This window comes from Lytechinus pictus, chromosome 1 (genome assembly GCF_037042905.1).
Source record: "Lytechinus pictus isolate F3 Inbred chromosome 1, Lp3.0, whole genome shotgun sequence".
Classification (NCBI taxonomy): domain Eukaryota; kingdom Metazoa; phylum Echinodermata; class Echinoidea; order Temnopleuroida; family Toxopneustidae; genus Lytechinus; species Lytechinus pictus.
Genome location: NC_087245.1, coordinates 34,617,767 through 34,739,662, shown reverse-complemented (window position 1 = coordinate 34,739,662; position 121,896 = coordinate 34,617,767). Strand labels below are relative to the sequence as shown.

The window sequence follows — 121,896 nt, the reverse complement described above, 5'->3', positions numbered from 1 at the left end:
AACTGCATATTTTCTAATGATAATCGAAATTTCTCGAAGTTTTGGTTAGCACTTCTTATGTTCAAATGTCAAATGAAAACATCATCTTTTCCAATTAATTTAGCATAGTCTTTGGATGAACAGGGCCAAAATTAAGGCGTTCTTTCAATAAAGTTCAAAGTTCCTAATACTAATATAGCAACACTGCTAGCTGTGTGTTGCAGCCCTCTACGTTCGTTGGTGCCCGCACCTGCACCGTTTCGGCTGGCTAGCTAGCTCCATGCATGGACCATGCGTGATATATATGCAGAGTGGTGGGCGGTGATCTCGTAAGTCGTATGCACGGTATGCCGTATGGTAAACAACTTTTTATACCTCAGCTCAGTTGTACTGTAAGTTGACGAACAACTAAATTTTTGGTAAGTAGAACGAATTAAGTCCCTTCTTTTTTAACCTTCTCAACTTTGACTAAATCGCCTGTAACAATAAGTGTAACGCGTGATTTGTATTTTTTTTATTTACGTAATACAATTCTTGTCCCACATATTAATATTTGTGTAAGTTATTGGCTGTCTCTTTATTCTTCCTTCTGCCTCGGCGCCTCGGGCTCTGCTTCTAAGCCTAAGTACAAGAGTAAGATGATGGGAGAGAATGGACACCTTAGCGCGCTGGCGTTGGGGTTAAGTAAATGAGGAGGTCTTACGGAGACAGATTATTTTGTGCGTGGAGTGTGGATTTTAATTTGTGGCACTCGTCCTACGAACGAGGTTGTCTCATCTAGTCTTACCCCGTTCTTGGCAGCATATGGTCCAATTGTGAAAATATACATTGCCCATTCCCCCCCCCCATCACTCGCCCAAAGCATTGCAAATTAATGCAAACTTTAACTAATGATACTAATCATCACTCATTCAATGAACAAGGTTAATTAAATTTAAAACTGTTTTTTGATGGAAAGGCCATTCTAAGTCATCGATATCATATTTAAAAAAAAACGAATAAAAACTCAATGATTTCTCTACGTGAAGCTCAGGGTGACCAGATTTCACAAAATGAAATACGGGACATTCTACAAAGTACGCTGCATGAGCGGATCGACGGAGCCAGGTCTTAATAAAAAAAGATCAACAAAGAAGGCTACACACAGTAGAGGTGCACGGCCAATATGGGAGACTCTCCAATAGGGGAGACAATCTCCCACATTGGAGATTTGCTTTGCAAAAGGACAAAAGAAACAACACCAACAAAAGCATGATTTTTTCCACCCAAAATTTTGTCTCACTGAGGTCAGAAGCCCATTTGTTTTGTGTGTGATTGACAACAAAAATCCTTATCAAAACAAAAGTAGACGGTGAAAAGGGGAAATTTTTCATGAGGAATCTCCTTATCACATTTTTATTTGCTGCCAAGGTCAGTGGCGTACCGTGGGTCACGGCATTGGGGGGGCACCAGCAAAAATTTTGAGTCGCTCAGTGAGCGCGCAAAGCGCGCTCAATTACCAGGTATAGGCCTATTGACCTTATATAGAGACATTTTAAGGACTGTGCCATTAAACGGATATGTAATGTATCTCACTGATCAAATGATGCGAGCGCGAAGCGCGAGCTGAATATTTTTGAAATTCATACCTAAAAAGGGTAAAAATAAGCTATTAAATAAAAAATAAAAATACGTATCTGTCTCGCTAAACAAACAATGCGAGCGCAAAGCGCGAGCTGAAATTTTTGTATTTATTGACCCCAAACAGAGACAGTTTAAGGACTATTTTTTAGAAATCAAATAAGAGAATACATATCTCACCATACTCATCTAATTTGAGTGCCAAGCGCTTGCTGATTTTGTTAGAAAACATGAAACACCTTTTGTAGTCATTGTATGAATTAGATAAAATAAAGAAAAAAGTCAATTATTTCAACAACAAAAATCAATTTCTGTTATGGGACTCTTGATGAAGAACATGAAGAAGCTTCTTATTCTTTTCTGATTAATGAACCTGACGTGACAGAAGTTCAGAATAACGAACTTTACCGTGGGTCTAATCAGGGGTGAATCCTGGGAGGGGGGGGGCTTCTTTTACAGAAAAAATAACAAGCCCCCCCCCCCTGTGAAGGAGATTTATGTCACGAATTGACAATTAATATAAAAGATCCTCGCTTTACAGTGAGTATGAAGTTTCAAGTTTATTTTCAGTGATTTCAAATCCAAACATAGAGGATTTTCAGTAAAAAAACCCTCTTACCACGAAGGCCTATTCAGGGGCAGATCCAGATTTTTCAAGGGGGAGAGTGACCTTTTTTACAGAAAAAATAAGGTTCCATTGAAGCTGATTTGTGTCACTAATAATTTGACAATTAAAAAAGAGATCCTCGCTTCACAATATGAACTTTAAATTTTCACTTTATTTGATTTCAAATCCAAACAAAGGTTTACAATCAAATGAAATTAACAATTTTTACAAATTATCCCAACAAAAATAAATGCCAAACAAAGATTTTCTATAGCTTTCAAGGGGGAGGGGCATGGGTCTATGTGCCCCTAAAAATGAATAATAAATAAAAAGAAACTCAATAAAAAAAAATGGGAAATTATGTTTTGTTTTATCACTTGAGTTCCTTGCCCCTTTTCATTATCATATTTCTCCCTTCACCCATATTAATCTAGGGCGGTACAAAATGGGGGTTTACAAAAGTGATATGTTGATGAAAATGAACATTCTACAACAATATGAAAAATTAATGAAAATAATATAATATAAATAACAATGATAGTACAGAGAATGATCAAGAGAAGAAGCAAACCCTCCCCCCCCCCAAAAAAAAGCATCATATTTCGTTTCAGGATACGACAAGATAGAGTTTATTATAGAATAAATTACGCTGATGGCACTACAATAATTATTCTTGCATATAAAAATAGAGAAAAAATATTTAGTGTCAGGGGGGGAAGAGACTACTATCGCTGGATCTAGGAGCTTTGAAATAGAAGCATCACCGGAAACAGGTATCTGTGGTGAGACGGACGAGATAACGGACGTTGGCTTTACCTTTACTTTCATTTGGTTTAGTACCACCCCACAACAACCCGCTCAAATCGGACCCTAAACACGTAGTGTTAGGGCAAAAAGTACATTTATAAAGTATTTTAGTCTTTTTATACCCTCGCATATTGGACCGTAAACACAATGGCCCGTTACCATGGTTATATACGCTATTTTATTCATGAGTCCACTGTTTGAATAGTGGACTCATGAATAAAATAGCGTGGATAACCATGGCAACAGGCGTCAACTTGGCGCACTGTGACAAAAGAGCGCATCAGCATTGGACATTTTTTATACACGCGCCCGATACGCGATAAATTAAGTGTAATTTATACAGGAAATCTGCATAAACCATGGATTCAACCGTGGGTTTTCAAAACCACCTTTGTGAATTCGGGCCAATGTTTTCCTAGCAAAATGTATACCCTTTTTTTTTTCATTCTTTTAGTGTTTTTGACACCTTTATTACTTTAGTTTTCCTAGCAAAATGTATACCCTTTTTTTCATTCTTTTAGTGTTTTTGACACCTTTATTACTTTAAGTATGTAACATGCCCTATCATGTAAAAGAGATCCTTTTTCTCGTTTTTATTTTAGAAGTGGCCCCCGGGCATATTTATTTAATTAAGACATGATTTAGCAAGGTGAGGAAAAGTAGCTACTGGCCTCTGCCTAACTAAAATTAATTCTGACAAATTTTCATCGTCAATGTGTTCAATTCTTTAATTTTGTTTATGTTTAGTCAGAAAAATAAATCCACTCTGAGGCTAGACATGCTAGTTGCAATATTGGGTTAAAAATAAGGGGGAATTAAAATAGTCAAGAAACGTGCGAAAAGAAAAGAAAAGAAAAAAAGGAAAACAAAACAAAAGATGAAAGAAAGGCATAAAATTGAAAGAAAAACAACTGTTGATTTCATGCCGTGTTGCTATTCATAATGATTGTCTTTTACATCATCTCACTCAGGCAATCTTGCCATTGTGGAGTTGCCGATTGATCTGAGTGACACCAGATAAACAATGGCGGCAGCAGCATCAGAGAACATCCAGAAGCAGGCATCCTCACTCTTCTCTCAGTTGAAGTATGAGCATCTCGTGGCAGGCATCAGTGGTGGCGTTCTTTCGACCATGGTCCTTCATCCGCTAGATCTCATTAAAGTCAGGTTTCAAGGTACAATAACTGCATGCTGTTCCGCAAAGATTGATGTATGACATAAAGGGGAATGAAACCTTTTGGGCAATTCCATAAAATATGTACATCCGACCCCATGTATGTGAGACCTTCATGAAATTTTCTGTCTCTGATTTCTGGTTCTTATAACAGTCTGTAAAGCTGTCAGATGACCATGACTTGGTCAGTTTATAAAGTGCAGTAAGAAAAGGAAAAATGGGGGTCGGACGTACAAAATGGTTGAATATTTCATGGAATTGCCCCTTTGGAACATGTGGACTTGTGTGGAAACATAAATCAAAGAATAAGAACAAAGAAAATTTGAGAAAAATCGGACAAATAATGAGAAAGTCATGAGCACTTGAATATTGCGATCACTAATGCTATGGAGATCTTCCCATTGGTAATGCGACAAAGATAAAAATAATAATAAATGAGATTTGTATAGCGCACTTTCCATCTTGATTAGATGCTCAAGGTGCTTCAGAGCAGAACAAAAACTATTTACATATAATACATGTCTGAACAATAGGTCAATGTCTATCAAAAAGCACTCAGCTTTGTTTTCAGGTTGCCCTTAAAGGTGGTCACTGAAGTCTGGGTTTTCAAACTCTGTGGAAGAAAATTCTACAGGTTAGGCCCAGCATGATTTCTTAGCAACTGGAATTTGTAAGAGATTAGATGAGGATCATAAATTTCTTGAGGGTTGGTAATTATGCATCAAAGATTTATTGTAATTGGGGGAAGTTCCATTGAGTGTATGAAAAATCAAAAGAAGGATTTTAAAGACTATGCGTTCCTTCAGGGGCAACCAGTGAAGAGTTTTCAATATAAGGGTTATGTGGCTGCGCTTGCTAGATACAATGTAGAGTTACAATACGCGCAGCTGTATTTTGCAACCTTTGCAATTTCCCAAGATGAGAATCTGGTAAGTTGTAAAGGAGACTATTACCAAAATCGAATCATGAGGAAATGAGTGAATGTACCAGTTTCTCTGTTGCTGAGCGAGTGAGATATTTTCTTATGAAGCCAATGTTGCGCAATTGATAACGAGCTGATTTGCAAATGCCTGTAATCTGGTTGGACATGGACATGTGAGAATAAAAAATAACTCCAAGATTGCGACATGATTTTGAAAGGGGATGTCATTGCCTGAGATAGAAATGGAATCAAAGTTGAAACTTTGAGCCAAAAACTAAAAACTCACTTTTACTATGGTTTAAAAGTAACAAGTTTGACTTCAACAAAGTGTCAATGTCCATTATGCATCTTTCAAGATTACACAGGGCTTGTGTGGCACTAGTTTGATTGGGTAAAAATTAAAAGAAAATCTGAATATCATCTGCATATAATGATAGTGAACAGAGTGACGTTTGAAAATATCTCGAAGCCCTGTTAAATAAATGGAAACACAGTGGGCCCTCCAACAGAGCCCTGGGGGACGCCGCACCAATGGCGTAGATGAAGAGGTAACACCATTTAGGACTGACTGTGAATGGAATGAGAGATAAGATTTCAGCCATTGTAGGGCCTTGCCCTGAACACCTAAACTAGTCAGAGTGTTAATAAGTAAGGTGTGGATGTTCATTTCAGAATTGATAATTATCTGTGGTGATTGTTAAAATTGCGATTTAAAAAAAAAAACAGTCTAGTAAAGGAAATATGGTCTGAAATATGCTCATAATTCATGTTTTTATGTCATTTATTACAGTGAGTGATGGAAATCAAGCACGACCCACGTACAATGGACTGGTCCATGCCTTCCGGAGCATTGTCAAGCAGAGGGGCTACCAAGGCCTCTACCAGGGGGTCACACCTAACGTGTGGGGTGCAGGAGCATCATGGGGATTCTACTTCTTTTTGTGAGTTCCATGCCATTGATTCAACTTCAAATGATACGCTGTTTATGCATTGAACATTTTCAAGTTAATATGTGCAGTTGTGTGTACCGGAGCTGTTAAGGGGAATTCACCCTGATGATAAAAGGAGAAAAATTAGAGAAAAATGTGGGTTTTATTATTTATTTTTATTCATCAATCATAAGAGAGTTGTTAATTTTTTTTAAAGATTATTGATGCCCAAAGTGAGCAGCTCACCATGTAAGTTATGCAATATAAATTTCATAATTCCAATACTTTAATTAAACATGATGAATTAACATATTTTTGCTATAGAAGTGGTATGAAATGATGTATATCTGATGATGTATCCACCCCACAAATATCACTTTCACACTACACTACAAATTAGGACACATCCGAGAATGAATCAACAATGGTACGCCAGGCTTCGCGATCTGACACGAGAGTTGGTAAATCATGGAACAAATTATTTGTATCCCTACATATGCAATCAACAAAATATAAAGGTCTCCGTCCTCTGGTTTTATGAGGAAGGCGCAACAAAAGTACATAAGAAATAACTTCCTTCTCACTATGAAAACAGTGACCAGGAAATATTTTAATTACCATAGTGGAGAAAGGTGGAAGATCTCCATAAATTTCATCTTTTGTTTTGTGATCTCTCCAACTAATATTTTGTACCCTCATTGAAAGTCAGGTATATGTGCCCCTTTAAGTTTTTGAGCAAAAGGCATTTTGGGGACTTTATATGATCACACATTTGGAGGAGCTGTACGTCGGTGACGTTTCATAGTCTAAGCTCTTCATATTGATGATGTAGAATTCCCTTATTCTGTCACAGATTTTTATCAAACTTTCACCAATATTTTTCTCAAATTTTTCATCTTTTTTAAAAACCAATTTATCATCAGGGTGAACCTCACCGTAATTGTATCCAGAGTTTCTTAATGGTGTTTCATTTACGGTGCTTGTAAGTTCGAATTATTTCTTTGTTTTGTTTATAGTTACAATGCAATAAAGACATACATGCAGGGAGATACCTCGACACCGCTTGGCCCTGGACATCACATGTTGGCCGCTGCACAATCGGGTAAGTTTTCCTTTTGAATGCCTATCTTCTCATTTTCACAATTATAATATTTCCTAGCAAGAATGATAATTGAAATCCTATATTACCAGTAGGTTTTGGGTAGGATATTTTTATGCCCCCGCAGACGAAGTCCGGAGGGGGCATTAAGCGTTGCCCCTGTCCGTCCCCCCACTTGGTTTCCGCGCAATAACTCGAAAAATATTACTGGATTTTGAACATTTTTGGTGTGTAGGTAGATGACACCAAAATACAGGCTAAATTCAAATTCGGAGTCCGCAGGTCAAAGGTCACAGCTCTGTATATGCGACCTGGTTCAAAGGTCTAAGTTTGTTCATTATATTTATGCATATTGATTTCTAATTGATATTAAGTTCAATCATATTGAATGAATTTCTGATCGCGTTAAGCGGGGGGCATCTGTGTCCTTTGGACACGTCCAATTTCTAGTTTATTTGGATGTTTGGATCTTTTTAAGCAAGGTATGTCATACCTATCAGGATGCATGCTTGATATTAATTTCAGTTCATCCTTTTTTTTATTGATATTTCATTCTCTTGTTTTCTGCTTCTACTGTAATTATCAAGATTTTAAATAATTCAAAATTAATTTAAACACACTCAATTCATATACTCCCAAGTCACTTACATTATTCCATAAACCTCAATTATTACTGGATGTAATGTTGTTTACTTGATTGTACATTCATCTAGTACTCAATTTTCATAAATAAGTCAGAAAATACATTAGAATTATGGTCCAATTGCTCTGCAAGATATTTGATAAAACCTGGGACACACTTTACCCAAATTGGAATCTGAAAGGCAAGGCCTATTCAGTGGTACTAGAATACTTTAGCATGTTCTCATCAGCCCATTTCATGATATCCGTAGAGACTCTTCATAACCAACCCTATTTGGCTGGTGAAAACACAATTCTTTCTTTAGTACAACGGTAAAATAGAATAATTCACTGTGTTCTCACCAGCCTATCTTATGATGTCCTTATTTCTCGCAGGTGTATTAACTCTCTTCATAACCAATCCCATATGGGTGGTGAAAACACGACTCTGTCTTCAGTACGATGGCATTGACAAGAAGACCGATGCTGGAGGTTCGGGGAGGAAATATCGAGGGATGTGGGATGCCTTGATCAAAATCCATAGATACGAAGGACTTCGGGGACTCTATAAGGTGATTCAAGTTCAGGGTCCTGTCATGAAAACAAGTGCATGATTTCTGTAACAAATTTACGATCAGCTAATCAAATCAAATAATTTTATTAGCTTAAAACTGTTGTTGACAATTTATAAAAGGTCCATGCCCCTTTGTAGTATACAAATAATACAAATATACAACAAGGGTGTGTAGCTGTTTCAAACTAAGTGTGGGTTATAATACTAATACTTGAACAAGTGATGTGTATCATCTGCTTTGAAGGGTGTAGATCCTTGTTATTTGATAAGCTGTCGTCATACAAAACCCAAACTAGTCATAATACTTAAAGGAAAAGTCCACCCCAATAAAAAGTTGATTTGAATAAAAAGAGAAAAATCCAACAAGCATAACACTGAAAATTTCATCAAAATCGGATGTAAAATAAGAAAGTTATGACATTTTAAAGTTTTGCTTAATTTCACAAAACAGTTATACTCACATCCTTGTCGGTATGCAAATGAGGAGACTGATGACATCACTCACTCACTATTTCTTTTGTATATTATTATATGAAATATTCAAATTTTCTCCCTGTTGTCGTGTAAAACAACGATTAATTCATCCCTGAACATGCGTATCATCTGTTATAAAAGGTGTGAATCCTTATTATTTGATAAGCTGTCGCCATACAAAACCCAAACTAGTCATAATACTTATTCTACATGCACATGTATGACTACTCAATATGGGCAAAGACACTGCAAGGGTGAGATTAGACACTTCAGCATTTTTTTTTTCAAATTAATTTTGAACAGATTCCAGTGAAATGACCAACCGAGTGTTTCTGTGTATAAATGCAAAATATGTGCCACATGATTTTGGTAAAAAATGTTTAATTGCTGAGGAATTGACTAAACATTCACGGCCATCCAGCCAAATGTCCTGTCTTTTTCAGGTTATATTGTATCATTTCACAGAGTTAACCCTATAAGGACTGGGCTATTTGAGATGTATTGAGGACTATAGGGTGCGCGCCAAAATTTGGCACACACATTCTTTACCACATAAACTACATGCTAGTTTTAAAATAAAATTCTGAAAAATAATTATTTTGAATTGTTTATGAATAAAATATGCAAATTTATTCATGAAAAACATTATTTGCATATTTTACACCCAATTCACTTCAAAATTTCTTCTTTTTTTTGCAGATGTCATCTTTGTAATCTGATTTATACTTTTCCATAAAGAAAAATTGCGAAAGCCAATTTTTTCCTGAATGTATTTCTTTGTTTTTAGAATTTCTTATGTATTTCATCTTTTGTTTTTTGTTGTTTTTTCAATAGAAATTATTACAGACCATTATCAACTAAATTAAACCCTAAATTAATTAAGCAGACCAATTAGAATGAAAAATAATCACCCTTTTATGAATTTCATCTCCCATAGACTTTGTACACAAAGTATAAAAATGAGCCTTTTTCGGCATGACATTGTCTCGTAAAAAGTCATGTGACATCGCGATGCTATACCCGTATGTCGCGAATTTGGTCTCAAAAGTTGTGCGAGACTTGAAAGAAAAAAAGTCATAACATTTTGTGGCGCTATCTTTATGCGTTTCAGAAATTCAGAAATATAACCCCCTGTCCTTTTAGGGTTAAATTTGTGTAAATAAACAAAATTTAGATCTCCCTTGATATGGTGACAATTATCCTTGATTTGAAAGATTTGCTCATGAAATAATTTTTCGCTGCAATTACAGGTGCCTAGCTATAATGCTGATAACATGTTCCTTTGGTTGTTATTATTTTATTTGGCATTTTAAAAAACAGAGAATACAAACAAATCAGATATGATGATACATGAAAGAGAAAATAAGACCCGGATGAGAGTTGGAGTGGGTATGGAAAAGGCTAACTTAATAGCCATAACCCACAGGTCTTCCTCCCCATACCTCCCCAACTCCATCCAGGTCAGAAAACTAATGGTAAAAATAAAATTAAGATATTCGGCAAAATACAATGGTCATACATGTGATTTGGTCACTTAAAGCCAACCCCCACAATACCTCCCCCGATCTCATCATTATGTATCTACAAGCATTAGAATGATGATCATCAAACATTAAAGCAATCATAAAGTCAAAAATATAAATATCAATTTATTCTGTAGGGTCTTGTGCCAGGACTGTTTGGTGTATCCCATGGTGCATTGCAGTTCATGGCTTATGAAGAGCTAAAGAAGTCGTACAATAGCCACATGGGTCTACCATCAACGGGACAACTGGTAAGCTTTCTATTTTACATGGTGATTCTTGATATTGTAACAGTTTTTCATTCAAGATTTCATCAGACCAGTATACATTGTATATTGAATGATAATTATAATAATTATAGATATGCAAATGAACATTTTTTACTATAGTTTTCTAAGATCTATCAACCACACACATTTTTATTATATTTTATAAAAATATTTTTCTTTGACGATCAATTATTACAAATCACTGAAGAGGATTGAAATTATTTCGGAATAAATATCAAACCTCCATATTTCTGTCTATCCCAGGGTGCCTTAGAATACATCACCTTTGCAGCGCTATCAAAGATGTTTGCCGTAGTAACCACATACCCTTACCAAGTAGTACGGTCCAGGTTACAAGATCAACACGCGCAGTATCAAGGAGTCAGGAATACAATTAGTGTAACGTACAGGTAAATCTTGTGTAATTCTTCTTGTTCTGTGATTCTGTGTTAACTCTTGAATTAATAATGCAATATAACAATGCATTATATTGTCAAATTCAATGTTGGTGTTGGTGGTTGAAGCATAATTTAGATTGCCTTCCTTCGCTCCAACACCTAATGTGAGTTTACAAAAAAAATGATCCAAATCATACTAGCCCAACCCATTTGATGTTTTAGTCCTGTGCTTTGGTTTGTCCGTCTAAGCGTAATATTTTTTTGGGGAAAGGGGGGGGGGGGGCTGAGTGATGCCAAATAAAATCTTTTTTTTATTCTGACAGCATAGGTAGATAGATAGAAGGATGTTGGAAATTTGAACATATACATAAAACACAATGAAATATAATGGATTTCCGACAACTATATTATAAGCATTTAAAAATGATTTCAATTAGGAAAGTAGCATTAGCATTTAACTTCTGAAGGTTTCCATGGCGAAGTAGAATAGTGTAGTAGGTTTCACTATACACCATGTATCTTTAGTGGGCAATTGTTGATCCTGAAAAGGACCACCCATACTCGACATTTTGACAAGTGTGTTCTCGTTGTCTTCAATGAAATATAATAGATTTCCATATTTCCAACAACTATATTGTAAATTGTAATATTAGTTTTGATACATTTTGTTGTGCAAAGTATTTCTATTTCTATTTCCTTTATACTTCATTTTCCTTTCTCTTAACCGCTTAGAGGCAATTTTGCGATTTTGCGGTATATAAAATTGTTATTATTATTATTATTATTATATCATAAGCATTTTTAAATGATTTTTTTTTTTAAATGCTCTAAGCATCAAGTAGAAAATACTTCTGAAGATGTCAAGAACACACTTGTTGAAACATCAAGTTTGGGTGGTCCTGTTCAGGACCAATAATTGCCCTAGAAAGATACATGGTATACTGTGAAACCTATTACACTGGGATTAGCATGTTCTCATCATCTCACATACAGTTGAGGCCGGAAGTTTACATACACCCAGGAAATTCAAAGAAAAGTTGACATCATAAAATTTACTGTATCTTATAAAATATTTGTGCTATTGTGACGAATTTGATATCAAACAAATGAGTATGTCATGCCTCTTCATCTCATTGCTTTGTCATCAGGAGCTGAAAAATATTTAGGTGTCATTTTCTCCCCCAAAATCTTCATATTTTAGACAAATTAGAAATAAAAACTTGACAAAAACATTTCATATTTGTGCTAGTGACTTCTCAACACAAACATTTCAGATTACACTGTTTTGTTCAGTTGTGACATATCATGATAGAAAATGTAATATAAATCATAGATTTGACATTTATATATTTCTATGAAACGATGTTAGAAAATATAATAACAAACAATAGAATACATTTACAACTAATATTACTTTTTTGGCTTAAAAAAAATTCCACCTTAAATATACTTTAATTCCAATGACATCCCAATTATGTGAACAAGCTGAATACGCTCTTTTATTTGATACCAAATAAGTCATTGTAGTATTTATATTTCTTAAGATATAGTAACTATTACAATGTTTGGCAAGTGAACAAATTTAACTGAATTCCATGGGTGTATGTAAACTTTTGGCCTCAACTGTATATGTATACAGCGTCTCACACAAAGGACAGCGTCTCACACAAAGGAGACTACCATAGCATGCACTACTGGGTGCCACAGAAGGTGCTATAGCCTTTGCAATCTTGAAAGTGCAATTCTGTCATCCACTGACAAAATTTTTCATTTTTTTCTTCATTTGGGATATTTCCTGTGTACTCTACATGATGCTAAAGGAATTGGAGTCACACAGCCCCTAATTTCTGGAGTACTGATGGTTGCTTCAAGAGCAAGTAACTATATATTTTCGAATCAAACAACGACACATTTTCTTCATTAACTAAGAAACACATTCCATAGAGTTGCTTCCTTTTATAGTCAGTAGATGGTGGAATCCTGTCAGCCTAACTAAAATTTTATGCTTATATTTCTATCATTTGTTTTTATCCCCCCCCCCCCCCTCTCTCTCTCTCTTTCTTTTTCACAGGGGTGAAGGATGGAAGGGCTTTTATAAGGGATTGGTACCAAACCTTTTGAGAGTCACACCTGCCTGTTGTATAACATTCGTTGTCTATGAGAAGATATCCCATGCGTTACTGCCACCCAAAGGATGAACTTACAGGGATAGGTGTACAGATGACAAGACATGGACGATGCATTAACCTTCAGTACTTCTCACAACCAACATCAGAGGGCGCCAAGCGTAGATCAAAGATAATTTTTTTTCTTCAAATTAGTAGTGCAATTGTCTATGCGAGTTTGAAATTGTGCTCGTGCGAATATATTTTCCACTTACAAGGATTCTCATTATAAGAAATGAGAGTTTGTGGTAAAGATATGAAATGATTGATAAATGCCATCTTTTTATTCTCAATGGTAATAAAAGATTATCATAATCATCTAGTGAAGCTTATGTACTTTTGTCGTTGTTTTATTTTACTATTGGTTATAATTTGAGAATATGTGACCTGCTTCCCAAAACCACACATGTTACTCAAAATAAATTTTGAGAAATTTTCAAGTACAGAAAGAAAGAGGTGCCAGAGAAACCTGTGTTTTTTTCCTGTATTATACATTACAACTTCAAATCTTGACAGAATGAAGAATTTTTTTGAACAAGTTTTTTTTTTTTATATTTACTATTTTAAGTCCAACTTGATATTTCAGCTATTGTTGGTTTTGGGGTGGCTGGACACATACCGGTATGTTACAGAGTACAGAAGTGATGATGTCACAAAAAACTTTTTGGCATTTCAGCGTTTTTTATACCATATTTTTGTAGCGCATTATGAAAAAAACCCACTCCCAAAATGTGGTGAGAACCGGTCCATGGGGGCCTGAGTTATGACCTCATGAATACATTATTAGCCCCATTGAAGTCAACGTATTATTGGCCTGGTTCCTATCTTTTAGAACCAGGCCAATAATACACTGACTTCGATTGGGCTAATTATGTATTCATGAGGTCATATCTTGGGGCCCCATGGACAGATTCTCACCACATTTTGGGAGTGGGGGGTTTTTCATCATGCACTCAAAAAATTTGGGACAAAATGCTGAAATGCCAAAAGTGAGATTGATGACATCACACTGCGGTACTGTTTTATGTATTAAGTCAATCATGCAATACAAATTCAGTTTTATTTCAAAACAAAGTCTTGTACTGTTACTGTCTTCTGGTTGCCTCCATCTTGTGTGCCTTGTTTTTATGCAATTTTTTTTTTTTCTTAAGAACATCTTTCAATAGTGTCGGTGTTGGTATTTGAGGATAGGGTATTGTTGGGAAGTTTCATGCAATTATTGGAGGTCCATGTTGTGACATATCTTTTAGAAGGGGGGGGGGGTGGGTGACCTGTTGAGTTTGATTGGGTTAACGGATAATTTCTGTTTCAGGCCGTTTCTTGACTGAAACTCATTGAAACCACTAATTTTTCACAGTAGTTAATTATGGACCCATTATTGACTATTCATTGAAGTTTTGATGGCAAAGTATTTTGATATCTTCATATCGTGCAGCAGTAGCCTGAATTATTGCACAACTTGGTTTCTGGACAATTTTTCTTCCTTTGTTTTAGAATACATCAAGATATTGCTGAATGGAGTTGTGTGTCAAATCCTGATGAGCTCTGTGGTGTAAACACTCAGAGAATACATTTTTAGATGTATTTAATTATATTTAATGAATATATAAATATATTCATTATTCTATCTTTTGTAATTGTACTCCAAGCTAAACACACATGTATTTGAATTAACTTGTGGAAGGATACCAGGGGCCCGTCTTACAAAGAGTTGCGATTGATCCGATCAATCACAACTATGGATGGCCAGCAACGTCATCATCTAAAATGCATGAATGTTCAAAATGTTTTCTAGATATGACGTAAATTACATAATTTCATTGTTTTCTTTACAATTTGGTGTGTTCGCCTTTGTTTACAAAGGACATTTTGGAAATTTTATGCAGAAAAAATTATGACACTGATGGATTTCCATAGAGTTACGATTGATTGGATCAATCATAACTCTTAGTAAGACGGGGCCCTGGACCCTATCTTACAAAGAGTTACAATTGATCCGATCAGTCACAACTATGAACGGCCAGCAACGTCAACATCTAAAAGACATGTTCAAAATATTTTCTATGATGTATATTCATGCATTCAGTGTTTTCTTGAAAATTCACTGTGCTTCTTTTTGTTTACAGAGGGCATTGTGCAAATTTTCTATGGAAAAAATTATGACACTGATGGATTTCTATAGAGTTACGATTGATTGGATCAATCGTAACTCTTTGTTAGAAGGGACCCAGGTTTTTATCAAGTCTTTATCATGTCAATGCAGTTGATTATACTTTGGTGCTTATATCATGTTGTATATTTGTAATAAACCGATAACTTAAAATCATTGTCTCCCAAGGAGAATGAATGAAAGGCAGGACATATTTTTTTTCATAAATATCTTATTCCAGTTTCCATTAGGAGCTTTCACAAGCAGGAAGGTCACAAGTGTATTGAAGTACTGAATGTGTAATGTACTAGTATATACTCAAAGAGCACTTTTATAACAAAATATATGAACATTACCAAGAATTTTAAATTTTAGGAATAGAGTTTGATACAGTATTTATTTCAATAAATACATGCAAAAGCATTGGTTTAAGGTAATGGCTCATGATTAACAAGGGGGAAAGTGCAAACAGTGTATTAGAACTTTCAATCTATCACAATACTATCTAGAATAGGTTTGTTAGAAGAAAATACCCTTTCTACAATGATTTTTTTTTACTTTTGACTTGAATAATTGCCCCTCAAAGTTATTTTGAACTTGTTACAACTCAATTTCCAAAAAGTAAACTCTTATCCCTGATAAGAAAACAAAATACTTGACCAAAGGCAAAGTTTAAGAAATTGTAGCTGAAGAAAAATATGTGAAATACTGGAAATCAGTGTTTGCAATAGCGACAATTTAACAACTCTGCCATGCAAGAAACAATGAAGTCATGTCCTCATTAAACTGACATTGAAATGTATTCATACTTCTAATAGAATAGTGATTTTTAGTTACAGAACTACATGCAAGGAGTCTCTGTGTATAAGTGAACATGAACTTGCTCCATGCATGCTCAGGAATTTCATGACATTATTCCGATAATTATGAACAGTTGTCTATAGAAAACGTGCAATGCACCGAGTTGGTTTATAGGCTACCTACAGTAATGGCTAGCATGGTGGCTTTTGATAGACTCGCATTGTTTTTTTATTTGCTTTATTAGTCACATATTCAATGATCCAGAAATGAAAATCTATTCAACATATTACAAAAAGTGAATTCCACATAAATTACTTAATTCATACACTAATTTGTTTATATATTATTTGTCATATACTGCTTTTGAAAATCACAAGATTCTTTAGATTATTCCTGTATTATTATTTGTTTGGCGTCACCTGTGCCTGGGAGGCAAAAAGCGAACTGAATCACTATGACCTGCTGGTCTCTCCTCCAGATATAACTGATTGGGGTAGTGCAGGTGGACCACTACACCGGGGTTTCCCCCTACTATTCTATGAATAGTGCAGTGGGTTCTTAATGTGCAAAGGTGGTGACTCTCCTTACACGGGGCCTCCATTTAACGTCCTATCCGAGGGACGGAGTGTTTTCCATTGTTAACATAAAGCCTGCATCTATGAAACATGGGAGAGACGTTTACACACAACGCACTGGCTTCAGTCATTGCCCGAGGTGGACTCGAACCCACGGTCTGGTTCGACGGGCAGACGCGTTACCGACTGAGCCAACAACCCTCTCAATAAAAGTGAATACTAGTATTAGAATAGTTGTTCAAAGTCATTAACAAACATTCCTGGAAATGTTGCAAGTTAGAATAGGTAGTGTTAAAAGAAAACATAACTAAATTCCACGAGTTGCCACCAGTGATTTCTCATCGGCCATTTTATTTTCTGATCGAGCATTATCATGTTTATTTTTCAGAATACCTTCCCTAAAAATGAACAGTGCAATGAATTGTGATGAATTGTGATGCATCATTAATAATAAATGTATTCCATATCTAATTTTTTGAAAGCTTATTGTATTCAGTAGACACCAGTCTTTCGTTTAATTCACATAATGTAAAACATCTGTCTGCTGCGATTTAAAGGGAGGGGGTGGAGGGATTAGGGAGGGAAGAGAACTATAAAATAGAGCAGGAGAGAGCAAGAGTGGAGAGGGAGAGAGACGACAGAGAGGGGGAGAGAGAGTGAGAATAGGAGAGTAAGGACTGGAAGTATGATGCAAGTTGAGCTGACTTTCTGAAAAAAGTACAACTTTGTGTGTGCCTATTCCTTTCAATTGCACATACACGTATAATCTGGTGATGATAAATTTAATATTTTGAATTTATGAAATAAGTATATCACCCCAACTTCAGAGGCAAAAGCCATTGGCATGGGAGCACATGTTGAGAAAAAGGATGCTCACCCTGGCATAAAAGTGGGTTTTGAGGGTGTAGATTACCCTGGTGTAAAGTTGGTATTAATAAAAGCAGAAAAAGAAACATTGCTGAACATTTGGCAAAATTCCACCGATTATGAAGAGTGTTATGGATTTTTCTTTATTTTGTGACATCACATGCAAGCAGCTTTCCCAAATTTGACATACAATATAAATCAAATAAAGTGTAATTTTCTCAGAGAATTGTGAAATCTTGTGCATTCATTAGTCTAGCACAATTTCATTTCAGCTTCTATAAGAAAAATAAGTTGATACCCGGTAACTCTTATCCTGTGATGGATTTTGGACAAACCTTCAAAATTGAAATACATTTATAGAGGGTACATTTTAATAAAATCGTTTGACCTAAGCCCCTTTTCACAAGTGAATCTTCAGGTGCCTATCCGATGGGCGGGGGGGGGGGGGGGTGCGCGGCCCGTAGGATTTAGGATTTCTATAAAAAAGGGGGAAGGAAAACAAGGAGAAAGAGAAAAAAAAAATTAAAAAGAGGAGGTAGACAAGTGAATAAAATAAGGTAAGGGGAAGACTTGGAAAAAAATAGTGACTGGATGACATCATCAGTCCCCTCATTTGCATACCGACCAGGATGTGCATATTACTTTTTTGTGAAATTAAGTGAAGCTTTAAAATATTTTATCTTGCATCCGATTTTGATGAAATTTTCAGTGTTGTGCTTGTTGGATTTTTCCCTTTTTATTCATCAACTTTTTGTTGGGGTGGACTTGTCCTTTCAAGTTAAGATGCTTAAATTATCCAGTTTTAGATCAGAATAAGATGCCCAATTACCCATCCTTTTCATGCTTTACAAAACATGAATAGTGTCCCGCTAAATCTCAATTTTTCCGCTCGTGCGAATCGCATTATTAAGTTATATACCTTTCCTACTCATGATTACAAAAAGTGCTTTGAACGTCCCATTTTTTAGGTCGGAATATAAAAAAAATTTAACTCGCGCTAACGCGCTCGCACTGTTTGATTGGTGAAACACTTTTTTTCGTTCAGGCCAAAACCTATATTAAAATTTCCTGTAATTATAGGCCTATAGTTACATAAGCATCTTGTTCAGGACCAAAAACATTACTCAGAATGTTCAATACTAAGGACAAAACACATGAAACTTCCAAAAATTTCAGCTTGCACTTTGCACTCACACTTTTTAAAATAGGGCTTATGGGATAATGAATTTGTTTTATAAGAATATGGATAAAAAGCGACTGTTATAGGACTACCCCTTCAAAGAAATTAACAAAAATCAACTTTGAGCGGCCGATCAGGGATATGGTTGAAAATGTCCCCACCGCCCCCCCCCCCATTGGTGAAAGCTGGATCCGCTCCTGTTTATCTATATTAAAAGGCCAAGATAATTTGTAAATTTATGTTAATTTGCATCAGGCGAATTCCATGCATAAGCATGGGTCTGTTTTATTTATTGAGAAACAGAAAGTTCAATTTTAATGTCATTGCTAAATGCTGGAAACTTGCAGATTGAAACTTTCATTAAAAAAAAAAATATACATATATTTTATCAATTTCAAAATTATTACAACTTGCAAAAGCTGACACATTTTATTCTATCAGAATTAAAGCAAGAAAATTATTGATACAGTAAAAACAATGTGTCAAATAACACAGGTCAATTCTTTTAATGATAAATGTCTTGAAAGTAGGTCATAGGTGATACATGTAAAATGTATTTGTTTTCTACATGTAAGCAAAGGTTATTTGTGTTGAAAACTAAAAAAAAATGCAAGGAAATATTGAAGTCCTTTGATATGGTTTTCCATGAATTTCAGATGGTTAATTTTTAGACAATAACATCGAGACATTTAAGAGGATACATAACAGTATAAAAAGGACACAAAACATCAGATAATCTTGAGTAATTTTATTGCAAAAATTACTTGTATATATATATGTTGCATTGTCTGTCCCTTCTCTCCCTCTCTTTGTCCTCGGATCTTCCTCCTGTTCTCTTTCTCATTACACTTCATTAAAAAATTCGCCTAGTTTCAGCTTTCTTCTTGAGACACAAGAGACGTCTTCTTTTGATTTGAATTTGAGGAGATATCAAAAACTTAGAGCTCTGTGCGGGAGGGGGGAAACTCCCCCCTCCCCCCCTAGGGAGCGCGTTTTGCATGCATTAATCAGCCCCCCCCCCCCCCCCGTAAAAGTCCAACTCTGGATCCGCGCCTGAATCTCAAATCATCATTGTAATAATGATTACAATTTCATCTTTAGAATAATAGGACCTATCACACGCTCACTCGAAAACTGAATTGAATTCTAATCCGAGTGAAGGTGATATGTCCTTGGCGACTTGTCAATCAAAGCACTGCATCGCAAACTGCGATGAGTGCATGACAATTGTAGGCCTATAATCTACGGAAGTGCATCAAAGGTCACATAAGCTCCGCCCCCCAAAAGATGTTTTGGGGGGTCAAGCCTTTCACATGCTTAATTCATACCGTAATTTGAGTGAAACTTAACTGGAATTCACCTCTGGAGTAGAATTTGAATTCACGATTGTGATTAACGTTCATGATTCTAATCATGTTCTAGTTTGTTTTAACACCTGCTAAATATTCGTCAATAGCCTTATTTTTCACGGGAATCATTCAAATTATGATTTTTTACTGTATGAAAGGGTGGCTAGGCTCTTGACCCAAGTATATAAAGAATCGAATTATGAAATTTCAAAGTATTTTGAGACGTCCCCCACAACGTGAAAGATAAGTAAAATGCCAGGTACTCAGACAATTAAAAACAAATTACCCGTACATTCAAAATATACCAACAGAAATATTATTTCATACATGCTTTCCGTGGCGGATCCGTCCCCCCCTCCTTTTGAGAGTCAGCAAACATTTTTAATGGAATATGTCGTTCATATATAATTGAGGAGTGGACCTTTTTTTCTGGCCAAATCGGGGAGAAATGCATTAAATTCTCATCATACAAAATACCAATGCTGTAATTAATTCAAGAATTCGTAAGAGTGAACAATATTTTTCATCAAAATATTATAAAGCTCAAATTATTTGTATTAATCTTAAAGGAGAATGAATCTCTTGGAGCAAGTTAGCTTTTGTGAAAGCAGAAAAATCAAAGAATAAGATCAACAAAACTTTGAGTAAAATAGGACTAGCAATAAAAGAGTTATGAGCATTTGAATGTCGAGATCACTAATGCTATGGAGATCCTCCCATTGGCAATGCGACCAAGATCTGTGATGTCACACACGTACAATTCTCCCATTCGGACACTGAAAATATACCCCAAAACATCTCTTTTTGCTCATTCTAATCATATGACAAACGATTCATCAATGATATAATGTTGTGAAACCTCTGTACTTGTCATCTCATAAAGAAAACACCTAACCTTGTGATAGACTCTATAAAAGTGAGAATATAAGTGAAATAAGTACTAAAGTAATGAGGGAGTTGTACGTGTGTGATATCACAGATCTTGGTCGCATTGCCGATGGGAGGATCTACATGGCACTAGTGATCTCAATATTCAAATGCTCATAACTTTCTTATTATTCATTCAATCTTCCTCAAACTTTCAACAATATGTTTCTTTGATTTTTCTCTTTAATATGGATTCAGCTAGTTTCAAGGGTTTCATTCTCCTTTAACTGTAAAAGCTTATTTTACGGGGATGTTTCATCGGGTTCGCCGAATGTTCACAAGCTTGAGATTGCCAACACCAACACCGAACTTGAAATCATGATTTTCCCAATCCATGGGGGTTGGTGTTGGAGAATGGGGGAATTGCACGTAGATCGTCAACACCAGCCGCAGTGCTGGGTTCAGCAGACGACATTCAACACGAACTGCTGGAAATACGTCATATTTCAAAGGTCAATCCCAACACCAGCCTGATTTCAAGTACGGTGTTGTGGCTGGTGTTGTCACACCAACACCAGATTTCAACACCGTACTTGAAATCACCCATTGCCTCACTAGAAGAACAATTTCCTTACTCAAACCAACCTCTACAAGCATTGCATAACTTTCTATTCTTCCTCACTCCTTGCAACCACCACGCCATCCATTCCAATATTTACTGCTTCTTTCATGCTACTCCCACTCTGCCTTCCATCAAACCCTTTACAATATCTCTTTAATGTGATCTCTAGCGAGTGTTTCATAAAACTTTTTGTGATGTCACACACAACATTACGCACAACTGGGACTCAGGTGCTAAGTCAGTTACGTAGGTTTTGGAAGGGATATATCAAGAAAGGGTCACCAGTCGTGCACAAAGTCATTTGGAAGTTACGAACAGCTTTACGAAATGCCCACCTGCCTTTCTAATAGTGGGTGATCTTCCATACAGATTTCTTTTTTCTCTTTTTTATCTGACAAGAATCAACACAACAAATGAGCTGGAGACTTGGCATTACATTTGCACAAGACAATATGATTTATTTGACCCCAAGAACTGACCCCCTTGCTGCTACGATCTCGACCTTACGAGGTCTGCTCAGATGGCATGCTGCGGATGATGTCACTGTCACCTAAAGAGGGCAAGAAAACAGAAAGAATCCTCAAAATATTAGTTTTTCATAGTTGACTACATGTAGATTTTTAGTTTCTTCACAGACCTGCTTCAAGATATTCTGTTGAAAACAACCTATATTTCAACTTATAAGCCCCATAGGGCATTGCAAGTTTTATATGCAGAAATTTGTTTAAATACATAACTTCAATTCTTCCCTATCAATGCTTTGAAAATGATAAGTGAAATGACTAAATAGCAATTATGCATGTTGTGCATTTATTTTTTTTATTATGATAACTTCAAAGCAACCTGCTATCAAAATTCTATAAGACATTATAACATCCAATTTTTTTTTTATTACTTCAATTTTTATGAAAATAACTATAATGAATAAACAGATTTTTAGATCAGAACATGCATCAGCATGCATGCACTATTTACGTCTTTCAATTTGAATTTCACAAGAGCAAACAAGATTTATGTGGCCCCTGGACATTTGACTAAGGCAGATTCACTTGTACTTCTTTACATACAAGATAGTACCATATCATGTCTACTGAGATATACATACCAGGATCTGTGATGCATAGTGTGCATACCCTGAAGTACTTTCCGCAAGCTGTTCCCAGTTCAATGTTGTTTCCACTGTAGTGATGAACACCAGTCTTGGCCAACATGGCGTAGTATTCAACCTCGCTTTTCCTATGGTGTAAATGGTACAAAGAATTATGGAATCACTTGAATAATGCATAAATCTTTTTTCTTTTACGTATGTATACAAAAATACATTACATACTTTTAAAACTTTAAAACCAACAATATTTCTTGACCAATTACTTTACTTACTGAAATTTTTCATTTTGAATATGGATCAACACTGCTTTTCTAAAAAGCAATATTCCGAAATATTTCTACAAAAGACACACACAAAAAACTATCAAAATGGTGGCTAACCCAGAAATTATGGTTATATTTTTCTTTAAGGATTGCTGATTTTTTTTCTTTTTTAACCAATATTAGGCAATGGAGGTGAGAATGCTAGAGGCATGAAAGCACAATAACATTTTTCAACAAAGCTCTTTGGGAAATTCGAATAGGAGACAAAAGAGTGTTTTTCTTTTTTTTTCTTCAAATGGAAGCGGAAGGGAAATGATGAAGAGTGATTCAATTCAATAAGATGAAAACTTGATATCTTACCTGAGTGGAGTTGTGTTGTTGGCAAGGATGACAAGCTTTGCCTTGCCGTTGCGGAGTGACTTCAATGTCTGCTTGTATCCAAGATTGTATTTGCCACTCTTCATCACCAGCTGTAAGCGGGTGTTGATGGATTCCATCTGTTTTTTCTGTAAAAGAAAACAAACAAATACAAATGAGTCAAACGTGAGCACCAGGCTTTACCGGGGTAATAAAGGAGCGCCTTGAGCACTTAGCAAGGTGGATATGTGCGCTGTACAAATATTCAGTTATTCGTTATTATTTCATTGGGACAGGGTAACAAACTACAAGTGGAACGCCTCCGGCAGTCTCGGCTGCATTACGCAAATCGATATAGCAAAACAGCTAATGAATAATTATTCACAGAAGAAAACACTCATATGATAATAAAATATTATGTCCATTGACCCAAAATGACCTTTGACCATGAGCAAAACAATCATTCATACTTGATTACCCATTATGTCGATGTTTCATAAGCTAGATCCATTTAACTTTCAAAGTTATAATGCCAATTCAACACATACTCCAAACACGGCCAGAGTTCGTTGATCTATAAATGACCTTTGATCTTGGCTATGTTCTTGAAACACATACTCCAAACACGGCCAGAGTTCATTGATCTATAAATGACCTTTGATCTTGGCTATGTTCTTGAAACACATACTCCAAACACGGCCAGAGTTCATTGATCTATAAATGACCTTTGATCTTGGCTATGTTCTTGAAACGTGCACAGGGTATTCAGTGATACATTGCTGCTCTAACATGTATGTCTAAGTTTCATGAACTAGATCCATAAACTTTTTAATTAATAATGAAAATTCCACAACTACTCCCAACATTACCAAAGTTTGTTGACCCTAAATGACCTTTGACCTTGGTCATGTGACCTGAAACTTGCACAGGATGTTCAAGGATACTCGATTGCTCTTATGTCCAAATTTCATGAACTACATGTAGATCCATAAAATTTCAAAGTTATGACGATTCCTCAAAATACCTCAACATGGCCAAAGTTCGTTGACCCAAGTCAGGGTGCTACATAACTTTTTGAAGCACTTGCTCAGTCGGGCAAGTGAATTCCTAAAAAGTTGGAAAATACTTGCCCGAAAATACTTTTCTACTTGTCCGGATAAAACTCTTTCCAAACGTTCTCCAAAGAAAGAAGTGCAGGTTTATATACACCATTGCTTTTTTCCTCACTTATTAACATGAACTGGCCTGTGTACCTTGTATTTGCCTGCCATGACTGAACTTAGTGTCAATACGCCATTTGATTAATTTCCTCTATCATATATTTTCATGTACTTTTGTATATGTCCACGGCACCAAATGAAAAAAGGGAATCACTGAAAATAACTAAAGAAGAAAGAAAGAAAAAAGATAGAAAGAAAAAAAGAAGAAAATGACAAAGATAAAGACAAAAAAAGGAAGGGAGGGTGAACAAATGAGTGAAAGAAAGAATGAAGGAGAGAAAAAAAGGAAAGAAAGAAAACAGAGAAGGAAAAATGAAGTAAAGAAAATGATGGAAAAAAGAAAAGGAAGAGAATAAATTATGAAAGAAAGGATAAGGGAAAGAAAAAAATGTTCCCTTCATTCTTTGAAATAAAGAAGAAAGGAAAAAAAAAAGAAATGGAAGATGAATTAATGTGTGAAATAAATGGAAGATGAATTAATGTGTGATAATGTTGTAACCCGCACCCGTTGCGGTACGGGTTAACCTGCCGGTATGCCCCCGATCGCGGGTTGCGGGCCGGGCCGGGCCGAGTTCATTCTCAAACCCGCAGACCGTCATGCGAAAAAAAAGGGAGAAGTAACGACGCATAATAAAAACATTAACAATGAAAATTGAGTTAGGATCATGTGCTTCTTACGTGGCGGATTCTTTTAGAGACGTAGATATTTCCTTTAAAAAAAATGCTGGCGTATTTTTGTCTTGTGAACAGGACTGAGACAGTTCAACATAAATACATCAGTTGCTCTTTCGAAGAAGGAGCGCGCGCCAGTGCAGCGCAGCATCGCATAGGCCAATGAAACTCGATGTCGAGTTTCCCGTCCCATTTTTTCCAGCTCATAATGAGGATTTCATTATTCATTATTTTCCAGAAGATGAAAGTTTGACCTTTTGTAACGTTTGAACGCACTTTTATTCTGTGGAACTGTCTTGAAGCCAGGGAGCAAATCAATCATTTTTTTTCGGGGGTTTCCATTTTCATTTTTTTGGGTAATATTTCAGGGTCTCCATTTCTACCGTTTTGGAGGCTACTTTTTTCATTTCGGGGGCTCTTTTCAAATGCTACGTTTTTGTATTTTGAGGAATCCCTGTTCACTTATTAAATTAATTATTACTTATTGTTTAATATTGCATGATTTTAAAGTTATTTTTTTCATGCTTAGAATCTTGGATGTGGGTGTGACTATGAGTTGAACTTGGATATAAATGAATTCAATATCTAATTTCTACTCCATCTAATTCCAGTACTTGGCCATGTAATAAAGGCCCACATACCCTAACTTTTCCTGATGTTCTTTGAAAACGCAGATCTCCACGAAAATTGCATTTCTCTATGGGGGAGTCTAAATTTGGTGAGAATGAACTCATTAATAACTTAAATATACATGACAATGAAGAAATCATCCGACTTTATTGGCAGTTTTGAATAATATTCCCGAAATATAAACTCTGTCTGAAACATAAAATCACCATCATTGAGGCCTTTACAGAGCGAATTGTCCCCCAGAGCTCTGGCAGAGAGACAGAGCTCAGACTGGCTAGCTAGTACAAGCGCCAATGCGTACGTGCATGAGCCTCCCGTCGGCCTTGTAAAACAGATCGAGTTTTGTTTGATGATTTTTTTTGTCTGATATGCCGTATGACAACTCACCAATGCGAGGTTACTAGACTATGGGATTTATTGAGGTAGCTCGACCAAACCTCGAGCGATGTTCGTGCAGGCTCCACTCCACTTCACTACCGCTACATCGGGTAGGTAGAGCGTAGTGTAGCAGAAGTGAAGTTGAGTGGGGCCTGCACGAACATCGCTCGAGGTGTGGTTGAGCATGCAGTGTCATTCCATTCACAAGAAAAAAACAAGAAAAGAATTACAGGTATTTACATGATATACAAGTAATTGTGACTGAAAAGCTTATATTAATGTTTTATATCAGTTCCGAATCTAGATCTATGTCAAAATAGTAAAATAATGAATTATTTTCAGAATTTGATTTTTAAACGCGGTCCAAATTTCATAACGCGGGCGGGCGACGGGAAACTGAACATCGAATTTGCTGGGCAGCCTGGGCTACATGTAGCTAGCGCGCGCTGAGCTGCGGCTCCGACCCGAGGAGTTAATTGCGCAATGCTTTCGATTACGAGATCAGAGCCGACCCATTTCGGGTACAAAGTAACCCCCAAAAACATTTTCTCTCCGGAATAAAAGGCGAATTTGCAAATTGTAAGTAAATTCACTCTAGGCTAGGTTAGTAGTTGGCATATATTTTCGTGATTTGTATAGTGTGGGGATTGCAGAAATTTTTTTTATTTTTCAAAGATAAATTTACTTGCGGGTTAAAACCCGACGGGTCAGCGGGTCCCGCTTGCAAATTATTGGATTATACGGGACGGTACGGTTCGGGTTTTCACTTGCGGGTTACAACATTAATGTGTGAAAGAAAGGAGAGAAAGAAAAAGAAAGTAAAAAAAAATGAGGAAAGAAAAAGGTTTCCTTAATTCTTTGAAAGAAAGAAATAATTAAGAAAATCAGAAAGGGAGGAAATAACATTGAAGGAAAGAATAAGAAGCAAAAAGAAAATATCAAGGAAAGAAAGAATGAAGGAAATAAAAAAGAAGGAAATTAAAAAAAAGGGAAAAATGAGGGAAATAAGAAAGGATTAAGAAAATAAATGAACACAGAATTAAAGAAAGGAAGCTAGGAAATTATAGGAAATAAAGATAGATGGAATGAAAAAAGGAATTCAGGAAGGATAGATGGAGAAAAAAGGAATGGAAAGAAAGAAAAACAGAAGAAAAACGCGATTCAATGTAGCAGCAGTGCTGACTTTGAAAACTACTATAAAATAATTATTCACAAAAAACACCATTCATATGATACAATACTACGTTCCTTGACATTTGACCTTGATCATGTGACCTAAAAATTGTCAGTGATACTTGATTACTCCTAGTCCTATATCCACATTTTATACACTATATCTATAAACTTTGGAAGTTATGACAGCAATCTAATAATTACCTCTAAAATGGCCAAAGTTCAATGACCTTAAATGACCTTTGACTTTAGTCATGTGACCAGAAACTCGCATGAGATGTTCAGTGATACTTGATTATAATTTATTATGTCCAAGTTTCATGAATCAGATCCATAAACTTTCAAAGTTATGAAGGTAATTCAACAGATGCCCCCAATTTGGCCAAAGTTCATTGACACTAAATGACCTTTGACCTTGGTCATGTGACGTGAAACTAAAGCAGGATGTTCAGTGATACTTGATTAACCTTATCAAGTTCATAAACTAGGTCCATATATTTTTAAAGTTATGACATTTCAAAAACTTAACGTTAGGTTAAGATTTTGATGTTAATTCCCAAGTTCATTGACCCTAAATGACCTTTGACCTTGGTCATGTGACGTGAAACTCAGGCAGGGTGTTCAGTAATACTTGATTAACATTATGGCCAAGTTTCATGAACTAGGTCCATATGCTTTCTAAGTTATGCTGTCATTTCAAAAACTTAACCTTCGGTTAGGATTTGGTGTTGACGCCGCCGCCGCCTAGTAGTATGGTAGTGGATCGTATTACCGAACACTTTTCATGAATTCAATCATATCAAACACATTATTCTCATAAAATTCACCAAACTTTCACCATAAATACACAATTACCTACAAAATATAAATATGTAAAAATTTTGCCGAAATCGTTAGTCCTTTTTACGATATTAGCTTCCAATCGGACCCCTCTTCGCATGTGAAATATTTTGGTCACATGAAAAGGTATCGTATTACCGAACGTGTGTTTCTATGGGAAAAGTTGAAAAAACAACAAAATCACTGATGAGCTATTTTGACCATATTTTTGTTATTTTTAGAATATTAAGACTTTGATAATATGTTTTTTACAACTTTTCATCATCTTTCTATTCAAGTTCTCTTTGGTCTTTTGGAAGGATGTTGCAAAATTTTGAGCGTATGAAATTATTTTCTGATGCGTATGATGCGCGCGTTCGGTAATACAAGGCCGGTCGGTAATACAATCACTCACTATACTAGTAGTCTCACTCTGCTATGCAGGTGAGACAAAAATCAGGAAGTAAAGAAAGAATAATGGAAAAGAAAAGGGAAAAAATGAAGCCAAGAGAGAAAGGAGGAAAACAATGGAAGGAAAGAAGGAATAACAGAAAGAAAGAAAAAGTAAAGAGAGAAGGGAGCAAAATAGATGGAACAAAAATTAAAAAGACCAGCAGAAAGCTAAACTTAAAGTCTTAAGTAAGGCCAAAGGACATGAAGGATAGAAGGATTGCAAAGAAAAGAAAGAAAGAAAAAGAAAGTTCAAACTTCAAGTTCAAGCAAAAAAAAAGGCCAAAAAGGAATAATCTTTTTTTTTGTCCTTGTATTGTAGTTGTTCTTTTTATATATTTCTAATGAAAATCGAAAACGAAATATTTCACATGGCATGCGAAGGGTCCGATTGCAAACTAATAATATCGTAAAAAGGAAAAACTATTTCTGCAATTTTTTAAATATCTATATTTTGTAGGTAATTGTGTATTTATGGTGAAAGTTTGATGAATTTTATGAGAATGTGTTTGATATGATTGATTTCATGAAGTGTTCGGTAATACGTTCCACTACCGTACCATACAAAAAGTCATATGGCCATGCCTCTCGACTCGAGCTCGATCGGACGCGGCCTCGCTTTCGGTACCACACATAAATCATGCACACAGAGAACAATCCTCCACTTACCTGCTTCTTTGAGGCCACCATTTTGTCAGATTTTGCAGCTTTCTCGATCTAAAACAAAAATAATACGATAGAAAATTAGAACAAGACTTAAACTTAGTTATTGCTTTCTGACTCATAACTTTAAAACTAACATAATTGCAATTTATATTCTGAGTATCTACTCACGTCGTGAGAAAGATTACGCCGCAACGTGAAAAAGGCTGTTATCCCATCATGCATTCCGCGAGTTACTTCCGTATAATGTCAAAGTGCATTAACCTCGCATATTTTTATTTCGAAATCGTACCTTCTTTTCGCCGGGCTTATTTTCCGAATCGATGGATCCTTAATTAGTACAGAAAACCTTCAATATGTTCGTGTATCTTAGCAAAAAGGTAAGACTATACGTTAGACATCAAATAGTACTGTAGACCAGTCACTGGACTAATATTTCCACGATCGAGCTCTCCTCCATCTCGAAAGTCACACATACTAGGGTCAGGAGCTGTCGAGTGTCGTCATGACTCCCCGACGCTTCCGGCTGAGTAACTCCATCGAGTTCCGCTGCGCGTTTATGCGGCCGCGAAGGCCGAAGGGGCCCTACCTAGCCTGGAGGCGTCTGGGGAGTGAAAGTAATACTGTACGTATGGTCACTCCCCTAACGCCTGGGAGCCTAAGCTATATTCCCACACGCACGGGTACAAAACCTGAAACTTTCGCCCCCGAGATTTCTACTTTCCCTCTAAAAGATCTAGCCCTAAAACATGTACATGGAGTTAAACTTCATTCCCAACATTTCTGCGATATTGATTACATTTTTAAAGAAGAATTCATGAAAAAAAACGAGAAAAATGTTATGAAAAGATGAGAGAGCTTACGGCCGTGTTTACGTCGCCATTTTGATTTCTTTGTCTTCCGCTTCGCGACAGCACGCAATCGCGTTTGATTGCGTGCTGTCGCGATGCGGAAGACAAAGAAATCAAAATGGCGACGTAAACACGGCCGTAAGCTCTCTCATCTTTTCATAACATTTTTCTCGTTTTTTTTCATGAATTCTTCTTTAAAAATGTAATCAATATCGCAGAAATGTTGGGAATGAAGTTTAACTCCATGTACATGTTTTAGGGCTAGATCTTTTAGAGGGAAAGTAGAAATCTCGGGGGCGAAAGTTTCAGGTTTTGTACCCGTGCGTGTGGGAATATAGCTTAGGCTCCCAGGCGTTAGGGGAGTGACCATACGTACAGTATATTACTTTCACTCCCCAGACGCCTCCAGGCTAGCCCTACCTAACTAAGTAACGTTAGTCGGTAGAGTAGACAGCTGGCAGCCGTCTGTTTCGAGGAGTTTTTAAACATTTTTTTTTTTTTTTTTTCTCCTCGTAGAGTCGTACACAGACGACTCGCTATGGTGCAGCCACCATTAATTAGGGGGACAATATATTATACAAATAATGCATGCAGCCGAGTGCGTTAGTGGACATGCAGAGCACGCGAGGTTTCTTTATTTTTTTTATTATTACCTTATTACCGGATGTACTGGAAAAATGCAGAAAGCTGCAGCCAAGTTTCCAGGTCTAGCTTTCGTCCAAGTTTAATCTTCTTCCACATGTATAATATGTGTGACAGTGTCCAGTGTACATGGTGCATTTGCAATCATTTTTGTCAAATCAAATCAAATCATTCCCAAGGGTGACTGTACCATTCTTTATTCCAGAACTTATCAAGCCTGGCTTTGAAGGAATTTACAGATGGAGCAGAGACAACCTCATTTGGTAGCGAGTTCCAGTCACACACTATTCTGGCTCCGAAGGCATTTGCTCTTACATCCAGTCTATTTCTTTTCTTGAAGAGTTTATATGGGTGACCTCGGGTTGCCTCAACAGTAATTGACGAGAAGAACATATCCTTGTCAAGCCAGTCAATTCCATGCATTATTTTATAAGTCTGGATCATGTCACCTCTTCTCATTCTGTATTGCAGGGATGGTAGTTTTAGGGCTCGAAGTCTGTCTCCATAGTCAAGCATTGCCAAGGATGGTATGAGTTTTGTTGCTCTTCTTTGTACTTTCTCAATCTCTTTCATGTCTGTCTTGTGTCTTGGGTGCCAAACTGCATTCCCATATTCGAGGATTGGTCGTACAAGACCCTTGAATAGTTTTGGAATTGTATCCCTATCCCTGGTGAGGAAGGTTCTCTTGATGATTGCAAGTACTCGGCTAGCTTTCATGACAGCTGAAGCAACATGTGTGTGGAATTTCAGTTCTGAATCCACGATAATGCCCAGATCTCTTTCTTCTGAAACTTCCTCAAGAGCAGTTCCATCAAGGCTGTAGTTGTAATGCAGGCTGTTTTTCCCAATATGTAAGAATTTGCATTTTGCTATGTTAAATTGAAGCTGCCATTCTTCAGACCATTTGATAAGGTTATCTAGATCAGCTTGCAGGATTTCACAATCAGCATTTGTTACAATTTCTCTGAAGATTTTGGTATCATCTGCATATATTCGGACTAGACTTGTAACTATCTCTGGCAGGTCATTGATAAAAATAAAAAATACTGTTGGCCCGAGGACACTTCCTTGCGGTATTCCACTCTTTACTCTACTCCACTTTGACATCTGGCCATTGATAACAACTCTCTGTCTACGCTCCGTCAGAAAAGCACGGAACCAGTCCTCTAGCTTGCCAGATATTCCATATGCTTTGAGTTTGCTTAAAAGACGTTCATGAGGCACAGAGTCAAAAGCTTTGCGAAAGTCTAGATATATTGTGTCAACTTCATGTCCACTGTCTAATGCTGATGTCCAGAGCTCCATAACTTCCAACAACTGAGTTACACATGACCGGCCAGGAAGAAACCCATGCTGAGCATGACAGAGCATATCATTCTCGCACAAGTATTGGATTACAATGCCTCGAATAACAGATTCCAGAATCTTGCTGATAACAGACGTGAGACTAATTGGGCGATAATTTTCAACAGCATTTCGATTTCCCTTCTTATGCACAGGAGTGATGTTTGCATCTTTCCATGATTGCGGGAGTGCACCTTCCCTCACAGATTTTCTGAAGATGATAGTCAAGGGAGTACATATTGTGTCAGCAGTTTCTTTTAGTATTCTTGGATGAAATCCATCTGGTCCTCCAGATTTAGAACTCCTCAACATTTTGAGTTTATTCTTCACAGTGCTGAAGGTGATGTCAATGTCAGCCAGAGAACTTCCATTGTGTCTTTCCGTCAGATCAGGAATATGATTGATGTTTTCTTCAGTGAAAACACTACAAAAATAACTGTTGAGGAGCTCAGCACGTTGTTTGTCAGTGTTGGCAGTAACACCTTGTTCATTCCTTAAGACTCCCAAGCTTCTACGAGACTTAAGTGAACTATTGGCATAATTCCAGAATGCTTTTGGGTTGGTCTTGATGTTTCTTGTAACATCTTTCTCAAAGTCTCGTCTTAGTTTTCTGAGCATTTTCCGAAGTTTTTTTGCTTCACACTTTGATCTCTCTAAATCTCTCCTGGTACCATTATTTCTGTATGACCTCCAGGCTCTACACTTGAGTTTGTGTTGTCTCATTGCAGTTCTTGTCATCCATATCTTTTTCTTTCTTCTCATTCTAGAGTCTGCCTTAGGAATGTTTTTGTCTATTTCTTTCTGAAGTTTGGATGAGAAGAGGTCCCATGCTTGATGTACATTCATATCCTCGAGCTCTTCCTCCCAGTCAACATCTAGTATGGCTCTGTTTATAGCTGCATAGTCTCCTCTATGGTACCTATATCCTGTTTGTTTTCTGGTTGAAGTATTGGCATAAAGATCTACAGTGAACAGCAAGCACACATGGTCACTTAATCCTAGGTTTGGGAGATAAGTCAAATCACTGATCATTTCCTCCTTGTTTGTGATCAGTAGATCAAGGGTGCTAGGATGCTGCCCATCCCTACTCCGGGTGCTTTCTGTGATATGCTGGTGCAAGAAACAATCACGTAGACAGTCAATAAATTTCCTTTCATCAGGAGAACGGGAGGACCAAAGGTTCCAACAGATGGTGGGGTAATTGAAATCTCCTACAACAAGCAAGTATGATGGGTTGCTGCTTACAGCTTCATGCAGAATTTGGCATACTTTATCAGCACCAGAGTTTGCTCGCATTATAGAGGGGCTGCGATATATACCACCAATTGTCAGAGTGTCATTGTTTTTAAGACGCATATGTATCCATACACTTTCATCAAAATCAGTTTCAAAAAAGATTTCATTGACGGTGGACGCAATCCCTTCTTGTACATATATCATTATGCCTCGTATTCCATTTTTCTCAATGTTTGTATAGGTTACATAGTTGTCTACCTTGTAATTTTCCTCAATAGGTTTCACATTGCAGTTTTTTGGTAACACTTCACAAACAATCATAACATCTGGTTCATATTTATCAGCAAGCAAAGCTAACTCATCCAACTTGTTAAGTAAGCTGTCACTATTTGTATATAGGACTCTCATCCCGTCATTAGTAATGTTTCTATAGGGGGGTCTTTTTCCAGTCTGACATACATCAGCTTCACATTCTTCATCTGAAGTACATGTAGATGAATAGTCTGTATCATTTTCTGATTCACAGCTAGAAACGTCTGACTCATTCCAACTGGATGCATCTTCAGTCAATGAAATGTTTTTTTCTGAAGCATGAACGTTTATTGCACTGTCAAGCTCATTTTGAGTCCTATTTTCAAATTCTATTGCACATCCTCCTTTACCACTCACATTTACTGCATGATTGTGTGATGCCTGATGTCAGAGGCTTGATGGGGCCTCTGCATGGCTTGGGATACTATTACTTGAAGCACCTTGTAGAGTGTTGTCCCCATTTCTATCACTGCTTTCCTCAGTGTCAGTACTGCTTGAATCCTCATTATAATCTTTTATGTCATCTGAATGAATCTCTACATCTTGCAAAATATCAATTACAGAGGGTAAGACATTGTCACTACTTGGTGAAGAGCAATTATCTTGGGTATTTAGATCACACTCAATGTCTTGTTTAGCCTGCTTCTCAATGGGACTAACATCTTTCAAATCATTTTCATTGTTTGTTTCCTGAACCTCATGAAGAGGCAGATTCTCCTGGCTGTCTATGTGAGATGTCTGTCTAGGACATGTTGGTACTCCTTCGGAATTGGAAGTCGTTTCTCCATTGGTTTCTCCAGACTTAGAGGCCGCCACAACATAGTCGTAGAGATTGTTTTGATGTTTCCAGGTGGTATTTCGTCTTGGTACAATCTTATCATGTCTGATTACAAGGTTTCGCTCTCCATCCTCTCTCCTTTTCTTTAGTTCAGCTCGAAGTTCCTTATGTTGAAGTCTCTGCTGAGGAGTTCTGTCAGGATCGATGTATAACTTTCCCCACACCTCTGAATTGCGTAAGATTCTTGCCTTTGTCAAAACTGAGTCTCGTGAGCCTTCAGTCTCCACTAAAAGCAGTCTTGGACGAACAGACTGATCCTGCATTCTTCCCCCCAGTCTGATTGTTCTTAATACCTTAATATCTGAGATTTGTAGCACATCAGAGATAATTGACTGCACTGTTGTAAGGTCCTCTCTCCGTTTTTCATGAGTATCTCGACTTCTGCTCTCCGGAAGATTATGAAAGATCAGATTGTTGCATCTTTTCTCCCTATCAGCATACTCTTGGAGAAGCTCAATATTGTTTGAAGATACACTACGTTGACTAAGGTCCGTATTTCTTCCAGCAACATCTGAGTAGAGTGGTCTAGAACAGGCCTGAACCTCTGTTGTATGGGTGGCAGTTGGTTTACAATCTTTCCAGCTCTCGCAGCTACGTTGCAGTTCGTCCACCTTCTTTTCAACGGATAACAGAGTATTGTTGATTTTTTTCAGGTCATTGATTTGCAGTGCATGTGGGTCATGTCTGACATGCACATTTTTCAGGACCTCTTCTCCTTTCAGTTTGGAATTTCCAAGGACCTGCTCAACTTTCATCCTACAGTTATCACAGTACCAGTGAACACTGCTGCATTCACCAATTTCACTGAACACAGATTGTGGTAATCCAGCACATTTCCTACAGTTCCAAAGGTCACAATAATCACATCCCAACAAAGCAGGAACAATCTTAGTACATGTGCTGCATTTCAATTCTGAAGAGGCAGTATCAATCTTTGAATTATGAATGTTGGTTCTTGAAGGCTTTTTTGTATTGTCAATTAACTTGGTGCTTGCTTTGCTGGACTGGGTCAAGGGAACATTCCTATTCTTCCGTTTGGTGGTACTTTGCCCTTTCGCTTGACTAGGAGGTTTCTGTGATTGATCAAGGATTGATGATCTAGATCTCTTTGGTCTCTCTGTGGCTTCATTTTCATTAAGTATTGAAGAAGAAACATCCTGATCATCAAGCACATGTATGGAAGAATCACGGGTTGGGGAATCAGATATACCACCAGAACTTGCAATATTCCTCTTCTTAACAACTGGAGTCGACTTGAACTTCCCTTTGACTTTGTCCTTCATAAGAGATGCCATCATGCAATCAAGAAATTATTTCAATGACTATCCAGATTCAACTTTCCTTTCTTTGTTTTTAATTTGAAACTGGATCACAGAAAAAAAAAAAAAAAAAAAAAAAAAAAAAAAAAAAAACTGAAGTGAAGTCGCACTGTGCACGAGCCGCTTGCGGCGAGTGCCCAGTGTGCTCCATCTGAAGAAACCGAGCTTTCTCTGCATTTACTTTTACGCACGACAGAGCAATTTTTTAAAAAGTTACAGTACAGTTTTGTTGGACTTCTACCGCACTGGTTTGCTCGAGCGTGCAATGTCAATTTTCGTTGCACACCTTTTGCACTACCGTGCAGTGCACAAAAAAAGTTGGATGTCATGTGACGCGTATTGACCAATCGCGATGCTTGAAATAATACAGCTATTTTATAAATATAAATATAATCCCCCGACGGGCAATGACGGGCTCCTCGATTTTTGTCTTTATTTCATAATGATAAAATAAAAATATTATAATTATATTTATAAAGAGAACTGTACCAAAATAAATATTATTATTCCGTTTTGGCCTGAAATGCACCAAATCGGGGAAAAATAAACTTAAACGGGGCCGGGAAAAACAGTGACTTACTTCAGCTGTCGTGCAAAGTTTTATCCGAACTTAATACATAAACATATGGCCAAGCGCCCATTGCCTTGGCCATTGAGCTGAGTCCCTGTAGATCGAGCTAGAAGTGAGAACTTTGGGGCCCGTTTCTCAACACCGTCATAAGTCTAACTTCTTGACTAAATCGGAGATAGTGAGCTACTTGTCCGCTAACCGTTTCACGAAGCCCTCTTTACCAAGATCGGGTACAACAACCTCACTAAATATTTATGACACCTCCGAACCTGTCATAACTTCTTTCTTAATGACGTAGTGGCATCACGTGGGTAGACTATGACATGCAAAAGCGCATATAAATTTTAAAATTATAATCTTACGTAATCAATCATAGAGGTTGAAATTACATCACAAAACAAGTGGGTTAATGCATTCAATGATAATTGTAATACAAAGAAACTATAAAAACTATTGGTAAAACGCCACAAAACCATTCATTTTGAAATAGTAAAATGATTTAATCGATAAATATTCTACCACGTCAGGCCATCCATAACTGAACTCGTATTTGTTGTTTTCAGACCCCTATTAACAGTTGGATAAATTCTAATCTCTAATTTATGCATATAATTTGTCAAATATCGTATGTTTTGGTATCAATGGTTAAAAATGTTTCGTTAAACTATATTTTGATGACGTTCGGAATCGTAAAAGACCGCATAATTATCATCATTTTACAAAGAAAACCGTTATGGTTTACTTTCGTAAACTATTAAAATTGGATATCCCGGGGGTATCCAATCTCAACGTCCACAAGTGATTTTTTAGTCATGAAATGAATTATTCATAATTTAATTTTCTCTGCAATTGAATGCTCAAGTCTTCATGGTCTAAGTATGTATGATGCATAATTCACCTGTGCTATTATTTTGAAAAGATTTATTTCCCAATTTATCACAATATTTGCAATTTTGTAATAATTTTTCTTTTTTAATATTATGCTATTTTGTGACTAAGGCTACGTCTCGTCTGCTCGTTCTACCGATAGTATCGATATCAAGGTATTCTAGTTAGGAAACCTTTCGAGAAACATGTTTAGTAAGATTGGAACTAACTCCGTGGTTGGTGGATAAAGATATGACTAACTTGTCCATGTGTTGAGAAACGGGCCCCAGGTCTCTGTAAAGACTGTATTTGGTTAGTGGAGCCATCAGCCAGCGGAGTTCAGCGGAACATACCAGAGACCGAAGCTTTTGGTCTAAGACTAAGCCTCTAAGTCTAAGGGGAGCTGTGCTGTGCTGGGAGTCAAACAAAATTCAAATTCCCTGGCCTGGGGTCTGTTGACGATATGAGCGATACCTACATGACCTATGATAGGACCATTCTTCCGAGATAAGATTAAGAAGATTGGCAACTAATCAGCACTTTCCGTTGAGAAGAGCGCGCGTGCGGGTGGTGGACGTGTTTTGTTATGGAGGGCACTAACACAAATGCTGTTGAATGTTTTCTTAACAGATTGCAATTCCTAATAACATCAAGCTACGATGTGTTTCTTGGAACCAGGAACATGGTTATATAGCATGCGGTGGGGAGAATGGATTACTCAAGGTTCTCAAACTGGATTCCGGAGCTGGTGGGTGTTTCATGAAGGATTAAAGCTGCTCATAAATTAAGAGCGACTTTCAGAACGACTGGTGAACCTTTCTTACGCGCTAAATAATTACCAATTGAACTAATGGTGAACCATCATTTACCACAAGAAAGGATCACCAGTCGTTCTTAAAGACGCTCTTAACTTACGAACAGCTTTATGAAACGGTCCCCAGGGGTATGTTAAATTTACTGTATTAAATACAAAATAAGGATTAGTGGTGATGCAGGGTTTGACCCTAATTGACATTTTAATCAACTTTGAATGCAGATTAAAGGTTTTTTTTTTTACAATAAAAAAAAGAGATTTCATTCTTGTTTTGTATCATGTTATTCACAATGTTTGTCAAATCCATGAATCAGTCATTCATATGTATTGATGTAGAATCATATTTAGGGAAATTACTTGAGGATGAAAGATATGGAGTATGAAATAATGGTGACACATTGAATGGTGTATTCTTTTTTATTCATTGTCTTTTGATGGGAGTGTGCTTTGCAACATAGTACAGTAATATATTTTGTTCAGTTTAAAAAGGATTTTATCTGACCATAAAGATGAATTCTATATTAACTCAGGCACAGAGTGCTCTGTAAGTCACTTTATACTAATTCAAATGAATATGATATGAATGATATATGATGTGAATTATTGAAAGTTATTTACTGCTGCAAGATGTCTAACTAAAGTAATAATCTAATAAATCAGTACTTGTGGAATCCATAAAGTGTTACTACTATCACCATTACGTGAACGATGATGTTCTTGTTTTTTTGTTTTTGTTGCAATTTTAGGAAAAGATGCAAAGCAGAGAGGTCTTGCTGCACCAAGTAACCTTTCTATGAATCAAACACTAGAAGGACATTCTGGTAAGCTTTGATTTCCTCCTGGCCCATGTTTTATAGAACTGTTTGTAAGATAATAACAACTTTATTACAAACAACTTTGTGCACAACTGGTGATTTTTATTTTATTTTATTGTTTTATAATTTTTTTTTTGAAACTTTTACCAATATCAGTCAAAGATGAAATCTGATTTTTAAGTCTAGTTCATGAAACTTAAACATAAGAGCAATTAGTATCCCTGAACATCCTGTGTGAGTTTCTGGTCATATGAACAAGGTCAAATGTCATTTAGGGTCAATGAACTTTGAAAATGTTGGGGATATTTGTGGAATTGTAATATTAAGTTTATGTATCTAGTTCATGAGACTTGGGCGTAAGAGTAACCATATTTCCCTGAATATCCTTTGTGCATTTCAGGTCACATGACCAAGATCAAAGGTCATTTAAGGTCAAGGAAGTTTGCCGTGTTGGGGATATTTGTTGAATTGGCATCATAACTTTAAAAAATTTATGGATGTACACATGTAGTTCATCAAACATAGACATAAGGGTGATCAAGTATGTTTTGCCCACGTCTTAGGTCACATGATTATGGTCAAAGGTCATGTTTGGTCAATGGACATAGTACTTTATCACCATATGAGTGTTTTCTTTTGTGACTAAGTATTCAATAGCTGTTTTCAAAGTCAGCACTGTTGCTATATTGAATCGCGTAATGCAGGCGAGACTGCCAGAGGCGTTCCACTTGTTTTATTTTTTTGCCCAAATTTGATTTAATTTGATTCGATTCTAAATATCTACAGAAATTTCCACTATCATTATGCTCTGAGGAAAGTAGAATAACTTACAGAAGATGCCATGAACACACTTGTTATCATTCCTCAATATAGGGCAAAAATAATTATCATGTGGATACGTCTTGCTCCCAAGGGAATCTCTGTAATCAATACTGTGTCATGCCATATGAAATAAATGATAATTGATAATGGCCATAAGCGCACTTACACATGCATTTGTCTGTCAACGCTACTAGCTGTTTGATATTTCTTTGAAGTCAAATGCAATATTTTATTATGTGGCAGTAAATGTTGATTTGTTATTTTCTGCTTTGTAGGTGCTGTGCAAGTTGTTACATGGAATTCTCAGTATCAGAAACTGACTTCAAGTGACGAGTATGGCCTCATCATTGTATGGATGTTCTATAAGGGTAAGTATTCTCATTTCATTTCATTTATTTATTTTCCATTTCCAACAATCATTTACAATAAGTTTTGTTACATACATCTTGATATAATTATCAATCAATCAATCAATTCATTTATTTGACATTTAAAAACATATGTACAATTATAATCAATAAAACAAGGAAACTTTATATGTATAATAATCAAGATAACCATGTATCAGGTCGGAAACGGAGGAAGCTGCTAAAAAGCGAAGCTTGTAGAATGCAGCCTCATCATCGGATAGTACTGATAAAACTGTGATATGGAAATTACTTGTAATGCTGTTTAAAAGACAATGTATCCACTTGATAGAGAACAAACATTTTCACTTATTCACATTTATGTTTGATTGTTTATTATTCCTTAGAAATAATTCTCCTTTTGCAAATTTCAAAAAATTGAACATGTATGAACATATTGAAAAAAAACAAAAAACTTGTTATTCCAAATCAACATAAGGCTTCTGGGTGAATGTTGATAAATATACATAACTGTATTATCTTGATTTAAAATTAGGTTTGTGAGGAGTAAGTATTATTATGAAATTGAACTACTTTTTGAATTCAGTTTATTTAAGTAAGTTTTAAAGTACTTTTAAGAATTCAAGTTTAAACTATACCTTTATTTATATATTTGTGGGGGTAAATTTGTATATTTGTACATGTATTTTTTTTGTTGGGGGGGGGGTATGAATTTGAAATTAATTATTATATGGGAAGGAAAGATCAGGTTTTAGAGATGTCAAACATTTTGAAATTATGGAATGATAATAATAATAGCCAATTTTTGTATAGCGCTTTTCCCAAAATGGCTCAAAGCGCTTTACAGTATGTTATTACCCCAGTCATTGGATTCATTTCAATCCTGCACAAAAAGTGCACAATTTCCACTCCCTGGGGAACATTCCTTGCATTCATCGCAGCCTCATTATGGCGCTGGCTAATTCAAGCAATTCATACAATATCTTTCGCATCCTTCCGGGTACCCATTTAGCACCTGGGTCGAGAGTGGCAAAGTGTGGATTAACGCCTTGCCGAAGGACACTAGACTGCGGTGGGATTCGAACACACGACCCTCTGTTTACAAGGCGAGAGTCAGAAGCACTACACCACGGCTCTTCCATGTAGTTTGACCATCTGATTGTTTCATTTTCTTTTCAGGTTGTTGGTTTGAGGAGATGATCAACAATAGAAACAAGTCTGTCGTAAGGAGCATGGCATGGACGTCAGATGGCCAGCGAATCTGTATCGTCTATGAAGATGGTATGCTATCATGATTTATTATCTTCAGTCAAATAATAATGATAATGATTTGATTTTTTGATTTTATTTATTTATTTCCACATTCCAATAACAAAAGTATATATACAAGTGTAATCGTTTTTTTCTCAGTATAACATAACAATAAGCAAATGACATAATGAATAACATATGCATACATACATTCTAACAATCTAATTGAAATATATATATACCTGATAATTTTTTTTTATAATTAAAACAAATAGCAGAACAAAAAAATATATATGTATGTACATATATCGACATAATGCATTTTGAAATGTGGGAGACCTCCATCTTAACCTTAGAGCTTGCAATTGATGGAGGCCTCGAAAGGAAAAGGGAAAGGAAATAAGACAAACAGTGCAATAGTGCAATGATAACAACAATTATGATGCACAATTATGAACTAACCATTCCAAAGAATGCTTGAGATGCATATTGTGTATTTTTATTTAAAAAGATGTATATGGCTAATGTTAAAGGACAAGTCCACCCCAACAAAAAGTTGATTTGAAAAAAAGGAGAAAAATCCAACAAGCATAACACTGAAAATTTCATTAAAATCGGATGTAAAATAAGAAAGTTATTACATTTTAAAGTTTCGCTTAATTTCACAAAACAGTTATATGCACATCCTGGTCGGTATGCAAATTGGCAGACTGATGACGTCACCCACTCACTATTTCTTTTGTATTTTATTATATGAAATATGAAATATTCTAATTTTCTCCTTGTCAAGCTAGTGAAACAGTTTCATTTCTCCCTGAACATGTGGAATTAACCATTGTTTTAACAGTTTATGGTTAAGTTTAAGTTGGTCCTTCTTGTCAAATTTGTAAAAATTGAAATATTGTATTATTCAAACAATAAAAAACGAAAGAAATAGTGAGTGATGGACATCATCGACTCTCATTTGCATATCACTGAGTTGTGCATTTAACTGTTTTGTGAAAAATAAGCGAAAGTTAAAAATGTCATAGCTTTCTTATTTTACATCCGATTTTGATGAAATTTGCAGCGTTATGTTTGTTTGATTTTTCTCTTTCGATTCAAATCAACAAATTTCTGGGGTGGACTTGACCTTTAAGTATAAGGTTGTTTGCCAACCACCCTCTTAAGTTTTATTGTTTTGTTCAAAACTGAAAAAGAAATACAGCAATGGTTCATTCACATAATAGATTCTAACAATATCCAATAAAAGGACAAAGTGTTTGTATTTGTAGGTAACTTCACGAAAATTAGGTAATTGCTCAGTAATCAGTGCAGCTCATGTGGATGCATTTCTTGCGGAAGGAAATTAACATATGGGGTCTGTACCACAAAGCTTAGTAATGATCGTAGAACATTGTCTACAATTGATTGCATTGACTACAATGTACGATCAATCATGAAAATCAAGGGTATGATCAATCGTTAACCTTCGTGTTACAAGACTCTGGAGTAGGGTTCATGCGATGGAACAGTGGTAAGTTTACTCTATCATGGTGGCAATGAAGAAATAGTCGAGATTAAGTCGGTTGGAGGAAATAATAATAAGAGTCATTAAAGGAGAAAAAAAACCTAGTTAATGCATTTTGCACCTTTGATGTTGAATGTAGGTTTTTAAATTTGAATCTATCTCCTCTCCTGTCTTGAAGGTGCTGTGATCGTGGGGTCGGTGGATGGTAACCGGATCTGGGGTAAAGAACTCAAAGGAATGCAGCTATGTCAGGTGGAGTGGTCACCCGACTCCAAAACTATTCTCTTCGGAATGACAAATGGCGAAGTACACATTTACGACAACCAAGGCAACTTTTGTGTGAGTATTCATGCTGAATTGCACCATGAAGGCAAGACTGCAAAAGGTGTTCACTTGTTTTCTATTTTTCTACAGATGGTGAAGGTTGCTCGTTCAGTTGGTGAAAACAGCCGGTTACTGGCTATCAAAAAATCATGTCTGCATCATCTTGTCTTTATGGGATTGATTATTTCTGCTGAAAGGTATAAGATTTTTTAAAAATACTCTGGTAATGTCTGCATCAGTTCCATGAAATGCGAATGGAATCGGGGTGGGGGGGGGTTCATGACACAAATGTCTTGATTTGTCAACATTTTGTTACTGCCATCATGCAGTTAATTTGTACACTACAGTAACTTGTGAAGGTTTGTCACACCATGCAATTTTTTGTACAATACAGTGTAATTGTAAGTCTATAGCAAGTCATGGACTGAAGTGATAATCAGTTATAAACATTGATTTTATTAAACAATGCACTATGATTTTGATTTATGTGTCCTGTAAAATGGCCGCTTTTGATTCTTTTGTAGTCTAAATTGACAGCGTACTGTCTGACAAATGCTACCGGTGCCGTTCACATTGCTGGCGTTGATTGGTACGATGGGAAGTATGGTCTAGTGGAGCCGGGCTGTCCTACCTTGGCAATCTGTTATGATAACGGCAGAGCACAGATCATGCGGGATGAGACCGATGATAGTAAGTCCAATCTTTGCTTGTTATCTCTTAGCATTGGGCCTATTGATTTACAGGCCTAGTCCACCCCAACAACATTTTTGATTTGAACAAATAAGAGAAAAAATTCATGCAAGTATAACACAGAAAATTTCATCGAATATAAGAAAGTCATGGCATTTTCAATTTCACTTACTTTCACAAAACAGATATATGGACATACTGGGTTCTGTTTCATAAAGAGTTTTTATAATAACAAATGCACAATTTCGTATTCAAATTTACCATCAACCAATCAGATAAAAGAATATTTGTAGATTCTAATTGTAATTGCAAACTTGTTATTATTATACACTTTATGAAACAGGCCCCAGGTTAGTGAGTGAGTAAGGAAGTCAATGATGTCACTGTTCTCACACACTCATATTCATTATATAAAGTATCATAGGTACTCAAAGTTGCCCTTAAAAAAAAATCTAACTGTGAAACACCCCAGGTAGTACTGAAATTGTCATCCTCATGATAGCCAATACATATGACCGGTGTGTTGGCTCAGTTGTTAGAGCGTCCGTCTCACAACCGGGAGGTCGTGGGTTCAAACCCCGGCCGCGTCAGACCAAAAGACATTAAAAGATGGGAGTTGCTGCTACCCTGTTCGGCGTTCAACGATCAAAGGGATAGAGCTTCGTCGATCTGGCGCTGCACAGCGGCTGTTATGACCTTGTTATGACCTTGTTTACAGACCCTGTTCTGATAGATACTGGCATGTCAGTCGTCAAAGTGATGTGGAACTACCATGGGTCAGCTTTAGCCGTGGCCGGCACACAGAAGTCCCTGCAGCAAGATAAGGACGTCAATGTCGTTCAGTTCTATACCCCATTTGGAGAGGTGAATTTGAGTTTTAATTTTGGCGTTAAAGTTGTTTTTATGATGACTAATTTATAATCCTATCAATGAGGATTTCATCTTGTGTTCTAAATTCTGATAAAAGTACAGTGTAATAGAAGAATCCTTTTTTGTGTTTTATTTAATAAATAATGGTGATGCAATTTTTTATTTGTTTATTCTTTTGTTATTTATTAAATTATTTACGTGTATGAAATGTATCTATGTGTTTATTCATATATTTACTTTTTGATGTATATATTGTTCATCTCTTTATTCATTTATTTACACATATATACTAATCAATCAATTGACTGTCTGAGTCTTTTGTAATGAATCCTTGAATTAATCAGTATTAGCATATTTTATGGCCAAGCTACGTCATTTGGCATCTGATGATAAATAGAGACTATCTTACTATACATATTTCATTATATGGTACAATACTTAATTAAATGAAGGAAAATATTCTTTTCGATTAAAAGGATAAATACTGTTGAAGTGATTCTGGATTATACAAAGTTAGAAAAATAATGATAAATACGACCATCGATACAAAAATTTTTTAATTATAGGTTGTATAAAATGAAAATATAAGACTCACCAGAATGCTCTTTGGGATGTAAAGACTTTGAAACCTTAGAACATGCACTATGGCATTGTAACTATTTAAAAATATTTGGGAACGAATTTAAAGCTTATTTAATCGATGTTGGATTTTCTACACTAGACGAACAGACCATAATTGTTGGATTTTTAGAAAAACAAGATGATAAAAGAAAAAAAATCATATCTTACTTATAGCAAAGAGGTGTATTTACACAAGTATAAATGGTAATAATGAGCCAAGCATTGACTATTTAAAAAGAATGTTGTTTCCTTCGTACACAGAAGAAATGCACATCGCTAAAAGGAAGGGAAAGTTGTATCTCCACCAAAGAAAATTGAAATGTATCAGGGGCCGTGGAACGGTTTTCAAAGTGGGGGGGGGGGGGCTGACCATGCAAAAAATCACAATCCTATGGTCATTTTTACGTTTTTGTACAAGGGGCTTCCGCGGCCCCTGTGTATTATGCCACTATGTACTTCTAATCGCTGTTAAAAAGATGATTTTGGGGGTCTATATTTTTTTTTTCTATTTTATACTTTTCACATAAGCAATAATTGTATGAAACAAACCTGTACTTACTTTGTTTTATACATTACTATGTACAAACACAAAAAAGTATGAATGTATCCTTATTGATCTATATATTTATATGTTTTATTGAAAGTATCAATAACATTCCATTGAAATATAAAAAAAGGAAAATATTTACGTGTAACATCACAGATACAATCAGTTCAAATTTTAGCATTATAATGGTAAGTCTAAAGTATTCTGTGTACAAAAAGATTGCAAGCAATTGTGAATATGAAGCATACGTCTCTATCTTACTTCCTACCCTTGTACTGTAGCATTTACGAACCTTAAAAGTGCCCGGTCATGGGTTGTCAGCAATATCGTGGGAAGGCGGAGGATTACGCATAGCCCTGGCTGTTGATAGCTACATCTACTTTGCCAACATCCGTCCCGACTACAAGTGGGGCTACTGCGCCAGTACCGTGGTCTATTCTTTCACCAAGCCTGATCGAGTGGAGAACTGCGTGGTCTTCTGGGATACTCTCAACTCTGAAGTGAGCATATTTGTATGAAAGGGGCAATTAATGAGGGTCGTTAGAAATGGGATATTATTGTAGAAGTGGTGCGGCATTAGATGATGCTGTTTTTAAGTTATGCACAATTGGTGCCTTGTTCGTGGGTGATAATGAAATTCCCCTTAGCTCAAGTTGATTTTCTTTTTCTTTTTTTTTCTTGTTTCTATTCAATATTTACAAGTATCTGAATGCCAAGTTTATGATTTATCAAACTTAGATGAGGGTTATAGGAAATTCACTACCACTGCATTGAAATAGGGAAGAATTTTATGATAGATTTTACTGTCTGTCAATTTTTTTCTACATTTTATTTTCAGATCCATCTTCAAGTTGCTTTGAATTTAGCTTTTTAAAATCACTTACAAATTTATTCAAAACCAATTTTAAGAACATTTTTAAAATTGATTCGAAGATCTTGTCATGTTCAATTGTATTTAGCCAGAAATTTTTTTGCAAGAGTTTTAAAGAATTGAATGTAAGGTCATAAAAATTAATTTTGAAAAAATCGATTTGAGATTGATTTTCAGAAGTCCAATTCTTAGAGTTTGTTATCATACAAAATCAATTTTAAGCTTGAAATATTAGTAATATCAATGTTTATCATCAATCTAGTATCTTTATTTTTTTTTTGCTTTGTCCAGAGGTATGTGAAGTATGTGAGGAATCTGTTATCAGTGTCGGCGTATGGAGATCACTGCGTGTTGGCTACAAGGGCAGATGAAACCATGGGACAAGTGGTGAGTTAATTAACATTATTTTACTCTGCATGGCATGGTTATTTTAGCTGCATGTATGAAAGATTGAATCGAGGGGAAGTTCTGTTTCAATTTGATTTTGATGGAAATTGTAAAAAAAATCCACTCAGCTTTTTCCGTTCCTAGATTTTAGAAATCATATATATTTTTCAAGTGAATTAAACTTGTATATAGAGCCTAAGTGTGGGAAGTTTCGAGTGTCAATATGTTTTGTTCTTTGCATTGTATCTGAATTATTGAGACATGCAAAGCTGTATGTTAAATGATTAAAAAAAAGTTTTTGTCATTTATTTTCATTCTCACTATTTTCATGCTTAAAGAGATATATCCCATTGAAATTTAGACTTAAAGTTTTAAATGCCCTGTAGGCGAGGGTTTGGATTGTATGAGGCCAATAGGACCGTAGTGGCCGTAGCCCGCAGGCAGGCCAGGAAGGCAAGGACCGCCAACCCTGTAGCAGCAGCCAATATTCCCTGTCCACACTGCCAGAGACTATTTAGGGCACAGATTGGCCTGACTAGCCATCTGCGGACCCATCAAGCTAATGATTAAACCCCAGGATGATTAGATGGTCCTCGTCGCATCGACGGACAAACAAGAAGGATTGTACAAAATTAAAATCAATGGTTCTATAATATGAAAAATGTTTTTTTTATGCATGATAAGTGAAAGCATGTCATTTTAAGTCACCAAATGTCATTTCATGAATCACTCGTTCCCATGGCGACAGGATCCTTCTGACCCAATTCAGGTAACTAGTGTGTGGTGTGTTCTATGATAACATGTGTGTGTGTTTGCAGTGATTTTCCTGAGGATTTAAGCGAAATTATAAGTCAAAAGAGATTGAAGTTGAAATTATTTGTGTTCAAATATTTCAAACCAGCATTTTTTTTCACTGAAACTAGAAACCCTTTTCCAGTGCACATTTTATGTCAATTTCCTATCAAGTTTGTTAAATCTGAACTACCCTTCAATTCTTGTTCAACAAACGTGTCCAGGGGCCCTTTTTAAAGAGTTACAGCAATATGTATTTTAACTTTGCCATTATGGCAGCTACCATTAATAATAATAATCCGCTTTAATATAACGCTAAATACATCAGAACGACGTGTCTAAGCGCTTTACAGATATATTATTACCCCGGTCATCGGATGCAATCAGTCATTTCCGCATACAATGTGTGCACATCCTCCCCTCCCTGGGGAGTATTCCATTGTACCTTGTTTTTGATTGGCTGCTGAGCCATGTTACCACCATACATGTAGTTGCCATAATAGTTACAACTATTTAGGAAACAGGCCATATATCTTTGAGGCCCAAGCTAGTTTAACTGAGTTTTACTTGAGCACACTGCTCTAATGTCAAACCCTATGGCCCAAATTCACAAAGGTGTTTTTGAAAACCCATGGTTGAATCCATGGTTTATGCAGATTTCCTGTATAAATTACACTTAATTTAGCGCGTATCGGGCGCGTGTGTAAGAAATGTCCAATGCTGATGCGCAATTTTGTCACAGTGCGCCAAATTGACGCCTGTTTCCATGGTTAGATACGCTATTTTATTCATGAGTCCACTGCTTGAATAGTGGACTCATTAATTTAAAACAGTGGACTCATGAATAAAATAGCATGGATAACCATGGCAACAGGTGTCAATTTGGCGCACTGTGAAAAAAACGCGCATCAGCATTGGACATTTTTTACTATACGCGGTAAAATAAGCGTAATTTATACAGGAAATCTGCATAAACCATGGACTCAACCGTGGGTTTTCAAAACCACCTTTGTGAATTCGGGCCTGTTATTTTCATTTTTTGTTTTCGTTTTCAAAAACTAGGGAACAGTTTCGTGAAAGCTGTCAGTACATTGTATTATAACAAGTTCTGGTCATCTGACAGTTACCATATTAATTATCAAACACATTTACCTCTCAGCCAATCAAAATAAAGGAAAGATGTCAGATATGGCAACATGTCAGACAAAATTTTTTTAATGAAATTTCTCCCTGGGCTCAATTTATCAAGATTTTCCTACCTTATTTCATGATTACTTTGCCATTTATAGTACATTAACTACCATAGAAACTTTGATTTTTGTTGACTTCTGAGACCTGTTTACCATAGAAATTACAATAATGTCACAGTTACTGCTAATGGGCCCCTTTTCTTGTCTGTTTTTCAAGTAATCCATCAATTTTTTTATACTATATTCCATTTCCTCTATATTTTGTATTGTGAAAAGCAATCCCCGTAGAATCACAGAAAAATGCACATCTTCTCATCACCATTTTTGAATACCCATTTTGTATTTTCTGGCCAAACTTTAACATATACATCCAAGCATTTCCATGAGGGTCCAAATTGGTATAAGAAGTTTAAACTCCAGAGAGTTTAACCCTAAAAGGCCTGGGGGGATTCCGCCCCCCCTCTACATTTTTTGTGATAAACCCGCCGCGCGAAATTTTTCAACTGCGCCACTTGTTGACGTTTTACTGTCAAATCTAGCACAACTTTTGAGACCAAATTTGCGATGCCCGGTACGCGGTTACGAAATTATGCAACATTATGTAAGTGCATGTCAGACCCAAAACTGCTCAAAAACATGAATTTATGTACAAATACAAATTTTTAAAGTACATTTGATTGGGATTCTACAAAGAGTCTGTGAATAACAAATTGGCAGTTTTGGGGCCGTATGAAAGTTCATTAGAGCAAATGTTTTATTTCATGCATAAATTAGCTTAATTAATTCATTATTTTATTATTTCAAAAAATCAACCATATAGCCTTGTAGATTTTATCGCACACTACCACCGTGCAAATTTTTGTGGCGCTCGTGCGATCAAAGGCCAAGATCTCGGGGGGGGGGGGGGGGCAGAATCCGCCCCCCTCGGCTGTGAGATGGGTCCAAATAACCCGGCTCTTTTAGGGTTAAAGTTCTACCTCGGTTTAAGGCATACACGCACATGGAATATGTTCCAATTATGTTAAAGCACTTACATGTATGCAGTGTGTTTTTTGCATTTTTTTTACAAAAAAAGTAGGATGGTTTTTGTACTTTCTCCTAGTTTAAGCCACTTTTGTGAAATTGGACCTCTTTGTTTCATCACTTTATTGGGGGAAAAAAATGATGCTAGTTTAGTTTCTTTATTCATTATTTAATAATGAGTGTCTAATAATGAGTGTCATGTATTATATGTTTGATGGTGGTTATCCCATTGTTGGTTCACCTAGATATATCAATAATAACGATACAGTTCTTAAAGGGGGAGTGAACTGTGTGTGGTCTCTCATTGACTGTGTGTTATAAATACATAGTCTTTACATATATGTTTCAGATATCTACTAATGCTACAGAGAACAAATTGACCTATTTTTGTATTTGTATAGTGAAAGTAAATGTTTTGAGAGAAAAGGTAATTGCTTTGCTATTTGGTAACACAATTATTGCGGTATAAATATATTGTGTAGTTAATTAGCATGTTATCATTCAAGTGGGTCTATATTACTAGACTACACTAGCATTATGGGTTGGGAAACTGGCCAGGTATGAGTAGTTGAGGACTCGACATGGCGCTATTGGTTTGTATCTGCTTTAATAGACACATAACACCTAAGGGTCTCTATGCGCGAGGAAAAGCGGGAAATATGGTTAGAATAGTAGACTAAAATTTGATTTTTAAAGGTATCCAGGGGTCATTTTATAAATCTGTTCCTAAGTTTTGCACAACTGGTGATCCCTACCCCAAATCTTCTCTTCTTTGACATGATGTGTGTGCATTTCCTATCAATGTAATCAAACTTTGAAAAATAATTTTCCATTCTGATGCTTCATTGATGAAGTCGAATTTTAAGTTAATGTGTGACATCTCACACCTTGATGAGTGTCGATGGGAGGATCTCCATAGCATTGGATGTAGAGGTGTTGTGGCTTAGTGGATAAGTCTTCGGACTTTGAACCACAAGGTCTGGGGTTCAAATCCCATCGCAGCACTAGCGTCCTTTGGCAAGACGCTTATCTACATTTGCCACTCTCGACCCAGGTGTAGTAAATGGGTGTCTGGTAGGAAGGAATTCCTTGAATGCTCGTGCACCCAATCAGGGTAGCCGTGCTAAAGCCAGGGTAATAGTATGCAGAGCTTAGAAACATTTGTATTAAGCGCTATATAAATGTTGCATATTATTATTGTTATTAGTGGTGATCTTAACATTATTACAATGTTATCATATATTCAATTATTATCAAATATTTGTCGATCTGCTTCTTTGATTTTGTTTTGTTTTGTACAATTCAACTGGTTTCAAGGCTTTCATTCCATTATATTTGAAACACTGATTCACCCACCACAATATAGAGTAACGTTTTTTTTTATGTTTCAGTATGTGCTTGTGCTGTGTAACTGCATTGGAACTCCGCTGGAATCCAAGTACATTGATATAGGTGAGTCACATGATTTTACCAAGCCTGCTTTCACAGCCAATAGCCATTCTACAGCAATATTCTCATAGTCATTCAATTTCACAATATTCACTGATTTTCAATGACTATTGTTATAGGCTAGAAAACAAAGTTGCCATGCTTATAAAGGTAAACAATTAAAAAAAAATTACCCCGGTAGCCTATTAATTTATACATTTATGCTACGAAGAGCAGATTAAAACAGAAAGATGGATATATTTTCCATTCTGCATATTTTTCTTTTATCGGATTTGGCCTTGATCTTCATGACTTTTCTCTTCTTTTTTTTTGTGATTCAAATTTTAGGCCCTGAAAAAATGTGAATTCTGTGTTCTGTTGTCTGTATCATAATCCACTATCCGTTATCATATCTTGTTTATCACTGCTTCAAGTTTCAAGTTTCATTTATTTCTCCTCAAGAGATCAAGATAAAAATACATACAAAATAGACAATGTAAATACAATGAACATCAAATTTAAAGAAAGTGAGGAAGGTAATGACCAAAAAGGAAGAAACCCTTTGTGAGGCCAACCTTTAACAAAAATTGTACTTAAAGAAATATTAAAAACATCATATAATCACAAATTCATTATTTTTTCTATTTGTTGTTGTTCTTGTTTATCTTTTTGGTTGAAAGTCCCAACATGGAGCACCACCAAGTTTCTGATACATGCCACCTTGTATATATGGATATATATGGGGAAAATAAAAAATAAAAGTTAAAAATAAGAACTTGGGACTCTAGGATAGGGTTTCAAGTTCACATATGCTATATGATTCTTTCTTCTTTTGTTCCTGTTACTAGAGCCATCGTTCGTTGCTGTGACCAAAACCCATGTGATAGCTGCCTCCAAGGAAGCCATCTACATCTGGCAGTTCAAAACTCCCAAGAAGATAACAGCGATGGAGGTGAACACAGCCATGGGACGTAAGAAGGATTCAAGAGAGAGGGTCTATCACATTGATGATACTCCTTCAGGAGCTGGTGACGGTGTCCTGGATTTCAGCAAGGCATTCGCTGTAAGTAGAACCCATTGGTGTTATAGTCAACCCTGGGTCAACTGAGACCACACTTGTATGGAGTGCCAGTTATCTTTAATATCCTGCTGCAAAAAGTTGTCAACAAATAATTGAGTCGTGAAATGGAAAGAATAGGAAAGTGCAAAAATATAATGAGTTTAAATGAATTAATTGGTACATAATATTTGTCATGAATATGGAGCAAATATTTTGAAGCCAGCATTCAATAGAAGTGTGTTTTTAGGGTTAGACCGAGGTTCAAGTATCAGAATGCGATACATTGACCTGTATTCTGTAGGAAAGCTTAAGTGAGGCCATTGTCTAGCTCTGGGCTAAAATTATGAGAAGCCGAAAATGTCAATATTTTTGTTTTGGATTATGTGCTTCTATATTTTCTGTGTTCTCTCCTCGTGCTTTTGTGGTGACAAACTATTTGAGTCGTTATTCCAAAACAGTTATGATTGACTGGAGTGTCAAATTAGATCCCTCGGATAGGACGTCCGTCCCTCGGATAGGATGTTAAATGGACGCCCCGTGTAGAGGAGAGTCACCACCTTTACACGTTAAGAACCCACTGCACTATTCGTATAAGAGTAGGGGGAAACATCGGTGTAGTGGTCCACCTGCATTCCCCCCAATCAGTTATATCGGGAGGAGAGACCTGCGGGTCATAGTGATTCAGTTCGCTTTTCGCCTCCCAGGCACAGGTGACGCCAAAACAACAAAATAATAATAAATAATAACCTGTATTAATAAAGATTCCTGTCACAATTGGCTATCCATAGTTAAATCACTACTTTATGACAGATGTTGTATTAAACCTGAGTTCAGAATACAGGCCACTATTGTTTTAAAATGCTGACAGATGAACATTATAAAAGACCAATGGAAGTATACCACAACTCTACTTACATATACTTTGGCCTATGTGTGAATGCAGGAAACAGCATTTTACATGTCTGAACTTGTGTTTAAACAGTGAACTTTGTGGATCTGTTTACTAAATTATATCATTTTATTGCTGAAAATCTTTTGAAACCTGAATAGGAACTCTCGAAAACTTCGAAACTTCCATGGAAGTGTAAAATAAGATTGATTTTCAAAATGAATTTCAAAGTGTAGACTATTCAGAATGAAATGCCTTGACCATTGTCTTTGACAAGATGAATTTTTCAAAATACATTATTTGCTTTATTTTGACAGCCCACCAGAGATCCAATCTGCTGCGTAGCTGCTTCTGACAAGGTGTTGATCGTCGGCCGTGAATCTGGAACCTTGCATCGCTACTCACTCCCACACGTAGCACTGGTCAACAAGCATGTAGTCAACTGTAGACCTCATGCCTTATCTCTAAACTGTACTTCAAGGTAGAGAAGAGACTTCTTCCTTTGTTTATTATTTTGCAAACAGGTTTTATCCTAATGAACTGTCAGTAATGTTTACATTAATCAATTACTGTTATTCATATAAATATGAATAACAGTGATGAAATTAGATTAACAGTGATTAAATTAGTAGTGATTAAATTTATTTATCACTACTTATATTGATCAATCATTCTTAATGCAATGTAGGATTGACATAAAAATAATGAATAGCTTTCTCATTAATCCACCTTATACAATTCATTTAGGGATTTGTAGGTGGACCTCTTGAAAGTGGTTCCCCTCACTAATGCCTGAGTAACCATAGCGGATTTTTGTCTCACCTGCATAGCAGAGTGAGACTATACGCGCCTCTTTTCCGACGGCGACGTTGGCGGTGTCAACACCAAATCTTAACCAAAGGTTAAGGTTTTGAAATGACTACATAACTTTGAAAGTATATGGACCTAGTTCATGAAACTTGGACTTAAGGTTAATCAAGTATTACTGAACATCCTGCCTGAGTTTCAGGTCACATGACCAAGGTCAAAGGTTTTTGTGAATAATTATTTTATAGTAGTTTTCAAAGTCAGCACTGCTGCTATATTGAATCGCGTGATGCAGGTGAGACTGCCAGAGGCGCTCCACTTGTTAGTTTAATGACGTAGGATGAAATTTAGAACTCAAATCTATTCTCACATTTACATTTGCATTTTCCAAATCGATAAAGTGAATGAAGGTAGACTGAACTGTAAAGTGAATACACTCCCAATTTCTTGTCTGGTTTATGGAACAGGTCCCTGGGCGCTTGTGCTAAGACAAGCAGTGTTGAAAAAGTTGTCCTTAATATGAACAAGTACTGTAGGTTAAGAACATACTTGACACTATTTGCTTGGATAATATTCTCACATAGCATGACATACAGTATTAGATACTAAGATACTAGATATAATAATGGTCTCTAAGAGTATCAAAAGGTATAAAGTGTTACATGATAACGATTCTCTATTTATTCTGCAGCCTCTAGATATAACATCTTACATTTTCTGAATCTGACTATTTACTTGCAGTCGTTTGGCAATCATCGACATCGCTGGGATCTTGACATTCTTTGACCTCGACACCAAATGGGTCAACCCTGAAGGTCAAGAGGTTGTAGGTCAGCCGTTGCAGTTTGAAAGGAAAGACGTTTGGGATATGAGATGGGCCGAGGATAATGCTGAACTCATTGCTATGATGGAAAAGACCAGGATGTACATCTTTAGAAACTTGGACCCCGAGGTAATAATTTGAGATTGAAAGTGTTATATTGGATAAATTTTCTTTTGTTTCAGGGGTCAGTGATGTTGCGGGGGGGGGGGGGGATGGGAGTTAACGGCTAAGATTAAGACCCGACTATCGATCGCTACGTCACTAGGTCAAATCGGTCATCGCTGAAGAAGGCAGCAGTTAGCAGCCGAAAATTTTCGTGGTAATTCTTTGGATTTTTCTTTGTGTTGTAATCAAAAGGTTAAATTTTACTTATCTTCAACCAACACAGATGAACTTTCATGATCGGCTAAGATTAACAGAGTTCTATTGTATTAGTGCATTTTATTTAATTTTTGCGTGTCTGTGATGTAGCAGGAGGAGTCGGTGGGCTAAGATTAAGAGTGGTTTATTGAATGATTGTCTGTTCTTTGGTGGTTTATTTATTTTCAGGAACCCATTGTGAGTTCAGGCTACATCTGTCTGTTTGAAGACCTTCAGATTAAGAGTGTTTTATTGGATGAAGTGATGAAGGATCCTGAACATCCTGGAAAGGAGTGCATGGTAGAGCTAGATATCAAGGTGGGTCAAAATAAATGAGAATACATAAATTCAATTTCAGTTTGATTTCATTTATTTCCAATACAAGATGAAAACATTTCATACATACAAATAAACAAGGTAATACCAATATCTTTGGTGGGAGGATTTTAAATGGCGGTCTCCTGTGCTCATTAAGTATCATTATTAATATTATTATTAAGAAGTTATGATTGTGCTCACATCATTATTTTCTATATTCATTATATTATATGACTATATTTTTTATTTTATTTTGTATGTAGCATATAATTATGTCACATTGATATTGTATTATTTGAATGCAGAAATAAAAGCAAAGAAACAAACATACAAAAAAATCACCAAAATGGCTTGATGGAAATGATCCTCACAAAAGAAACTGGATTAAGATAAAGATACATTAAATGAAATAATCCGTTATTTCATTGAACACAATCCGCACCATATGCACCATAGAACAGTCCCTATTTTACACAGTAATGGTGAATGCATTTGTTGTGATAAATTTGCAACTTGCTATGATAGCTTGAACAGCAGGCAGCCATTATTTTTCAAGGCGTGAAATAATAAGCATGTATATTTTGTTCAATTTACCGCAGGCTCAGTTATATTAGCTTCAGAATGCAGGTGCTCGCATCGTCACTTTGTCAAATAAACTTGGGGGGAAGATCATTTGCTTTTGCATGTCCCACTTGTTGGAATAGCCTTCCTGAAGACATAAAAAAATGTACCTCTGTCGAGACTTTCAAAAATCTTCTAAAAACTTTTTTATTCAACTCTTAGCTCTTTATGCGCCTTGAGCACTCTACAGAGTGGATTTGGCGCTTTATAAGTCACATTATTATTATTGTTATATTGATTCCCACACTGATTTATTGTTTCAAAATTGGAAATTTGAGGTCTTGATGCTCAAGTACCATTTGTATGATTTCATCAAAATCATGTTATAATCAGACAGACATTTTAACTACACAGGAATGATTTTGAATTAGTTGTTGGTGAAAGGTCGTTTAAGAGATGAATGTCCCATTTCACAAAGGCTTATTGTTATAACAAATGCACAATTTTTGTAACAAATTTACTATCAGCCAATCAAATTAAATGATTTCAGTAGCTTTATACTGTTGCCAATTTGTTATTGCAAAGGTTCTACAGCACAGCACCAAACTTTAAAAAGGCTGGGTCCTGGGATGAATCTCACTCGATGTTCAGCTATCAACGTAATCTTGGGCCCATCTCTCAAAGAGTTGTGATTGATCTGATCAATCGCAAGTATGGAAAGCCAGCAAAATCAACATTTAAAATGCATGTTTGCTCAATTTTTTTTATAGATATGAATGTATATCCATAAATGCGTTGATTTCTTGACAGTTCGGTTTGTTCTCCTTTGTTTACAAAGGACATTTTGCACATTTCCTGTAGAAAAAATTATGACACTGATGGATTTCCATAGAGTTACGATTGATCGGATCGATCGTAACTCTTTGTAAGATGGGGCCCTGGATTATTTTTGTAAAATCAGATTTTGTTTTCCAGTTAGTAATGGCAATATATATCGTGCTTCCAACATCACCCATTGTTGGATAAATTAATAAATTTGTTGAAAATGATTGTCATGGAGCATATGTCATCGGAAACGTGACGCATTTAACACGTTGAATACTGAATTCTGTCATTCCCATAGACTTACTACATGTATCCCCAGGTTCCCATTGGCAAGGGGTTAACATTTCATTTTTTGGTTGGTAATTTTATCAGAGTTTGAGAGATACGTGTGATCTGTTGGAAAAGGTTGGCATTGAAGATGCTGCTCAATTCATTGAAGACAACCCTCATCCAAGATTATGGTATGTATGAATATTTATGTGATTTACCTCACTTTCCAAGAGCTCATGTAATATCATCTTTCTGTAGTTCCTTGAAATTTGTCCACGAAAACAATAGATTCATATGAAACTTCAAGCTACAATTATGGTATGTCTGGGTATTTTTTTTTTTTTTGTCACCTAAAACCACCGCTTTCATCATTTTTTTCAGTCACAGCCAGATATTTTTTTAACCAAGTGACATGTGACCAAATTCTGATCTTTACTTCTGAATGCCCTTCCGCATGAGTTTATTCCTTAACATTCTAGTGCCCTGTATAAAAGCAGCCTGGCTAAAACTATGGTATTAAAAATCCAAAGTCCTTTGGAAGTGCATAGAGACGTACAAAAAAAAGTGATGTGCGCTATACAAGAACAACATATTATTATTGTTAAAAATACAGAATTTACTGAGGATTTCTACGTTTTGTAACTCTCGCGCACCAATTTATTACAAAAAGTTATGATAGATTTGATGTAAACTCAAATGGTGATTGCTTGTTATTGGTGTCGTTAAGATATGATAAGTTGATATGAATTGCAATTTGAGTTTGATTTGAATCTATTCCAACTCTATGTAAGACTTGACCCTGTATTGAAATTCCAGGTTGTATAAATTATGCTCCTTAAATTCTCTTCATACAGCTACATGAGATTAAGAGGAACATTTGATTGATTTTTGTTTTGTTTTGTTTTGAGGCGTCTATTGGCAGAGAAGGCCATGGAAACCCTTGATCTGAAGGTCGCAGAGCAAGCGTTTGTCCGTTGCCGAGACTTCCAGGGGATCGAGTTTGTGAAGCGCCTTGGGAACCTACAGAGTGAGACGATGAGAAGCGCAGAAGTAGCCGCCTACTTCAAGAGATTTGAGGAAGCGGAAAGGATGTACAGAGATATGGATAGGAGGTAAACAATAAATCAGCTACTGCATCAGGGAAAAAAAAATGCTCGACAGACTCTGAAATTTTCCCCCAAAATTAGCTACAGTTACAGAGCCCTGGAAAACTTATAAAGAGCTCCTGAACTTCCTAAGGGCCTAATAGAAGCTGAAATACAATGTAGCATTATTGGGCTGGTGAGCTCAATAATGGGTCCACTATTTTTGTGAATTAATCAGAACAAACAGTGAACTCATTAGTACTGTAACATTGGTAGCAAGCGTCAATTTAGTGAGCATTCATTACTGGGTGCAACGACCCGAAGTAATAACCAGCATGAGTTTGGTCAAATTCGTGATGTCCGAACTTTTATCGCATTAGTCCGACGGGCGCTCATGACGGACGGATTATATCATGCAAGTCAATCGGCCTTTTGCAAATTTCGTATTGATTCAATTTCCCCATGATTTGTCAATGGCAGGGTGCTTTAAGTCATTACTCTGAAATAAAGCTGCCTCTGAACTTTTGTCGTATTTGTTAAATTTTGAGTTACAAGTTTATCAAAGCCCATTGTTGATATTAGCCGAGCATTGTACCGATGACTTATTAATTTCCTCTTGTAGGGATCTAGCGGTGAACCTGCGTATGAAACTTGGTGACTGGTTCAGGGTAGTACAGCTCTTGAAATCAGGCGGAGGGGGTGATGACGTTCAGATGCAACAGGCTTGGAATGCTATCGGTGATTACTATGCTGATAGACAGAAGTGGGCTAATGCGGTCACGTATTATCTTCAGGTATGTGTATTACTCTAGTAGTAGTAGTAGTAGTATTAGTAGTAGTAGTTGCATATAGTAGTAGTAGTAGTAGTAGTAGTAATAGTAGTAGTAGTAGTAGTAGTAGCAGTAGTAGAAGTAGTAAAAATAGTAAAAGTAGTAGTAGAAGTAGTAGTAGTAGTAGTAGTAGTAGTAGTAGTAGTAGTAGTAGTAGTTGCATATAGTAGTAGTAGTAGTAGTAGTAGTAGTAGTAGTAGTAGTAGTAAAAATAGTAAAAGTAGTAGTTGCATATAGTAGTAGTAGTAGTAGTAGTAATAGTAGTAGTTGCATATAGTGGGTGATTTCAAGTTCATTGTTGACCTTTTGGTGTTGGTGTTAGGTCAATTTTTACATGATTATAACACCAAACATAAGATGAAGATGCTCCCGAAAAGTCACTTACTAGTTGTTGAGATGTCAATAATGTGATCTGGATCAGTTTTGCTAACTCTGAATAAGTTTTGGAGCTAGGGGAAGCAATCAAAATTTCAACACCAACACCAAGGCCAACACCGGACTTGAAATCCCCCAATGTTGCTCTTCAATCTATCTAGGGTCCTGATGCATAAAAGAAAAGTTTTTCAATGTGTTATTGTACATGGCATGATTTTGTTTGCCAGAGTTTTTTTTTATGGCAAAAGTTTTAAGCAACACGCCCCAGATTATTCACGCCAATCAATTTCGTAATTATGACTTCAGCTAAGGAAGGCCCATGTAACGTCAAACCATTTGGCGACAATCTTTCTGTCAAGCGGGAATGTTGATGGCGCTGTTGAGAAAGGGATCGTGCGCTTAATCCAGGCCAGTTAAAAGGCTTACTTGGATGTGCTGTAAAAGGTTTTAATGTGATTCTTTTACCCAGCCAAATTAACACAATCCCACTTCCACAATACTTTTTCTTCTGTGATCAATTCTACTATGAATGTACATTTGTGAATTCCCTATTTAAACTCAGAAACGTAGGTCGTGAACAAAGCCCAGAGAAAATCAAGGGGCGGATTTAAGCATATAATACACTATATTATTATATACATGTATATTATTAACCTTTAATATCACCTGCATATAAAAAAGGGTCATATTTCAGGATTTTGATCATTTTGCCATGTTTGTGATCTAATCGGTCAATGCTCATTTTTACCAATGCAAAATAAATTCAGTTGAGGGATTAAAGGAAGTATTTTGTGAAATACACAAATCAGAAATGTTGTTGCCAGCTTCTGTGTTTGGCAGAAATGTGTAATTTCATTTCATTTATTTCCATATTCAAATTAAAAATAAACATAACCATCAAATCACAAACAAGAATATATATATATCACATACAGAAAATATAAAAACATACTGGTTTTGTAAATGGAAAGAGAGTGAGAAAAGGCTACATAAAAAAAAAAAAATACATAACAAAATGAATATGGAGGAAACACCAAAAGCCATGAGGGCTTATCAAGGGTATTCCTATAAAATTAAGAAAACAAATTCAACTGTTTTAATCAAAAAAACTGTCAAAGCCAAGATAAAAAGAGAACGAGAAGAGAGAGAAAGAGAAAAGACAGTAAGGGAAATGAAGTGAGATCGCATAGCGTCAGAAAGAAAGATGGACATGTAGCATGTTTCTTTAACCCTATTTTAACTGGGCTATTTGCCTATTTCAGACCAACATATACGGGGGGGGGGGTCAATTTGACCCCCCCAGATCTCGTCCGTTGATTACATGATCGCTGCGAAAATTTGCACCCACGTAGAGCAGGATGTAAACTACAAGACTGTATCATAAAATTTCCAAATATTAATTGCTTATATTTTTTTATTATTTAATTATGCAAATAAGCGTATGAAATTTTCCCTAATTTTGTTTTTTTGTGTATGTTTTTGCCTTTAACTCAATTTATATAGCTAGTAGAATGCTAATTTTTAGATTTTTACATTTTTAACAAAAATCAACAAAAAAATTAATTAATTAATTTCCTATGTATCTTATTGTTTTTTATTCTTATGTATTTCTTTGTTTTTCAAACCTTATTTTTTATTGTTTTTTTTTCGATGAAATTTGTCAGGGACCCTTTAGCAATCATAAATAATGTAAAATAAATCCATCTAAACCAACAAAAGTAAAAATAATCATACATTTATGATTTTTGATTGAAAAACACAATTTGCATTGACTTTGTACACGTAATCAAGTTTTTGAGCAGTTTTAGGACCGACATGCACTTACAAAATATTGCATAATTTTGGAACCGCGTACCTGGGCGTCACAAATTTGGACTCAAAAGATGCGCAAGACTTGAAAGTAAAAAGTCTGCGAGCAGCCTGGTAAAAAAAATTGCGCGGCGGCATGGCGGTCAAATTTTATAGTATTTTATAGTATTTGATGGCAGGATTGTTTTTCTTTTATTTCTTCCAGGGAAACAATCAAGAGAGGTTAGCAGAGTGTTACTACATGCTAGAGGATTTTGGTGGACTTAACAAGCTTAGTGACGCTTTACCTGAAAACCATCTACTCTTACCGGTATGAATACAATGCTTCTTTGTCAAACCTTTCCAGTGACGTAGCAAAGAAAGGTTATGAGCAGGGATGGAATAGAGGAGTGAAATCAAAAGAATTATCCTTGTGATCCCTACAGATTGATCTTTCAGTGCATTGGGCCTTGTCACAAACACCCCGTCTTACAAATAGTTGCGATTGATGCGATCAACCATAAATATGGAAAGCCAGCAACATCAACTCCCGAATGCATGTTTGCTCGAAATATATTCTAGATATGCTGAAAATTCATACATTCATTTGTTTCTTGAAAATTCTGTGTGCTTCTCTTTGTTTACAAAGAATTACAAAGGACATTGTGCAATGTTTTTGTAGAAAAAAGTATGACATCAATGGATTTCCATACAGTTGAGGTTCATTGGATCAATTGTAAATCTTTGTAAGATGGGCCCCTGTTATGATGATAAATTTGCAATAACAGTTTAAAAACTACAGAAATCATTCAATCTGATTAGCTGATGGTAAACTTGTTATAGAATTGTGCATTGTTATGATAACACGTTTTTATGAAACATGACAATGAATTAACTTTGGGTTAATCTAAAGACGATCCTTTTTCAAGGTGTTGATTCCATGTCAGATGAATGAATGATTGTATCATAAAGATAACAATCTGATTCCGGGTGCTCCATAAGCACTTGCCCAATTGCCCAGGGCAAGTAAAAGTTAAAGTCGGGCAAGTGTTTTGAAGTAAAGACCAAAACTACTTGTCCGAATTGGGCAAGCAAAATTCTCACAGTAGAATGACCAAAATTAAGGTTGATATGATAAATCGACCCTAAATTTGGTCATGGCGGACAAGATAAAATCACTTTGGAAAAGGAAATGCAAGAACAATGTCAGTTCATGTCAAAAGAGAAAAAAAAAGGTCAATGGTTTGTAAAACTGCAATATTTTCTTTTGAAGAGGTAAAACTTTTTTTCAAGGATTTTTTGGGGCAAGTGAAATAGATTTTCGGGCAAGTATATTCCAACTATTTATGTAGCACCATGATCTGATTGTATGTAGTGCTAGATACAATGGAATGACTTCTTAAAAAGCTTTACAGATACATACATGTATCTTCACTACCCTGGACATTGGGTTTTGGCTTGCCCATACAGAGCGTATGTGTTTTCTCCACTCCCTGGGGAGCATTCCATCAAAAGTTTTTAAACTCGATTGCTAGGCCTTCTGCAATGGCCTTCACACAACATATCACACATGCTAAAAAGTTACAGTGACTAGCCTTATAGATGACAGAAAATACTCTGGGGCCTTTTTTGTTTGTGGAGATATTGGTCGAGCGGGTATTTGAACTCAGGATCACAAGTCCAATGCTCTTACCACTATACCACACAACAGGTAATTTAAAGATTGTTCATTTGTCAAATTGTTGATTCCTTGTCAGTTATAATGAAAGATTGTATAATAAATGACAATAATCTGCTTGTATATTATCATCATATATCAGAGCTACCAATTAGCAGTATTTTATCCTATGTAGTAGGAATTTTAAGGGGAAAGTGGCACTAAGTAGGATTTTTTTCCCTAGAAATAGGATTTTTGAAACTTGAAAGAATGACATTTCTGGTAATGTTTTTCAAAATTTTAAAGAAAAATAAGATTTTAGGCTTGAAAATAGGATAAAAAAAATAAAGAATATGATTTTTTCACAATCAAGGATGTCATCCTCATTGACGTCATCATCATCATCAGCATCATTATCATCATTAACACACATTGTTTTCTGTCCACAGGAGATAGCCTCCATGTTCTTGACCGTGGGGATGTGCGCTGAGGCCGTCTCGGCGTTCCTCAAGTGCAACGAAATCAAGAAGGCGGTGGACTGCTGCGTGCATCTCAACCAATGGGACCAGGCAGTGGAGCTCGCCAAGACGCATCATATCCGAGAGATCGATAGTCTCCTCGCCAAGTACGCGGCTCATCTTCTCGAGAAGGAGAAGACGCTTCAGGCTATAGAGCTCTATCGCAAGGCTAATCATTACCTGGATGCCGCTAAGCTTATGTTTCAGGTAAGTCACTATTGTTTTTGTTAAAAGCTTCGTTCAAGTTCAATTACAGAAATCTAATGTCAATGGGAAATGGTTGCATTATATGCCAGAATGCTTATTGAGAACAACAATGTTTATTCCAAATAATTCATGCTCGTTTGAAATTATATTCATTTCATCACATGTTTTCCCAGTGTAGCTAAACACAGGAACAATATAATAATAATAATAATGGATATTCAGAGGCGCAAAAAAAGAAAGTACCATAGCGCGTACAATGTATGAATAATAATTTAATATTTGCAATAATTACTACAATATTCAAGATAAAAAGGGAAATTAATTATTGAGGAAAAAGGTATGTGGGACCACACTTTAAATGGACAGGCATTTTTCAGTAATTTTCCTGGTCTTCATCTGCTTGTTACTCTGTAATTGTTCATTTTTCTGAAGAAAAAAAACTGTTTGGCAGATATCATTTATTTATTGTTTTTATGATTCTGTGTAAGTTTTGTTCAATTTTGTGAATATTTTGTTCTCTGTTGTTACCAGTACCAGAAAGGTTATGATGAGAAGGGGTACAATGTAGCTTGTTGATGAATGCATATAAAACAACCGTGGTAACATTCATGCGAGACATTTGACACTCCACTCATATATTACCTGGCAGTTTTGGTTTATTTGTAAAAGAATTTCACACAATTTTCAAGTTCTTTCCAACACTCAGATTCCTGTGGGTAGCTTTAAACATTTGATATGTACAGAAATCATACTCATATCGCAGGATCTCATTGGTTCTCTTGACATCGTTATAGAATCATTGTGATGTCATGAGTTTGCATTCACTACTTGGATATATTTTGGGATATATTTTGAAACTCAATATGATGTTTTCCATGATATATTCCCATTGGTTCCTTTCTTATCTTAGAAAGTTTAGATTTCAATGAAAGTGGACAGTTGTATGATAATAACGATAATAATACCAACATGTTTATATAGCGCACATCACTGCCAAATGCGTCCCTATGCACTTAATCGGATATTATTACCCTGGCTCTTGCCCCGCAGCCTTTTACAGCGCGATGGCATTTCAAGGAATACATTCCTGCCAGGTACCCATTTACCTCACCTGGGTCGAGTGCAGCACAATGTGGATAAATTTCTTGCAAAAGGAAATTACGCCATGGCTGGGACTCGAACCCACGACCCTCTGTTTCAAAGTTTGAAGACTAATCCACTGGGCCACAGCGCTCCACATAAAAATGAGAAAAGTAATGAGATGGTTGAATGTATTCATTATGATTATGATTGATTTTGATTTTATGTCAACTTCACTTTGCAGACTGCTGAAACTGAAGGCAAAAAGAAATTAAAGCCTCTGAGGACAAAGAAGATCTATGTACTTGGTGCATTGCTGGTAAGATAATTTTTATAATAATGATTGATATGGACCATTTATATAGCACAGCTATTATATTGATATACTCTACTGCGCTTTAAATTTGGTATCATAATATTATTACCCCGGCTGTAGCCGAGCCGCCATATGGGCGCTCAAGCATTCGAGAGATTTCTTCCTACTGGGCGCCCATTCACCCCACCTTGGCCCTTAGCTGGCAAAAGGGTCTATCTGCAAAAATTTTGGACTTTTTTTTCATATTTAGGGTTTATGAGGCTCAGTGGAGCTCGGACTTTCGTTTTTTTGAGATACCAGAAGGCACCAACATCAAATTTCATCATTTTACTGATATCTTATCTGGCAGAAGGGTCTATATGCACATAGAGCCTTTTGCCAGATTAAACTATGGAGAAGATGTGTTCATTTAATCTGGCAAAAGGATCTATCTGCACACGCACCATATGAATGGTGGGTGATAAAGTGTAATTTAATCGGGCCGAAAGGTCTTTCTGCACATAAACCCTTTTGCCTGGTTTATTACTATGAGGGGAATTTTGCATAGATCTAATGTGAGCTGAGGGGATGGTCTGAGATTGCGCTACAATCCCGATCAAGTCTCAGTCATGGCCCGGATGTGCGGCCGGCCGCGCTGGCCCAGGAGTCCGGCAGGCTAAGCATTCAGAACGCGCAAGCCACATACTAAAAATTTCAAGTCATTTCAAGAAAGAGCCACGCGCGGTCCTCGTCCTACTGTGAAAAAATGGCAAGCAGACCTGGGTCCCGTAACACAAAGGTTAGCGATTAATCGTACGCTTGATTTTTACGATTGATTGTACATTGTAGTCAATGGAATCAATCGTAGAAAAAAACGTTCTACGATGATTGCTAAGTTTTGTGTTACGAGCCCCAGTCCTTCTATTAGTTTTAAACGGAAATTGCCTTGCCTACCGAACAGCCAGGGTTTGGGGATGATGATGAAAGAGAGGTACCGTGAGGGAATAACTTTAGTCGGCGCCGGCCCGGGCTCGCGCAGCGCTGGCGCCCTGCTAACTAGCACGAATTGCAGCGTCCTGAGGAAAACCCCTCAATTTTTTTTTCTGATATTACTTAGATTATTTCTCATTCATGCATGAGTGAGCAAAAACAATTTGAAAAGGGGATACCAAAAATTCATTTGGCGGGCTTTATCTGGGTTCCAAAAAGAAAACCATATTTTTAAAAAGTTCAATATCTGCTCTTTAATTTGATACCTCAATTACAGAAAATGGTCAAGAAATAACAAAGTTCTGGTTATTTGAAATAAGGCTTAAATTTCAATAATTTCATAAAATGTAGAGGTTCAAAAGATATTGAACTTTTTAGGCATGTGATTTTCTTTTTGACATTCAGATACCCCCCGCCAAATGAATTTTTGGTATCCTTTCTTCAAATTGTTTTTGCTCATTCATGCGTGAATGAGGAATAATCTAAGTAATATCAGATGAAAGAGGAGATTCTAAGCTTTACATTGGTAGGTCATTTGTCTATTGTATTTGTGATTTAGTTATGATAAATCATCGCTTAATCTCGGTTTTGTTTTTTCTGGGACGCACTGTATACACCTTTATACACAGGTCTCACTGTAATGCAAGTGAATAAATCCTCATTCTGTGGAGACTATTACTTTTTCATAACAGTAAAAAGAGCTAAATCATTGAATTCACTCCCTTTATCCTTTTAATTCTGTAATCAATGGACAATGTTTAAGCAGGAGCTTAAGAAGATTATTACATCCACAGCATCATTCCTCTTTGGGACAAATTCCCATTCTGTTGGAACAATGTCCAGAAGTTAGTATTAAGAGGTGATTATGCCTATTAAAAAGTATGCTAAGATAGCTACATGTCACACAATGCCAAAATCACAGATAATCCTGACTAATCCTGAAATAATACCTTCCTCTTTGCATAACCCTTAATCTTTGTTTAATCTCCAATCTAAGTCCAATCCTCTATCCTACCTCATCTTTGCCACCCCCCCCCATATCTCCTTGAGTATGGCTAATGTCTCTTTTTCATTGTATATTTTGTTGTAATTTAAATTTTTGATCATGAACTATTATTTTTATTTTTGTTTTAAGATTGAAAACTACCATGAGCAGATGAAGGTACAATCTAAACTAAAGACAAAGAATAAGAAAACAGAGGTAGGTACATTTTTCTCTAAGAACATGATTTAAAGGAAACTTAACTTATAATTATGTATTCATTGTAAATCGTAATCCAGAGTTTGAAATGAATATCACTACAGTACAAACATATTGAATGACATGACAATTTGATTTTTAGCTCATCCGGCCTTAATCAACTAAGCACCTTTATTATATTTAGGTATCTTTCGCAATAATATTTCATACAATTCTCCACTGTGGTAACTTTGCCATTACGGCGACTATTTTGGAAATTTTAATTGCGAATGTCTGCTTAGCCCTATTACCATGGTACAGTATGTGTATGTAAATCAGTTTATACATGTAAGCATGGGGCCCGTTTCATACAGATGTTCGTAAGTTAAGAGCGACTTTAAGAACGACTGGTGATCCTTTCTTACGCGCAAAACCATGGCTAATGAATATACCATTAGTCGCTCTTAACTTACGAATATGTAGCTTTATGAAACACCCACCCAGATAGGAAAACCCTACAGTATATACATGTAATAAACAAATTAATTTAATCATGAATAAATTAGTACTTTCGTTTTTCATTTTCAGGCAAGTTCTGCTCTCGCTGGTCTGCTAGAGGAGGAAGCTCTGGCTACGTCAGACACTAAGCTGATAGACAATGCATGGCGAGGTGCCGAAGCATACCATTTCTTGTTACTTGCACAAAGACAACTCTACCAAGGTGAGACGTAATTCTCTTTTCTGCATTATAAAGCTGAATGCAAGTGATCGGTGGATAAAAGTTATCACATCTGTGGCCTGAAAAGTGATCAAAAGAGTGTTTCATCGACAATTGTCATCTGATGACATTTATTAGTCAGATCTGATAACTTTTTTTTGTTTGATTTGCTGAGAAGCACCTATGTCTGACTGTTACTATGGAAACTGTTAGGGATGAAACAGACTAAGTCAGATAGACCATTTGACAGGTCCTTTCATGGAATGCTCCCCTGAATGCAATCAACAGGTTTAATAACTTTTTGCATGCTTTATTAAAGGACGAGTCCACCACAACAAAAAGTTGATAGGAATAAAGAAAGAAAAATCCCACAAGCATAAAACTGAAAATTTCATTAAAATTGGATGTAAAATAAGAAAGTTGTTCCATTTTAAAATTTTGCTTAATTTCACAAAACGGTTATCTGCACATCCTGGTCAGTATTCAAATGAGGAGACTGATGACATCACCCACTTGCTATTTCTATTGTATTTTATTTATGAAATATGAAGTTTTCTAATTTTCTCCTCATTGCCAAGTGAAAGAACTATGAATTCTTCCCTGAACATGGAATTAGCATTGTTTAATACTATCTGATTCAGTCAAGTTGAAAAATGTGTAAAAAATGAAATATTGAATAAGTCAAACAATAAAAAACAAAAGAAATAGTGAGTGAAGGACTATCACCGACTGTCTCATTTGTATGTCACTGAGTTGTGCATATCACTGTTATGTGAGAAATAAGCAAAACTTTAAAATGTCACAACTTTCTTATTTTACACCCGATTTTGATGACATTTTCAGTTTCTCTATTTATTCACTTCAAAGTTTTTCTGGGGTAGACTTGACCTTTGAAATATAAGATTAAAGCTTTTTTTTAACACTTCAAAACTTGCAAGAGAAACATTTCAAACAATTCAACATGTAATGTATATACTGTATGCAACCTGATTCCAAATATTGTAGCTTGTTCATAAAAAAAAGGTCAATGCAGTATCTTGATAAGGTTACCATCCTGATGTATCAATATAAAAAGAGGAAAAACCCAATTCATTTATCTTATGTCAAAATGTATAAAGACAGGAGCAAATAACAGGTCATTGTTAAGAATTTTATTTGTATTACGTGTGTTTATTTCCTGTGTAGGATACGTTGATGCTAGTATGAAGACGGCCCTGCATCTCAGAGAGTATGATGATATTTTGGACCCTGTGGATATCTTCTCGATCTTGGCTCTGGCTTCTTGTGCCAACAGAGCATTTGGGACCTGCTCCAAGGCTCTCTCCAAGCTAGAGACTTTAGAGGGACTCACTGTTGAGCAGCGGCAGCACTTTGAAGACCTGTCTTTACAGATCTTTACAAAGTGAGTAGGTGAAGAGTGAGCTTGGTGATGATGTGGAGGAGGAGAACATAATGATGACGGTTATGACGGGGATAAGTATGCCTATCATGATCATGATAATGGTGAGGAGGATTGGGATGTTGATGATGATTGATGATGGTGATGATGATGATGATGATGGTGATGATGATGATGATGGTTGATGATGGTGATGATGATGTGGTGATGATGATGATGATAAGGAGGACTACTAGTAGGATAATGATGTTGGTGGTGATGATGATAAGGAGGATGGTGGTGGTTTCTGTTTCTGTTGAAGTAACTCCAATAGGAACTTGGCAAAGCAGTTTTCTGCCACATCAACGCCAAGCTGGCATATAACCAATTACAAAGTAAACATTTTACGTCTAAGTTGATCAGTCATAGTGGCTGACCTTATAGACGACAGAAATTACTCTCGGGCCTTTTTGGTGTAAAGTGGAGATAATGGTGGAGCGGGGATTCAAACTCACGACCTCACAATCATGAGTCCAATGCTCTAACCACCATACCACACGACCCTTAATGGTGATGATGGTGGTTAGGAGGAGGATGGGGATGATGATAGTGTTGATGAAGCGAGGATGATGAGGAAATGGTGTTGATGTGGTGGTGTGGTTAATGATGACAATCATGAAGATGATGATGATGGTGGTGGTGGTGGTGGTGTTGATGGGGGTGGTGATGGTGATGGTGATGGTGATGGTGATGGTGATGATGATGGTGATGATGATGGTGGTGGTGGTGATGATGATGATAGTGGTGAGGAGGATGGGGATGGTGGTGTGGAAGAGGTGGATGATGATAGTGTTGATGAAGTGAGGATGATGCAGGAATGGTGTTGATGTGGTGGTGGGGTTAATGATGACAATCATAAAGATGATGATGATGGGGTCAATGATGACAATCATGAAGATGATGATGATGATGGGGTTAATGATGACAATCATGAAGATGATGATGGGGTTAATGATGACAATCATGAAGATGATGATGATGGGGTCAATGATGACAATCATGAAGATGATGATGATGATGATGGGGTTAATGATGACAATCATGAAGATGATGATGGGGTTAATGATGACAATCATGAAGATGATGATGGGGTTAATGATGACAATCATGAAGATGATGATGATGATGATGATGGGGTCAATGATGACAATCATGAAGATGATGATGGGGTTAATGATGACAATCATGAAGATGATGATGATGATGATGATGGGGTCAATGATGACAATCATGAAGATGATGATGATGATGGGGTCAATGATGACAATCATGAAGATGATGATGATGATGATGGGGTTAATGATGACAATCATGAAGATGATGATGATGATGGGGTTAATGATGACAATCATGAAGATGATGATCATGAAGATGATGATGATCATGATGAAGATGATGATCATGATGATCATGATGATGGTAATGAAGTGGTTGAGTAAACATATACGTTGGTGATCGTGGATGTTGTCTTTTTCATAATGATGATATGGTGGTTTCAATAAGGAGGATGACAAAGATTACAATTGCAAAGTGTTCCTATGATAAAGAAATAATCTGATTGGGGGGGGGAAGGAAAAGTGTAATTTTAACCCTATTCCTATTTCTGTCAAAAAATTGTATGTGGTATTGAAAAGGAAATTCAAGGGTGTTCATATTTCTGGAAATTTCTTTGTAATTGTTCTTTATTTCTTGGCTGTCAAGTATTTTGTATTATTTTTTAAATGAATATTGTAATAGTGTTTTATTTCTCTGAATTCTATGTTTGTGTGTGTGTCATTTTTTTGTGTGAAGATTATAAAGATTCTGATTAATACTGATCGTAAAATTATACATTATATTTATCTTTAATTCTTTTGTCAGGCATTCTCCCAAAGATGCTCGTAGTAACAAGGTTGAGTGCCCCAACTGTGATACTGTTATTCCTGATTCGTAAGTATCATTAATTTCCTTTACTTCAAATTCACTTTACCTCAGAGAATTTTATGTTATTTATCTTCCCTCAACTTAATGGCAACTGCCATTGTTTTACACTTTGCAATCAGCATGTTTGAAATAAATGTAGTAATAACTTGTGTAGTAATAAGTATGAAAAAATAGCTTTTAAATATGATTATACAATTTTGTAATATGATGATATATTATAATTTGCAATGTTCATTCTTATAATAATAGTAATAGTAATAATAATAAATGTGACTTTATATAAAGCACCAATTCCACTCTGCAAAGTGTTCAAGTTGCATTAAGTATGAGGAAGTGAATAGATAGTTTTAAGAACATTTTTGAAGTACTCAGCACTTGAATACTTAAGACTTCAATCAATCATGTATTTCTCAATTACTTTGCCCTTCAAGTGCATTTTCTTTCTTCTTAGTAATTTGACTCTTCTCTTTCTCCTCCCCCCCCCCCCATCAGAATGGGACTTTGTGTGCACTGCGACACCAAGTTCCCAACGTGCATTGTTACAGGGCGCCCTCTGTTGGACTATCAGTTCTGGATGTGTAGTACATGCAAGCACAGGGCATATGAGAACGACATCCGAACCATGGCTACGTGCCCTCTCTGTCACGTTGAAATATGAGCAACAGCATCATGTAATATAGAAGATACAAGAAATGTTATGAGGAGAGCAGTCTGCTTAATTTAATTTTTTCGACTTTTAGATTGAATTCAAGTTGGGTGTTGACTGGCCCTAGTTCTAGTCAGCTATGGTGTTTGCATATGTAGGTCACAAAAAAATATTTCATATTTCTTATAGGGTTTAAAGACCAAGGCCTGTATTCTTAAGTTCGGTTGAACTTTAGCCATGGTCTAACTCTCTGCTAATATTATGAGAAGCCAAAAATATCAAATTTTGTTTACATTGGATCATTTGGATGTCTTGTGTTTACTGTGCTCTTTCCTCATGCATTAAAGATGAAGAAACTATTTTAGTGATAATTTCCAGACAGTTATGAATGATTTGAGCGTCGAATGAGTTAATAAATTGGACTTTTAGAAATTCATGTCACGATTGGCTATCCAGTTTGAGACCCAAGTTGAATTAAACCCAGTTTCAGAATATGGGCCATACATTCCCCAAAGCCCCTTTCACAATTGCTCGTGCGATCGTTTGCGATCATGTGGTCACAATATATGTTGCACAGAATCGCAACGGTTGTAAGCAGTTGTACCACCAATTGTGAAAGGGGCTTAATCAAACTGTAGCTTCAGAAGAATCCTCTTTGTTTACACTGTAAGTTGATTTATGTTGGACTCCATTAGACAAAAATTTACGATGGATTACAAATTATGAAAGAACACTCCTGATTGGTCCCTGGTTGTTGTTTTGAATAAAATGTGCATTCAACGATGACCTTGATTGGTCACTGTCAATTAATGATTGACTTCAAACCCTTATGATACAGAGCCCTATTTTTCAGCTGTAATTCATATAGCATGTGGTAAATCAAGTATATTACAAAATGTTGGTAAATATCATCTTTTTGGCAATTCCATGAAATAATCTTAAACCTTTCTGTACATTCCACCCCAATTTCCCTCCATTTTGCCTCACTTAACAAACTGCACAAACCATAATAATTTACACATGTACAAGGAAACAGAGAGAAATCATATTTGGAACGTCTCACCATAAGGGGTCGGACGTGCATACTTCATATGGAAATACCCTATGAATTTTATGTGAAAACATTTAATTTTCATAGCTTGTAACGCCCAGCTTGTGCTGTGTGTCTACCTTAGAATACCATTATTTTGACTAAACTTGTAATGAGCTACATAATGATTGACACATGAGTATCCAGTCCTAGGATACTCAATAGTATATTCAATTATTCATAGGCCAGAAAATAATAATAATATAGGATTTGTATAGCGCACGTATCCACCTTGCTAAGCTAGTCTACCGATTCTGGTGCGCACAGCTTTTTGAGGAATTACTTCCTGCTGGTACCCGTTTATCTTACCTGGGTCGAGTGCAGCACAGTGTGGATAAATTTCTTGCTGAAGGAAAACACGCCATGGCTAGGATTCGAACCCACAACCTTTTGTTTGAAAGGCGAGAGTCAGAACCACTAGACCACGTCACGCCCACAATGTATTCTGAAGTCAAGTATAATTTAGACCATGGTGCAAAAATTATGAGAAGCCAAACACATCAAAATTTTTTTTACATTTGATGCTTCTCATGTTTACTGTGCTCTTTCCTAATTCTTTAATGGCGTGAGATTGCTATCCTGTTTAGTAAATCATGGAGATCGTGCATTTTCCTTCCGATATACTTATATATTTTCAAATGTCTAAAAGGGAATGAAATAATTGAATGTTCAGAAGTCTATTTTATGCTCATCTTTGTAAAAAAATACTTCATGGACAATTTTGGTCAAATGACCCTTCATTCCCTCAATTGTGATAGGCAGATTTCAAAGCAAGATATTGTGTAAGCATGCCTTACATAGCAGGATGAAGAAATTTAATAGACAAGGTGACTAGAATAGCACACCAATGAACACTATGAATAGAAGGTATTTGTTGCATTTCTACTTTGAATGCATATTATAGCATGTTGTACAATGTGAGATACCAGTCGTCCGTGGACACAATGTTGTTTTGTGGATGTAAATGAAAAACACAATTCAAAAGAATATATGAATAATCAAGACATCAAAGTTGATGCTTATCTCATTAAATTTTAAACCACCATGTCACAAATGACCTTCCTCTGATCATTCACAAAATCTTCTGATCACGCACAGCGTGGAACTACGAACTGGCTTATTGACTGAGAAGAAAATTCTTGCAATTATTGTTTTGTTTTTGTGAGCTGTTATTTATCATTGTGTGGGATTGTGAATATAAATTTTATCAGAACTGTATATCTTGTCAATTCAAGATAATTGAAAATATATAATTGTTTCATTCATTCATTGTATATATATATATTGTGTACAGCTGTCAAATCACCTTGATAGATTAAATGTGTGAAATTTTCATCCAATTGTCAAGTCTCCTTTACTATACTTCTATTGTTTCTCTTCTAGATGGTCTTCTGTTCTCCCTCTAATATAAATTATCTATGCACAACTTTCTTCCACACATCTCTTATAAACTGCCTTGATAACAAAACAGACATATTCAAACAGTGTTTCTCGTCTTCGTATGCCTTTCAGCATTATCTTTTATTTATAAATCACCATCATGCCCTTGTAGTACCTTTATTAGAATACACTCTCTTCCCCTCTTTCTCTCTCTCTCTCTCACTCGCTCTCACAAATACAAAGAAAAATATCAAATTCATGTGTTAATACATTCATTAAAAACAAAATACACATAATAGATGCATCCCACTGACAGTGAATAAAAAATACTCATAAATAATGATAATCGTATCGTGGAAGATTAAAATAGGAATGCAAACAAATTAAATCTATGATACGGAAACGCCCAATTGGCTATGCCTTTATGTACTGCTATATCAAAAAAGATGTTTATAAAAATCATGGCTCAACCATGCTTTTTATAAAAGAATCATTCTACTATAATATGTAATAACAGCTTGGGTTTCCCCTTTTGAGAAAGGGGTTGACGGTGTGTTTTTCTGTCAACTTAGACATCACAAGCAACATTTTAAAGGGCAAAGAGATATTATTTTTATCAACTTCACGCAGAAAACTGGGCATTGTGGCTGTGCCTATAATGCAAGCTGCATTGGGGAAGTTACGCATTGATGCAGAGGTTCGAGTCTTGATCAAGTCTTTCAGATGGTGAAGTTAAAGGTCGATGTAAATAACCGCATCTGGGGGGTGTTTCACAAAAGGCCTAGTTGCGTGCGTTAGAAAAGGCATGACCGCATTGGTCATATCTTGCCAAGAGGACACGCACTACTGCGTATTGATCAATAAGATTGCATGTTTCATATGTACGCGTCAGCATTTAACTGCCATTCCAAGTCAATAGTTAAATCTTTGTGAAACACACCCCCCACCCCCGATTGGTATACCTCTGTTAAAACTTAATTACACATTTATCTTTTATATCACTTCATTCATCCATAATACTTAAAAATAGAGGTGATCAACTTCACATATTCTTTTGTAATATATTTGCAGGGCTACAATACAAAATCCATGCTTCTTTTTTTCCCCAAATCCACAATCATCTTGTTATTAATTATTACATCATTTCAATAAATGAATATCATAATGGAGGTAGCCAGGATATCAATTCACCCGTGCAAACAGGCTAAAATGGCATGAATGATGGAGTTCCTGTGAGGACCCATGCTAATGCATGCTTGTTTACAAAGTTGGGGGAAAATGCACGGCGAACACACTGCATGAATATTAAAAAAAGATTGGTCAAATGAAAATCAAGGATATTTGTTAAGAATAACAATATTGAAAAAAAAAATTACATCTTTTCATTTCAACTGCTCTCTAATTATGCAAGCAACATTAAAAGTTTTACTTATGATGTAGATAAAATACTAACCCAATATCCCTACATCACCATATTAACATACAAATATCATTAAAAAGGAAGTAAAAATATTAAGTATCTTATCTGCCAGGGTAAAAACAAAACAAACATTTATTTCATGTCACCACAAACTGTTGGCTTTGCAAGGTTTTCTAGTCAACAAGTTACAAAATAACTATCTTCATTTCATTGCATCTTGGCAGAAAAAGTATTGAGATTGTTCAATACATATTATGTCAGCAGTTGCAGCAAAGTTATATTTATAGGAGATGAAACATTTCTACAATGATAATCTTTCCCGATGAAGGAGGAATGGAAAGAAGCTAAACAAGAAGAAGTAGGAAGTTCAAATAATTGAAACTTAATAGTTTCCATACATGTTCCGCCCCAAACTTTTTAGTTTAGACACAGCAAATTAAGCAGGAAGTCAATAAAACAAAAGTCACAGTTTGGGGTTTTAGAAGCTCACTATGTATACAGTTCCCTATTGACAGGAAGGGTATGTTCTATGGGAGCAAAGACCGGGAGGGTGTTTCATAAAGCCGTTCGTAAAGTTACGCAGGACTTTACGCATGACTGGAACATGTTCTTGGGTCATTAACCAATTCTATAGGGATATCACATAGCACAAGAAAGGATCACCGGTCGTGCATGAAGTCATTCGAATCTTACAAACAGCTTTATGAAACACTCACCTGGGGCACGTTTCATTAAGGAATTGCAACTGTTGTAACTTTGCCATAATGGCAACTACCATGGTTACAGGGCTCAGCAGCCAATCAAAATCAAGGGTTCCATGGTAGTTGCCATAATGGCAAAGTTACAACAGTTGCAAGTCCTTTATGAAACGGGGCCCAGGGCTGGTATTCAATCGGAAGTATTGATTTTGTAAGTATTTTACTTAGCATTTTACCTGGTTAGGCAGAATGCTTAAACTTGTATTCAGATCACATTTAAGTATTATACTTTATGAAGCCAAAGATAAGCAATATACTTAACATAAGGCTGGAGCTAGATAACGCGCAAAGTCCTTGTACGACTGCGCGTATCACATAACTGCACGCAAGCCAGGCTTAAGTCTCGTGGGCAGATGACTTAGATTTAAGCAAAAATACTTCGTCAAAAATGCAATTGAATACCAAAGATGGTGAAGTATTTTACTGAAGCAAAATACAGAGTAAAATATTTAAAATTCTGGCCTTAGTATTAAATTGAATACTGGCCCAGGGCCCTGTTGCATTCCAATCTTAACTTCAATGGGATCCTTGATTTCTATTGGCTGTTAAGCATTGTTACCATAGTTACAACATATAATTTTTCATGCAACCGATCCCAGGGCAGGAAGTTGGCTGAGCAATATCTAATTGCAATCCCAACAACTGAACAACGACAAGATTAAAGTGTTTTGAAAGACCAAGGCCCTCTACCACAAAGCACATAGCACTTGATCATAAGACTGAGTTTTCTGCTTGATTGCATTCATCATTATGTGCAAATCAAGCATGCAAATACACATTATGATCAATTGCGAAGTTTTTGTGTAACTAGCCCCAGTATGCACTACAAGACAGATTCAGCAAAAGCTATTCCATCATAAACATTAAATACAGGTGATGTAAACATACTTATAATATCAAGTATACCATATCTCCATGAAACATCAAGCCTTTGCTGGTGATATATGCCTTTTTTTTCAATTACTGTATTGGACAAAATGAGTGCACTACAAGAAACTACCAATATTCATTCATCTTACATGTGTAATGTAATGTATACACACATCTTACGAGTGCAATGAAACCCATGAAAGGCACTATTGAAACAAGAGAGTGAAAGTTCTAAAAAAATTAGCAGACATACAGGCAAATGATAACAACGAAGCGCTGGGAAAAATAATGAAAGGTTGCAATAAACTACTGTTTTCACGTCTGAAACACAAAAACAAGATGAATGTCATGTCTATATACACGCATACTGTACTTTGCAATGGTTTACATTCATTAATTTACTGAAGTGTCATAGCTTGCAATAATAATCCTCTATCATGTGTTAGTATTTAGAGTTATTGTCGGTGCTGGTGTAGGTGTATAGAGCTCAATTCAGACTGCCTTCTCCAGCAACAACACCTAAACCAGGTTTAAGAATATGATCCAAATCACATCATTAAAAGCTCAACACCTAGTGAGAGAGATGCATCCCTGGACAAGCTTCATATGAAGTTCGGCGCTGTGCTAACCTGAAACTCAACTTAACACAAAACACCAAAAGGTTGACACAGAACTTGAAAATCACCCACTAAGACTACAAATAATACCATCAAATTTTAAGTTTTACACCAAATATATGTCAGATTTATAATCACAGAGAGTGGTGGGGAAAATGCAGCCTGTAAGCACATATAATTTTAAAAGTAGCACCATCTAGCTATCAAAAAAAATAAATTAGGCAAAAGCATAAGGATGCAAACAGGAACTAAGAATATTAGTAAACCTTGAGTTAGAATCTATCAGAGTGCCTGAAGAGCTACCTGTATAATGAGTAAAGGGCTTGAAATTAGTTTTTATTTGCCTGTTAAGTAGTTAACTCTTTTTAATATTCCAGAATGAGTAAATGTAGTTTAGACCTAGTAGTATTCATTACCGGTAAGAGAAGTTTAACGAAACACTGAAAAGAAATGGGTACCTGCGAAACAATCAATTTCTCCCCACTGTAAGCACTGACTTTAATAAGTTATATCATTACTTTAACAGTCAGTCCGCAAGCCCGTGTTAATGAGCAAATGAGCAGATTTATCCAAGTCCTCTCGTGGCTGAATTCATGTCCCTGCAAAATCTCGTGAATTGTGAGACTTTCTTTCTCAAAGAATTTAACCACTTTTTTCTTGAGTAATATTGTTTATTTTTGTACCATGGGCAAGAGTAAATGTTACCCTTTTATATTGGTCATTTCTTTTTAATGAAATATTTTGATAAATAAGTGAATTTTTTACCTGAAAAGATGCATCAAACAGAATTTTCTTCCTCTGTTTTCACTTGCAAATTGTGCAACATTTTGTGTTTTAGGCACCAACATTATTTATATCATCAGAAAGCTCAAACTCTATACTTTCTTACAATGTCACTCTTGATATGTGGCATCTTTTAGATGGGTCAGCAGCCAGTTATTTCCATCAAGATGCAAGACGAGATTTCTGAAATTTCTGAGTAACATAAAATCCACAGTTCTGATTGGCTGAATACTGTTTTCAAAACAAACAGGCGCGGGTAATTTGAAGAGATAACCACATGGTGAGTGTGACCTTGCAGAGGCCCAGTGTGGGGAACATTGGAATTTGCGTGAGTGTGTGGAGTCTATAACCAATCAGAGCGCAGTATTCTTGTTTTTGAGCTGCAAAATGTACTTGGCCTATGAAAAGCTGGCTGCTGACCCATCTAAAATACATCTTCTTATAAAAATTATATCATATTAAAGCTTAGATCTTCAGCTTTATCATGATTTAAAAATCATTTGTGCCCAAACAGAAATTAAGTGTGAAAACAACAACTTTTGTTGCATGAAAAAAAATATTTTGTTTCATGTTTTAGATCAAAAGTTTTTCCTATATTACAACATTCTTTTAAAAATCCAAACACATGACCTAAAAGAATGATTCTTCTTCTTTACAAAGATACCAAAAACATGAAATTTTGTCAATATTTAGAGCAGCAATGGCCGAATAAAAAGAGGTGTTTTGGTTCGCACCAAGCTCATTAACTATGCAAAAACCCTCTTGTCATGAATATCACTTGGATAAAAGAAGCTACTTTTTCAGGGCTTGCGGACTGACTGTTAAAGCATCCAGCAAAGTTGCAAAGTTAAATGCTGATTTTCATTTCTTGAGAGGCCAATGTTCTCATATTGTTTTTTTTTTCATTTCATCAATATGTTAGTCTATGTTTATTAAAGACTTTCAGCTTAACCTATCCCTTAGTGTAAAGTGAAGTATACCCAAGAACAATTTGACTAAGTTGCCGGTTAATAACAATTAATTATGAAAAGAAAATGAGAAAAAAATTGGTCTTGGGGAAGACATACATCTACTACCCCTTATCAAATTATATGATTGCTTTTCTAATGTTTTCTAACCATGAAATTATATAAAGGAAAGAAATGTATTTGAGGAAACAAAATTAGATTTTCAAAAATTATTTTCCTTTAACGAATGGTAGTAGTCTTATAAGAATACAAATATTCTGAATTTTAATTAGAAGAAAATAGAAAATGTAAGGAATTAAGTTAAGATATTCATATCTTTATGAACCATTACTTTTAGTCGATATATTCATATATATGTTAGTTTACAGAAAAATGACACAACAGACCCTGTTATCCTTATATATACATGCTACTGTAGCTTTAAAAGGGGCAAACAGAAAATACAACCAACTAAAGAAAGATGGAAGCAAGTCAATTTGTCTTTTCACGGATGAAAGTTTGTAAGAATCTTTGTTTAGATAAACAAAAGAAATTGGAATAACTATTACACCACAGTCCCCATGAACAGAGACAATGCATGAAGGATATAAGAATATAATTACATGTATATTAATGGATATTCCACATTTTAATAAAAAATAATGGACTTGAAAAGTCTGAAGGAATTATATAATCCAAACCATTCACACAAATATTCAAATCACATGACTCAAGCAGATCGCATCCATCCATTCATAAATACACAAATGTACATTAACATAGTTGGTACTTGACTTTCTTTGGGTATCTAAACTTGCATGAAGGCATAGCATCTATTTATAGCACTAAAGAACAAATGATAAGTGTGAACGCTTTGTAATGGTCCATCTATGTTAGCACCTTGATAAAAACAAATGCACAATGAAACAATTCTACAAGATAACATACAATGCATGATGACTGAGTGTAGCAAACAAAGATACAAGCTCTGCTGAAACAGGGGGACAGGGTCCGACACATATCTAACATTATACGCAATTGCATATTTATCAGTAAGATAGTATAAAGTCCCTTTGTAAAATATAGACAATCATGCCGATGAATTACTTTTGTGAAGGGAATATATGCTCCTCCCTTCATAGATGCATTTGAACATATTGTTACATTATTTTCTATGTACACAGCTGTAAAGTATGTGAAGTCTAAGTGATTTCCAGTACAATTAATTTGGGGCACTTTGCTATCCTATCCTCTACTGAAACTGAAAAACTTAGTTTCGATTAAAAAAGCTAACTGCAGAGAAATCTTGTTTAATTTCTTAATTTGATATTGCATTAAAAAAACTGAAATACCACTTAGAAATAGGATCAAAATATATTTTACTCAAATTCATGAAATGTAATTTTGTACTAAACTTGCACACACACCAACTATCAACGTTACCACTGTATGAGCTGATGTTTTCGCAGTGGTTTATTTTATGCTAATTTTCTCTGTATGGCCACTGTCACCATAAAAAAATTGTGAAAATACCAACTTGGGAATATGCAAACAACTTGCGAAATGAAACAATACAATCCGAAACTATTAGCTTATGCAGTTACAGTACTCACTATTCAATAGTCGTATCTTTTGACCACTACCCAATTACTCAATACTATTAGAAATGTAAACCCCCAAGATAGCTTCATCTCAAATAAAACAGCGCATCAATGATGTGGAGCTCATCCGGCATCTCGCAGAGAAATTTAACACAATTTTTAATTTCAGCCCAGTTGACACTGTAGTAAATTATATTGGTGACATAAATTGAAGAAACAGAATTGAAATTGATGAAGAAATGACAGAGAAGCATTTTTTGTGATTTATGAATAAATTTTGTATAAATAAGCATAAATAATTTTCTAGTCAAAATTTCTAAATTCTGTGCAGAACCTTGGTTGAACCTCATGTAGCACTCAGATGGAACAAAAAAAAATCAAAATTGGTCAACAAATCAATAAGAAGCATTTTTTGTGAGTTTTGAAAAATATGCATAAATAAGCATATTTAATAAGTTTCCAAATTCTGTGTAGAAATTCTGTATCCCCACCTAGAGTATCATATAAAGCAAACAAAATTGAAATTGATCAACAAATGAAGGAGAAAAGGCATTTTTGTGATTTATGAATAAATTTTGCATAAATTAGCATAATAAATTTTCTAGTCAAAATTTCAAAATTATGTGTACAAGTTTGGTGAACCTCATGCAGCTCTACCAGATGGAAGAAAAAAATCAAAATCAGTCAACAAAATAAATGATTTTATGTGAATTTTGAAAAATATGCATAAATTAGCATAAAAATTTTCTAGTCAAAATTTCAAAATTCTGTGTAGGTGTTTTGTGAACCTCTACCAGATGGAAGCAAAAAAATCAATATCGGTCAACAAAAAAAGATTTTTTTGTGAATTTTGAAAAATGTGCATAAATTAGCATATTTAATGAGTTTCAAAATTCTGTGTAAAAGTTTTGTATCCCCCAACTAGTGCTATCATATAAAGCAGACAGAAGTACTATCGGACTTGAAATGACGAAGAAGAAGCATTTTGATATTGTGGACGGACGACGGACACCATGCCACGGCATACCCTCATCTGGCCCTTCACGCCGGATGAGCTAAAAACAGACAGATTCACTAAAACCAGATTCACATACAAATGTACAAAATGAACAACAAAAAACAACCGATATCAAAGGATAAGAAATGAACAAAATTGGAACAAAATTCTGTAAACACGAGTTGCTCTGAAATTATTCCTGCAACAAAAATTAATGAATGACACAAGAGGTATTCATAGCATTTCAATATTCTGTGACAGGCATGAACATGAAGCATTAAAATCAATGTTTAATTGTTTTTACTCAGAAGAATGGTCAATTTATTAGATATATAACTTGATTTTTATACTCTTCACAAATATCAATATAAATAATTGGTTACAGACTGCATCATTTTAGACTAATTATATAAAATATTATGAGAATAAATTTGAGTAGTGCCAGTGGCAGTTAAGTGTAAATATCGCTGTTTTAATAATACCTTTACTGTGCAAATGTACCTTAAATGCACTCTGAGCATTATGTTATTTGTATACTACAGAAAAAGAAAATCGTAAAATACTGAAGACCACATAAATCATGGACAAATGCTTAACTCTCTCTCTCTCTTGCTCCAACATACTCTCAATGTACACATGTTTCCAGCATGCCCCAACTAAAATCTAAATCTCTAATCTATTTCCTCTCTTATCTCAAGAAAAATATAGAAAATCTAATCTCACTTTCATTCATATGTTCTGTCTTTTGTACAAAAAAAGCAAGACCTTCTTTTAAAATCTAACACACACAATATTTTCAATATTTTCATAATAATACCTCATGAATAGATTACATCTGGTTTTCAAAAAAATATCTCTGCTCGAAGGAGTTAATATCTGAAACACTTTTCATAAAAATGATCTCATATTCGCGAATTGTCCAATGCTGATCAATACATAAACACATTTTGGCATGAAATATTACTGAAGGATAACTCTCATTCATGAAGGATTCTTTAGTAAGAACGTATCCACAGAGTGGATTCCTAGTTACTGTGGCTTTTAAGATCCTGCGGACAGCTACAAGGCTCGGTAGTTAGTAGGAAGCAAACAAAACACATGATCTTCTTGCGGGCTTCTTTGCTTTTGGGCCTTTTGACTGGTCTTACAAAGCTTTGCTCTGCTGATGGACACTTCTACTGAACATCTTGTAGCAACATCCGAATGATATCAGGATATTCTATGCCGATGACCCCTTGGCCAGGAACAGGATCCCATTTACCATGACATCAGCCGGCTTCCATCAGATGACTTGAACTGCACCAACATCTTGAACAAGACATTCTGCATTTCAATGGCAGGTTTCCTTGTAGGTTTTTACTGGTTTAATGACTTGCATCACAAGAAGTAGAAGAAGACATGGAAGAAGAAACGAGGGCAGTGTGACCTTTCTTGGTCCCATTAGTAGACTTTAAGGTAGTACTCTTTGATCACGCCATGATTCGGTGCAGAAACCGCTTGTCTGAAATCCAACGATGGGGGCACCGTACATCATCATTCTAGTACTCTCATCTACAACATCTTGCTACACGTCGGTGGGGGTGATTTCAAACAATTTTCATCATTCATTCATTCTCACGTCCTTGGTTTGGGGTCCACGACCTCGATTTTGCGGTAACGTTTTCTCATGTTCGAGACGGGGTCTTTATAGAGGACCGGGTCGAGGCGCATCTGGGACCTGACCAACGGCATGGTACCCATCGTGGTGGAGAAGATATTGAGGCACTCCTGACGCTGCTGGAAATGTTCCGCCGAGAGCCAGCGCGCCGCCAACGCCGAGGTGGACGACGTCAGCATGGTCTCGCGGTATTGTTTACGCTGTGTGACCTTGACGGGGGGTAGCTTGGTCACACTGGCTACCAAGAAATTCATGAGAATATCGTCGCAGTTGTTGGTGCGATCCACGTGGACACGCAGCGGTGAAGGCAGTATATGGGTGAACAGATAATGATAGTACCTGTGGTAACAGAACACATGATATGGTTGTGTTAGTGTATTGTAAGCAAGATAACTTAACTCATACATAAGCAGCTGCATTATAGTACTGTATTAAAAGCAAGATAACAAACCTGAACAGAAAATTAACATTACAACAAGTACATGTAAATTGACATTCCGTAAGTCAAATAATCTCCCGAGTGATATTTCTCAGACCAGACTATCCAAAACATGTGTTGTTTACCTCTTGTGTAAAGTCAAACAGATTTCTTTGTTCCAACAAGACTTGACCTTGAGCAGAAATGTTTGGGGTAAATTATAGGGGTATTAAGAGAGCAGCCACTGATAATAAAGTAATGTTCCAATGGGTGTCATGGAAAAAGAAAGGGGGTTAGAGAGACGGCTACCCGTGTGGGGGGGGGGGGTTAATGAAAGAGCACCTACCAATAAAAAAAATACTGTTCCAGTGGGTGCCATGGAGAAGGAGAGAGGGGTGAAGAAAGAGGGCCAAACTTGGAGAGGGGGGGTGAAAAAGCACCTACCAATGTTAAAATAATGTTCCAATGGGTGTCATGGAAAAAGAAAGGGGGGTCAGAGAGACGGCTACTTGCGTGGGGGGGTTAATGAAAGAGCACCTACCAATAAAAAAAATACTGTTCCAGTGGGTGCCATGGAAAAGGAGAGAGGGGTAAAGAAAGAGGGCCTAACTTGGGGGGGGGGGTGAAAAAGCACCCACTAATGATAAAATGTTCCAGTGGGTGTCATGGAAAAAGAGAGAAGAGGGGGATTCAGAGAGAGGACTACCTGTGGGAGGGGTTAACGAAAGAGCACCTACCAATAAAAAAAATACTGTTCCAGTGGGTGCCATGGAGAAGGAGAGAGGGGTAAAGAAAGAGGGCCAAACTTGGAGGGGGGGTTCAAAAGCACCTACTAATTATAAAGTACTGTTCCACTGGGTGTCATGGAAAAAGAAGGGGGTACGGAGGGAGGGCCTACCTGTTGGGGGGATGAAAGAGCACCTACCTATGAAAAAATACTGCTCTAGCGGGTGCCATGGAGAGAAAAGAAGGGGCAGGGGGTGAAACTGAGAGAGGGCCTATCGGATGGGGGTGGGGAGGGGGAGGGGTATTGAGAAGGTTTACCTGTGATAAAATGCTGCTCCAGTGAGCACCATCGAGTACTCATTGGTCCACTTTGATGAGTAACCCCAACGACTTTTAGCTTGGTCCCAGTAATGGTTTCTGGCGGGGTAACCTACTATTCTGGTCGGGAACGTCTGCCACACCGAGAAGGCAAAATCAACCTGGAAGACAAAGGATATAGAGTTTCAGATAAATAAATGCCAGTTGTGGTAACAATTCTAAAGTGAGTTAGTTCAGAATCCTATAAAAATGACCACCCAAGTGCATGTACAGTACGTATGAATAAGACATATGTGACAAAAGATTCTGAAAGAAATTGTATAATTGCCGATAAATTATCAAAATAAGCATGTTATTAAACCAACATGCTGGGTCTTATATATTTTTCATTAACTGATTTCAAAACTTTAAAATGGTTTGCATAGATTTGTTATAAATGTGTTTGATTATTTACTTTTGTGGTCAAATTTAGTAACTGATCATTGCTCATATAGGTCTACTGTTCAAATCAATTAATTTTCACTCCACCATCTGAAGACAGTATTTGATAGAGTTCATACATACTTCGCCGGTCACTATACAATCATCCAAATATTCTAATCAAGATGTAAAAGTATCATAGGTCAGTGACCGTCACTGCATCAAAAGAAGGCTGGCATCAATATACCATGGTCCCGTTTCATAAAGACCTAAAGAAATGCACAATTTCTATAACAAGTCTACTATCAGCCAACCAAATCAATTAATTTCAGTAGCTTTAACCCTAATAAGACTCGGGGGGAGCAGAATCAGCCACATCCCCCAGTCTCCTTAGGCATCAAAGCCCAGTCTTTTTCGGGTCAAACTGTTTTTGCAAATTTGTTATTATAACAGGTTTTATGAAATGACCTCACACTTAGGTTGATTTGGTTGATTCATGCATAAACCAATGGTATAAACTTGACTTGAAATGCACAGGTCATGAATTTGAAACCTCCCAGTGACACTACTGCCTTCATCTTTGCATGAATAACTAACCTCATCTGTAGTTAACTGAGCATCTTCATCCAAGCTTAGAATAGAATCCATCTCAATCACAGAGTTAGGAGAGAATCGACTGCTCAGAGACTGTAAGGGAATAACAAAGGAAATGAAGGAAATGTTAAAGGAAATTAGATAAATACCCTCAAATCAACTTTTCTGTTTTGATACTGTTATTTTATGCATGCTATAAAAGGTGACACTGTATCCATTATCAAATGGCACAAAGTTATCCCTGACCCGACTAGTGATTAACATTGCACAATTAAGAATCTTATCTATCTTTAATCATTTACTTCAACCAATTCTGCCATTCCAAGCACAACACAAAATCAGCAGCAGCATCACCATAATCAATATCACCAACAACATAATAATTATCATCATCATCATTTCGATCACCATCATCATCATCATCATTATCATTATCATTACCACCACCCCCATCATCATCATTGCCACCACCCCAACCATCATCATCATCATCATCATCATTAACATCATCGTCATAATCATCATCATCATTACCACCACCCCCATCATCATCATTACCACCACCTCAACCATCATCATCCTCATCTTAATCATCATCGTCATCACCATCATCATCATCATTACCACCACCCCACCCATCATCATCATTACCACCACCACTATCAACATCATCATCAAGTTCTGAGCCTTCTTCGCTCTATCTTAATCTTACCTTGAGATCTGTCTCAATGACTGTAAGAGGGACTTGTAGCTTTGGCCATCTTGACTTCGGTGGGAGGGGTCTATCTACCTGCCATAACACCACAATCTAAATAAAAAAGAGAGAGAATTTTCAATGACCTGGGCATATACTCATATAACCTTACTCTCTGGTTATCAACTAATAACTAACTTAAATGAATGCAAGTCATACCAATATTCCAGAATGGTTTGGGATTTCCTAAAGTTTTCTATTCAAACCCCGAAAGGTCAGAATTGCATAATTAATTGCATATCAGCACAAATAACAATTAATGAATGACAGAATGTCAATACAACAAATTCCAGCCACAGCAATAATTTTCCCCATTGTGCCGCACTCAACCCAGGAAAGGTACATGGGTACCTGGCACAAATTGAAACGCTTGTGCTCCTGTACAAGGCTTGCCGGGCCAAAGCCAGAACAATAATATCCAAGTCCTTTGGAAGTGCCTGTACATGTTGAATATGCTATGCAAGAACAAAGTATAATTATTATTACTATCACTATAAAAGAGAAGTTGGGGGCATGCGTACCTGATGGGCATATGCGGACATGCCTACATTGACGAGTAGCTTCATGAGCGGAGCCGATATCGAGATAGGTGGGGTCTGTACCAAGACTAGAGCAGAAAACTTGTTGGATGGGGTTGCTCCAAGAGCCAGGGTGTAGAATGGGAATGCTTGTAAACTGGACGAATACTCGCTGAAGACGGACAACGCTCCAGGGTTGGTGTTCCAGATGTAGTCCTGCCTAGCAAGGTGTTTCTGTACTCTCTCCTTGATAATCTATATGTATAATTGGTGAAAGAAAAGTAAAAGTAGATTTAATTCATCTGCATTAAAATTGAATTCCAAAATGCACCCTTTTACTGATAATATACAACAGCATTTATCCCCAGTTGTGCCTGCTGTGCAAAAGTACCCCTGAAATGTTTTTTTAAAAAACTTAAAATTAAAGGATGGTCCAGGCTGAAGATATTTATATCTCAATAAATAGAGTAAAATTCACAAAGCAAAATGCTGAAAATTTGATCAAAATCGGATAACAAAGTTATTGAATTTTAAAGATTTGCATTATTCCGGTTAAACAGTATTAGGTGGGCTGATGATGTCATATCTCCACTTGTCCTTTTGTATTTCATTGTATAAAATTAGGTTTATTCAAAATATTTCTACCAAGAACTAAAACAATTGGACTGACAACTGATTAAGTGCATTAGTTATTTATTGCAGCAACTTATTTCATCATAATGGAGACACATCATTTTATACACATTTATGAAAAAATGAAACATTTATTATTTCATGTAATAACCTAAGAAAAAGAAAAGTGGAGATGTGACATCATCAGCTAACCTAATGAATATTCATGACGATGTGCATATAACCGTTTAAAAAAAATATTGATAAACTTTAAAATTCAATTACTTCATTATTTGTTATCCCATTTTGAAGAAATGTTCTGCATTTTGCTGTGAATTTTACTCTATTTATTTAGATATAAATATTTTCAGCCCGAACCATCCCTTTAAAAATTGAACGATAAATAGAAAGTATATAATATGCTCATCTTCAGGAAACACCCCAAGAGGCTTAAGTGCAGTCTCTCAAAAGACAATAAGTGAATTTTACTATAAATAGCTGCATGATATCAGACTGCCACTTGAAATGGGAAACAAAACCACCATCTTCAGATATTTCATAAAGTGATCTAATTATTGTCATATCCTTAAAAACAAATTGAATACTAGTTTCTGTGGGAACAAACGAGGATTACATTTACAATGTACTAACAGGAGGGGATTTTTAATAACTGTTTCTAAGTTGCATTTGACTTTGTACATGACTACAGACATGCTAAGTAACTGTAGATACCCAAATGTTCCTGTTTCAATGCAAGAAGTGAATTGATGTATACTCTCCATCTTTAATACCAATAAAATAAATCCTTGACAAATTATTGACTGCATTCAGAATTTTAGGTGATTATTATTTTTTTTTTCATTTTTGGGGGCTACTTAAAGGTCAAGTCCACCCCAGAAAAATGTTAGTTTTAATCAATAGAGAAAAATCAAACAAGCTTAACGCTGAAAATTTCATCAAAATCAGATGCAAAATAAGAGAGTTACGACAATTTAAAGGTTTTGCTTATTTTTCACAAAACAGTTACATGCACAACTCAGTGACATGCAAAAGAGAGAGTCGATGATGTCACTCACTCACTATTTCTTTTGTTTTTATTGTTTGAATTATACAATATTTCAATTTTTACAGATTTGACAATAAGGACCAACTTGACTGAACCATAAAATGTTAAAACAATGGTAACTCCACATGTTCAGGAGGAATAAAGCTTTGTTTCATAGGACTACAGGTAGAAAATTTGAATAGGTCATATTTCATATAATAAAATACAAAAGAAATAGTGAGTGATGCCAACAGTCCCCTAATTAGCATACCGACCAGGATGTGAATATAACTGTTTTGTGAAATTAAGGGAAACTTTAAAATGTCATAACTTTCTTATTTTACATGCGAATTAGATGAAATTTTCAGTGTTATAGTTGTTGGATTTTTCTCTTTTGATTCAAATCAACTTTTTGTTGGGGTGGACTTGTCCTTTAATTCACAACCTCCTGCTGTAATTGGTAACAATGGATGAGCTTTAACGTTGCAGCGAATGGGGATTTTTTAGAGGCTATTTTTTTAATTCTTTTTCAAGGGCTCTTTTCTTTATTTTCCAGTGCTCATTTTAGTTATCGGGTGCAAAATCGGCCACCGAGCCCTGTGATTTTTTTCCCCTGATGTTGATGCTTTTTAAAGACAGGCATTTTAAACTACAAAATCAAGTTTCAACTGTAGCTGATGAAAGTCAGAAGGATCGCAAGAATCCGATTTAGCACACCAGAATAGAACATCAGCGATGCATAGAGACATACAAAACTCGAAAAAAGAAAACGCTCTAAAGCAAACCCCAAGAACAGCACTACAGCAGTAGTAGCAATAAGAGCAAAGACAAGGTTTTAAATAACCAATCATTTTAATCTCTCTTTGACATACTGGATTATACCTCCGCGCGCGAATGTGCCCCTTTTTAGCACTTTCGATACTTTGAGTATTAATCACTATTTACAGGCTTCCTCTATGAGCTTGATAAAGACGGAGGTGGGGAAAGGATCACTCATTAAATGAGTACAGTTACTTTGGTAACTGGGCAACATTCTGCTCAAAGGTCACAGTGGTGGGATTCGGTCCTATAAGGAGATGTCTTTGAGGTTACGCCAGTCTACCACAAACTTAACAGGAATAGAAGTATAGAAAACATGGCTACACACACACATGACCCAGTATACATCTTGTATCACATGTTCCTTACATGACTAAACCACTGCTTCAATGAGAATGTACTAAGAAGCCTTCCAATAACGAATCCCTTCATTACAACCATTCCGTACTTTTTCAATAAAAAATTATGCACATTTCGTTAAAATTCTTACTACACTGTGTGCTATCATATTTCTTATTTCTGTGTGTAGGATTATTTCTGTAGTGTCAAATTTGACTAATCTTTAGTGTCATTTTGGAGTCAACTCTATCCTGAGTCAATCTGACTAATTTTCAGAGTTAATTATAATCAAAATTGAGTGATTCTCAGTTGATGCTACACTTTTCAGAGTCAATTACTTCGGAAAATGAGTCGCTTTGACTCGGTAGATTTGACTCCCAATTGAAGTCATTCCAAGTCAAATTGATGTTGTGGAAATGAGAATGTACCTATTGTAGAAAAGTTGAAATAATTGCTTTTCCATCAATACTTTCAATACTTTTGTTGACCTCTAGATACCAAAGGCCTGATTCTTTTAACGAGGATGGCATCCATTCCCTTCGGTTAATTATAAGATCATTATTTACACAGTTTAATCTGTGAAAGCAATCGATCACCGCCTCAATTCAAGACTCAAGATTGAAATGAGCAAAACTGAAATTAAAATAAAAATTGAATTAGGAATATGGTTCCTTTCCTTCCCACTGACCTAAAGTGAACACACACACACGCACACAGACACGGGTGCATTGACCAGACAAATAAAACTAAAGATGACCTAGTGATGGAAACAGCTGTTTCCAATTAATTTCATCTATGTTCATCTTTTTGTTCTTTTCTTCTTGGTTTTGAATATGAGACTTGAATAAACAAGTGGAATGCCTCTGGCAGTCTCACCTGCATCACGCGATTCAATATAGCAGCAGTGCTGACTTTGAAAACTACTATAACTCGCACAAGATGTTCAGTGATACTTGATTACTCTTATGTCCAAGTTTTATGAACTAGACCAATATACTTTCAAAGTTATGACGGTAATTCAACAAATACCCCCAATTTGGCCAAAGTTCATTGACCCTAAATAACCTTTGACCTTAATCATGTGACCTGAAACTTGCACAGGATGTTCAGTGATACTTGATTACTATTATGTCCAAGTTTCATGAATCAGATCCATAAACTTTCAAAGTTATGATGGTAATTCAACAGATACCCCATTTGGCCAAAGTTCATTGACCCTAAATGACCTTTGACCTTGGTCATGTGACATGAAACTCAGGCAGGATGTTTGGTAATACTTGATTAACCTTATGGCCAAGTTTCATGAACTAGGTCCATATACTTTCTAAGTTATTCTGTCATTTCAAAAACTTAACCTTTGGTTAAGATTTGGTGTTGACGCCGCGCCGTCGGAAAAGCGGCGCCTATAGTCTCACTCTGCTATGCAGGTGAGACAAAAATCAAGTTAAGATTGCAGCTTCAGAGCAACTACATCATGACCTTTGGAAGTGTTACATCCTGAAGTTGACCCCCTTAAAAAATAGGGCCGATGTATATAAAATAATAAAATTATGGATGGATGGATGGGTAGGTGGGTGGGTGGGTAGATGGATGGATGAATGAATAAATAAATAAATTAACAAACAAATATACAAATGAATAGGTATTAGGTAGCTAAATTAAATTGATTAATTAACTAATTCTTTAAAATGTCAAAGGCACAAGGACAAACCTAATGTAAAAACCCAAAAAAATCAATTGAATTTGAAGACATATGGAGATAATGTGCAACGTATTTTCAATGCAACATTAATGTCATTATTATGTAGGCCTAGATGTGTATCTGAACGTGATTCCAAATTAACTGGTACATCATATAAATACAATCTCTCTTTGCACATAACTCATAAGGTAATAAATATGCAGTCACACTACTACTTCTTCCTTGATCAAGCAGATTAATTACTATAGCTTCGGAATATACAGTTTATCTTTTTTTTAGGCCAAAGTTTGAGGATTACCATATCAATGATCTGCGGCTTTATCGGCTTACATGAAAGCCAGTTATCCTCTCGTAAGGAGCTTTGTACAGCACATTCAGACTAGCCCAAGATATAAGATCATTAATACCCCTTTCATAAACCCATCCTCCAATTAGCCGCCTAAGAGTAATGCGGAAAATTCAATAAAAATTGCGTTCACAAACTCCGAAAATAATCCGCACTATTTTTACGAGCGCCCGTCCTGAAAAAGGCGGATAATCGTCATGACAACTGCACACGCCCCCTCCGATGCGGTTGTGTTGGAAAAGGGTGACCTTGTGACCGCACCATGGCAATTATCCGCATTACTTTTGAAATGCGTTCATAAAGTCAAAATCTGGTCCCGATGCCGCTATTATGCGGATAATTGCAGCATCAAAATAATGCGGATAACTCTGGTCCTCCTCCGATTTTACGACCAAATTATGCTGCTATTAGCCGCATAATTGGGTTTATGAAAGGGGTATAAGACAATATTGTACTCTGTCCCAATAGTTATAATGTGAATGATATATTTTAAAGGCCAATTTGAACAAGTAGAGGAAAATCAGAAAACGTAGAACTGTTAGATATCAGAACACATAGAGTAAAGGCATCATATAGGCCTATATTTTAGTGCTCAAATTTTACTTGGAAGTGAAATGATGAAAATATGTCATTTTAACGTAACTTTGCTTATTTTTACAAAGCAATTTCAGAGGGTTTACATCCTACACATTATGATCAGTATGCATTTGACGGGGAGATGAAATTGTTTTTTCTTTAGTTTATGGTGTGAAACAGAGTTTGATTTGTTTTACTGAACATTTAGAACTGCTATTGTTGCCATTTCTGATTCAATGAATATCTTATCATATCTGCAAAATTTAAGATTATATATATATCATATAAAACAAAAATTGATTGAGTTTATGATCCACCTTAGTCTCCTATTTCCAAATCACCTGTGTTGTGCATATAGATATAACTGTGTTGTGAAAATTTTATAATGCCATTTCTTATTCATCATCCAATTTTGATGACAATTCAGCATTATGATCGTTTGATTTTTCTCAGTTCATCAACTTTTTTTTTTGGGGTAGACGTGAAATATGGATGAACACACACAAAAAAAGACCAAAATATTATATAATTTCATTAGGTTCACACATTAGCAATAGGCCTATGTTCCTAGTTAAATGTGCCTATTTCCAAAAGTGTGAGTAAAACACCTTTCTCTTTCTAAAACTAGTTTTCTGGTAATCGGTTCAGGAAACCAGTTTGGAAGATCCCTTTGCTAGCGTTCCCACTTGATCAGCTGAAAGTGGTTTCAAAACCACTTCACGTGAAGTGGCCTTGTATGTTAGGGGAACACTCGGTGGGGGTGACACGTTTCGTGCAAAATTTGAAACCACAGCCTAGGCATTCACATACAGTGCGTGGAGTAGCGCACACGAAATATGCAAAGAATGGTTGTGTCCTCATTTACGCTAAAACCAGGCAAAACGATCTTCAAAACTACATCGCGAGGTGGTTTTCTGAACCGGTTTGGAAGATCGCTTCCAAGACCGTTTCGACCGTTCTCATTACATATCACCAGTTTCCACTAAACTAGTTTTAGGACAGAAGTGAGAACGGTGTCTATCTCCACTGCTAGGCCGAAGCGAGAGTGACAAAATTTCAATATTGGTTAAAGGTAGAGGTAGGTTATGAGATCTTTCATCATGTTTTATCCATTAGAATGACTAGTCACTGTTCACTATTCAAAATGAGTTTTCTTCTCCACTTTTAAAACAGTCTTTTCCTCGACACAAATTAGGCAGCCAATCTCGCCTAGCTCGATGAGTCATTGCCCTCTTCGCTTTCTTCACATCCCCCAAAATGTGTTTTTTCCTCTTTTCTTAAAAATACAAATGGGAAAGCATACAGTGTACCGTACAAGTGAAAGAAACACAATTGCTCCTCGAGGCTGCGATAATTGCTCCGGGCTTAATTTTGTCTAAAATATAGGGTTAGGGTTGCAGTATGGTTTTATGTTAGGTCAAGGGTTAGGTTTAAGGTAGGGTATAGAGTCATACCCAGGGTTGCGGTTGGCCATTTCCATTAGTGTGTGGAATTTAGAGCGGAGCAATTGTCGCCGGAGCAAATGTCATGGAACCAGAAAAAAAACATGAGGTATCAAATACTTGAACTCAATGCACCTGTACCTATTAATAGTTCTCTGGGTTTCCTAAAATATGCCCTTGAAGATAGAATCATAAGAAAATGACAACTCATATTCAAATGTGATCCCAAAAAGTTTGAATATATAGTCAAAAATTGTTTTTAATTGCATTTTGGGGAATAAACATACAGTGAGAATGGAAGAAAAATAATATTGCAATGTTATTGGAAAGTGTATCATGGATAAAAAAGTCCTCCTTACACCATCACCTAAAGTATGGAGTGGGAGAACTGGGCAGCGTTTCATCAAAATTTTTGTCCAACAAGTTGTCAGATCTGACATCTCTCCTTGATTATGATTGGCTGAGAGGCACTGTTACTATGGTAACTTTTGGATAAAACGGGACTTGTCAGATAAATCATCCAACATTTCTTTCATGAAATACTACCCAGATGTTTATGAAAAAAAAAACATAACAAAGGTAGAAACATATGGTTTTAATATATTATTTCTGATATTAATCTGTCCTCCAAGTAACATGATATGACTCATTACAAATTACAATCTTTCTTGTATTAATATTTTCACTAATTTACATCCTGCCAAGCAATGCAAGTTCACGTAAGAATTAATCAGAGCAGAGATCCTGAAATCACCTAAAATAAGCCCTTTTGTTTATTAAAAAAAAGGGTCTTTTCATCGACCTGAAATTACATGTAAATCAGTAGGGCCTGAATTTAAAATTTTGCTAGATAAGCGGCACCCCTTTGTATCAATGTCTGCATGCCCATAGTTTTCTATCAAAAGGAGTTTGGTGCCATATTCTACTATTCATGAGAATACGCGCTGAAGTATATCATGCACCATTTGCTATTCATGAATCTCAATTGGCTTCATTTGATCAAGGAGTTTACCACACCATACCTAGGCTTATGTACACCTAATCGCTCAACCCTGATAGTATTAACTTGCTTCTATGATGAAGCATATATTTAGAGTGAATTGTATTGGACAGAAGGCTTCTTTTTTTACATTTCTTGGAAAAGTTCAATGTAAAGCTTAAAATTTTCGAATGGAAATCCCTCTTAAATGCAAGTCTAGCCATTTTTCTGCCAATTTGTTGGTACCATTCTCTGTCTGAAATGACTCAAATTTGAATATTTACATGTAAGTAAGCTACAACCATTTCTAGCTACTACTAGACAGCAAGTTCCCTTAATAACACACACAAAAAATAATAACTAGAAGATTAAAGTACAAGCAGTATATAGATCTGTGTTGTACAGAGTAACTTGAGTCTTCCACATGGCTCAACTTGGTGTACAAAGCCGAAACGACAGTAAACTTGAAAGTCCTATGAATGATAAACTAGTTCACACTCGCCATTATGTCTGCCTCAGTTCGGGAATCCTCACAGGCCACACGCCCTTAAGGTAAACCATAGAGACATTCCCTTTTGGCACATGAGATGACATCATTGGCAAAAGCCAATACTTTATCCACATGGAATAGATGCAGGGGGGAAATATATGTGGGGGGGGGGGGCTTTGGGCGATATCACCCCCGGAATGATGAAAATAACCCAGCACAATGAAAACAAGAGCCCTGGAAAATCCTCATTCACTGCAAATTAAGTTAAAGGGGAATGAAACCTTTGGAACAAATAGGCTTGTGTCGAAACAGAAAAATCAAAGATTAGAGCAAAGAAAGTTTGAGAAAAATCGGGCAAATAATGAGAAAGTTATGAGCATTTGAATATTGCAATCACGAATGCTATGGAGATCCTCCTATTGGCAATGGGACAATGATGTGTGATGTCACATGTGAACATCTTTCCCTTTGATGGACTATGAAATACCCCCAAAATGTCTCTTTTTGCTTTTTCTTCTGGTGATACAAACTCTTTATCCATGTTGTATTCTTTAAAATCTGTATTACATGCCCTCTTATAGAAAGAACACAGGATCTACTGATAGGTGTGATAAAAGAGGCAGTTTAAGTGAAATATATACTAAAGTAATGAGGAGAGTTGTTCACAAGTGACATCACACATCTTTGTTGCATTGCCAATTTGAGGATCTCCATAGCATTAGTGATAGCAATATTCAAATTCTCATTATTTGTCCGATTTTTCTCAAACTTTCATTGATTTGTTTCTTTGATTTTCCTGTTTTCACACAAGCTATCTTGTTCCAAAGATTTCATTCTCCTTTAAGCTTATCCAATGTTGAAGCTTTCTGGAGTGATTGCTTAAAGTAGCCCCAAATAATAATAAAATATTAATTTTTGCCTTTCAAATGGATGGATTCTCTGAAACATAAGAAAGTAGAAGACTTCATTTAATCGACATTTTATCATCCAAGAATCACCTTTTTTTCAACGACAATTAATTTGCACAGCATTAACCAAAAATCAATTTTTTGTTGGTTGCAAAAGTAGTCCACGATCCTGTACAATGTATATATTTCATTTAAAAGCAACATAAAACACTGAAAACAATGCATTTTGAAAGGCAATTTGGCTAAACCAACCAGGGACAAAAGGTTTGGGTAACACAACAAAGATCTCGATCATGATTTTAAAATGGGACTTGTTCCATTTTGAGGATGTGTTGCACACACTCTGTAAATTCCTAGAATCCTAGGTCAAAATGACAAATCTATAATATGTGGTCATAAAAATAGGGGAAAAGTACGATGAAAGGCTGTACGAAAATAAAAATCTAATTTTCTTTCTGTTTTGCATTTTGATTTGTGATTATTTTGTTTGTGTATACAGCCTATGAAATTTGATTAAACGCACCTAAGGCTGAGCATCACCAGGCCATTCGTTCCCAGGGAGTGGTCATCCTTGCTTACAATTCAAGCGTAACTGATCAACGACTGACCAATAGCTTGACCACTGCATCCTACAATCCAGGGGTCTATTATAAAAGCCTAGTCAAACGTATTGTTGAAAAGAAACCTATTGAAGTAGCTTTGGGACAATAGTATTGGCATTAAAAATCCAGCATTTTATTAAAGTTATTTTCTTCATGATTTTTTCATCCTCTGATTCCACACCACCATACAAACAAAGGTACTTAAAATAAATCAAAGGTCAAGAACAGGTGAGAGGTCTAGACTTCTGTTACGGTATACACCGCTCTAAAAATTTTACTGATAATTTTCTGATGGCCATGATACTCCATTTTGGTCCCCAGTTCGCACTCCACCGTGGCGAAAGGGCAAGTTCATCCTTGATTTTAATAGGTGATTGCAGTTCATACAAAAACAAACGAAAATAAATTGGTGAAGATTCAGCGAAAATCCATCAAAAATTTAGGCCTATAACTCTATTAATAACAGAGTTACATGTACAGACCGTTCAAGTTTTGGTTTCGTGACCTCATATCCGAGCTGCTCCCCCATTGGTCATGTGATATATCATAGATTCCATGATATTTTTTTTTTTTTAATTAAGAATGATTTTTACTGAGGCATTCATGATATCATCAGACACATTACTTCATGTCTGCTTCTATGAGGAAATTCATTTTTTTTAAATAGGGATCTGAGAAATAAACAGACAAAGATAAGATAAAGATGAATGCTCATGCCTCTGTAGATTGACCAAAGTCATGGTACACTCAAAGAGGCCTACTTACCATTTAAAAATAGGGGGCCCTTTTCTTGGCTTAGGTCCATTTAATAGTTTAAAAAATTGTCATTGTAATTAATGGGTTGAGTAGCATTACCCATCGCAAAATAGCCCCGCCCTTGACTCCCCCCCCCAAAAAAAAAAACCCCACCCTTTTTCATTTCCAATTTCATTCAACAATAGAGGTCAAGGCCAGATTAATGTACTGGTATATCACTGTCTCCAATTTCAAACTCTAAATTTCACCCCTACCCGTCAACGTACAAACCTATCACCAGCACCGGCATGGTTGTGGTAGGTCCATGGTCAGGTATAGACATGGGATACTAGCTTGATTCCGGGATTGATTCCCCCCCCCCCCCTGTAAAATACACCCTAAACTCTGATCCCACACCCCTCCCCCAGACAAAGAATGGGAGCTAGGTCAAAGGTCAACCAAGATCACTTACACCCAACTATGCAACTCCTCCCACAAGGTCAAAGTTTGTCTAGAGCCCATGCAGCGCATTGTTGGCTTAAGATCACTTTTGTTGTAGGAGTATGTCCTATGTACGGCATTCATAAACAAATACGCACTGTTTTGATTGGGGCTATGGGGACTGGAAAGGAAATGTACTCCTGTAACAACATGTAAATAGTGATAAATTCAGATCTCAGGATATCCTTTTGATAAGTTTCAGAACTTGACATGTCAAATTTCTTTCTTTATCTTTATCCACCTGTATTGTTGCTTTATTTGGGATGAAATGAGTCTGCATGGTGGCATGCAAGCTCTTATGGAAGCGCCGTGGTGTAGTGGTTCTGACTCTCGCCTTGTAATCAGAGGGTCGTGTGTTCGAATCCCACCATGGCCTAGCGTCCTTTGGCAAGGCGTCAATCCACAATTTGCCACTCTCCACACAGGTGTTAAATGGGTACCCGGTAGGATGCGAAAGCCTATGTAGTATGCCTAGCAATTGAGTCTTGGAACTCTTGTTAGAATGCTCCCCAGGGAGTGGAGAAGGTGCATACATTGTATGCGGGGAATGCAAGGATCCGATGACCGGGGTAATAATATATCTGTAAAGTGCTTAGAGACGTCGTTCCGATGTATTAAGCGCTATATAAATGCGGAATATTATTATTATGTATGCCTATGCCTATATTGTGATCTGAAAACTGTGACTATAACATCAAACATATCGTTTTAGGTTGTTGGCCCTACGTGAAGGCCTATACATCCTAGACGTACTTTTCCCCACTACTAAATTTCCGCCCACTGCAGTATTTCACATTGCCACCAAATGTTGGTCTGTCACAACCAATATCTGGACTGCACACTTCATTTTACACCAAAAGTCAGGAATCCCAAGTCCTTCAAGTTAGGCTGACCCAGCCCTGAATAGCCCAGTCATGTACCATCCCGTCCAGCCAATTTGTTCCAAGTGATTTCAAGCGATCAGGATTGGACCAGCCTATATAAAAAGGAGTGTTGGTCTATAAGTTAAAGTAAGGAAGATGTTGGCCTAACACTAAAGTCACACCAACGAAACCATCTGACAAACCAACCACAGCTATTGCATTATTTCCAATGACATTACATTGGTCCGTTTAGAGTCAGGTGTTGTCTGTGTGATGTCTGTGTGACTGTGTCATCAGAGAAGACGGACTCACCTCTAATGTAGTATGGACTATCTTCTCCGTTGATGAGAAATAGCGGGTCCAAAGGAACTGAGTCTGTTGCCTCAGCAACAGGATCTGCTCGGCAGTGATGGACCTTACAATGGACGGAACCTGGACAAAATATAATTTTGTAAACAATTCAAGCAAGATGAGTATAAATGCCATATTTTTCAAAACAGAATTGCACGCAGTATGGACCCTACTACGAAGCGACCACCTGTAAGGAAAACCATAGGTTAGTTTTCCCTTTATAAGTTTCTTGATCAAAACCTGTAAGGGTACCTTTCCATATACACCACCTGATCATACAGTAAGGACCATTTTTCTGGTCTTTCTTGGACAACAGAAATTCTTGCTGGCTTTGAATTTGACATGTAGTGCCAGGACTGCTGCATATTAGTTGTACAGAAATAAATAACACTATGTACGCTAATTTGTAACTGCCGTATATGAAAAAAAAAATGAAAATCCATATTTCATTGTCTGAAATAGGTATAGATACATGTAGATGGGGAACAAATCAACAGGTGACACAACACTTGCTCTTACAACAATAAGCCAGTTTGTAGTTCCACTCTGCGCATGATCAGAGGAAGGTCATTTGTACTAAAGTGACATGGTGGTTTAAAATTTAATGAGATAAGCACCAAATTCGATGTCTTGATTATTCATATATTCTTTTGAATTGTGTTTTTCATTCACATCCACACAAAAATGCGTCCACAAATGACTGGTATATTTCACAGTTTGCCAAGTACATTGTACAACATCCTCTAATATGCATTCAAAGTAGAAATGCAACAAATAACTTCATAGTGTTCATTGATGTGCTATTCTAGTCACCTGTTCTATTCAATTTCTTCATCCCGCTATGTAAGGCATGCATACGTAATATCTTGCTTTGAAATCTACCTATCTTAATGAAAGAAATGAAAGGTCATTTGACCAAAATTGTCCCAGAAGTAACTACGAACTGGTCTATTGCTACGGGCTTTATTTCATCTTAAGATGTTGGCCCGTATTCTGAAATCAGGTTAAACTTAGACCACGGTCTAACTCTGTGCTAAAATTATGAGGAGCCAAAAATTAAACAATTCTGCTTGCATTCTACATCTCTTATGTTTACCATTTTGTTTGTTGTTGCTTTCATAATGAAGAAAAGTACTTAAAAATACTTCATTTATCATTCACAGACAATTTGAGTGTCAAATGAGTTAATAAATTGGATCTGTGCTGTTAGGGATTTGTGCCCAAAGTGGCTCTCCATAGTTAAACCACAACTTTAAACCAGGGTTTAATTTAAACTGGAGTTCAGAATATGGGCCATAGGGTTTTATGTTAGGTTTAGGGTAGAGTATAATATTAAATCTAGGGTTAGAGATAGTCATTTGATTTGTGGGTGGAATGTACAGCGCTGAGCGGAGCAACTGTCGCTGGAGAAAATGTTGTGGAATCACACAACAACAAATGTCGTTATTACCTGAAGTAGAAGTCTCTCATCACCAAAGACAACAGCTTTACTCCAGTCTATAACCTCTGAGAATGGTAGCTCCCAACCGTTGCTAAGTAGCATAGGAACACAGGCAGCTTGCAGGGATTCCAAGAAACGGAACGACCCAAGACGGCGCCCTCGTGGGACCAGGCAGAAGGTGGAGTTATGCAGTAGGACTTGATAATCATACCTGGAGTGAAAATAAAAGCGGTATAGCATGGTTTAGAGATGAAGTCCTAATAATAATACTTTTTTTCCATCTAATTTGGGGGTCATATCACAACATGAAAGTACACAATACATTTTTATTCCAGTTCCACTGTTTCTTTTTAAAAATTCTGCAATTGTTTTGCTTCTATAGTAGGAATAATCCTGCCAGCAGCTTATCAAAAAGCTAAATTGGAATATCTATATACATGTACAACTGACCGCACTTTCAATTTGTGCATTATGAACCGTCATATCACTGAATCTTAAACTCAATGCAGGGCAGGTTGACCACAAATTTGTATATCAATTATTATACCCTACACAGTTGTTGCATGGCTTTACTACAATACATATTTTCAAGCAATTTTACTAATAACAATAATAAACATATTTGTATAGCACAGCTTTATATGAATACATTCAGCCGCACTTGTTCAAAGCTTTTTTTATGTACAATATTTGCACAAATTTGCACAATATTTGAGTCCTTGCATTGAAATCATTCCATACCTCGGAAACAAAATCACAAAACATAATTTTTTCCATACGGCTATAGTGTAGGGCTTTCAATTTGATTTTCTGTAAAAGTCTCAAAATTGATATTTTGACTACCACAGATTGATGCAGCATTGACATATTCATCATCATGGTCTGTCATAAAAATTTATGAAAGCTAGGAACATATATTGATATTGTTATTTTGGACTACTAATGTTTCAACGGTTGATCAAAGAATGGTTACGATCCCTGATTTTTCCCTTAAAAAATTCATGCGAACCGTCACATGGCGATTTCCAATTTACCAAGAATTCCATCCATTCTCTGTCTTATAGTTACATACAGAGGCCAGGCATCACTCCTGTGTAAATTCATTGCAAGAATTCTTCTGGAATTCTCAAATACTTTTCACCCAACCCTCTGTCTGATCCGCCCGTCTTCTTGACTTTCACATATATCAACATATCATGTAGAAGAAAACATCCTGCCTGTTGCGAGCTTCAAAACACTGCCAAGGTTTATTGTGGATGATATATTGCAGGCATTGACATTCCAAGTTGACTCCAGTCAGATCCACAAGAAAAAGGAAAGGATATAGGATTTAGTCAGGTGGATGACATGTCACGGATACCATGTCATGTATAAACATACCCATCATCCCCGCACACTACCATTTCCACTTTCGATCACCAGTAAAAAAAAAAATAATACTTCAACAAAGCCCCATTTCTCCTTTTTTTTGACAAAAATGGCAATGCCTGCAGAAGATAGAGTTTTGTCATTTTTATTTGAATACATTTATACTGGAGCAGGACTGCAGGAGTAAACTCGTTGCGAAACAAGCTATATAAAAAAAAAGAATGTGTATGAAGAAAAACAAAACATTGCTACAGGCCCAGCCGCCCATGAATATTTAACTTGTTTATGACAGTTATTTTCTACTTTCAAAATATAGTACACATGTTGTAAATTTTAACAAATGCATTTGACAACTAGTAGGCCTATAATAGATATTTTATTTGTAAGTTAGAGACTGATGAACATTCAATGAGAAAAGCAATATATCACCCAGACTTATTGATCCAAGTGAATATATATTGGAAAATGTTGATGTTTTCTCAAGCTTTACCTTATTTTTGGAACAAAATAAGGACTTTCCCCGTCATTCAAGGAGGAACTTATCCAGATATCCATACTGTACTAGCATGCGGTGGTTCATTGTCTGATTTTGCAAAGACGTGTGCACATTCCATATCTATTTTGCTTGAACTCATACTAAATTCATAAATAATGGTCTAATGAATTCTGAATGGCAATTGGGGGGTATGGATGCTTGGCAATACCGAGCCATCTCCAAATATCATAAATCAAATTTATTTGCGGCCTCTGCTTGCTCAGAATGGCTAGTTTTGAATATCAATGAAGCAACAAAGTCACGGCCTGGAAAATAGGATGAAAATATTATATCAAAATGATTTAAATCACATCTGTCATGCATCGGGACAGTAGTTATATTATCCAGTAGCCACAGGTGCAGAAGCTTAAAACCAAATAGGAAATAAACACCAAATGTCACTGATTGATGAAATAAAATGAACGATAAAATGAATGAAATGATGACATATCAATTCTTTCCTTTCTCTTATTAATTGAATGAAATCGTTGAAATGTCATTTGTTAATTTACATTTTACTTTTTTTCATTTTAAGCAGAAAAATGTGATTCAAATTCAAATTCAAATTCAAATTTATTTATTTCACTTCCATCAATTGTACATACATGAATTGTATACCATATATAAACATAAATATTTGTATACGTTGCAAAAAAAAAGAAAATAATGATACATATGTTGTGGGAAAAAAAAAAAAAAAAAAAAAACACTTAGACAATTTGGGCAACACATTGTAGGTTTTAAATAAGTATACTATTGTGATCACTTTATATTTAGCTTACTTTCGTTTTCATATGAAGTTCATATCGTAAAACACAAAAATAAAGGTGGGCAGATGACACCATTAGCATGCTTAATGCATATATCATGATGACATGCACAGAACTGTCTTAGCACAATAAAGGAAATGGCCGTAACTACCTTCATATTTTATCAATTTTTATTGAATCCATCAACGTTTCTCTTCTTCCTTTTTTTTTTCAAAATTAAAATCATCATTTCAGCCTGAAGTACCCATTTATGAAAGAAAAATATAATTTACTACACAATATGCAGCTCAAAATTCATATCCTATGTCTTGTATGTTCAATGTATAATCTTGGCTCTTTTACAAGGCATTTTGGTTTTTTAAAAATCTATCAAAGAAATGTTATATCATGATTGATTTCTATCTCAATTGATAATTAAATGAGCTTTCATAATGTAGAATGGCTCTAAATAGAAAATACCAAATTGCATATATTCAACTCTTATTTGCTATAATTATGTGATATATACCAAATAAAGTTATGAGCTCAAGCAGGTACTAAATTCAAAAGATTAGTGAACTTGAGTTTTTTTTTTTCCTGCACCAAAAATAGTTATAGCTGGATCATAAATCAGATTCAATTTAACTTGAGAAATTAAATTAGCTCGAACTGAAAAAAGGGGAAATCTTGCTGGCACATGGCCTAAACGTGGAATATGAGTCTATGTACACCATGAGTACCAGCACTAATGAAATTACAGACACATCCATCACGCGTTGTGGGCTCGATCCAGTTGACTTGTTCTGGCCTCAAAGTACCTGATATAGTATTTATTGCATTCAAATCCACCTGAATAGGGCCGTCTGCACCAGCCTGAGTTTTCAAATTAGCGCGCTATTTCTGATCTGGCAAATTATCCAGATCTGAACAATCTCGAGATTATTTGTAATGGAGACGCAACTAACGCGCTAGTTCGTAGGATTAATCTTGAGATTGCAATCCCAAGTCAACTTGGGATTGTTCGCAAAATAGGACCGTATTTTACGAATTATCCAGCTAATTCGCAGATGCAGACGCACTCGGGATTATTTATTAACAGCGTCAGACCATAATGCATCGAAGCCTCGCTCGAGCAGGAATCGCTCTTCTTGCCATGGTGGAGACGGTGTTTCTTGAATCTCGAGATTAATCGCAAAGAGGGCCGATCAGGCTAAAATCTTGAGATTGAGCAAACTCGGGATGGTGCAGCACCGCCTAATCAGATCCTTTCAGAGTAAGTATTCAAAAATGAGCATGCGCAATGTGGTGTGAGAAGCAGATGAAGCACACAATTCAAAATCGCTACACGTACATGCAGCTCCGCAAAACAACCTGAGCACTTTTGGTCAAGTCCACCCCAGAAAAATGTTAATTTGAATAAATAGAGAAAAATCAAACTAGCACAACGCTGAAAATTTCATCAAAAGCGGATGTAAAGTAAGAAAGTTATGATATTTTAAATTTTTGCTTATTTTTCACAAAACAGTGATATGCACAACTCAGTGACATGCAAATGAGATGGTCGATGATGTCTCTCATTCACTATTACTTTTGTTTTTTGTTTGAATTATACAATATTTTACAGATTTGACAGTTAGGAGCAACTTGACTGAACCATATAGTTTAATAAACAGTTCTAATTCCACATGTTCAAGAGGAATTAATCGTTGTCTAACTTGACATTGAGGAAATTAGAATATTTCAAATTTCATATAATAAAGTACAAACGAAATAGTGAGTGGATGACATCATCAGTCTCCTCATTTGCATACCGACCAGAATGTGCACAACTGTCTTGCAAAATTAAGTGAAACTTTGAAATGTCATAACTTTCTTATTTTACATCCGATTTTGATGACATTTTCAATGTTATGCTCGTTGTATTATTCTCTTTTTATTCAAATCCACTTTTTGTTGGGGTGGACTCGTCCTTTAAACCCTGTTCTCTTTAGTCCTAAAACTAGTTTAAAGTGTCACGGGAACGCTAAAAGCGGTCTTGGAAACAATGTTCCAAACCAGTTTGGAAAAACATCTCCATTTTCATTAAGACCGCTTTGCCTTGTTATTAGTTTAAGCGTAGGTGAGGACACAAACTGTTCTCAGCGAAACGATCTTTCGCACATTTGGCGCGCTACTCCACACACACACACACTGTATGTAGTTTGTCTACAGGTACGCTGCGGTTTCAAATTTCCCACGAAACACGTCACGCCGCTTGGAAGGATAAGTTTTTGTAATTTACATCTGAAGAGAAATCCAGAAATCCATGGACGAACTGTTTAATGTTCCTCTAAAAATGAGGAAAGAATTTGATAAAATCTCTATAAAGCTGACAAAAACTCTTTCCATCTTCCAAAACATTGAAATAAAGATATATATGAAGAAATAGATATACTTTCAAAGCCATCAATAATTAATTTGACAAAAATGCATACATCTTTATGCATGACTCCGTTGCACAATGGATTTTTCAGTACAATGTTCTACCACATCCAGAACAATTTCCTCTTGTTTGCTCATTACGCAGCAATTATTTCCAGCAAAACACTTTGGCACATGTCATTTAGCTTTGATCAAGGTCACTCTAAAGTAACACTTTGTCTGATTCGGTGAGAAATTCATAACCGGAACAAAACACATAATTGGTCGATTCTTCTTGCATCTCACTTTAAACTCCGAGCCTGTGGGTTAGAAGCCCTAAAGAGCCGACAGTCCATTCCCGTATACCAAAGTTCTTATATAATAAGATTTGGATCCTACGCTGTTGCCTCATGCGCATGAATTTAACGAGGTTAGCCAAGCCTGTGCTCAACTTGGAAATGGGTTTGTCATCCAGGTTTGAGAATGAATTTATGACTGTCTGCAAGAGTTAAAAATATGGAGCATGTTTTGGAGCTACCAGTCAGACTAGTAGCTCCATGGCTAAAGGTCAAGTCCACCCCAGAAAAATGTTGATTTGAATCAATAGAAAAAAATCAAATGAGTTTAATGCTGAAAATTTCATCAAAATCGGGTGTAAAATAATGAAAGTTATGACATTTTGAAGTTTCACTTATTTTTTCAGAAAAACAGTTATATGCACACCTCAGTGATATGCAAAAGAGAGAGTCGATGATGTCCTTCACTCACTATTTCTTCTGTTTCTTATTGTTTGAATTATACAATATTTCATTTTTTACAGACTTGACAATAAAGACCAACATGATGGAACCGTTAAATGTCAAATCAATGCAACTCCACATTGTTCAGGAACAATGGGGAGAAAATTAAAATATTTCACATTTCATATATTAAACAAAATGCAAAAGAAATAGTGAGTGGATGATGTCATCAGTCCCCTCATTTGCATAAATGTATCTACCAGGATGTGCATAGTGAAACTAAAAAAAGTCATAACTTTTTTTAATTTACATCCGATTTTGATGAAACTTTCAGTGTTGCGCTTGTTTTTTTCTTTTTATTTCAAATAAACTTTTTGCTGGGGTGGACTTGTCCTTTAATAAAGGAGGCATGAGAGCTTGGTCGGTAGAGCAGGGGTAATGGATTCCAGTGACCAGGGTTTGATTCCCTTTTGGCGCACTAGTGTCCTTTGGCAAGGCATACAGTGGTGCTCAAAAGTTAGTGAACCCCAATAGAAAATGAACATAATTAAAAGTGTTCAGGTTCTGCCATGTATTAAGATATTTGAATGTGAATTCAGGTGATTGAATATTATATTCAATAAAGTTTGTTTCTCTGGTCTCACCAGACGTTGTAGTATTGCAGTCTTTATTCAACACTCTGCATGAAGGAGTGCATATTTTGGTGGGGTTCACAACTTTTTAGCAACACTGTATATCCTCACAATACCCTCTTTGAAAAAAAGGTTCCTATACCCTCTTTGAAAAAAAAAGGTTCAGGTTCTAAGCTTGTAAACGTATTTGGAACCTTTAAAGGGTCCCTAAAAGGTTTCAAAATACCTTACAGCGTTTTCAGTAGCTCATGATTTTTTGGTCCGCACCAGTAACTGTAGCAGAGCCGCCCTAAATTTTACGCTACCGTTACTTAAACAATGGTGCTGGTCTGGTGCTGATGATGGTAGGACTAAAGCCCACAACATTCATAAACTCAAAATTTTACGCCTCAGCCCGGGCCTGGACCAGCGAGTTACTGAAAGCGGTATTAAACAGCCACTTTGTAACCTTTTTAGTTTCTTTATAAAGCTATTTAAGGTTCTTGAGCACAAAAAGAACATTTTCTGGAACCCATTTTATCAAGGGTTCCAAATCGTAAAGGACAAAATGGTTCAAATTAGCACCTTTTTTTCCTTAAGAGTGTACCCTCAATACTAGGTACCTAATATGCATTTCAGTTTTCACACTGCACATTTTTAAACCCCTGGAAATTGGTGGCGCTAAGGGGGGTCTTAGCCCCACCAGTTTCCCGGGGTTAATAGCTTAGCCCACTTTGTTTTCACATTACGTTTTAGCAAAGTGGGCTAGCACGGTACTATCTGGCCCTGCAAAAAAGCAGGGTTAGCCGGCTTATTGTGGTGCTAGCACCACAATTGGGGTGCTAAGAGATGCAGTGTGAAACAAAACTGGGCTAGGGAAAAGTGGGACTAAGCAAATAGCCAATCACAGAAGTTGAAATTGCACATTAATCACGCTCTGTATGGTAAAATCATAGCTGTGTGATAGTCTGGGGTTAAGGCGTTAACCCCGGCTAAGCAGAAGACAGTGTGAATCCCCAAAAAAATTGTATGGGGTTAAGGATAGTCCGGGGTTAAGGATAGTATGGGGTTAAGGAAATGCAGTGTGAAAAGCATATTAGAGTTCCTTTGCTCTGCTTGCTTACAACCATTCATGATTTTTTTAATAACAATCAGGTAAAAAAACATGACCATCCATGATGAAGCTCCCTAATATTTACCACATGGTTGTCTCCCACATGACTGAATCGAAAGTATGTACATGTATGTACCAACAAACTTTCTTATGGATGAAGCAGAAAAAATGAACAATACTTTTGAGAACAAAATATCCTTGAAAGAAGATTCATTTTTGAACAATCATAGTCCTTGGCAAGTCTCTGAATTCAATTTAAATTCTTGATTGAATATTTTCATTCATGTAGATTTCTTTCACAGATAAAGTCACCTGTCGAGATTCAATCTTTAAACATCAAACTGATTTCTTGATTGAATATCTTACACAGGATGATTTCTATCTCAGATAACAAATTCATCACCTTGGCATATTCTGCATATGCCAGAAATAAGATTAAACTGCAAATCCCGATCATGCCATCATCCTTTTTGCTTTCCTTGAATTCTCATTGCTATGAAGGTGGGAAGAAAAACAAGTTGGGAATGAAAACCCAAAATTCATCAACTAATATATTTGTCTTTAAAAAGAATATCTTTTTATTTTCAGATAACATGCTGTCATGCCAACCTACACATCATAATCTTGAATGAATCTTGATGGTGAAGGAACAAGTTGGGTCATTTCTCACGCGAGTCACGAACAACATTCCTTCACAAACTAATCCCCGCTTCTCGAAGTAAAATCCGCAACATCTTCCAACTCGGTGCATATTTTGTGATTTGTTGCACTTTCGTCTGAAAATTTAGCAGAAAATTTGGACAGCAAGGGATAACTGGGGCAGATAGGTACAAATCCAGGGTGCTTCTACATTCAGGTGTCATCATCAATCAGATCAACTTGCTTGCTTGTTGGGGGAGGTGACGGTGACTTTTGAAATGGGAATACTCATTGCACTTTATACCTCACAACAAACCCCTCCCATGATAAGTACCCATTCCCTGCCCCTACCTCCTCCACTTTTTCCAATAAACATTTCCCCAAAAAATGTAAAAAAGACCGTGTGATTGTTATTTTCTGCATCATCAGCCTCCTCCCCCCCCCCCCTCCCCGCCCTTGTAGAGTGGTAGAAAGATTTCTATTGAAGCAAACATTGGCACAAGTCATCACACTCACATAATTACTCTTATTTTCAGTGAGCACATACAAATATAATGTGAAATACAGGCTGAGAGCCAATTCTTGTATGAACGGGGAAGACAAACAGCAAACATATGTGCCAACGAAAGAATAGAAAAGCGTAATGAAACAAGAGGAAATGGCTCTCAGTTTCTTGAGAAGCTTCTCAGCATGAATGAAATTATATCCATGTGGTCAATGGCAAATAAGCTACTAATGCCCATGAGCTACTAATGCCCATTTATGATAAAATTTTAAGCAACTGTGTAGGCTATGGAGTAAAAAGGTCAGTTGAATAAATTACATTTTGCCTTATAACTGCATTTTAAGGGATGAATTAGCTTTGTCTTAGGTCAAATTGGACAATTTTGCTTCCGAAGATGGATGACAGGTACATTGTAGACATGCACTGTATCACTAGTCAATAGTAAATCCACCTCCATGGTAAATCTTTACATTAAAGCATGAATGTTATTAGCCTTAAGTGACTAACTATAAAAAAAAAAGGCAACAAATATAAATTGAGGTGTGTCATACATACATGTACTGTAGATACTAGTCTCAGAACACCTTGTCATGACTGATTAAAAATTATTTATTGATCAAAAAGAGGCATCATTTTCTTTTTTTAAGTGTGAAATTGTAGGAAATGAGAACATCAGAACTTTCGGAAGGAAATAGGAAGGAAGAGTCTGATGAATTGACAGGATGCTTTTATTCAGTGGAAATAGATATATGGAGAATATTTTCTAAAATATCATTCCTACGGTATCTAAAATAGAAGTGAAAATTTATGAATTAAAAAATGTTTCAGACTTGAAAAAAAATGGTATCACATTGAAGTCATTCAAGGTGATGCAGAGGGCACTCAAGCAAAAGTTCATTGACTTGCCTATAAAAGACTCTGTACTGATTGATGCATATAAATAAGTTTGTAATAAATGATTAAAAATCTTATTCTCGGCTTGGGCACTGGCATTTCATATTTTCAAAAGTCTATAAGAAATTTAAGGAAAACATTGTATTTTGCTTTGTAAGAATATGGCATTTATTTTCAAGTCCCACATGTAACATATGATGGTAGTACATGTACATCTATTGACTGCGCAACATCAACTCAAATCAATCTTTTAGTGTGAAGACAGAAGGGAATATACCCCACTTTATTGATGATTTCCTACATGTTCTGTATTATTAAAATCAAAACATTAAATTTCAGGGATACCATTTCCTGGATGTGAAGATAAAATATGAAAATTAAGCAAATTTTTGGGACCCCCCTTTCTTCCCTAACCGCCCATTCATAAGTAGTGTTTAATAAACATTATTTTTCATTTGTAATGACTCAGGCCTATAAATAATGATAACAATGAATATTATAATATGCAACATAATATTGCTTTAAGACATGAATGTTTTTATGCGCCAGATGTACATGTAGATATCTCCATGTATAAATGGGTTCCATGACATTTGCTCCGGCGACAATTGCTCCGATGGAAAATCTGCATGTTAAGCAAAACATAAAACCTAACCTCCAGAACTACATTTATAATCCTTATCTTTACATCATTCTGAACCAAAAACTCTTTGACAATCCTAAATCTAACCCTATGCCCTCTGAGATATTAAGACCGGAGCAAATGTCGCAGGAGCAAATGTCGTGTCACCGTATAAATGCACCCTCTTGTAATACCCCACAACATAAAACACAGTGCGGTTGAATTCTGAATAAAGGACAACATTGACAAAACCTTGAATATGATGATACAAACAAACGGCACCTGAATACTTATCTGCAATGTTTACGAAACACAGCACTGCACATACATATAGAGTTAATAGGTGGTTTCAAACCGCCTCGATCATAAGAATCCCTGTTAAATTACAAGAATTTTTTAGGCTAAAAAATACCCATTAATTATTCCTGCATTCACACCGCCCAGAAACATAACCTTCGGGATAAGTTCCTGAAGTTACGAGCATGCGCAGTATGGTCTGATAAGCAAGCAAGGCGCGAGATTCAAAGTCACTAGCTCAGCAGCCACACAAGGCGCCCGCGCCCAACTACACGCTGGGCTATAAGTTCCCGTAAATTGCTCTCACATTACCAAAATACCTGCGACCTTGGAAAAATCCCCGCGAAAGTTCTCGTATTTCGCCAAGTACCAACTATTTAGCGGGTATTTTCTTTCGGGGAGATTACGCGTAATTTGCTTTCACATTGCCAATATTACCTGGTATTTTCTGATCGGGGTAAATTTCATGACCAGAAAATACCTGGAACTGAAGAACTTCAAGGCGGTCTGAAACCAACTATAGACTATGTGATTTCCTCATTGACAAGATACATGATAGAGAAGGGTCATCATGTTATCACACCTCTGTACCACAAACAATAGCACTGCTTTGTTGACACAAACTGCTACTGAGCCAATACCTATTTTAACTCTACAACACATTTCCAATGAAAATTTGGATGAAAAACTGAAACAAAACCAATAATAAAACAATAATAGGTTTGCAAATTATGAGCGAAAGAGAGGTCATAGTGTCTATTTTTTACCAGGCTTTTGGCTCATTTCAAATATTTATTGTTCTAGGTTTTGTTTTTGCACTTTATACGCATTGATTGGTAGAAACAAGGAGTTTTTTAAATAAGACTACACGTGTACCTATATATGGGTGTTGACAAAGCTTTTAAAACATACTCAACAATGACACAACAAAGACAAAGTGTGCAACTTGTTTGATAAGTCTTGTTTCCAATTTACATGTTAGTATGCAAAGGTGTAATAATAAGGTACATGTACATGTACGTGTAAAACACCTATACACAGTAAAAAAAAAATAATTGCACAACAATTTTTTTTTTTAATTTGTAATTGTGTACACATGAAACAACTTGTTTGAAAAGTTTAAACAGTAGTTGTTAGGATGGGCTTAAAAAAACCAGTAGTTGGTAGAGTGATGGGCTGCTTAAAATTTTACGCAGTGCTTTTACAGTGTACATAATTCTACATGTACAAGTAGGTATATCCACACACACACAAAAATCATAGTGAATTGGACGAATTTTTTGTATCATACATGTACCTGAAAATTGTTATTTTTTAATTAAAAAACAAAAATCTGAAATCTGAATATGACATAAATGGGGGAGGTACAATAATTTTTAATGATGACAAAATTTAGTTGTTGGTTCTTGGAGTGGTTGTTTTGATTTATTTGGTAAATTTCAAAAGTAATTTCAGAATAAGGTGGCTTTTAAATGCTTCTACTTGTATGTTTCTATACTGTAGTTCATGGAAATGTTAAACATTTTCACACCAAGTTGAGAGCAGTAAAAAAAAGTTTAAATGAAAAGTATTTAAAAAAACACCCTCAAGACCTGAACTTAATACAAACTTTATAATTAATAGGGAATATAAATTATTTCAAATGTCTAAAGTACTTTAGACATTGTATGGAAAAAAGATACAACAATCATGGCAATATTGACCAAAAAATTTAGTTACCCAAATAAAAGTTGTATGAAGGCCTACATGTACAATGTAACCTACATGAAATGTTGAAAATCCCATGCATAATTTTGCAAAATCGTATACACGTATGCGTCTTTTATACTTTCTAAATCATTTCAGTTAAACTACTTATAGGCGACAGTCATTAAACATCTACAGTCCATGGTGTTTGGAGAGCGAAGGAATTACTCACGAGTACCCTTCTATAAGGAAATGTCAGTTATGACAGAGTTTTGTTTTGATAACTTTTTAGAGAGGGAAGATTTATTCCTTATGCCTGAGGATTCTCCTACACCGTAGAGCCAGGGTTCTAGAATATGGCGTTAAGAAAAAAAAGAGGGTCGAAGGGTCTCCCGAGTTGAAAAGCCGACAACAATGCGAGCCAGAGGGGACTGTTTTCTATAAGGACCAAAAAGTGGGAATGCCTTTATGAAAGATTAAAGTTTTGAAAGCCTGCCCCAGATAGTGTATTTTATGACAGGTGCTCAAAAATATAGAAATTTGCATGCAATCAAGTTTCTAGTGTGATTTTTTTTGTGCAAGTTAAATAAAAACTTTTTTCTGAGCTCCTTGCAACTTCTTTCCTGCCAGGCACTTTCCCATTTCCATCTCGTCCAACTTCACTTTCTTTGTGAAACAAATTGTTTAGATTATGGATTTGACAAGGGCTTGTTTCATTTGCTGACAAGAAATCGAATGAGTTGGCCCAAATAAATGCTAACGGAGAAGTGTGCTGTTCCAGTCTTGCCAAGAAAGTATTTTGGCATCAGTCCTTCATTGTGGGTTTGCTTTTGAACACCATTGTATAAAAGGTGGGTAGAGGCCCTACGCCACTCAGCAAGGCAGAGCAGATGAGGCCTGATTCTTGAACAAAAAAATACAAAATATATTTAGAGAGCCTAGTTGATTTTATACCCCTTTCATAAACCCAATAAAACACAATTATGCGGCTAATAGCAGCATAATTTGGTCGTAAAATCAGAGGAGGACAAGAGTTATCCGCATTATTCTGATGCTGCTATTATCCGCATAATAGCGACATTGGGACAAGATTTTGAGTTTATGAACGTATTTCCAAATAATGCGGATAATTGCCATGGTGCGGTCACAAGGTCACCCTTTTCCAACACAACCGCATTGGAGGGGGCGTGTCCAGTTGTCATGACGATTATCCGCCTTTTTCAGGACGGGCGCTCGTAAAAATAATTTATGGAGTTTGTGAACGCAATTTTTATTGAATTATCCGCATTACTCTTAGGCGGCTAATTGGAGGATATGTTTTATTGGGTTTATGAAAGGGGTATTAGCTACCAATTACATGTAGGCTTACATGTACATGTACAGCTGGCCTTAAAAATTCAGTTATTTAAGCCCCAAAGATGGTTATTGACTTTATAACTCATCATATATGAATAGACTGCTTTAATTACAAACACAATGTAAACCTCCATAATCAAATCCTATGGGATTTGCGCATTTTATTAAAAATTTGTATGGCATCGCCTTGAAAATCCCCTCATATCTCAGAAACTAAAATAAATTGCAGCCAATCTCAATATCGATTTTTGGACCAAAATTGACTGATACGATGGTTCGGATGAACGACGACGATATGTCTAATTCTGTACTTCTTACATGAATTTGTAGCTTTGTATGATTAGTGGGGGGGGGGGAATAAAGACGAAAATGAAAATGTCTGATTTTCATAACTTGCTGAGTGACCACGTTTTACTTGCTCTGGTCATGGACCTTCTACTATGAACAAACTCCATTCCCATGTGGACCTACAGACAGTCATCCACCTGTTTCCCCTAAGTGAACCGCCGACATATTTACTACTAATGAACTCGCTCAGTACTATTCCAGAGACAGTAATTGTTTAGAGTTCAACTCAAATTGGTTGACAGATCTACATGTATGAACTTGAATGGCTCTGATGAGTTAAAGTTCAAATCTCCCAAATCATCGGAATCCTCTCTCTCAAGCTTTCAATCCACACAAAATATGTACACCGCTCCAATATCTGGCCAAGGAGCTTCTTGGTATCCAGGAAAGATGCACCCACAAGGTGGTTCTTGCTAGTTGTACCATGGACCTATTATAGGTCCATGGTTATACATGTACGTACCTCAGTCACATTTGCTCTACGGCGAGTCGAAAACAGTCATTTTATTCATTTTTATTCAAACCACCTATATGAAGCTGGTACAAAGAATGTTATAACGGCTGTTTTTGACTCGCCAAATGGCCACCATTGAGCAAATGTAACTGAGGTATCAAAATTTGACATGCACATGCTACATGTTATAGGGATGGTCCAGGCTTGAGATATTTATATCTCAATAAATAGAAAAAAAAATAAACAGAGCAAAATGCTGAAAATTTGATCAAAATCGGATAAACAAAGTTCTATTGAATTTTAGAGATTTGCATTATTCCAGTGAAACAGTTCTAGGCATGTCTTCATGAACATTCATTAGGTGGGCTGATGATGTCATATACCCACTTGTTCTTTTGTATTTTATAATATGAAATTAGGATTATTCAACCTTTTTCTATCAAGAACTAAAACAATTGGATTGACAACTGATTAAGTGCATTAGTTATTTATTGCCGCAACATATTTCGTCATAATGGAGACACATCATTTACACATGTATGAAAAAATGAAACAATTATGATTTTAAGTAATAACATTAAAAAAAAGGAAAGTGGGGATATGACATCATCACCCCACCTAATGAATATTCATAACAATGTGCTTATAACTGTTTTCACAAAATATTGATAAACTTTCAAATTCAATAAGTTTGTTATCCGATTTTGATGAAATTTCCAGCATTTTGCTCTGTGAATTTTATTCTATTTATTTAAATAAAAACATTTTAAGCCCGGACCGTCCCTTTAAGGGGTGTAAGCCCTAAAAGTTTTTTAGAAAAGCAGCAAAAATAAAAAAGTTTGATTCATAAAAATCCCTCCCAAAATAGAAATAATTGCCCATTTTTCATTATGGTTATGAAACCATTTCTAAAGCATGGGATGGGCTGAAAATAAAGGATTTTTTGAAGCCTTCTGAAAAGCAATTACTAAATTTATCAGAAAAACACTCAAAATTGCCTTTTATAAGAGAGAGCAATAAACATCCTCAAATTGAAATTTTAAACATCACAAAGAATCAATGAAAAAAAATCAACATAGCTAGATACACCTTTCAAAGATTGGAATGTCTGATGACACTAAAATATAATTCAAATGTACTGAACCTGTACGAATGCTTTATAGACAGGAGTTAAATACTCTCTATGGGATCCGTTTAGAGCCTCAAAAGTTCATGCACAATACATGAAAAGAAAAAGTTTGATGTCTAAAGTTCACATCATGACCCAAATACATTAAGAATTTGTGAACTCGAACGTGAACATGAACATTCCAGGCAATGCCATACCATTGTAGTTTACAGAAAATTGGTATGTGATAAATTACAATATTAAAAAACACATATTTTATCTGAACATGCACATTTACAAAAGAACATTGCACTTTACATAAAAATCATCTATTTTCAATCATTCGAAATGATAAATTTTTTAATTATTTTTTTGCGAAGTGAAAATCCGACATTGACAGACATTTATTTCAATCTACATGTAGATAATACTGTACATGGATTTCTTTTCTTAGAGTGATGTGGAAAAGATAGCGGACATTCTTATTATTGTCATCACACAAAAGTAGTTTCAGAACTAGTGTCAATTCCAGCAAAATATATCTCAAATATTTATTCATATAGTTTCACTGAGGGTGCTCAAGTCTTTGGTTGGAACAAAGTACCTTCAAAGTTCAAAACCTCATACAGGAATCACTTCTTGTTTTCAAAGCTTCCATCAATATCTCTGAATGTATGATACATACCTACATGTACATACATGTAATATTTTTACACTCCTTGGGAGAAAGGTTTCTTGAAAGCAAATCAAGAAATACATGTACACCAGAATTTTCTACTTTCATCCAGCTTAAATTGTATGAGCGCCTGTAATGTTGATTATTAAAAATAACATCGGTCAGTGTTGTGAGGGGAGTTCATTAAAAGGTGTTGATGATACACCATGTCATCTAACATTACAGTGTTGATAGCAACTGAATGTGTTATAATAACACCTGAATTTCAGGGTAGGAAATTCTTTTTAGGGGCTTGTTTTTTCCACATGGGGCAAATAGATAAATTTTGGGGGCTATTTCTTTCAATTTAAGGGCTAAGTACTTTGTAAGGGTAACAAGCAATTATGCAGTAAAAGCAATATCATTATTCTGTCATAGTTAGAATATTGATTTTCTAAATAATCTTGAATATGGTTTGTGAGAGATCTTGGGGTGACTCTAGAAAGAATGGTTGCCCCGAAGCATGCATTTTGGGGGAAGTTTAGGGACGATTTGGACTGTCATGAGGGCAAAATTGCCTGTCGCTCTCATCATGTTTGCCTACGCTGATGCATTTACATGTAACACTGGTGTAAATGCTTGGTGCAGTCCACTAACAAAGCCTACTGATGTACATGTACATGTACTTTTAACCTCTGTTCTTGCAGTGTGTCAAAATGCAACGCAAGGCAATGACAGAACCAAATAACACTCAATCTTACACTGCAAGTGCAAGCAGGTAGAACATTCCCTTTAACATTTGATGCAATGAAAATTATTTTACGTCAGAATACCAAGGATTCTGCAGAGCTGTATGGAAATCTAATTTGTGTCCGGGATTGATTTCGTAAATGACATAGCAGGCGCCATGGGAGCATTTCGCAATGAAAATTAAATTCCAATCAAAATATACAGATATAAATATTGTGTCTGCAGCGTTGGGTGTAAGGGGGGAATCTTCGGTGCAAGCATTTAGGATTGAACAGGAGAAATAATCCATCAACAGATTTATGACTGAAGAAGATTTTATGCCTCAATAAGTTGATATGAAATGAAAGGTCACCAGAGTTGAAATCCGAGACAGTTATAAATATTACATTGTGCTACCATAGCAAGGAATGTGGCAATTACAGGACGGTAATTTGTTTGCAAATGGCATACTGACTGTTTCGATGTGTATTGTGTATAAGAAAAACATTTTTTAACCTGGCAAAATACAACTGTAGCTGTTTGTAAAATAGGGTTTTTAAAATACAAACTTAAAGATAAATGAAAGTAGTAGCTGTAAATGCTATGAAAAAGTCTGTAAAATCAAGGTTAATTGTCGCTTTATCATCCTACATCTACATGTACATGTAGATATGGGACTGAACTTTGTGACATCATGAAATCTAGGCTGAAATACACACTGAAGATCGCTACCACACACATGGAGCAGTGTATTATTTATTGCTTGAAAAAAAAGACCCGACAGTTTGCTGGAATATTGTGCTTATTTTGCTAATTTCTCAGCAATTAGGCAAGGCTCCACACTAACTTTTTTTCTTGGTGTCTCGAAAGGTCAACCAAAATTATCAATTTCACATTCCTGGTGGCCTGCAGGGCAAATTTGGTGTCCCTAAAACAATAGAAAACATTACAATTTATCAAAACTTTGGTGAGCTTAACTGGACAACCAAGTGTGGGCTTTTGTAGAATTCTGGTGGCCCTACTCTCATTTTTGGTTGCCCCGGGCCACCAGGCCACTGCTAATGTCGAGCCCTGAATTAGGGCCTGCATAATTTTTTCTCGATTCCTATGACACATACATGTACAGACGCTAAGGTGGTCAATTATTAGATTCTGTACATACTAATTTTTGAAATTGTAACCGCATCTGGCATTAATTTCAACGCTGGTAGAGGTACATGGCCATGTGTGTACTGGTAAAGGACTAAAGCTTACACCTTTTTTTTATAGTACAATGGACTTGGAGAAGATACATGTAGGCCCTTACATACTTGTACAGTATACTTAAAATCTTGATCAAACTTTTGATATAGGCCTATTAAAATAGCCATCAATGTCCATGCATATATGTACGCCTACGCGTGGTTAATCACCATCTTAAAATTCAATGCAGGTTTCAAAATAAAGTATCAAGACGAGACAATGAATGAACTGTCATGGATCAAGTCATTTCCTATCGTGCTAGGTTTTTGAGGAAATCACCTCTCCACCAATGTAATAAGATAACAGGAAAGGAAGCCGCAATATCAAGAATTCTTCACCACATTGGGTATCATATGATATGACTGACTGCATGCATGCTACCCATCGCGCTCCTATTGTGTCTAGCAAATGCATTATTTTGAAATCTTCCGATGTCTGAAGCTTTTGATCTTCCTATTCATTGAAACACTGATGAAATATGTGTTGCATATAAAGTGATAACGTAAGATTCAGGAATTCAATGTACATGCAAGGCATACATGTACATGTACATGTAGATCCATTGTACTATGTACAGGGGCTGCAAGACTCTCCCGTCCCCACTTCATCAATAAACGTGTACAAAAATATCACAATGACAATTGTGATTTTCTACAGGGACAGCCCCCCCCCCCCCTTCATTCGGCTCAACCCCCCTCTTTCAAAACTGATCCAAGGCCCCTGAAAAGCTTCGCTTATAATACTTCAATGTAGTTCAATGTCTAATATTACTTCCTTCAATTCTAACCCAAAAAAATCATTTTAAGAAAAACTTTTAAAAAATTAATTTGTTTGCCAACTTCACCTTTTCTTTATAGTTTAAAAAAATATGTACAGTACAAGTAAATCATTGATGAAGTAGTTGTCAGGGGGCGATTTTCCTTTGGGTTGTTATAGAACCCCATGGTCTCCTATCATTTGACCTTTTGACCCCTCGATGACATTTGATCTCACTACATGTATGGCAGTGAGTCCAAACTTCGCGCGTGTCCATACTTCGCGGATGGTCATTATCTAAAAAAAATCTGACATCATCAACGTGAAAAGCGACCTAAAATTACCCTTTGGTGTAAGTTTCTTTAGGATGAGTTCAGTATTCATGAAAATATTGGCAAAAGATCGGCAAATTTGTCACCGTTAGCGCCCGTTTTGAACAAAAACCTGATATTCTCAACAAGCATCACGATATCACCATTTTGCAAGCAGAAATCATCAAAAATGTAAGTTAAATGTGGTACTAACCGATTCTATAGCATTTTGCCATCAATCTGATATAAATATTTCACTTTTTGAGCTTGAGTTTTTGTTTAAATGTCCACAAAAACTTTGGTCCGCGAAGTTAGGTCACACTTTTTCTGAATGGTTTTCCAGCACAGCGCGCATTCGCCAATCGGAATAGGATTTTGAGATCGCGATACCCGCGAATCCCCTTGACCTACTTTACATTTTCGTCCATGATTTTATAGTTTACGATCTTGCTGTCAATGTGGTAACTATTTCTTGAATTGGTTTTGTATAAATTATGAATATTTTGTGAGAAAATTTAAGCCTGATGAATATTTTTGAAAAGTGCGCGAAGTTTGGACACCCCATCATATATCCTGATCATAATTTCACACACACCACAGACTATCGGACCCGCGGACTAACGGACCTGTGGACTATTTCCAGAATGCACTTTCAAAACTTTCTGTTGACCCTTTTCATTTTGGGTTTCAACTTGAGTGCACATGCAGAGGCATATCATCAGACACCAGACAGACACCCATCAGGAAATGATGAGTTTTCTTTGGAACAAAGAGTGTTGGTTTTTTGCATTCTTATTATACCGTGTATGAATTTTTATTCAACTATATATTCCTGGAAACTGATTCGATCACTTCCAATGAAAGAGGCTAGATGTCTAAGCAAACACAGACTAGGACTTTGAAGCTAA

The 121,896-nt window shown here is 36.2% G+C and overlaps 4 protein-coding genes across 5 annotated transcripts; 2 read left to right on the top strand and 2 right to left on the bottom strand.

Annotated features, from left to right (window-relative positions):
• Positions 1–287: 287 nt before the first annotated feature.
• Positions 288–13,491, top strand: LOC129261561 (solute carrier family 25 member 32-like). The gene is made up of 8 exons (XM_064101176.1): positions 288–398; positions 3,985–4,188; positions 5,900–6,050; positions 7,055–7,140; positions 8,155–8,330; positions 10,467–10,580; positions 10,863–11,008; positions 13,068–13,491. The coding sequence occupies exons 2-8, from the start codon at positions 4,038–4,040 to the stop codon at positions 13,192–13,194; spliced, it is 951 nt and encodes a 316-aa protein (XP_063957246.1). The 5' UTR covers positions 288–398; positions 3,985–4,037; the 3' UTR covers positions 13,195–13,491.
• An 8,512-nt stretch (positions 13,492–22,003) lies between these two features.
• Positions 22,004–29,544, bottom strand: LOC129261549 (large ribosomal subunit protein eL30-like). The gene is made up of 5 exons (XM_054899612.2): positions 29,476–29,544; positions 29,311–29,358; positions 23,303–23,448; positions 22,677–22,807; positions 22,004–22,121 (listed from the first exon to the last, which is right to left on the bottom strand). Exons 1-5 carry the CDS (start codon positions 29,527–29,529, stop codon positions 22,075–22,077), a joined length of 426 nt encoding a protein of 141 aa, XP_054755587.1. The 5' UTR covers positions 29,530–29,544; the 3' UTR covers positions 22,004–22,074.
• On the top strand, positions 29,526–74,680 carry LOC129266302 (WD repeat-containing protein 35-like). Of its 2 annotated transcripts, XM_064101148.1 has the most exons (27): positions 29,526–29,684; positions 37,915–38,032; positions 38,845–38,919; positions 40,011–40,103; positions 41,283–41,384; positions 43,043–43,203; positions 43,713–43,878; positions 44,597–44,742; positions 46,198–46,416; positions 47,079–47,174; positions 47,923–47,943; positions 51,571–51,631; positions 52,456–52,670; positions 53,874–54,037; positions 55,105–55,315; positions 55,736–55,864; positions 57,623–57,711; positions 58,429–58,632; positions 59,228–59,399; positions 61,825–61,929; positions 63,705–63,980; positions 65,305–65,379; positions 67,481–67,546; positions 68,114–68,246; positions 69,429–69,645; positions 71,542–71,610; positions 72,097–74,680. In XM_064101148.1, the coding sequence occupies exons 1-27, from the start codon at positions 29,661–29,663 to the stop codon at positions 72,260–72,262; spliced, it is 3,573 nt and encodes a 1,190-aa protein (XP_063957218.1). In that variant the 5' UTR covers positions 29,526–29,660; the 3' UTR covers positions 72,263–74,680. The 2 variants fall into 2 exon arrangements, with proteins under 2 accessions (XP_063957218.1, XP_063957222.1); XM_064101152.1 differs by lacking the exon at positions 47,923–47,943.
• Positions 74,681–80,073: 5,393 nt separating this feature from the next.
• On the bottom strand, positions 80,074–88,382 carry LOC129266293 (exostosin-1b-like). The gene is made up of 5 exons (XM_064101160.1): positions 88,122–88,382; positions 87,559–87,654; positions 86,850–86,939; positions 85,833–85,993; positions 80,074–84,709 (listed from the first exon to the last, which is right to left on the bottom strand). The coding sequence occupies exons 1-5, from the start codon at positions 88,164–88,166 to the stop codon at positions 84,328–84,330; spliced, it is 774 nt and encodes a 257-aa protein (XP_063957230.1). The 5' UTR covers positions 88,167–88,382; the 3' UTR covers positions 80,074–84,327.
• Between the last annotated feature and the right edge of the window lie 33,514 nt (positions 88,383–121,896).

Bases quoted from the DNA above. Each gene is read 5' to 3' on its own strand.
- LOC129266293 (XM_064101160.1), bottom strand. From the start codon at position 88,166: ATGAAGCTACTCGTCAATGTAGGCATGTCCGCATATGCCCATCAG. The intron at 87,655-88,121 runs GTACGCATGCCC...TTTTTTATTTAG, and splicing joins TGTCCGCATATGCCCATCAG to ATTGTGGTGTTATGGCAGGT. The intron at 86,940-87,558 runs GTAAGATTAAGA...ATTCCCTTACAG, and splicing joins TCATTGAGACAGATCTCAAG to TCTCTGAGCAGTCGATTCTC.
- LOC129261561 (XM_064101176.1), top strand. From the start codon at position 4,038: ATGGCGGCAGCAGCATCAGAGAACATCCAGAAGCAGGCATCCTCACTC. The intron at 7,141-8,154 runs GTAAGTTTTCCT...TATTTCTCGCAG, and splicing joins GTTGGCCGCTGCACAATCGG to GTGTATTAACTCTCTTCATA. The intron at 10,581-10,862 runs GTAAGCTTTCTA...TGTCTATCCCAG, and splicing joins TACCATCAACGGGACAACTG to GGTGCCTTAGAATACATCAC.
- LOC129266302 (XM_064101148.1), top strand. From the start codon at position 29,661: ATGTTCGTGTATCTTAGCAAAAAG. The intron at 52,671-53,873 runs GTAAGTAGAACC...TTATTTTGACAG, and splicing joins ATTTCAGCAAGGCATTCGCT to CCCACCAGAGATCCAATCTG. The intron at 67,547-68,113 runs GTAGGTACATTT...TTTCATTTTCAG, and splicing joins CAAAGAATAAGAAAACAGAG to GCAAGTTCTGCTCTCGCTGG.
- LOC129261549 (XM_054899612.2), bottom strand. From the start codon at position 29,529: ATGCATGATGGGATAACAGCCTTTTTCACGTTGCGGCGTAATCTTTCT. The intron at 23,449-29,310 runs GTAAGTGGAGGA...TTTCTTTTACAG, and splicing joins TGGTGGCCTCAAAGAAGCAG to AAAAAACAGATGGAATCCAT. The intron at 22,808-23,302 runs GTAAGATATCAA...TTTACACCATAG, and splicing joins AACAACACAACTCCACTCAG to GAAAAGCGAGGTTGAATACT.